General features: G+C 59.8%; 5 protein-coding genes across 6 annotated transcripts; 4 read left to right on the top strand and 1 right to left on the bottom strand.

Annotated features, from left to right (window-relative positions):
* Window positions 1-24,354: 24,354 nt before the first annotated feature.
* GPC1 (glypican 1) lies at window positions 24,355-52,936 on the top strand. Its single transcript, XM_080798767.1, has 9 exons — window positions 24,355-24,775; window positions 45,894-46,052; window positions 47,569-47,960; window positions 48,631-48,796; window positions 49,522-49,652; window positions 49,739-49,858; window positions 49,951-50,084; window positions 50,437-50,612; window positions 50,927-52,936. Exons 1-9 carry the CDS (start codon window positions 24,610-24,612, stop codon window positions 51,157-51,159), a joined length of 1,677 nt encoding a protein of 558 aa, XP_080654893.1. The 5' UTR covers window positions 24,355-24,609; the 3' UTR covers window positions 51,160-52,936.
* A 435-nt stretch (window positions 52,937-53,371) lies between these two features.
* ANKMY1 (ankyrin repeat and MYND domain containing 1) lies at window positions 53,372-99,828 on the bottom strand. Its single transcript, XM_080799199.1, has 18 exons — window positions 99,730-99,828; window positions 95,326-95,497; window positions 93,034-93,220; window positions 91,097-91,240; window positions 85,482-85,954; window positions 83,484-83,700; window positions 83,127-83,291; window positions 79,949-80,415; window positions 78,280-78,451; window positions 76,948-77,088; window positions 76,377-76,517; window positions 74,840-74,947; window positions 72,786-72,917; window positions 70,034-70,147; window positions 69,563-69,728; window positions 65,127-65,205; window positions 64,246-64,406; window positions 53,372-53,863 (listed from the first exon to the last, which is right to left on the bottom strand). The coding sequence occupies exons 2-18, from the start codon at window positions 95,478-95,480 to the stop codon at window positions 53,727-53,729; spliced, it is 3,159 nt and encodes a 1,052-aa protein (XP_080655325.1). The 5' UTR covers window positions 95,481-95,497; window positions 99,730-99,828; the 3' UTR covers window positions 53,372-53,726.
* On the top strand, window positions 99,412-101,050 carry DUSP28 (dual specificity phosphatase 28). Its single transcript, XM_080799200.1, has 2 exons — window positions 99,412-99,879; window positions 100,029-101,050. The coding sequence occupies exons 1-2, from the start codon at window positions 99,478-99,480 to the stop codon at window positions 100,185-100,187; spliced, it is 561 nt and encodes a 186-aa protein (XP_080655326.1). The 5' UTR covers window positions 99,412-99,477; the 3' UTR covers window positions 100,188-101,050.
* A 3,336-nt stretch (window positions 101,051-104,386) lies between these two features.
* On the top strand, window positions 104,387-114,310 carry RNPEPL1 (arginyl aminopeptidase like 1). Its single transcript, XM_080798617.1, has 11 exons — window positions 104,387-105,082; window positions 108,301-108,441; window positions 108,856-109,007; window positions 109,525-109,641; window positions 109,777-110,012; window positions 110,243-110,356; window positions 110,765-110,877; window positions 111,125-111,233; window positions 112,255-112,485; window positions 112,560-112,702; window positions 113,308-114,310. Exons 1-11 carry the CDS (start codon window positions 104,552-104,554, stop codon window positions 113,593-113,595), a joined length of 2,175 nt encoding a protein of 724 aa, XP_080654743.1. The 5' UTR covers window positions 104,387-104,551; the 3' UTR covers window positions 113,596-114,310.
* Window positions 114,311-122,226: 7,916 nt separating this feature from the next.
* Window positions 122,227-134,020, top strand: CAPN10 (calpain 10). 2 transcript variants are annotated; one of them, XM_080799567.1, is made up of 12 exons: window positions 122,227-122,450; window positions 124,686-124,817; window positions 125,972-126,168; window positions 126,941-127,158; window positions 129,028-129,169; window positions 129,847-130,013; window positions 130,343-130,623; window positions 131,034-131,236; window positions 131,364-131,619; window positions 132,965-133,164; window positions 133,372-133,417; window positions 133,586-134,020. In XM_080799567.1, the coding sequence occupies exons 1-12, from the start codon at window positions 122,325-122,327 to the stop codon at window positions 133,613-133,615; spliced, it is 1,998 nt and encodes a 665-aa protein (XP_080655693.1). In that variant the 5' UTR covers window positions 122,227-122,324; the 3' UTR covers window positions 133,616-134,020. The 2 variants fall into 2 exon arrangements, with proteins under 2 accessions (XP_080655693.1, XP_080655694.1); XM_080799568.1 differs by lacking the exons at window positions 131,034-131,236; window positions 131,364-131,619 and having other exon boundaries at window positions 122,277-122,450.
* Window positions 134,021-137,249: the final 3,229 nt, after the last annotated feature.

The raw sequence follows: 137,249 nt of genomic DNA, 5'->3' as shown, positions 1-137,249 counted from the left end.
GACAGGGGCTGGAACAGCAGCTGGAGCAAGAGCTGAGTGTGCTGGCGGGCCAGCTGGGGCGAGGCCAGCCCATCACTTAGCTGCTGAGTCACTCAGGGCAACTGCTCAACCTCTCTGAACCTCATCCGTGGGGTGCAGCGGACACTGCCTGCCAGCTTTCAGGATCGCTCAAGGACTAAAGGAGCCACTTTGTGCAAAGCCCCAGTGCCCAGGGCCTCCCAGCACCCTACCTAGGCAGGCTGCACCCTCTCCGTTCCTGGGAGTTCTGGCTGCCCGCTATGCCCAGCGCTGTGAGGGGCGCTTCCGCAGTGATAACACCAGTGGCGGCATGCACTGCTCACTGGGCCTCCATCCTCAGGATGGAACTCTGACTGTATGGGGCAGCAATGCCAAAACTTTTTTCCCAGCATCCCTGCAGCCAGCCCAAAGGACCCACAGCACGAAAGCACTAGAGGGCTTCTAGGAGAGAAGGCCAAGTCAGCTCCGAGCGTCCCCACTGCCCTGGGCCTGTCCCCTTCCTCCCACCTGGAATACAGACATGAAGGAGGGAGCCCCAGCAACCATTTTTAACCATGAGGCTGCCACGAGCTGCTGTGCAAAGCACAGTAGAGTGGCAAGGCAAGAGGAGCCCGGGTCTCCGATGAGTCCGTGGAATTGCCACATGGCCCCCAAACTTCTGCCGAAGAGAGCAAGCCCCGGATGTTTTCCAGTGCAGCAAGTCAGAGCTCTGTCCGCAATCACATGCATTTTCTCATGGCTGCATCCACTGAGAAGCCCTGACCTAAGGCCCAGGGCCACGTCCACTGTTCACTTGGGCATGTCATCCAATTGCCACAACCACCCTAATCCCACCCTACAAGCTGGATCTTACCCACCTCTGTCCAGTGAGGGAAGTGGAGTCCAAGAGGGTGGGCAACCTGCCAGAGAGCCGCAGCCAAGAGCAGCCCCAGGGTCGGACCCCGGTCTGTGGACTCCCAGGCACTACTTGGCCAAGGCCCCCCAAGCACACGAGAGGCAGCAAGAGTTTAAACACCAGGCCTTCCACACGATGGGCTGGTGGCCAGTCTGAGCAGTGTGTGCGGCATGAAAATCGGGGATCACAGTGGGGCTCACCTCCGGGGAGTGGGGCGGGACTCAAAAGGCCCAGGCCCATGGGAGAGGCCCCGGCTTTCAAACTGCATCAGCACACATGGACCTGGTCTGCAGGCAGGATCCCCACACTCTCCTGGCCCTCTCAGGGCCCGGCATCTGGCTGCACGCGCTGGGGTGGGGGGTGGTGGGGGACATCCCTCACCTCAGCATTTCATACCTCCTTTTTCTGATTATAAACAAAATACAGGAAGGAGGGCCTGGGTGTCTCAGTCAGGTAAGCATCTGACTCTGGGTTTTAGCTCGGGTCATGATCTCAGGGTCCTGGGATTAAACCCCACTTGGGGCTCCACGCTCAGCAGGGAGCCTGCTTGAGAGTCTCTCCCTCCCTTTGTCCCACCCCCCACCATCCGTTCATGCGTGCGCTCGCTCGCTCTCTCTCTCTCTCTCTGAAATAAATAAATAAATCTTTGGAAAAAAAAAAAGAAACTACAGGAAATTTAGAAATTGCAAAAAAATTCTCATCATAGAAATCGCCATCCTCACAGTTTGGAATATCCATAAAGTTTCTAATTCAAAACAAGCCTGTGGCATTTTTGGCCCCAAGAGCTGGGCGTTGCTCCGCGTGGTCTCTGCCATGGCCACCCACAGTGGGGAGGTGAGAGGTGAGTCACCTGCTCCTGGGAGATGAAGACCTGCTCTTGCACCAGAGGCAGCTGTGGGCTCTCCGTTCTGCTGACGTGCTTTTGGAAAAGCACACCTGTAAAATTTGCAGGTTTTCAAATCGGACGTCTTCGTCTCCAGTCCCATTCCTCACTTTCATGCAGTGCTTTCCAAGTCCTTCTGGACGTGCAAAATGTGTTATTTTACATGGGACCACTAACATGCGTGTGAAGGCAGGGGGGCAAGGAAATGGCAACAGAGGCAGACCCACGTCCCAAACGCCTGATGCAGGGCATGGTGGGGGTGGAGCAGGACCGGCAGCCCCCCACCCCCCCACTGAGAGCTGGGCTTGCCACCAGGGGAATCGGGCCAGCAGGAGAACTCTGCAGAGACCCCACTCCCGCCCTCCAAGCATCCCATTCCAGCAAAGTGGTCACAGCCGCAACGGCCTCCAGCCCCACCAGGGACCCAGCCACCACAGGGCCACCACATGGCCACAGGGCGTGAACCAACTGCAGGGCTGTGCCCTTTCCCTAGGTAGTGGCTTCAAGGGTGGGCTTGGTCCCCAGGCATGCGTCTGGAAGGTGAGAGGTTACCTGACCAGGGTGGACAGCAGTACTGGTGCCCTCCGGCGCTCAGAGGCAGGCTTGTCCCTGGCTTGGGGGACAGCCAGTCTCCCAGCATCTGTTCAGATGGGCAATCCTGGACACTAAGCCTGCACCTGTGGTCTTGTCTCTGCAGAGCCAGGCACCAGGCTGGGGCAGGCAGCACTTCCTGGGATGCCCAGGCCCCACGACAGTACAGGCTGTGTGGCCACCAGGACAGCTGGCCTCCTGGACCAGAAAAGAAAAAAATGACTAAGGGAAGGACCAGGGGCTCTGTCCCTTCAGGCCAGGCCAGGAGGGCACCAAACCAGCAGCCAGAGACCCTCTGCCTGTGTGCCACACCAGACGTCCCTCCTCCGGCCCCAGTCTCTGCCTCTGAGGACTGAGGGCAGTGGGTGGAGGGATTCAGGATCAAAGGAGAGAAGTGTGTGAACTGGAAGAGGGGGAGCCTGAGGCCAGGAGGCAGCAGGAGGCCCTGCTCTGGTCCCCTGCAGCTGCAGCACCCATGCCCCTGCCCTCCAGCCCCACAACCCAGAAGGTGGGGCTGTCATGCCTGCCCAGACAGAACCCAGCCCAGCCAGGACCTAGGACACAGACATCAAAGGAGCCAGGCTGTGGGCAGAAGGAGTCAGGTGGGAGAAGGAGGCCTTACTTCTGGGCAAATATTTGCCCGTTGCCAGATAAAGCGCCTGCCCCCAATCAGAGGGGTGACCTGCCTCCCAGGAGCCAACTCCGCACTCTGGTCAGAGCCCCTGCCTAGGCCTGGGGAGGCATGCACACTCCCCTGGGGGTGGGGTGTTTGCGGGCCTGGCTTCTGAAATCACCCTCTCAGGAGTACGCGCAGGCCCGAAAGTACTTGTTTAGGGGAGTGGCCAGGGAGACTGTGCACCTGCCTCAAGGGTGCCCGTGTGCACAGATGGGGATGCCCCCAGCCCTGACCATGCTGGGGCCACACACACACGGACAGTCACAGGTCCTGCTGTCTGTGCTCCACGGACTGCGTCGCCCAAGGGTCTTTGAGACCCCTGCCCACAGCCCCTCCCTGTGTAGACAGGACATGACACTGGGCCGGGGTCTCTGGACAGAGCTGTCCCCTGCAATCTGGGCATCTCATGTTGCACCTGGTGGGAAGCTCACCCAGGGGCTCTGGAAGAGCTGAAGGGGGGACACCCAGAGGGGACAGAGGCATGGACAGCAGCACATCCCAGTCCGGCAGTCCCAGCCCCGAGCCCCCAAAAGGTCCCGGCAGGAAGCTGAACTTACACCTGCCTTTGGCCCGGCAATCTCAGCCCCAGAGTGTCCCCACCAGACAGCAGCACACATGTCCCCCTTCAGGGGTGAGAACCTCCTCAGCAGTGATGCTGGCGACAGCCCCAGAGTGGGACAGAATCATGCCGCCTGAGACAACCACAGTGAATGCTCCAGACCCAGCAGCACCCTCATGCGGAGAGGGCCTTTGCAGGTGGGGCCAAGGGGAGGATCCCAAGATGGGCTACCATCCTGGGTTCTCTGGGGGCCCGGTGTCATCACGTGGGTCCTTATAAGAGTGAAGCCACAGGGTCAGTGAAGACGATGTGTCACAGAGCAGCGGGGGAGTGATGGGGCCATGGGGCTCCAGAAGCTGGAAAAGGCCAGGAGAGGGCTTGTCTTCCGGAGCCTCTGGAAGGAGCCGGCCCTGCTGACACCTTGACTTTGGATGTCTGACCTCTGGAGCTGGAAGAAGAAAATGGCGTTGTCTTAATGCATTAATTCAGGGCAGACTTCTCAGCGCAGGTGCAAGAAACTCCCAGAGCCCCAGCCAAGCCCCAGCCGGGTGCAAGGGGAGAAGGAGGGGACACAGAGCATGTCACTCATGCAGGGCTGGAACCTCCCCCCAAGTGAGCCCACCCCAGACAGTGCTCGCCTTTCTGGGGCCGGAGCCACAGTGCCCAGGAAGGGGCCAGGTTGTGTCTGGCCTTCCGATGTGGGTGTTGGTTCTGGGATGCATCCTGCTTGTCAAAACTCGCCCCACAGGACACACCTGTCTGCGCACCTGTCCAGGTACAGCTCACACTCCAGTAAAACCCAGAGCGAGATGTAGGGAAGCCAGAGGGGGCCCAGGGGGAGAAGCTGGAGGGGGCAGTGGGGTTCCTGACCACCCAGGAGCCTGGCCACACACTTGAAGTCGGGACACAGCCCACCCTGCAAGGAGGTGCCACAATGGCGGGCACGGGACCCCACACTGCACCTCCACCTGTCAGCTCCCCCAGCCCCCTGGAGACAGCAGGGTTCGCCAGTCCCACCTCAGTCAGTGACCCTGAGACACAGGCCCATAGCACAGCCCATGGACAGGGAGCTGGGGATGGTCTTCCTTCCCCCTCCCTCCCAGAGGCCACCCTGGGCCCAAGCATTTCATCATAGTGGGGATCGGAGTGGGCATGGGAGTCCCTCTGGCAGAGTCTCCACTGGTAGAAGCAGATTCTTCCTCTCCCGGCCCAGGAACCCTCCATGGGACAGGCAGGCAGACCGAGGCTGGAGAGGATGGAGTCCCCAAAGACCCTCGCCCTGTCCCCCAAGCACAGGCCAAGCCACCGTGGTTAGCAGACAGCACCCGCCCACACAGCCCTGCCCTGACGCCAGTGCCCACAGTCTCTGGCCCCAGGGATGGTCTGTGCTGTGTGTCCCCCTGGGTCTTCCCAGAGATTCCTGCCTGTTCTCCTCCCCAGGCAGGGTCCAGGGGGTTGGGCTCTGAGTCCCCATTGTGGGGCTCCCTTTCTCTTCTCCCCAAACTCATGGCAGCTTTGGTTCCCCTGTCCACTGCCTGCCATCTCTCAACCCCTGGCTTGGGGTCCTGGCCTCTTGGTCCCAGCCTCTGGAAACCCACCTCCCTCTCTGTCCTCTGGTTCTCAATGATTCCTTTTTGCTACGTGTCTTCACTGAGAAGACAAGGGAACAGAGGGAACCGTGTCACAACCAGGGTCCCCACAGCCCCTGTCCTCTGTCCCAGAAGAGCTTGACACTGGACCCAGGAGCCTTTCTGCCAAGCTGAGTACCCCCCGGCCAGGCCCAGAGCTCCAGCTGCCCACCTGGGTGACCTCGCCAGGAGCATGAACCCCAGATCCTTCAGACTCCTCATTCCCTCGTGCCCCCACTGTGACCCTCCCCTCTTTTGGAACCTCCCCAGCCAAGGCCTCAGTGTGGTATCCTCACGCCCACCAGAGCCCACCATCACTTCTCCTGCCCACCCCGTGGGCATCTCACAGTCTCCCCACAGGCCTCTCTGCTCACACACCCACCCCCTGCCCAGCCTCATCCACTGTCCTGTGTTGCCTCAGGATCCTGGACTCCTTCATGGCTGCCCCAGCACCTGCTCCCCTGGGAGATGTGAGTCCTGGACCCCAGCCTGGAGGGTATGCATGTGGCCTGGGGAGAGGGGAGGCCAGGACCAGAATTCCCGCTGGGGCAGAGCTTGGAGAGGGCTGAGGGTGGCGGGTGGGATGCAGAACTGGGAGGTACAAACACTGGCTGGGAGCGGACTCCAGCATCCGGGAAGGGACCGTGGGAGGACATGAATCCTACCGTGATTTCCTTCACAAGTTAACAAGTTCTCCCTACGGTGTGGAGCCTTCACAAGTGGGGTGCGTCCTGGGCGCTTGGGAACCATGCATCTACCTGAAATGACTGCTCCATGCACTGTTTTCAAGTGAAAGTCCCCAAGTTTCGCTCCACACACAACATCAAGGAGACCCTGCGTAGTGGAAGTAAGATGCAGAAACAATATCATGTGGAAACATATCAAAGGCTTGAACCTTCAAGGCCAGATATACAAAATGTTGCATTAATCTCTGATGTGATCTTTGGCTATGAAACTGCTCTTTCCTATCGGATCCTGTGTTTTATGTCTTAACAAGGTAGAGATTCACACTGGCCACGCACAGTGACTACCGTTTGCTTTTCCTGCCATGGAAGGGAGCCATGGGTCCTGAGCTGGGGAGATAGCCCTGGAGACCGAAATCCAACAGAGTCAGGTCCTCAGGGGACCCAAGACCCACACGATTTCCCCACCCCACCCCACCCCACCCCCCACCGCAGCAAGGCAGCAGGGCCCTTCGCAGGAAATGCCCCACATTTTTAAGAAGTGCTAAGGGCTCAGAGTTGTGGGGAGGGGGGGTGGCCGTGTAGAAGGCCCAGGAGTCCAGACACCAGGGGGAGCATGCCCTTGGGGGCCACGTCTGCCCCAGGCCTGGCTGAATCCTGAGGGGGGATTCAGCACAGGGGACTAGGGAGAGCCTCTCTGTGGCTCAGGGCAGCAGCGGCTGGGGTCTGCGGGGACAGGTAGAGCAGGAGAGCCCACCCGTGCACCTGATGCTGCCTGATGCCAGGCAGGTGTCCCTGCAGTGGGGACATGGACCCACTGGCGTTCGGGGCACTGAGGAAGAGGGCAAGGTTGCTGCCTTGGGGAGTGGGGGTGGCATAAAAAGCCTGCTCTGAGGACCACGGTGGGTGGGGGCAGGAGGCCCGGCATGGCCTGTCTTGTGTCTGGGGTTTAGTGAATAGGACTGTACCCAGGCTAAAGGTCAGTTTGGACAAATGCACTGTGGTTATGTAACGTGTGACCAGTGGGGGCAGGGGGCTGAAGGGTCCATGGAAACTCTCCTGTCAGTCTACAATTATTTCAAGTAAAGAGGTGGGTTTTTGTTTTTATTTTATTTATTTATTTGACACAGAGAGATGCAGTGAGAGAAGGAACACAAGTTTGGGGAGTGGGAGAGGGAGAAACAGTCCTCCCCTGAGCAGGGAGCCTGATGAGGGGCTCGATCCCAGGACCCTGGGAACATGACCTGAACCGAAGGCAGACGCTTAAGGACTGAGTCACTCAGGCATCCCAAAATAAAGAGTTTTTAAAAATCGACAGAGGTGAGGAGCAGCTGACACAGACCCGTCCTTCACCCATTCTCCAAGTGGGGAAGGGGACCCAGAAGCCCTGCAAACAGACCGCTGCCACTCTGCCTTGACCTCCAGGGTAAGAACAGCAGGGACTAAGTAACGAGAAGGCCAGCATCTCAGCTCAGACAGATGCCCCGACAAGCACAGGCTCCTGCGCAGAGCAGGCCCATGCTCCCATGGTAGGAAACACGACAGCCCCGGAGCAAGGGGCCCTCCGCTCCGCTCCAGAGGGAAGACCTGGACAAAAGCGTGCAGAGGCCGTCCCGCCCCACCGCCTGGAGTGAACTGGTGTGTGGATGCCTGAGGGAGCCAGGAATCCGGGGAGGCAGAGACCACCCACCTTGGTGTGGGGGTGTCAGTCATTGAAAGCCCTGGGGGCAGAGGGGACAGAGCCCTAGACCAAAATGACCCCCTCCTTGTCAGGAAGGACCCTTCAGCTGGACCTCAACTTCTGGGAAATGACTTGAGGACAAGACCGGGAACAATCCAAGCATCCATCGAGAAGGGCAGGTCCAAGGACGCGCGAATGTGAAGGGGCGCGCGTGTGCGGGGTCGCGCGTGTGCATGGACACGCGGGGAGATTTAGGGAAATGAGAACATCACGGGGCGGATTGAGATAAAAAGCCGTGGGTACAACAGTGGGAAGAGCGCACCCCCTGCGTGATGGAGAGGGTGGAACAGCAGGTGCGTGTGCGCACAGACCAGTGTGTGCATCCAGTCCATGCAGCTGTAGGTCTGCAAATGCAGGACGTCCCCTCCCCGACGCCTCCCTGCAAACCCCGGGAGCTGCCCAAGCAGGAAGGAGACGCTGCTCTGCACAGCCCTTAGCATCCCTGAATGCTGACCGAGGGACTTCTTATTTACTCAGAAACATCAGCTCGTTGGAAAGGTTTTGAAATGGTCTGCAGCTGCTGCTGGGGAGGCCAGGGCTCCAACTCGAGAGCCCTTTGGGTTCGCAGCATAGGGCACAGAACAGGTGCCTTTAATGCGGAATGAATGAATGAATGAATGGCCTTACCTTGAAGGTGAGCACCGCCACACAGGCCTCTGCAACCTTGTCTTACCCCCATCCCTCACCCCCAGGATAGCTGCAGGGGCCACAGGCTTTGGCGTCCAGAGCAAATTGAGCAGACAGGTCCTCTGCACCAGGAAGAGATTCTCTGGATACATGTGCACCTTCACCGGTCCCTTTCCCTCTCTGCCCCATCACTGTGTTCTCATCAGGCCGGATCCCCCCACCATGCTCAGGTGGGGCAAGGGTCCCAGTCCGTCCTTGGGCAGAGCCCTGCACAGGCATGGGGCAGTGCCTGCCAAACCCTGGTCCATCCTGAGATCCAGGTAAGCAGAGACACCTGCCAATGCATCCCCAGTGCTCTGGAGCCAGGATGTCCCTGGGGCAACATTCAGTGTCATGCCTGTCTACTTGGCTAAGCTGTAGACCCCAGGGATTCAACTAAGTGCTAATCTAAGAGTTTCAGGAAAGGCTGAAGGGAGTCAGCTGACCTCCCTAACAGAGAAGACCCCCCGGGGTGGGTGGGCCTCCAAAAATCTCCTAGTATGTGTATAAATGTCCTCCTGTCTTCACCTCTCTGAGCCCTAAGGGACACAGTGGGCTAGAAGGCTGGAGTGTGGGGACCCCACCCCTCCCCCAGCGCAGGGAACTTCAGCCTGGTCCATTTTTTAGATCAAGGTGGGGGTCCATGTAAGTTATTCTTTTAATGAAGCATTTCCTGCTAAAAATAAAGTCTGCAAACCATTGATGGAGCCAACCCTCATCAGCGCCCAGAAGGAGGCACTGCGGCGGAGGGAGGAGGAGGCCCAGCTGGTCAGCTGGTCCAGGACTCTGCACCAGCCGCCAGCCCCCAGCCTCCTGTGTGGCTGTCCTGCCCACCACGTGGGGATGGAGCTGGCCTGCACTGCAGGCAGGGGTGGGACCGAGACTTGGCAGGGAGCCCCCTGCAGCCATGCCTGGCAGCCAGCACCTCTCCCTGCAGCCATGCCTGGCAGCCGGCTCCTCTCCCTGCATCCATCCCTGGCAGGCAGCCCCAGCTCTGTCATCAGTCACCCAGGGTGGATGGAGCCTCTCTCCTGGAAGATTCCAGAACGATCTGCTTCCACTGTTCCCTTTCCTTCTCATGAAGTGGGGGAGGGGTCTGGACTCAGGGAGCCAGTGGCCTCTTCTTTCTCTGACCCACCGTGACTCAGGATGGGGCTCCTGGTCCTTTTCCTGAGGCTGAGCCCCGGCACTCACCCCCAGTCATGCATCTGGGACTCTCAGGGGGACAGTTGGCTCTGGTGACCGTGCGGACTTGGGGGATGCTGCCTACCTTCTGCAGTGAGGTGGAGCTGGGCTAGAAGACAGGCCAACCCCGCACCAGAGACCCCAGGCTCTTAGGAGCCCCTAGCACGCACACCCTGTGGGTTCCATCCGCGCTTCCAGGGAATCCAGTGGAGGGCAGCCCTCAGAGCCGGCTTGGGTCACCGGGCTCAAGCCAGGGAACAGCACAGTCTGGGGACTGCAGAAGCAGCTAGGCTGGTCTCTCGAGGCAGGTCTAAGGAGTGGAGAATTCTGCCTTGCCCCAACTGAGGTCTGCCCTCAGCTTCTGGGAGGTGCTCTCCAAGCCCTCAGGATATCCAGCCCAGTAGGAGTGCCTTTGTTTCCCCCGGGGCCTCGGGCACACCAGGCAGTGACCATGCACTTCTGGGTGGAGGTCTTCAGGTCAGTATCAGTTGACTGCAAAAAGGGCTGGAGACTGAGGTCAGCTGCTTGCACAGTCAATTGATCTGAGAATCGTGCTCTGTGATGGGGCCACAGAGCCCCAGTAAAGACTCGGGACAGGGGCGCCCTGTCAACGTGCTCCGTGCATGCTGACCTCACGTTGATGCCTGGAGGGCACACTGTGCCGACTCCACGCGTGGAAAGGGAAGCTTCTTGTGCTGTGTGTCCTGAGCTCTGCGCTGCACCCCTCCCCCAGCTGCTCCTTTCCCTGAGTGCGAGTTCTGAGCATTGTTCAGGTGACTCATAGGACTTGAGGGTGGTCTTGGGGACCACAGACTTGCCACTGGTGTCAGAGTGAGGGCGTCTTGGGTGGACGGTTCCCTCCAACCTATATCCGGGGAACCCTGGGCCTTGTCCCCCGGACCCCCATTTGGGAGAGCCCTAGACGTCTGGGGGCCTGGGACCACCCACGCCCTTCTCTGAATGCAAACGACTGTGCTCTCGGGTCGGGGGAGGAGGGTGAGGGCGTCTGGGAGCATCCCACTGAGCACTGGCCACTGCCCTCTGGTTTCCCTCGCTGGAAAGCCGCTGGGGCAGGCGCTGGGGTGGAACCCTACCTCAGCCACCTCGCAGAGCCACACTGCGGTCACCTTGGGGGGCCGGCCCACTGCTCCGCCTCTGCCCAGTGGCCGGGCTCAGCTTCAGGGCCATCTGCACAGACCTTGAACTTCAAGCAGAATCAAAGGGTTTTTAGAGTTTGGGTAAAAAATCTCGTGATTTTTTTTTTTTTTCAAATAGTTTGGGCTTGGCAAGTCCCACGCTGTAGTGTGCCAAGCGCTCCTTCCTCCTATAATTTAAAGAAGAAAAAAAACAAAAAACAAAACCACTGTACATTTCAAGGGAAACTCAGCCTGCGCGCCGCCGATCCTGCCACAGCCATCACAGTCACGGCTTAAAGAATCTGCTCATGTCGGGCAGACTCCCGGGGCCTCCTTCCCAGCTTGGTGACTTCCTATTTATCTTACTTTTGTCTGTCAATGAGGTGCTACCCCTGCAGGGAATGAGAAGCCAGCCCAGACCGCAGGTGGCCAGGTGGGGCTTGCCAAGAACCCCTCTCCAGGGCCGGTGACCAGGAGGCGGGGCCACACACCTATGCAGGGATCCTGGGCTCTGAGGTCTGCCCCCCGCCCTGCTGTCCATGGCAGAGGTCAGGAATCCGCCAGCCGATAGCCTGAGCCCCCCTACCCGCCACCCCGGCCCAGCGTGCCAGAACAGACACAGACACAGACCAGCCGACGACCCCATGCACCCAAAAGGCCCAGGCAGGCTCTGCTCAGTATTTTGGGGACACATAGGGAGGGCTGCCGACTGCTGTGTGGGCCGAGGAGGGAGCATGAAGAAGGCCTTGGGGTCACAGCCAATGCCAGACTGAGTCCTGCCTTGTGAGAAGTCTCCCGGAAAATGCACTGAGGGGTGAAGGATAGAGGATGGTCTCCTCCATGGGCAGACACCAAGCATCAGAGCTCCGGAGGGACCAAGAACCCTGGCTGGGCTCCCAGGACAGGCAGCAGGAGCCCCAAGATGCAGACGTGTGGCCAGGAGCTTCCAGAGCTCCTCCCTGAGGTCCCACATCCTGCATTAGCGTGTTTTCTGTGGCCTTCAGTGGAGGATGGGACTGGTCCTTGCAGAGCCCCATGCCATCTGCAGATGGGCCCCACATCCTCATGTCACCACCAGCCACCAAGCCTGTTTACGGGCCCAGGAGTCAAGCGTCCACAACGCTGAGCAGTGATTCCTGCTCAGACTAGGGGGTGAACTCGCTCATACCCTCCACGTGCCCCATCGTGCAGATCTACCCAGGGAGCAGAAGCCTGTCAGGCACAGAGAGCCCCCAAAAGCTGTGCCCAGAGTGTCACCCAGGCCTCCCAAGGGGCCATCTCTGTCATCCAGCCTTACACAGTGACCCACTGTCTAAAGATGGGGGAGGAGGGAGGGCAGGCCCCAGGCAGGAGCCCTACTCCTCAGCAGGTGGAGGGTATGGAAGCCCACCTGGAGAACCCCCCACCCATTTCCAGGTCACCCTGGGAAAGCCCAGGCCACCAGGCTCCCAGTGGCAAGACGGTGCTATCAGGAGCATGCGTGATGCTGAAGGAGTCTAAGAGGCCATGGGAAGCCCAGAGGGAGGATGGGATGCCACGGGCTCCACAGAGAACTTGCCAGACGGTGGACATACAGCCCCAACGGCCAGCCACAAAAGGGACATGGACACCGGCCCCACAGACACAGGGACATGGAAGCCCCCCGAGCAGAAGTCAGCCAGACCATCAGAACTGAAGGGCTTGGAGGCTGACTGTAGCAAACCACAGCAAGGATGCTGTTAAAGATGCTTCCATTTCAAGTCAGGCTTAATCCTGGAGCACGGGATGGTTCAGCGTCAGCAACTCTAGGAATATAATCCATGGCAGTGAGAGGAGAGAAGAGAAATACGATCGTCAAAGCAGAAGTGGAAAAACTCCATGTCCTTCCCCACTAAAATTTTAAAAACAAATATCTTAGCAAGGAAAGTGTAGAAGTGAACTTCTCTAACTTGATAAAGATTTCTTCTAGAAACCTTCAGCCAACATCATGATGAGTGGTAAAACTTTAAAAAGAAGTCAGGAGGAAAAAAACAAGTGTCTTCATGATTGTCAGTATTTTAAAACATTGCATCATCCACAATATTTTACTGGAGATCTCAGGTGAGATAATAATATGTTAAAAAAAGAAAGAAAAGACAGAAATATTTGGAAATTAAAAGGTCAAGTTCTGGCTAATTGTAGGCGCTACCAAGAAATCAGAAGACAGTCAACTGAAATCCTATTAAAATTAGTCAGATAATTGGGGCGCCCAGCTGGCTAAGTCCACGGAGTGAGAGTCTCCTGATCTTGGGGCCATGAGTTCGAGCTCCATGGTGGGCATAGAGCCAACATAAAACACAGAAAAGAATTGAATTAGTTGGGTGATCTAGTCAGATTGTGAGTCAGATTGGAAGATCAGTGTTCCACAGTCACCACCTGTCTTGAACACAACAACGACCCATGGAAAAACGTTGTCAAAAATACTGCTCCTAGCAGTCAAAAACGTCTAAAAATAAATCCAAAAATTTAAGTCTAGATGAGGAAAAGTATAAAACTTTACTGAAAAGCAATAAAAAAGTGAATAAAAAGAGAAAATTGAAATACATTGAATTCTCAATTTGAGGGGAGAAAAGTCGGTTCTTCTAAGCACTTATCTACCAATTCAGGGCAATTCCCATCTGTTATTCATGGGATTTGACGGGTTGAAGCCAAAGTTCTTGTGGAGGAGAACATTTGAATGAATAGGCAAGAAATTTTCAAAGCTAAGAAATATACGTCCTGTAAAATTACCATGTTCAAGTCAGTGTGGCCTCCGCCCAGAGAGAAATATACAGAGAAATCCAAGGATAAGAGCCCAGAAATAGATCTGTGTATGTCGGGAGCTATTTACTGGCTTATCATCCGTGGAGGAGCGGGGAGGAGGGAGGTCTGCAGCATGTATTGCAGGCAAGAGCCCGATCTTTAATCCACAGAGAGCTCCTCCGTGATCAATAGGACAAAGACCAGCGAGGAAGGGGTGATGGTGGCATGCTTGCGTAGACAGGCCATGGGCTGAAGGAAACACGCTCCACTCCTCCGTCCTCAGTATCTGCTGAGAGTACTATCCCACATCCCATAGCTCAGCGGACGTGTTTCGGAGCATCTGTCCTGTAGAAACAGTAACGTGTGCTCACAGAAAGCCCCCGGTGCAGCTTTAATGTCATTTTTTCGAAATAACAACACTCTATAACAGAGGCGTGGATTCACCAAGGGAAAATGTAGCCATTTTGCAGAATGTAGGCAACGCATTACAAATACCAAGGCGATCCGTAGGTACAAATGCCCAAGGATCACCAGGACTTTGGGTGTAGTGAAAACAAACAAACAAACAAAAAAAAAAAAAAAAAAACAGAAAAGAAAGCTGCCCAACAGTCCAACAGTATGCCTGCTCAGCCCAAACAGATGTGCCCATGTAAAAGCCCAGAGAAAGTTCTAGAAGGGCACTTCTGCTGTGTTAACCTCAATCACACTGGAGGGAGGCTATGAATTGAGAGCATGAATAGGGACTGTCTGTCTTTATTATTCATATACTTCTGAATGCGGAATTTTGTTTCAACAATCACATAGACATGCATTACTAGAGTTTGGAGTTTTGTTGGGGCTTTTTTTAGGTTTTTAGAAAACTTGACATGCTGGTGTGTTGGTCACACAAACCAGATGTGGCTGAGAGCAGCTATCTTTGGCCACTTTCACCTCCTCCTCCTCCAGCCCCTCCCCCTCTCCAATAGGGGCTGCTGCCAGTGGTCCCTGTCCAGCTGATACGCCAGTCAGGCGTGTCAACATGGAAGCACCAGGGTTCCAAGTGCTCCTGCTAATCGGTACATGTGGCATCACTGCAGGCCCTCAGGGTCACTCCAGGTGTTTCTGAGCACTGGAGGGGGGCATGGCCAACAGGTGAGGCCTCTGTGTTTCACATCCCACAATTACCTTACAGTGCCCAATTCCAGATGGCTTGAGTGTGCAGCTGGAGAATCGGGCACTTGTCGAGAATAGCTCCTTCTGGAAAATCTGCAGACAGGTTGGGAAGGAGCTTGAGGCCAGAGGAAGTGGGCCTGGGGCTGGGGGTTTTCCTGAGACAATGAGAGTAGCAGAAAGCACGCCGTCCGGTGACCCACTTCTCTGTTAGAAGCTGGACACGTCTGCGCTTCCCACTCGAGCCTCATTCTGAACCCGGCCTTGAGGGTGTGTCTCACCCACTTAAGAGAGAGGCTCTGGGGGGGCCAGTCACTGGCAGTCTTCCTGGTAGACACAAATCCTGGGGCCGGGCTGTTGGGTCTGGACAGGGCATGGGGCAAATATCCAGGTAGGGATGCTGCCCTTGGGTGCTGCCAGCCTGGGCAACTGGGAGTTCTGAGCTCAGGAGCCAGAGGTGGGGACAGGGAGGGGGCTTGGCGGGTGCAGCCACACTCCCCCATGGCCCCGCCTGGGCTGGGCAGCTGGCTTGCGGGGGGGTGAACAGAGTAATTGATGCCTAGGGCAGTTCCTCTCCATACTCCGTCAGCTGTGTGTGGCCCACGACCTCTCTGGGCTGGTGAGAAACAGGATGGGTGCGCGTGGGGAAGCCTCTGTGGCAATTTGACACTGGGAGGGCGTGGATCTTGTGTGTTGCAAAGGTAGCAATCCATTGGACATGGATGGGAAACCAAAAGCGGAGCCCAGAACCCCTGGCCCTCCACTCTGAATTTGAGAAGCTCAGCTCTTCCCAGGGAACTTCCTCTCCCCCCATCCCAACCATGCCCACCAGAGGCTCCTGCTGTCCTGCAACCCCAGGCTTCCTGGGACAGACTCCAGCGTCCCAGTGACAAGTGCAATCCGACCAGTGCCTGAAGCTGCAGTGGGGACCCCCCGACAGGCTGCTCCAAGTCCCAGGCTGTCCGCGTTCTGGAACACACACATCGGGACTTCGGCAAGAATGTGGGTGTCCCACCCGGCTTCAAGACTTCAATTTACACCCAGGACAGCCCAGCTTTGTTCTGCTTTGTTTTGTTATTGAAGTAAAATCCACATAACATGAAACTAACCGTTTGAAAATGTACGAGTCCATGCACTGAGCTCATTCGAAGTGTTGTATGATCACCCCCTCTGTAAGGCTGTAAAACATTTTCACCCCCGGGGGTGCCTAGGGGCCTCCATCATTACGTGTCTGCCTTAGGCTCAGGGCATGATCTCAGGGTCCTGGGATCAATCCCTGAATCAGGCTCCTGCTCAGCAAGGAGCCTGCCTCTCCCTCTCCTCCCTGCCTGCCTCTCTCTCCAGTAAATTAAAAAAGAGAAAACAAAAACAAAAACATTTTCATCCCCCAAGAAAGAAGCCCCTTACCTATCTGGGGTTACTCCTTGCCTCCCCGTCCCCCTAGCTCAGGGCCTTGCTCAGCTGCCTCCCGTGTCTGTGGGCTGCCCCGCTCCAGACCTTTCCTGTAAGTGGAACGCATAACATGGCTTTTGTGTCTGGTTTCCTTCACGGAGCCTAACAATTTCAGGACTTGTTCATGCCGCTGTGTGTCAGAACCTTAGTCCTTTTTGTGGCTAAATAATACTCCGTTGTGTGGGTGGGCCACACTTTGCTTATCTTTTCATTAGTCAATGGGCATGTGCTTGTTTCCGGTTTCGACTACTGTGACTAAGGCTGCTGTGAACATTCGTGCACCAGTTTTTGTCTGAGTACCTGGTTTCCGTTCTTTCATGTATACATGCAGGAGCAGAATGTCTAGATCCAACGATAAGTCTATGCTTTCCTTTTCGAGGAACTGCCAAACTGTTTCCCACGGCAGCTGCCCCATTTCCCATTCTTGTCAGCAGGGCACGAGGGTGCCAGACCCCCCACACCCCAGCCAACACTATTTTCCACCTGATCCCAGCCGTCCTAGTGGGGATGATGGGCATCTCACTGGGGCCTGGAGTTGCATTTCCCTGGTGACTGACGACGTGGAGCCTCTCTTCATGCGTTTTTGGCCATTTACGTATTTTCTTTGGAAAAATGTCTGCTCCAATCCTCCGGCCATTTTTCAGAGTGTTGTTTGACCTTCTGTTGCGAAGCCAGAAGAGTCCATTCTAGATCCTGAATATGAAATCTTTCTCAGGGATGCGATCTGCAAACATTTTCTCCCATGTGTGGACTGTCTTTCCACTCTCTCCCTGCCTGGAAGTTTTTAACACTGACAGTCCAATGTATCTAGCTTTTTCTTGGATGACTGCGTTCTGGTGTCGTAGCTAAGAAACTGTCACCAAGTCCAAGGCCGCAAAGATTCCCCCAGGATTTTCTTCTGAGAGTTTTTATAATTTTGGCTCTTCCGTGCAGGTCCCTCTGATCCATCTCAAGCTCATTTTTGTATGTGGTGTGAGGTAGGGACCCAGCACCATCCGTTGAAGGAACAAGTCTTCCTCTCGTTGGATGGTCTTAGCCCCCTTGTCGAGAAGCAGTTGACCATCAGTGTATCAGGCCTTGTTTCTGACTTTCCATTCTCGTCCATTGGTCTAGAGATTTACCTCTAGTCAAGTATCAGGCTGTTCCGACTTGCTTCGTAGCGATGCAGTAGGTTTTTAAATTGGGAAGTGTCAGCCCCTTGGTTTTGTTGGGGTCTTTTTGGCCAATCAGGGAACAACCATGTTTTGTGCCCATTTTTCCTATAAGAACATGAAGGCAGAGGCAGCAGGGGACCATGTGTGGTGCCCGGGTGGCTCAGCCGGGCGCCCACATGCTGGAAGGAGTGATGGGGTGGGCTCTGGGGAGGCTAAGGGCTGTGTCTTCAGGATCAGGGGCTGCTGGAGGCCCTGTCCCTGCCCCGGCTCCACCCTCCCCTGGCTGAACCCTCCAAGCATGCCTCCTCAGAAAGCCCCCACCTGCCAGAGAGCCCCCTAATCTCCCTGAAAGGCCAGCGCCCTGAGAGGTTCCTGGGCCAAGGCTGAGGGCACAGGGCGGGTGCGGAGCAGCACCCCAGCTCCCTCCTCCAGTTCCTATCCCTCCCTAGCCAGACCAGCCTCAGCCCTCGAATCAGCCCTGGGGAGCCCTTTGATCAAGGGCCCTCAGGAAGGCTGAGCTGCCCTGTCTGTCCCCTTCTCTGGAAGAGCTTTGCCAGACCCTCACTGAAAGGTAAGCACCAAGAGTCACTGCCATGGGCTGCCTCTGGGGAAGGGCCGCCCTCCCCCCAGCACCTGCTCCTCCCCAGCAAAAGTGGGCCAGAACTGACCACGGGCTGGGGACATGGGTTGAGCTGACCCCACAGGCCTCTTTCCGGCGGCAGGCTGTGCTCACCGGCCTCTTCCCTAGCTCCTCAGCTGTGTCTGGTTCTGGCTCCCTGCCTCCTTTATCCATGGAGACATCCCTGCGGTGCTTGGGGGCCCCCAACTTCCCTCACCCACTTGGCCAGACCATCCCCACCCTCTCCCCTGCCTCTGAGGCCAGTAGCCTGGCCCTATCTTGAAAAGACCCCCCATCCCGCAGGCCTCAAGGGTCCCACTTCCCCACCTCAGCCCTGTGTCCCTGGGGTGGGCTGGTGGGTCAGCATCAGATGCCCCCTCCCGCCAGCAGGATTTTACTGCTGTACAGATACACACACAGGCAGACCCGGCACTTCCCCTCAACCTGCCACAGGGGGCTGGAACCTTCTCTCAGCTCCACCTGTCAGTGTCTCATCCCAGGATCCATCTCAGGACTCGGCCTCACCTGTGCCAAGGTGGCAAGATCTTCCTTGTCTGGCAGGGCCCCTCTCCAAAGAAGGGTCTTCACTGTGAGCCCCCAGATTTCCTCCCCACACCCCGACCCTGCCCTGCGCCAGCCAGCCTCCTACAGTGAAGGCTATTCTGAGCCTCGTGGGGCTGGAGATGGGCCTGGGTCCTCCTCAGGTCCTCCTCCCTGCCCCTGCTCAGGAATTGCCAGCAAGGCCCTGGGAGCCACAGCCATCTCCTCCTCCCTGCCCACCCCTGTGGCTCCTGGCCCGTTGTGGGGGACGGAGACGGGACCTTACTGCTCTCTGCTCCTCCAGGGCTGGCTGACAAGGGCTTCCCACCTCGACTCCCTCACGCTCTCCGGCAGCCTCCCTGGGGAATACCTTGGGACAAGAGCCCCTTATCCCAGGGCCCCTTCATCAGGAGCAGCAAAGGTCAGGAAGGGAGGTCAGTTGCCTGAGAACAGCTCAATGGCCACGTGGCCTCGTGGAGTCACCAAGTCTCTCGTGTTTTGGCATGTAGGCCCACGAGGCAAGCACAGGTCCCACACCTGCAGGATCTCAGAAAGCGCTTGGGGCTGACCACATGAGGTGGTCACACGTCCTTGGACACTGTGGAAAGCAGTGGGACGCTCTGCAGGTGCCAAGGCAGCGGACTTCCTGCCAGACCCAGATGCTGCTGGACAGCCCTGAGGCCAACACAAGGTGGTACACAGCTGCCACTGAGACCTGTCACATGCCCAGCACCAGGGAGCATCTGGCCAGACCCAGCTCACCCAGTTTTAAACAATGGTACGGCTCCTGAAGAATAAGGTAGTAGCTTGTTTTAGATGATGATTTGTTCCTTTTTAAAAATGACAAGCGGAAACCAGGCCCTCCTCCGGCCTCGAGGGGGACCCCTGGCTGCCACAGTATGGGCAGGACGGGGCCCGGTGTCAGGGCCGCCCAGTCTTCAGCCAGCTCATCCAGAGGGAAGTCCTTCACTGGGCTTTCAGAGGGCACCTGGACACCGTGCGTGCCCTGGGGGCAGGCCTGTCCACACCCTGGGAAGGGTGATAAAAGGACAGTAGGTGGTCTCACCCAGCAAAGAGTGACCCCCCCCACCCCCAGGTTTCAGGAGCCACATCTGCGGGACACACAGCCCCTCAGCTCCCAACCTCTGCAGCTGGAGGCCACCTCTCAGTCCTGCCCTGAGTTTGAGAGAAGGTTCTGGGGGTAATCCACACACGTCTGGATAATTGTGAAGAGTTTGGTTTGGTTTAATGGATGGTTGGGCCAGCCATGAGGCCGGGAGCGGGCCAGACCTGATGCAGAGCCATACCAAGCTCCCTGGCTTTGCTCTGCAGGCGGGCTGTGATTGGAGCTGATCTGGCTGGCACACTGAGAAGCCACAGAACCGGGGACAGCGGAGGTGTGTAGAGGGGAGCACCAGCAGCCCAACAGGAAAGCAGCGAGCTTCCGAGGCCCAGGCGCCCAAGGGGGCCAGGCATACATGTCTGTGCGCCGGGCAAATGGGTGCTGTGTCCCAACATGTCAGCCTGCGCCTGGGCATCCCAGGACTGGGCTTCCCCCTTCCTCCAGGAGCCAGGGAGGGGAAGGCAGTCCGGGGAAGACCGCAACCAGCCCCAGGCCAGAGCTGAGTGTGTGGGCCTTGTCCTCCGGCTGGGAGTGTGCTCAAACCTGAGAAACCGCCCGCCCCCAGCAGCTCCTCCTTGAGGTGCGGCCGGCCGCCGCCCCATGTGGGTGACCGAGCCCTGCACCGCCATCGCCTTTCCCTCCCCTGGCTGTGGATAAGAGAGGCATGCCCAGACTTCTGGAGGATCAAAGGGCTTGCTGGGCCCAGCAGTCTGCCAGGGAGCCTTGCCTTGAAGTCCACTACCCCAGCTGGGGTTTGGAGAGAGGCGGGACTCGGTAAGGGTAGAACCACCTTTGCAGAATAATGGCACCCAGATTTTCTGTGTCCTGCAAACTTCCCCCAGATGCTGCCCCAAAGGGCCACCTGCCAAGCTTGGGGAGCAAGGGTGCTGTGCAGCTGAGACTCGGAGTTGAGCTTCTCTGGAGTGCATACCAGGCCTAGGCTTAGTGGTGGGGGGTGGGGGGAGGGGGTAAATGGGATGGGGCTTCTAGAGTCCCACTGATTGTCCAGCAGGGCCAGACCAAAGCCACATTTCAGAGGCTGCACACTGAAGCCATCCCTGGGGGTGGTCTTGGGCCCAGGTCCTTCCTAAGGACAAGAGAACAGTTCAGTGAGCTGACATGAGAGACTCAAAACATTTTTCCCAAATGCCACCATCCTGAGGCGGGGCAGTGGAGGCCAGAGAGCAGCTCACTTCCTGTCTCCAGGGTCCTACAGAGCCACTCAGAGCCCGCCAGCCTGAGCTTCTGTCCATCAGGGACTCTGAGTGCCACTGCAGAAAGCCCTGCCCGGCCAGGCCTCACCCAGGCCCAGGGTCACACCCTGTCCATCAGCCATGCCCTGCGGTGCCCACTGCTTCCAGCAGGCTGTCCCTCCCCCCAACAGGGTCCCTAGCGTCCTGCAGAGCTACAGGACCCTGTGTCCTCTGCTCTGGTCCAGGGCATCACACCACCTCCCAGGGCCCCCATGGATCGGGGTGCTCCAGCCCAGTCACCCCTGCCCTGTGCCCTCTGACCTCATGCATCTTATCGCCAGCAGGACTCGGCCCTTGTCAGGGGACAGAGCTAGCAATAACATTCTGAGCAGGCACACGTGGATGGAAGCAACTTTTGACTGTTCGGTGTACTTGGAAACTTGTTTTCGGGGTTACCAAAAGTCATCACAAGACCCAACAGAGAAAAAACCCTGTTGCTCCCCAGTAGCACCGCCAATGGGCTCACACCCCTAGGTTGAAATCGGGGCCCCCACATGCCCAGGCTCCTCCTGGGCAGAGGCAGGAAGCAGAGGGCAGAGAGACCCTGAGCTACAACACATGCCCTCCAGGACTCAGGTGGCTTCTCCAGAAGAGGAAATGTGGGGGAGCCCACAGGCACCCCACTGAGATGACCCTAAATGGCCCCTTTCTTCCCAGCTCCTCACTTGGCAGCAGGGCCAATCCAGTGTCTGTCCCATGCCGTTGGCTCAAGGACCCAGGCAATTTTCGTTTTTATGAGTGGGCAAACAAATGGCCCACTTGAACCTTCCACCTTGCTGCCATATGTGTACACCCACACGGCGGACAGTCCGACACCCCAAGCAGGAAGGGGTGGCCCCATCCCCGCAGCTGGGCCAAGAGGCACACACAGCGAGGGCTCTGTCAGCCCCGCATCCTCACCCCCAGGGATCCCCTGGCAAACCCCCCCAAGCCCCACTGCAGCTCCTGCCCAGCCAACGGAGGCCGTGGGTGATGGCATGGCGGTGCTGGCAAACAGGGTGACACGGACCTGGCAGGCTCAGGTAGTCCCTCCCCAGTGTGACCCGGACCTGGTCCCCATGCCCCCAGCTGCTTGTGCCAAGCTGTGCCCAGGCCTGACTGACAGGCGTCCCTCATCTGGCAGGAAGGGCGGCCCACTGAGGCAGCCTGGGTCTCGGGAACAGGAGGGCTTGGCCGGCTCGTGAGGCAGCTGTTCCGAGCAGATGACCCGGGATGGAGCTCAGGTCTGTAAAACCCAAGTACGCCCCTTGGTGGGGGGAGGGGGACAAGGAAGGCTCTGTGGGCCAGACAACTGGACAGAAAGATGGCAAGGGATTCCAGGGTGCAGCCAGGATCTACCCCCCAATATGCCCCCGCAGCCCCCGTCCCCACATCGGCAGACTTCCGGAGAGCCACCTCCAGCAGTGACCACCTAGCGGCCACATGCTATAACCAACTTGCTGGCTGCCCCCTGCGCTCGACCTCCCTGCTCCTTGTCATCAATGCTCTCCAGCAAGTGCGGCCCCCTCAGAGCCAGGAGGACCACCTCACCTATGGCCCTCCTGGCCACGTGCCAACCCAAAGAGAGGCCCCGTCACAGCTCCTCTCCTTGCCCCCAGGGCTAACTGCAGCGATTCAGGGAGCCAGAAGCCCTTCTCGAGGGGATGGAGCCATGCCACACCTTGGAGTTGCCCCAGCTGGGCCATCCTGGAAACCTGCCACAGAAGCATGGCCCGTGGACCTTCTGGCTACACTGCTGTCTGAAGACCCAGCAATACCCTGGACACTGACCCCATCCTGAGGAATTTCCCAGTCTGGCTGGATTAAGAGGTGGCAACAGTGATCACCAAAATAAGACAGGAAGACCCTCAAGCAGGCTGAAGCCTCAGTCCTGGCTCCCGCCAGACCTGGAAGCACATGGCCGTGGCCGGAGGTGAGCTCCTATAGACGGGGCCTGGGCCAGTTCTCCTAACCCTCCCAGGGGTGGCCTCCGCCAGGCAGGCATGTGGTGTGGCAGGGAGAGGTGTCCAGGCGGCTGTGCCAGGCGTGGGCAAGGAGTAAGCCTGTGTGTATGTGCGCGCTGTACGGGGGTTGGGGGCTCTATGAGTCACCAACACAATGAGGCAGCAGGTGCGTGGGGAGGGCAGGAGATCTGTATACTTGGGTCGGGTCCGCACAGCCTCCCTCCATACAATGACTCAGTGTCTCTGGGTGAAGGGAGCAGCCTTCTCTGGGAGGTGGGGCAGGAGACCCCAGGCCCCTTCTGGGGCAGCTGAGTCAATCCCTCAGGGAAGCAGGGGAGGGATGGCGGTCCCTTGACCCTGCTCACAGCACACCCAGCTGATGGCCTGCAGGCCAGGCAGAGAGGTGTGGGCGGCACCCCAGGGGCCTGCTCCCAGCAGGGAGGTCCAAGTCTAGGCACTCAGGGCCACGCTGCCGGTCATCTCAGGGTCCTCCTCAGGGGTACCACCAGGGGTACCGGATTATTTGCTTTCCTCCCATTTCTGCCAGTTAGGCATCCCAGGTTCATGGCCTGGTGGTCTCTGAGGCCTTTGCCCACATGGCAGTAGGGAGAGCAGGAGGCCAGGGGAGAGGCCCAGCAGCCCGGGAAGAAAGAAACGGAGAAGCCCTCCAGACACCAGCGCCCTGGTCTTCTTACCTCCCTCTTCACAGACTCCCCCCACCCTACCCCCCGCATGCCCGGTTCCCTCTGCAGCTAGGGGCCCTGCCCACTCACTGCACCAGCCTGCACCGGGCCTGTCAGCCCCACCAGCCTCACCGGGAGCTCTCCGTCAAGCCCTCTGACCTGCATGCTCGCCTCACCTCCCAGGCTACCTGACCTGTTGTTGGCTCGAGAGGCTACCTGCCACGGCCCAGCGCCCCAAGCCAATAGGGACGTTCTGCCTCGGTCACATTTGTTTCTCCGGGACCCACGCGGAGGGACCGAAAGCCCGCTGACAGTCTCCAATAACTAAGTCGTCGGCCGCCCGTCTGCAGGGCTGGGAAGGGTGGGGTCTGGTCTCCCAGCTAGTTTCCAGCGCAAAGCCCCCCATCCGCCCCCACAAAAACCTCAGGTGCGAGCTGGAGCCGTGGGGGGGGGGCGACTGCAGCGGACGTAGGGGGCGAGGGGCTGGTAAACGGGTGGAGGCGAGGAGGGGGCGGTGCGCAGAGAAGGAGGCACTGCGGGAGGGGACAAGCGGGGCGCTTAGCCAGGGTGCACGGAGGCAGGGCGGGAGCGAGGTAGGCGGAGACCGGAGGGAGGCCCAGTTCGGCTGGGGGCGGGGAAGCCTCTGATAGGCGCGCGGGCGGCGTGACGTCACGTCCGGCGGGGGAAGCCCTGCCTCAGCGCCCCCGCCCCCGCCCCCACAGGGGGGTGCCGCCGCCTGGGGCGCTGGACTGGGGGGACCCGCCCCCGGGGACCCCGCCACGGCCCGCGCGCTCCCCGGCGGCCCCGCCTCCCTCCGGCCGTCCGCAGCTTCGCGCGAGCCGGCGGGGCCCAGGGCCCGCGGAGCTGGAGGAGCGCCTGGCCCGCCCGGCGTCGCGCCCCGCGCAGCGCCCGGCCGCGCAGCTCCCCGCCCCGCGCGCCCCGCCCCTGCCTGCCCCGCCCCTGCTCGCCCCGCCCCGCCCCCTCCCCGGCTGCCGAGGGGCCGGGCCGCCCGCAGGGGAGGCGCCGAGCCGGGACTGCGCGCTCGCCCGCCGCTCTCTGTGCCGCCCGACCGAGCGGCCGGACCTCGCGCCCCGCGCGCCCCGCGCCGCCGGCTTTTGTTGTCGCCGCCTTCTCGGCCGCCGCCGCCTGCGGACCGCGAGCCGCACGCGCCGGGACCTTGGCTCTGCCCTTCGCGGGCGGGGGCTGTGCGGTCCCGGGCGGGATCCCAGAGAGGCGCGGGCGGGCGTGCGGCCGGGGCGCGCCGGCCCCGCCATGGAGCTGCGGGCCCGAGGTTGGTGGCTGCTTTGCGCGGCCGCCGCGCTGGCCGCCTGCGCCCGCGGGGACCCTGCCAGCAAGAGCCGGAGCTGCAGCGAAGTCCGCCAGATCTACGGCGCCAAGGGCTTCAGCCTAAGCGACGTGCCCCAGGCGGAGATCTCGGGTAAGTGAGGGCGCGGCCCGGGGGGCCCCCGGACCCCGGCGTGTCTGGGGATTCTCCTGCGCTCTCCTGCTCTCCCCTGTTCTGCCCTGCGCCCAGATCGCGCCGCTTGTACCCCGCTAGTCTGCACCCCTCGGGCCCTCGCCTCCAAGTGCCGCCCGGGTCTCCTGCGCTCCGTTCGGCCGCCCTCCAGCCCCCAGCACGCACACCGGCCCCTTCCCCCGCGGAGCTGTCCTCGTGGGGCTGTGGGCCGGGCCGTCCCCGGCGGGGAGCGTCCTCCAGGGCCACAGCTAGAGCTGGGCGTCTTCGGCCATTGGCTCGGCTCTGCGCGGTGGCGGGGCGGGAGTCGGAGCCCCGGCGCGCTGGGCTGGCTGCGGGGCTGGCTGTCTGGGCGCAGCTGACGGCGGTCTCGGGCTGGGGACTCCCAGTTGGCTGTTAGGGCCTCTCCGGGAGCCGCCTCCGGTCGGGCCTGAGGATTCCTGTAGGATCCCCAGCAGCGGCAGCCTAGCTGGGTTCAATTAGAGGTCCCCCATTCCTGGCGGGAGTGGGGCCCCTGCGAGGTGGAGTGCCAGCCCGGTGCCTGGGGTGGGGGTGAGGCACGACCTCTGCCACCTGGAGCGGGAATGCCTGTAAGCCTGGATTCCTGCCTGGGGAACTTGTGCTCGCCGGCCCGCTGGCGGAGCACTCTGGGCTGCCTCTGGCGGGGAGTGGAGCTGCAGGTGGTCGGCGCCTTGGATCCCGCCCAGGGGCCGTGTCTTTTCTTTGTAAGAGCATCGACCCTCCCAGGCATCCTCAGGCTTGCAGCTGCCCTCAGTCTTGCTCACCCTCTCCCTGTGAGCCTCTGAGGAGCTTTGGAGCCAGGGTATGTGAGGGTGGGGGGTGGAGTACAGTGTCCAAAGGACCACCCCGACCCCCGGGCTCCTCAACTGCAAACGTGTGGGGAAGCGCACTGGGTCCTGTGTCGTGTGCCTGGGACCAGGGAGCAGCAGCAGAGCAGACCAGCATTCCTCCGGGGAGGGGATTTCTCCCAAACTAGGGGCAGGCGTGTGCAAGTAAGAGCTCTGCTCAAATGGTGACCCCGGGGGGGACGAGGAATGACCACGGCTGCGGAAATTCTGAATGACAGAGGTGTGGAACATTGTGAGGCCCATGGCCCTGCCTCTCTGGAGAGTGGGAGGAAGGCAGCCGGGCTCTGGCCCCCTGACCCCCAGAAGGTCGGACACAGAGAGAGCTGCCTTGAGAGATCCTTTGACATATCTGCTCCTGCTCCAGTGTTCTGGAGAGCCCCCCCTCACAAGGACCCCAAAGCAGGCCTTCTTGTGTCTCCCTCTGCTGAGAGTTCCTGTCACTATCAGGACTGCCTCTCTGGTGGGGCAGGTGGACATGCCTGGGTGCCTGGGGCCAGCTCGGGGCCCTCTGCCCACCACTGCCCCTCCTCCCGCACAAACAGGAACTTTTGTCTGGGTGTCCCTGGCCTTCCCACTGGATCCTGCCCCATGCCTGGGTCTCAAGGTCCACTGAGCCACTGCTCCCACCAAGCCCCAGATCTTGGATGGAAGGCTTCCCCTGTGCCTCTCTTTCTTGTATCCACTGCCACTTGGCCATTGTGTCCTTAGGGACCATCCTAAACTTACTCGAATCCACAGGCCTCTGTCCTGATTAGGCCGAGAGACAGAGTGGCAAGAGTCCGGGCAGCTGCCAACGGCTGGGAGACAGTGGGGCAAACGGGATGCAGAGGTGGGGCTGGGCTGGGGCTAGGAGCTGGGTTTTGTTCCCCTTCAGTTGGATGCAGTGGAGTAGGGACCCAGGGCGATCAAAGTGCATTTCAGTCTGTGAGTGTGATGGGTGCACATGGGGTGCTGTCTGTCTGTCCAGCTGGAGGAGGATGGCTACTCAGCAGCTGTCTTAGCATCGTGCTGGTCAGGGCTCAAGTGCCGCCCTCCCCTGGGCCTGGAACACTGGGGACTGCGCTCCGGCCGGGGTCACCGCCCTCCCTGCCAGGGCCCCTTCCTCCCGGCACCCCAAGCCTTCTCCATCCTAGGGCCAAGGACTTCAGAGGAGCTCCTCTCCCTGACCCCCTGCAGCTAAAGCTCCCATGAGCACTGCAGCTCCAGAGGGCCCTACAGGGCCAGGCACTGAGATGACTGCCAGCGCCACGTGGAGCAAAGGATACAGGGTGACCTCCCGGGGCAGCAGCAAGCCCCATGTCCCCTCCTGTTGCGACTGGGCCTGGCCTCTGTGGGCCAGGCGCCCTCTGGTGGCCCGAGCCACACGGCCTCTCTGGGAGCCCTGGCTTCCCTCTCCTCTCCCAGGCGCCCAGCCACCAGCTCCCGGCCCTGGGGTCACCACCTGGTGAAAACCCACCCTGATTCAGCTGGCCCAGGTGGTGGTGGGTAGGGTGGGGAGGCAGGGAGGCAAGGAGAGGGCCCTGGGTCTGCGGGCTGTGTTTCCAGCCTCCGTTGGGGGACCGGAAATGTCAGTGAGCTTGTGAGAGTAGGGAATGTCGGGACTCCCGGGGCTCCCGGGGCCCCTGTTTGGGACTTCCTGTGATGTTTTTGGGCTGCCGGGCCTGGCATTCGGTGATGACAGCTGTCGTCGTTTTACAGGAGAGGAAGCGGTCCTGGGGGTTTCGCAGCCCAATAAGGCCACAGGCGAACGCTCCCTCTGGCCAGTGTGCTTCAGAGCCAGTGAGGGCCACCAGTCCAAGCCTGCCCAGGGCCCCTCTGCTGGGCGTGGGGCAAACGCCGAGCCCCATGCTGGCTCACACATAGGCCAACCGGTGCTGACCAGCTTGCTCCTGGTTCCTAGCTTGCTCCTGGTTCCTGGATATCTCTCAGCACCACTCTAGCCTCCCGACACTCGAGTGGTGTCCTTTGCATGGCTCTGATCCTTCCTGGGCTGCTGGGGACAGGGACCACCTCCATCTGTACACTTCTCTGCCGTAGCCACAAAAGCTGGCCCAGTTCCCAGCACTGGGGAGGTTCTCAGTCTGGGGACCCACCTGTGTCCTGCTCTCTGCCGAGCCATGCAGGGTGGGCGGGGGCTGACCAAGGGCCTGGGCAAAGTGGGAGGAGTCTAGGGATCCAGCCCTGGGGGTTGGAGGCCAGAGGGGCCTGTCCATGCAATGAGAACCAGTTAGCTGCCCCTCTGCCCTCCTGCCAGCAAGGGAGGGTTCCTGTGGCCTGCGGAAGCCACAGTAGGGACCACACTTGGGCCCATCGACAGAAACCATGGCTTCTGTGCACCGGCTTTGACTGCGGGGGTGGCAAGGGATTCTAGGGGAGAGCCCTCAGAAGCCCCAGCCCAGCCCCCCACACCCCAGGGACGGCCATCCTGGCTGGGCCCAAGAGAACCCACCCAGCATCTGTCCCTGAGCTGGGTGGGGGCTGGGGGTTCTCCCAAGCCACCTGGCTCATGGCCTGAGTCTCTAGGCCGTCCTTGGCCCCCAGTTGTGCCGCCACTCTGGCCCTCCACTGTTCGAGGACCTGTGGTTTCATCATCCCCAGCTTTGAGACGAGGGGGAGGCACGTGGTGGGGAGGCCCAAGGGAGCCAGGATTCGCAAGGGCCACCCGCATGATGCAACGGTCTGAGCACCTTGCCGGACATGCTGCTGTGCTCCTATGAGAGGAGGGACATCCTCCCCAGGCCTGGGTTCAGAAGGCAGTCCTGTTGCGCCAGCTTCCTACCCCGCTTGGCCTCTCTGCCTCTGCATCTTCACGCATGACAGAGGAACAGTCACAAGCCCCCTGAAGGTCCCCAGGAGGGACGCTTGCCCCATGCACTGCCTGCTGGCTCTGGTGCGTGTTCTGCACCTCATCCCTGCCCCGAGGTCTCTGCAGGCCCGGGCAGACCCCCTCAGTCAGCGGCGTCCAGCGCTTGAGAGCCCTTTTTAGGACCAAGACTCAGTGCACGTCTCTTCCCGCTTCTGTCTCCCTGACGTATCAGATGAGGACAGGTGTTCTTAGACCTGACTTACAGATGAGTAAACCAAGGCCCAGGGAAGCCACGTAACTTTGCTAAGCACACGTAGGCCACATGAGACAGGCCACTAGGGATGGCAACCCAGTCTATTGACCCCAAAGCCTGTGGCATTCACTGCTGCCCAGTCCTTGGCTCCCGAGTTTTCTGAGGGTCTCAAGTCCTTCCAGTCCAGAGGCCTGGAATAGAAATCCCAGGCCAGGCCGCAGCTGACCATCAGCTGCCTTTTCCCGATGCCTCTCTGGGGCCTGGCTCCATTTCTGAGGCCGGCTAGGAACCTGTGTGAGCCGAACTCCCCCTGAGCCTTTGGTCTGGCCTCCCTGTCTCCATCAGGACAGGGCTGTGGGTGAATTGGCCTTCCATGTAGCTGGGCTTTGTCCTCCTCCTGGTCCTCCATGCCTGTCTGCTGAAGGCCAGCTCTTCAGTGGGCCTCGTGGTGTGCTGCTCCTGCCCTGCTAACAAGGGCTGTTCCTAGGCACCAGGGCATGACTCAGGTGACCCCTGGGCGGACACAGGGTGGCCCGGCTGTGTCTTACTGGCCAGTGCGAGGAGCAGCCAGTATGTCCCCAGCACCACACTGGGCCGGGTCCCCCAGGAGTCACAGACAAATGCCTGATCCAGGGGCAAGTGAGCCTAGGAGACAGGAGACGTTGGTCTGGTTCCATGCCAGCAGTAATGAAGGAACAGTGTAAGCCTGAGCTGGAAGGCCTTTGGGGCCACAGAAGCCTCCTGGGAGAGGGACTGGGGACACACTGGCCCGGCAGCAGGCCGGGCGTCAGAGCCAGGAGGAGAGCCCAGTTGGCTGGTGTGGGTGTGTCCAGGCCTGAGCTGGGATATCCACACCCACAGGCACAGGTGTCTGCCCAGCCGGCCCTGGACAGGAGACAGGCTGGGAGAGGGGCTCACCCCGGGCCACCAGGAATCAGGTTGGGCATGGGACCAGCATCCACCACTCCCAGGCCTGGACATGACCGGGCAGTGAGAGGCTGGGCACCTCTCTCATAACCCAGAGTCTTCTTCCCAAGACCTGCTTTGGTGCAGTGTGGTTTCACACCAAGATACGGGTTTCCAACCTGTGTCAGGGCCTGGAGGAACTGGACCCTGCCGCCTAGTTCAGCCGTTGCTGGTCATTGTCTCCTTGCTGGCGCCATCCCTGATCATGTGCAGCTGTCCGCACAGCCCTGTGGGGTCAGCTCACTGCCCACATCTAGGAGAAGAAACGGGCCCAGAAGCAGGAGGGCTCCAGCCCAAGGCCACCCACCCTGGAGCCTGCCTCCTCACTGCCACAGTGGCTGGCCGCCTTTCTTGCTGCTGTTTGTCTAAGACAGGCCTGGGCAAGTGCCCTGAGCTGCCGGAAGTCTCCTGGGGCGGGGGGCTAGGGGGGGCGGCGCACAGATTGGGGGATGTTTCCTCCTACCCCAGGCCTTATCCCACCTTCCCAGGTGGGAGCACAAAGTAGCCAGGTGTGAGGTGAGGGCAGGCCTGGCCTCCCAGCTGTGTCCTCTGCACTGTGGGGCAGGGTGCAGGCCACCAGCCTCCTCCACTGTCTTCAGACAGGCGGTGGATGCCAGGGAAGCTCTAGGTGAGAGGGTGCACACGTGCTCTCCCAGCAAGAATCCTAGAGTCCTAGGTGGGTCTAGGAGCCCCTGAGGCGGCCAGGTCAGCCTCATCCCATCCCCTTAATCTGCCCACGGCCTTGGGGTCACCTCCCAAGAGCTCCTGGCTGGCTCACCTTTCTGGCACACACCCTCCCACCAAGTGGATCTTCCTGGTGCGCACCCATGGCACATGGCTGGCTCCATCCTCTCCGGGGGTTTTGGCCCTGCCACTCCACTTCCCTGGGCATCCCCCAGCCGCCCACATTCTGGGGCTCTCCCTGCGGTGCTCCCCAAGTCTGGGCAGGCCTCAGCAGGATATGATTCCAGGCACCTCCTATGTGCCAGGCCTGGGCTGGGTGCCGGGGGTCTGGGAGCGCACAGGCTTCCCAGGGCCATGCGAAGACACACCTGAGGCTTACACTGCAGAAGGTTCTCTTCTGGCAGCTCCGAGGCTGGAAGCGCAGGATCCAGGTGCAGCAGGGCTGGCTCCTCCCACTGCCAAGAAGCAGAGTCTGCTCCAAGCTCTCCGGGCTTCTCTGGGAGTGGGCGGGCCATCCTTGGCGTTGGTTTCTCCGCCTGTAGGTATCTGGCTTCCTCTTTGCAGGCCTTCTTATGTGGCCTCCAGACTTCACCCTACAGAAGTGAAGACAGCAGTCCTGTCAGATTAGGGGCCCACCGACTCCCGTGGGATCTTGCCTTAAGCAGTGATCTCTGCAAAGACTGAGTACTCAGATATGGGCACCGTCCCATATCCTGCATATCCTAGGTTAGGACTGTGGCACGTGAATCAGGGGCCACGGTGTGGCCCATGGCTGCTAGTGGCCCGGCACATCTGCTCCATGCTCTTAGGTGATCTTGGGCCGTGGGTATGTTGTGACCATGGCCCCTCAGGAGAGGGCCATGCCTCCCAGGTCCCCATGTCTGCCACAGGCTCAGGGGCCCTGGTGACCCAGCAATGTGTCAGGCCAACTCCTGGCCCGCTCAGCACCCCCGCCCACCCGCAAGCTTCTTGGGGCACATCCCTGGTGTGGGGGCACTTAGATACCACGGGTCCGGGCCCTGACTGCCACCGGGTCTGTGGCTCGTCTCCTGCCCCTGTGACCCTCAACTTCTCTATCCCAGTCAGGGCAGGAGGGCCGGGGGGCGTGGGGCTCGCATTCTAACATTCAGTGCCTGAATGAGCCCCCAGCATATGGCCTTTGTGTCATGGCCCAGAACCAGGGCGGGCAACAAAGGGGGCCAGCCTTTCCACCTTCGTGGGGTTGGGGGCACCTGGCTGACGTGGTTGTTACCCAGTGACACCAGTGTTTCCTCGGGCAGGCTCGGGGTCCCCACCTGCAAGCGGGAGGGCCCCCAAGCAGGAGACAGAGCATTCAGGGCAGGCGAGCCCCCAGGTGGAATGCCGGGGAGAGGGAGTAGGGCCGAGGGGCCAGGAGGCCGAGCAGGGCTTGGAGCCGCAGGGAGGTGGAGGGCAACCGGCCTCACACAGCCACCTCCTGGTACGGCAGCCCAGGCGCGCTGCTCATTTGCGCTAAGTGCTCCCTGGGTTCTGGAGGCTTGGCTGGGTGACAGGGCAGCCCCAAGGGGCTCCATCAATCCTGCTCCCTTGCCGTCTGCCCTGACCTCAGCCCCCCAGAGGCCCGGGGCCCTGCCTGCCATCCCCACTGTGTCTCACAAGGAAGACCAGGCTGTCTGCAGACCCACCAGGTGGGGGCTGAGGGTGGGAAGACAGAAAACCAGACACAGCGCTGGGCAGTGGTGCTAGGGGAGGGTCAGCTAACAGCCCCGAGGAGAGCTTCCCTCAGCACAGGGCAGTGGGAGGCGGGGGGCTTGCAGGGGACCCTCAGCACAGGGAGGGGGTGCTGTGCTGTGAGTTCCCCCAGGGCCTTGCAGGGGACCCTCAGCAGGAGGAAGGGGTGTTGTGCTGTGAGCTCCCCCCGGGGCCCTGCAGGGGACCCAAGGACCAGAATAGAGGAAGTGGGCTGGAGCTGGCAGGTAAGGGGGGCCCTACAGGAGCCTTTGGGCCTCTCCATCCCACATACTGAGGTGCCAAGATCCTACTTCCTTCAACCTCACCCTGGCCTTCTCTAGTCCGTTGCTCGGTGGTCCCTCCCACAGTGTCTGCAGGGCAGGCTGAGGACCATCTGGTCCAGTCATTTAGTTTGTGGATGAGGAAACTGGGTCACAGAAAGGAGTCCCCAGAGCTCAGAGTCCTATCCCTCGCGTGGCATCTGGTGTGGGTACTGAGTGATGGGTGGGTACCTGAGAGGGATTCCCTGGAGAGGAGTGGGGCGGTGGGGGGAGCAGTGGAGAAGGCCATGCCCACCTACCTCAGTGGGGCACTAGGGGACACTGTGTGGCCCTGTCCCATGGGTGCTGGGTAGGTGGTCCCAAGTGCAAGGATGAGGTCAGCCAGAGTACAGAGAGCTGAGGGTCGAGGCCCCAGAGCACCCGTAGGTGCAAGGAGAGATGGGCCCTGGTTTTCATGGTGGAGGGAGGGAGGCCTGGGGAAGGCCCAGTAGAGAAAGGGGCCAGGAAATCTGCAGGCCCACATGAGGCCCAGTCAATGCCCTTGTGACCACTGGGATTACAGGAGGGCCTCCTGAGGTCAGAGCTGGTCGTGCTGATGAGCACCAAGTGCCTGAGCCCCCTGCCCTGCCCCGCTGTGAGGGACGAGGGAGGCTGGCCAGGTTGGGGGGGGGGACAAGGACCCCCACCCTGCGGTCCATTCATCCATGTGTGCTCATCCTCTGCTGGTCTCTGGAACACGTGATGAAAAGCCATGGGCTCTGCCTCCCAGAAGATCAAAAGCTAGTGAGAAACTCAGTTGGGACCTTCAGACCATCCCAAACTCAGCAGTCCAGAGCCAGCAGACCCTGGCCAGATCTGAGCCTCATCTGTACCCCGGCTGGTCAGTCCCCAGTGCTGCCAACACCTGGAGGGACAGACCAGCACAACTCCCTCCCTGGTGGGCAGCTGGGCCCTGACTAGGGTGCCTCTCCGGGCTCCCTCCCCGTCAGCAGAGAATCTGGGGTTCAGTGGCCAGTGCCTACCTTCAGGCCAACCTTCAGGCCTACTCTCAACCTGCAAGTAGCCATCCAGCCCATCCCTGTGTCTGAGCGTATCCTCGGTGCCTGATGCCACGTGGAGCCATTTGGGCCACCATGGGGAGCTGTTTGTGACATCTGAGTGTGTCCTTAAGCGTCGGGGCCCTCAGTGCCCATCCTTAGCTCTGGGGGCCAAGGGAATCCATCCCGCCCACCTCTGGGCCCCTCCGGGCCCTGGGGAGAGATGATGCCACCCACTGCCAGGCTTGGCTCAGATGATCGCTCGCACCCCCGGTTGTCATGGAGCATGGGACATACTGGACCAACAGAGTTATTTTAAAAGGATGAGGCTGTCATTCAGCTCCACCCTCCCTGACCTCCTCTGGCTTGCCGTGGGCTGCCCACGCCACAGGCCCGATACTGCAGCTCTCTGGGCATCCTCCCTCCAAGTGACCCAGGGACTGGCACCTCCCTGTCACTGTGTATCTGGGGGGCTGGGGGACATGAGGGCCACTACGGGCCGGACACACAACCACCCTAAAGCCCCAGGCCTAGGACAAGGTGGTGTTTCCGACCAGGAGCAGTTACTAGGTGACATTTTTGGTTGTCCCGGAGACTTAGGGGTGGGGCTGGGGTGGCCAGGGACCCTGAGAAGTGCCAGACACTCTTGAACAGCTAGGAGGCGGCTTCCAGAAATCCCAGCAGCCCCTCATGAGAAGCACTTGAAGCAAAGCTCAGAGCAAGATGGAGGGAGTGGCCTGTGGAGCGCAGGGGCAGGGGCACCCGTCTTTGCCTGGGGTGGGACAGCCCTGAAAGGTGGGTGGGGTCGGCTGTAGAAGGAGGGTGAGGTGGGGTGGATGGATACAGGTGTGAAGGCAGGTCATTGGAGGTGAGGGTTCATAACTGGGGTGCATGGAGAGGCCCAGGGGAAGAAGTCAAGGAGTTGGTGAACATGGCCGAGAAAGTGACAGCATGTCTATGCTCACCTCTAACCGAAATGCAGCGTTTATGGCAACGGCAGGGCTCCGGAATCTGGGACGTGGTCGCCAGGAGAAGCTACCAATGTGTTCACAGCCCTTTCCATTTGCTGTGAGCAGCTCCGCGCCACTTGGCAATCCCAGCGGGTCTTGGACGTGCTGCCCAGTCATGCGGATCCCAGGAAGGCCTGTAACGCGCGCCGCCACACCTTGGTTTTCTCATCCTCTGATTGCTGCGGCACTTCGCCTTTGTGATCTGCTGCAGAATCCTCTGCTTCCTAGACACCTGTGGAGGGGTCGGCAGGCTTCTGCACGTGGTCTCAGAGGCTCAGGGCACAGAGAAGAGACTGCATCTGGGAGGGGCTTCGGGGGCGCGGCGGAGCAGGTGATGGGGACGCTCAAACCTGAGTCTCTCTGCATCCCTGAGCAAGTGCTCCCTGAGCTCCTCGTGCGCACTGGGGCTGTTCTCCCTGCCAAAACCCAGCCACGGACCGTGCCACAGGCTCAGGGTCTGGACAGGAATCGGGGGTCTCCCGTGAGCTGTAGGTCCACTGGCCACAACGACAGGTGTTCCTTTATAAGTCAGAAGTTAAGACAACCAACAAGTGAATTCAGACAGATGCAGGAGGGTTGCAGTCACACCCCCAACCTGGGGCTGTAGAGCAAAGACCCCTCCCCATGGGGCACCCCAGGGCCCCTGCCTTGGGCTGTTCGCTGGTCCCACTTTCTCTGATGCTGAGAGCTTGCAGTTGGAGGTCCTAGAGCACCCTGCCCACAGCTAGAAGAGGAAGGGAGGAGCGCGCTCTTTGCAGAAAGTCAGCAATGCCACACAAGAGGCAGAGGCCCTGGCTCTGAGGGAGATGGCATGTTAGCCTAACAAGCATGGTCCCAGAGCCACTGTCCCTCGAATCCAGTGGCCATTCCCAGTGGGTACCATGTTAGGAAAGAAGCAGGTCTCCAGAGGAACCCAAAACCAGGTCTGCTGGGGTTCAAGTGCCAGCTCCACGTTCACTTACTTTGAGACCTTGAGCCAATCGCTGAACCTCTCTGAGCCCTGCAGTGCTCTTCTATAAGAGAGGGCTGATAGCAGTGCCTGCTGCACGGGGCAGTTGTGAGAATCAGTGCCCTCTTGTGCCCAGCCTGAGCCCGTGCTGCAGGGCCCTGGGGAGACAGGCCTTCTGTCCCCAAGTCCAGCCTTCTAGCAGCACAGGAGAGGAGGTGACCATGGTGGGGAAGCGGAGGACCCCCGGCCAGCGGCAGAGGTCTAGGCTGGAGGGGAGTGTTCTGCCCTCACTCAGTTACCCAGTGCTGCTTCCTTCCCCCACACAGGCTCCTGCCTGGCCTGCCCTGCTCACTGGTAGTTGAATACCACGGGGAGAGCTGGCCGGGCCCATCCTGGAGGGCAGCCCATGACGAGGGACTGCGGGTGGCCTTGGAGGATGGCAGCCAGTTTTCAGAAGAGAACTGCGGGTGGAGGCACCAGAAATCAGCGCAGGCCCTGGGTAAGATTGGAGGGAGATAGGAGATGGTGCCAGCAGGACCTGTACCCATGGTCGGCCTGGAGCTGGGCCTGGAGTCTGGCGGCCTGCATTAGAGGGGTCACTCCTAACCAGAGGGTGTGGGCCACTCCTCACCAGCATCCCTGTGGCCACTGTCTGGGGATGGAGCTCGTTCTGTCCCCTTGGTCATCCGCTCCAGGATTGCCCTGGGCAGGACCATCCCACCTCTGTCCAGAAATGTGTGCCTCTTTGTGTGTCCTTCTGCCTGCTGCTCAGGGCTGGACAGGGCAGGGCCAAGATGCTGGATGCCTGGGGGACCTGAATTCCCCCCTTCCTGAAGGCCCTGGCCCTCCTCTGACATGCTTACAGCTTAACTGGCCCCTGAGAAACTGAGCTGGAGAAGCCAGGGAATGGTCCCCAACATTCCCACCCACTCCCAGGACCCACGAGAGGTCAGGGCTCCACCTCTGGGGAGGCCACCGGACTGGCCCGGTCTGGGAGCCCTCCGTGTGCTCAGCAGGGCCTGATGGGGGCTCTCTGTAGTGGTGGGTCTGTGCTGCTGGCAGGAGCACCCAGCCAGGTGTCCCTCCCCCAACAGAAGTGGGCAGGCCTGCTCCAGCGAGGCCCACTAGGCCCTCATGTTCCAGGATAGGCCTCATGTCCATACCTGGGACTCTCAGGCCACCAGTGGGCTCCAGGGCTCCTGTTTCCCCAACCTCGATGAAGGCAGGGAGGCCCATGGGCCAGTGACATTAGGCAGCAGGTCTGAAACATTGAGCAAGTCACGTAACCTCTCCCAGCCTCAGTTTTCCCATCTGTAAGATGGGTAGAATGGTATCTTCTTGTTCATTGGGATAGGTCCAGTATTCTCTGAGGAGGCTGGGGCTGTGGGTCTGAGGACCCCAGCAGGGGACATGTGACCGATCATTGCAGGGAGGGAATCTGTGTGGCTTCCGTGAGGCCTCTCCCCACACCCCTGGAAGGGCTGACAGATCTAGCAGGTAGAGCTACCGGCTATCCAGTTAAATTGGTGTTCGGGATAGTGAGTAACCCTACAGCGGAGGTTTGTCCTGAATATTTTAATTTGAAGTAAACAGAAAATAAGATTTTAGTGAAAGTGTGCCCCACATATTTAGTGTAAATGTGTTACACATATGGGGGGGGCTTGCTTTTTTGATGATAAAATGTACATAAAAAGATATATCATTTTCGCTGATTTTGTGTACAGTTGAGGGTCATTACTTGCATTTTCGCTGGTTTTGTGTACAGTTGAGGGTCATTACTTGCATTCGCACTGTCCTGGACCCGTCACCAGCCTCTGTCTCCAGAATGTTCTCATCTTCCCCATCTAGAACTCTGTCCCCATGAAGCACAGACTCCCTGCCACCCTGGCCCCTGGCGCCCATGCTTCTGCTCTGTGTCGCTGTGGGTCTGACCACTGCAGGGGCCTCGTGTCAGTGGAGTCAGACAGGATCTGTTGTTTCCACTCTGGCTTCTCTCCCTCAGCAAGTTTTCAGGGTCGAGATTCATCCACATCATAGCAGGTGTCCTACTTGGTCCTGGAATATCCCGTCGTGTGGACGGGCCACACTTTTTCACAGATCCCTCCCTCCATGGATACTCGGCTTGTTTCCACCTTTTGACTGTTAGGAGTAAGGCAGCTCTGAACAGGGTGTGCAAGATTCCCTTCCTGTCCTTGCTTACAGTTCTTCGGGGCCAGATTCTTTTACACTAAAAAATAACGCAGGTTATCTAAAGTTGCTGTTTACCTGTGTCCTGGCCTCTGTCTCCAGCCCCTCGCTGGGGCAGCCAGGGCAGGGCGGGCAGAGGTGCTGCCCAGGCTGTAGGAAGCAACCTAGCAGCCAGGGGAGGGGACCGGGGTCCCCAGGGAAAGGTGGGCCAGGCTGGTGGAGCATGTCTGCTCCCACGTCCGCCTCCACCCTCCCGCTCCGGGATCCCCCTGGGCCTGGAATCAGGGGCGGTCTTATAGCACATGGGGGCAAGGGAGGCCCATCCTCCATCTCCCGCCAAGGTGGCTGGGTTTCCATCAGAACAAGGGAGCCCTTGTGGGGAGCAAACTCACCCCAAAAACTCCCCCCATGGCCCCAGCACGCCGCTGGCTGTCCCGCGGCCCCTGGGGAGGGGTCGGGTCAGGGAAGTCTGAGACTGCCGTTCTGGGGCCCGGCTGGGGTTAAGCCTTGAATGGCAGCACTGGACAAAGAGTCCCTCTGTACAGCTCTCGTGCCCAGTTGTTTATTGACCCAGGTCTGGCCTGGGTGCTGGGTGGGGAGACAAGAGAAGGGAAGTGGAGGCTCCCAGCAGCAGGCAGTGTGGCGCTCCTGCTGCCTGGGAGGGCGGCTAGCTGGGACCCGGGGTGACTGCCGGCCTGAGCAGGTGCGGTGGCCCTGAGGGAGCGGGGAAGGCTTCCCAGAGGGCAAGCTGAGTGGGCATGGGAAGAGGGCTGAGCCAGGGGGAAGGGCACCGAGAACCAGAGTTAGTGGAAGTGGCAGGTCATGAGCTGGGTAGGGGCAACGGGCTGGGATGCCAGGCCGAGCTTGGCTGTGACTTTGGACATGGCTACCAACCTTTATGGGAAGTGGTTGGGTCAGAGGGGATCAGCCGAGCCCTCTGCCCCTTCCCAGTTGTCTTTATAGCCCCCAGTATTTATGGGGCCTGAGCTGAGAGCAGACCCAGGTCACAGTGTGCCCCCACGAGCTCCCTCAGTTGGAGGGTTTGCTCGGGGTTCTGGCGCAGCTGAGAGTCTGTGCCATCTCTGCATCTTGGGCATTCACGGAGTGGATGGGTGGGCCTGCGCTGTGTCTTTGCAGGGAGCACAGCTGAGAGGGTCTCTGAGCTGCTGTTTCCTCCTGCTGTTCCAGGTTGTTCCCTATGGACTTGTCATAGGGTCCCCTTGGCTGGCCCAGGCCCCAAGGGAGGGTAGGCAGAGCCCCACCACTGCCCAGCCCCAGCAGGGACTGGCGTGTGCACATACCCACCAGAATGCTCTCCACAGCCCAACTTGGGCCCAGGATAAGAAAGCAGGGCTAACTTTGGCCCGATGGGAGAGGTTCTGGGGACATTCAACCCTGGGCCCCAAGTGTTCCCTGCCCTGCAGCAAAGACCTAGGATCCTAAGTAGCACAATGCCAGGGTCCCCTTCATCCTGATTTGTTCTGAGGCCATGGCATGAGCTGGGAACCTTGAAGCTGAATGCTGGGGAGACTACTTGGAGGGGGCCCGTCCTCTCACCCAGAGCTGTGACCATGTGAATGAGGCCCACTGCCTTGCCAAGGCACCCCCAAGCCTGGTGGCCACTGGCAGGGTGGCCTGCCCAGGAGATCCTCGAGCAGGAAGCAGGCAGCACAGAGAGCAGCCTTGTGAGTTACCTCTGAACCCCGCCTGCTTCTGGGGCCCAGAGATGCTGAGGCCTTAGAGAGAGGACTTCGATCAAGAGTTGCTTGCCAGGCACATGTCCCTGCGGGCTGGCTAGCTGACAGGGGCACAGACGCGCTGCTGAGAGGAGCCTGGCCTGGGTGGGTGCAAGGGTGGTGTTCTCCAGGGGGAGTGGTGGCCAGGGGCAAGCAGGACCAGGGCCAGGGCTCCAGGGAGTAGAGGATACTGGCGAGAGGTATCCTGGTGTCCTGGAGGAAGGGAGAGGCACCAGTGTGGGACAGCGCCCAGGGAGGAGGTAGGGGCTGGGCGGGTGGACTGTGTGCCCAGGCCAGGTTTACTGTTTCCTAGGGGAAGGACATCAGCAGTGGGGATGGAGGCCGAGGTCACTCAGGTGAGAGACTGGGGGGCTGGAGGGAGTTAGGTAGGGGATGTGGGGTAACTGATGGTGGCTTTGAGTACCCAGGCAGCATTGGGGATCTGGCCACTGTCGGCAGGAGAGGAGCTCCCAGGTGGTCAGCTGTCATTCTCCATCCCCAGGGAAAAATCTGACACCCCGCCCCACCCAGACCCCCCTCAGCCTCCTGGGATGGGCCCTGGCTCCTGAGCAGCGAGCCCCAGGCCTGCGCTGGCAGTGCTGCAGGACCGATCCCGTCCTCCTGGCCAGAGCTGGGGAGCCCTCCCCGGGAGAGGCCGCGCCGCGGGGAGCGAGGGGGCTGCGGGCCGCAGGGGGCGCGGGCAGGCGGCCCGCGGGTTCCTGGGAGACGGGGCGGTGCTGAGCGCGGCGGGGCGGGGGCTGCGGGAGGAGGCGCGTCCCCGCGCCTGGAGCCGCCGCCCTCGCCGTGCGCGCCAGTGCGGTGGCGGGGCTGCCGGGGCCGCGGTGGCCGCAGCTCCTCCCCGGCTCCCGTCTGCCCGCGCCGCCTCCGAGCCCTCCGGCCCGGTCCTGCTCCTGCTCTTCCCCCGGCCGGGTCCCCAGGCCCCCACGCGCCCGCACCCGGAGTCGCGCGCCGCCCGGAGCGTCACCGCCACCGCAGCCTGGGACGCCGCCGCTGGAGCCGCCGCCACCACCGCGCAGGGCTCTCGGGCCACAGCGCGGGTGGCGTCTGCGGGGCTGGGATCCAGGCTGGGTCTCCAGCCAGCCGTCTGCCCCAAGCCATCTCCATCTCCCCGCCCCCCCCCCACCTGCATCCCCATCCTCAGGCTTGCCACCCTTACCTTCACTCCCTCCGCCTCGACATCCTCATTCCCACCCCTGTCCCCCATCACCACCGCCTTGGCCGCATTTTTTGTCCATCCTGCGCCTACCCTCATCCCCACCACAAGCGCATGGGGGCCCTCCTCCACGTCCCATCCCCTTCTCCACTTCTTCCCATCAGGAGCCCCATCGCCAGTCTCCATGCCCACCCCATCACCGCCGCACCCCAGCAGCACCCCACCTCTTCTCCCTTCCAGTTCCCCACCTCCCCTTCCCCAGGTCCCTCTCTGCCCGCTGCCCCGCAGCATCCTAACACCCTTCCCCACCCCCATCCCTTCCTGTGCTTCCCAGCGCCTGCCGCAGCCCCCTTCCTGCAGCAAGCCCCCCTTCCTCTTCCGTCAAACCCATCCCCCTCCCCTTCGCTTGCCGCAGCCCCCTCGAGTCCCCTCTGCTGCCGCGCCCACTGCGGCAAGCCCCTTCCCCGCCAATCGCTTGCCCTCCTCCCCCACCCCCACCCTGCCTGCTGCAGCCCCCCTGCCCCTCCCCCACGTGGCCCCCATACTGCTCTCTGCCTCCCTGCCTGCCTGCTGCAGCCCCCGCACCCCCTGGGCACCGCCGGGCCCACTGCACCAGCGCCCAGTCCCCGCGGTGCTGCCAGGCGCCCGTGCATCTCCACACTGCCCCATGGGGCGCAGGGCTCTGCCCGGGCCAACGGCGACTGTCCAGGGCACCCAGGCCCCCAGCCTTTGTTCCACGCCTGCGAAGCCGCCCCTTGCAGGCCGGGGGTGGGGGGGGCGACCCCTCCCACCCACCAAGGGAGGAAGTGTCCGCAGCGATGCCCCTCGGTTTTGGGTCCTAGTGCGTGGTGGAAGTGACAGAGGGCTCCTTGGTGACGCTTTCGTTTGCCTGAAATGGGGTGGGGGGGGGGGCTTTGGGTGGTGGGTGAGGGGTAGAAAAGCAGGTTGGGTCGGAGGAGGCAGGAGGAGGCAGGAGGGGTTACAGCTGCTGTTGATGTGTTAGGAGGGAGGGTAAGAGATTGCGGTTGAAATGTCCTCTGCAAGGGGGGTCCAAGGCCACCCTTCTGGATGATCAAGTGTGGCCCTTTCAGGGACCAGTCAGGGGTAGAGGCTTCCAGACAGAAGGGTGAGAGAGGAAGGCCTGGAGCTCCTGTGTGGACAGTGACCAGGGAACCTTCCTCTGTGTGCTCAGTGCCTCCCACCCCCAGCAGGCTGGTGGCCATGCCAGGGGGACCTCGTGGCCACCGGGGCTGGATGGCAACCAGGAACAGGAGTGGGCAGGGGGCAGTGGTCCAGAGAAGAGTACTGCTTGGGAAAGCCTTCTCTACCTGGCCACCCCCGGCCTGCCAGCAAGGCTCGATGGAGGGTCCAGAACTAAGGAAAGGGGAGGGGTGGGGAAGCAGTGCCCTTCCTGCTCTTCCAGACCTGGGCCTCTCACGTGGTGTGTCCTGGGGCTGTCCACACAACCTTATCTCAGCCCCAAGGCGGCCAGTGCAGGCGAACTGTCTACAGGGAATCAGTGTGCTAGGGGTGGCTGGGTCGGTTGGTGCAGAGTCTTTGGGATGTGGCTTTAAAGACAGGTTGAGCAGCAGGCTGCATACTCTCGTGTGAGCCTTAGAAGCTTCTGGAGAGATGGGCTTGGCATGGCGCCACCTTCCCTCTGCAGTCTCCTTGGGAGGGCTCTAGCGCCACCAGCCACAGGTGGCTGCCAGGTGTGGCCTGGACACATGAGGTCTGTGTCCAGCACTGGACAGAATGAGCACTGTTGGGGTGAGGGTCTTGGGCTAAAGCATTGGGGTGACAGTGCTGGCGAGGGTGGCTGCTGGGTGGGGACGCTCTTGGGAGGCTGCTAAGACAGGACAGTGGGAGCCATGGCTCAGCAGGTGGCAGGAGGGTGTGGGTCCTAAAGATGTTTGGAGCCCCAGACTGGTAGGGGCTTAGTGAAGAGAAGTCAGGGATCTGGGGTGACCCCAGCAAGTCTGGGTCTGGAGGGGAGAAGATGGACATGGGTGGTCTGCTGCCGAGGAAGAGAAGCCATTGCTGATGAGGTTAGGGAAGTGGGTGCAAGAACTTAACCCTGAGGAACAGGATCAGAGGGCATCTTGGAATTCAGGGGCAGCGCCTGGAGGAGCAGTGCCACAGGGACTGGGGTGAGGGAGGAACCATCCTCCCCTCTTCCCCCAAAAAACTTAGATCACCCATGGGAGGAAATGTCCCACAAACTAGGGAAGGCTGTGGCCAGCTTTTGCAAAAACAGCAAAGCAACTGAGGGAGAAAGGAGGGATGGTCGCTGGCCAGCTGGGGGAGGGGTCAGTGGGAAGAGTGGACCCGCCAGTGCCTCCCAGGGTCGGGGGGAGCATTCCCTCCCTCCTGGGCAAGTCTTCCTTCCTCTGCAGGTATTGAGCTGAGAGGAGAGGTGGGGGTTTGGGGGCAGAGGATGTGGAATGACAGAGTACAGAATGCCACCAGTGGGATTTGCACACCGCCAGGGGCAGGGAGTTTATTTTTGCTCCTGGCAGCCCACCACCCTGGCACAAGTTGGCTCTGACCCAGAGACCAGGAGGCATAGGCTTGCTCTTTTGGGGGGGGCGGTGCAGGGGAGTGTCCTGCAGAGCCCACGTCCATCTGGCTGATGTCCAGGGCTATCAGTGATATGCACACTAGGCTGAGCCGGGCGAGGGTGGGCAGGAGGGAAGCACAGAGCTCTGCGTCCTGACTGTTGCTGTTGCACCAGCCTCTGCATCCGCCCTGCAGCTGGCTTGGGGGCCGCCTCGGCCCAGCCCGCCCGGGGCCTCAGGCCGGCGCCCGGGCTCTGGCTCCGTGTCTTCACTCCCGTGTGTCCGAGGAGGGAGGGAGGGACGGGGGCTGTGCTGGGGCAGCCGGAACGGCGCAGGCCACCGGGCGGCTGGACGACGTGGCCAGGCAGGGCTGGGGAGGCTCCAGGGAGACTGCTGGGGTGAGAGTGGTGGCTATGCTGGCAGTGCCCATGGGCCCACTCAGAGCCTGCCCACAGGGTGTGGGGGGTGCTCCCTGTGTCTCCCCAGGTTTCATCTGCAGCCCCGTCTCTCTGCTGTCCACACGTACTGGCAGGTTTGGGGAGCTGGTCGGTTTCCCCAGGGTACTGGAGGGCAGCCAGTCACAGACGCTATCCATCTCTATGGCCTTCCAGTGCTTTCTCGCTTTGGCAGCCTGTGCCCACCCAGCCAGCCCGAGTGCCCAGTGCAGCAGAGCCCAGGCTGACACCTGCCCCCATTCCAGGACATGCCCCCAGTTCACCCCCCAACCCACCCAGACCCTGGTACGCAGAGAATCCTGAGAGAGGATGCTGAGACAGGGAGCTCAGCTTTCTGCCAATTGGTGCACGGGGACCCCATAAAGAGGACCCTCATCCTGCCCAGTGTCCTGCCGCCTGCTGACAAAGGTCCAGGGCCACACCACGAGTCAGCAAAGGCCCCGAGACAGAGGGATGGGAGGCATTCTTGGGCCCAGCCCTTCCTGCCTGGAGGCACCTGCCCACCCAGCCCTCATGAGAAGGGGTGCAGGAATGTGGGTGGGTGCCTCCTCACTCTCAGCCCTGTGGAGCCAGGCTCCGACCCTTGACCCCAGGTGGCCCTGAAAGCCCTGATTCGCCCCGGGGGTCAGGTCTCAGACCCCCAACTGTCACACCCCCTCAGCCCTATCCCAAGGTGGGGGCCAGAGCCCCCCTCAGACACACACACTAACATCACTTCCAGGCCCTGGGAGCAGGGGTGGTGGTCCCCCAGACGGGCAGCCCCTGCAGGGTACAGGTGTTTGAGAGCTGAGGGCACCTGGGGCCTGGGGAGTGGGACTGCTCAGGGCCCATGTGGGAAGGGGAAGGAGAGACTGGCCTTCTCCCTCCACCTCCACGCCCCCAAACCTCTCCTCCCCCGCTGTGTCTGAGTGGGCTCCTCCAGGCACCTCTGACATCCTCCCTCCAGTCCCACTGCGTGTGCAGGGGCCTGTAGCCCGCGCAGCATCGCACGGCACACAGTCGGCACAGGGCGTGTACACGGCCGCTCTGTTTTGTCCGCTGCTCACCCAGCCCAGGCTTGTGCGAGTGAGCGTGGGAGACCAAGACACTCCCGCCCAGTCTGACTTGGTGGTTCCCACCGACTCTTTAGGATTAATTCAGCCTCAGGATAATTACCTTTGTCTCCCACCCCGCAACGCCAAGCTTCTGCTGGAAGCTGCCTGTGCCCTCCAGGCCTCCTGCCGGGGCTGCTCACCCTCCTCTGAGGATCACCTGGGAGCCCCCCTGCCCTCGGATCAGGCTCAGGACTCCCAGGGCTCTGCCCAGGCTGATCCAGCCCCCCACAACAGCGCACAGGGTGAGCCTTCCACAGACCCTGTTCAGGTTAAACCGCTGCCTCCACTCAGGGCCCAGCCTCCTCCACAGCCTTGAGGCCAGAACCACGGCCAGTAGGGTGGGGAGGGGAGTGGAGGGCTATGGGGGCCTGACAGCAGGCAGCCTGACGGAGCTACTTGGCTCCTCGCGGCATAGCATGGACTGGACAGGAAACTGAGTCTCCACCAGCCTGTTTCCCGGTCTGTAAGATGGGGTCCCAGCACCCGCCTCAGAATCACCGCGGTTGTTAACACTGGCCCCGCCGCATTTTCAAAGGCTCCTTGCTCTGTGGCCCACACACCTCCCTGCACGGCTCCACGGTGTGTCCGCAAGGCTGTGTGCACTGAGCCCCTGGCCCTGGCCCCGGGACAGAGCATGGGTGGTGCGTTGCTGGGAGCTTGAGGGGTGAGAAGGGCTTTGGGGACAGAGGAAGGGGCCCACACCTGATGGAGACCCAGGTGTGTCCAGGCCCCCCGCGTGCAGGACCACTCCTCACCAGGCACCCCACCCCCCTAGTCAGTAGCCCCACTCAGGCCTGCAGTCCTCACTGGGACCGTGCACCTCTGGACTGGGTGTCGGAGGAGGCTCTGATGGTCCTGCCCTGCCCGTCGTGGTGGGGGGAGGCCTTCCCCCCCCCAGCCTCAGTCCAGGCCAAGGGCACCCTGCAGGCCTGGAAGCTTGCCCTGGGGAGCCAGCCGTCTGGCAATCCACGCCTCTGCACAGACCCAGGGCCCCCAGGCCGTTCTGTGCTGGGGCACACATCTCCTGAACTGTGCCAGGACTCCCGGGATGGTCCGCCTCACCTGCGTGGTGGCAGCAGGGGGGCATTCAGGGGCTGGGAGGACAGCAGAGAAGCTGCACCCCTGCTTTATGCCACCCCGGCTGGCTTTGCCCCCGAGGGCCTGGAGGCCATACGCAGAGGGCAGCCCCACTCCTGTGTCCTGCGCTGGGGACTGCACAATCAACCCAGGCCCCCACTGGAGCTGTGCCCCATTCCAGGGTCTGCCCAGCCTCCGGGGCCCCTCCTCTCCCTCACAGCAGCCCCTCCCCACAGGAGAGCACCTGAGGGTCTGCCCCCAGGGCTACACCTGCTGTACCAGCGAGATGGAGGAGAAGCTGGCCAACCGCAGCCGTGCCGAGCTAGAGGCCGCCCTCCTGGACAGCGGCCGTGCCCTGCAGACCACACTCGCCACCCAACTGCAGAGCTTCGATGGTAAGCAGGCCCCTAGGCTTGGGGGGACCTGGGCGCGAAGGCAGCTCTCCGGGCGAGGCAGGAGCAGAAGGCTTTGTGCAGGCCTCGTGCATCCTGTGGTGTGCACAGCAGTACACGTGTCCGTTTGGGGAGATCAGGCCCAGCCCTTCAGTGGGGACCTACTTGCTCTTGAAATGCCTCCTTGTCACCAACAGACAGGGACAGGCCTTGCCCCGGCCACCGGTGGCGCAGAGCCGGGACAGGGGACTGAGGCTGGGGCTGCCCTGCTATGGGAGCAAGAGGCAGTTGGGGCCCCGGGTGTGGCCTTCCTGTCTCCAGGGCAGCGGCTGGGTGGTTGGGAGACTCTCACCAGGTCTCACACCAGGTCCAGGCAGAGAGCAAGTGCCCAAGACAACATGGAGCTGGCTGGTATGATGATGCCCACAGTGGTCACCTCAGGGGAACAGGGTGGGAGCTGGGGTGGGGCCCCCAGGAAGTGACCTAAAGTCTAACTGGAGGGGGAAGGTGCTCTGGCAGAGCCTTAGTGGACAGAAGAGGGAGAGTGTGTGTCTGCAGTCACCAGGCAGTCCCAAGAGGCATTGAGGTCCATGATCTCAGCCCCTGAACCCCTGCTCACGGTTCCACAGCCTGGCCAGGAGCTGCCTACTCCCACCTGTGGTGCTGTGGAGGATCTCCTGCCCCAGCCAGCCCGACAGCCAGCCCAAGGCCTTGGGGGATGGGGGTAGATGTAGGGGAGCCTGCCCAAGGGCCCAGGGCCTGTGCAGGGAGGGTGGCCATAGCTCTCAGGGACAAGTCTGAGTGGAGGGTCTGTGTGGTTACAGACTCTGCTTCTCCCTGCCAGAGGGGGTGGGAGCTCTTGAGGGTCCCATTCTGGGCACTTAGGGTACAGGGGCATTTCCCCAAAACCATGGAGGTCTGCTCCACATGCTCATGCCCTGCTCTCCCCCAGAGGGCTTCAGCACGCCTGTCCAGGTCCTGGGCACATCCCAAAGGTGGCATGAGACCCTCCCCGGGCCATCAGGCAGGCCAGCTTCTGGGGGCAGGATAAGAGCTGAGGCTTATGGAACTCAAGGGAGGGCATCTAAGAGAAAGAGAAGGACAGCCAGACACATGGGGGTTGGAGGCATTGCAGGGGACAGTGGGCAGAATGGAGGTGGATCCCACCCCCTGGCTCAGGACCCACCTTACAGGTGATCCCAGTAGGTCACTGAAGCACCCTGTGTCTGTCCCCAGCCTCAAAATGTCAACTGGAATCCCAGTTGGAGGCCCTGAGGCCCAGGAGGGACCCCCAGGCAGGCTTTTGCACCCCAGGCCATTGAGGAGGGGGGAGGTCTGAGAGTCCTGGGGTACCCAGGGCCCTTCCAGCCTCCACAGCCTGGGCTCTGATTCTCCCAGAGCATCGGGGATGCCGGGCAGAGCTCCCCGCCCCCAGGAATCCAGCTCCGGCGGAGGCTTGGGGAGTGGGCAGGAGGCCAGGAGACCCTGGGAGGCCTCACACCCACTTCCCTGGGCCCAGATCACTTCCAGCACCTGCTGAACGAGTCGGAGCGGGCGCTGCAGGATGCCTTCCCCGGTGCCTTGGGCGAGCTGTACGCGCAGAGCGCCAGGGCCTTCCGGGACCTGTACGCCGAGCTGCGTCTGTACTACCGCGGCGCCAACCTGCACCTGGAGGACACCCTGGCCGAGTTCTGGGCCCGCCTGCTGGAGCGCCTCTTCCGGCAGCTGCACCCGCAGCTGCTCCTCCCGGACGACTACCTGGACTGCCTGGGCAAGCAGGCCGACACGCTGCGGCCCTTCGGGGAGGCCCCTCGCGAACTGCGCCTGCGCGCCACCCGCGCCTTCGTGGCAGCTCGAGCCTTCGTGCAGGGCCTGGGCGTGGCCGGCGACGTGGTACGGAAAGTGGCCCAGGTGCGCACAATGGCCCCGCCTCCCAGCCCCACCCCCATCCCTCTGCCCTGGGCTTGCAGACAGCGCGTCCCATCCCGCGTCCCATCCGGACACAGAGCTCTGATGTGGGCAGCAGTCCCTCCTCTGTCAGGCTGGGTCCCAAGCAGCATGGGGTGGTGGGAGAAGAACAGGGAGCTGGATGCTGAGCGAACCGCAGGGGTCGGGTGCACAGGAGCGGGGAAGTGGGGTGGACAACGTCAGGAGGCCAGAACAGGCTGGGTCTGAGGCCTTGAGGACCTGCAGGGTACCTCCCCCAAGAGGCAGCCCGAGTCAGACCCACACAGCCCTGGGTGTGAGCCACCTCCCTCTCAAGCTGGAGTCCTTATCGAGTCCCTTCCCAGCCGAGCCCCAGTCCCCTCATCAGCATGGAGGGGAGGCACACACACACTTCTCGTGAGGTTTGGGAACAGCGCTGTTCCAGGGACTCGCGCACTGGGATGGCTGCAGTGAGGAGGATGGCCCAACCCCTGGGAGCCTGCTTGACCCTCTGAGATGAGACAGGGTCCCCAAGACAGGTTGGGGCTGAGCTGCAGCTTCCTGACTTCTGTCTCGAGTCCTCCACCCTGGGGCTCTTTGGTGGGCTGGACACGGCCAGCTGCCAGGTGGGGCTCAGGCAGCCTTGCCTCCCCAGGTGCCCCTGGGCCCGGAGTGCACGAGGGCCGTCATGAAGCTGGCATACTGCGCACCTTGCCTGGGGGTCCCTGGCGCCCGGCCCTGCCCTGACTACTGCCGCAACGTGCTCAAGGGTTGCCTGGCCAACCAGGCCGACCTCGATGCCGAGTGGAGGAACCTTCTGGGTGAGCTGTCCCCACCACCACGCGCCAGAGAAGGGGTCTGCAGGTGCAGGGACACAGCCAGCCTGCCCTCTGGAGCGTGGGCCATGGCCCTGGGAGGGGGAGGGGCCCGGAGTCATGGGACGGGGAGGCCATTCGGAACAGAGCGTGACTCCAACTGCTACCTGGCATGCAGCCCTCTGGGGTCATGGCTCCCCATCCTCCCTCCCCTCCCCACCCCCGAGCAAGTGCCCCGCTGTGCACACATACAACACGCCTGTGACCTAGGGCAGGCCACCTATGCCTGAACTAACATGCACGTGTGTCACACGTAGTGGGCTAACACTCGTGCACATTTGCACGTGTGCGCAGACGTGGCTGACGGGAGGTGCACCAGCAGGCCCAGATGCCAGCCGGTGTACGCCCTAACGTGTGCTGGCGCGGCTACCCCACACACGTGTGCTGACGTGTGCTCACATGTGCGTGTTAGAACGTGGTCTGAGCACGTGTCAGCTGGCATGGGCACATGGTGGGCCAGTGCAGTTCATGCCAGCACACGCATGAGGTTCCGTACACGTTGCGTGCACGCACCTGCCAGCAGACATAAGAGCTAACGTGTTCATGAGCAGACACTTGGTGATCTGGCGTGCGTGTGTGTCAGCACGTGCATGAGCTAGCATGTTGAAGTGAGGTAGCTAGCGTGCATATTTACAAAACGCTCTCTGTGCGTGTGTTCACACTTGGGCCAGATTCCATGGTGCTCATCACCGACAAGTTCTGGGGCCCCTCGGGAGCAGAGAGTGTCATCGGCAACCTGCATTTGTGGCTGGCAGAAGCCATCAACGCCCTCCAGGACAACAAGGACATACTCACGGCCAAGGTGTGGGCAGGCAGGTGCAGCGGGCATGGCGGGGCAGCCCAGAGTTGGCCTCGTGCCCCTCCAGGACCCCCATGGTCTTTCCCCAGGTCATCCAGGGCTGTGGGAACCCCAAGGTGAATCCCCAGGGCTCTGGGCCCGAGGAGAAGCGGCACCCAGGCAAGCTGGTATTACAGGAGAAGCCTCCCACTGGCGCACTGGAGAAGCTGGTGAGCGGCCTCAGCCGGCCAGGCCTGGGGTGGACAGGGGACGGGAGGGCAGGCTGAGCAGGGTGCCCCATGACCTGGCTGCTACCCTGCAGGTCTCGGAGGCCAAGGTGCAGCTCCGGGATGCCCAAGACTTCTGGATCAGCCTCCCCGGTGTGCTGTGCAGTGAGAAGTTGGCCATGAGCAGTGCCAGTGATGACCGCTGCTGGAACGGCATGGCCAAAGGCAGGTGGGTGCTGCCCAGCTGCCCATAGGCCGGCTGGCTTCAGAAGCCTCACCCAGGCCCCTCATCTGGCCTATGTCACCAAGTGCTATATGTGCACGGGGCCATGCCTGACGCCGGGCACGCAGTGGGACACGGGAAGCCTAGACAAGGGCCTGGGCCAGCCCCCGGTGGCGTGCGCCCCACTCGGTGCATCCACACCACACTCTGTGGTCTCCTGGCGGCCCCCGACAGGCTGCGGGGGGTCTCAGGCTTGCCAGCACCTGGACAGGAGGAGAGGAAGTGGGAGGGCATGCCGGAGTAGCACCCCATTGCAGGGAGCAGGCAGTGACCCAGGGCCTGTCCTCGGCCGTTCCAGGTACCTCCCAGAAGTGATGGGCGATGGCCTGGCCAATCAGATCAACAACCCCGAGGTGGAGGTGGACATCACCAAGCCCGACATGACCGTCCGCCAACAGATCATGCAGCTGAAGGTCATGACCAATCGGCTTCGTGGCGCCTACAGTGGCAACGACGTGGACTTCCAGGATGCCAGTGCGGGCGGGGCCCCAGGGACTGGGAGCCACAGGGCGGTGTGTGGGAAGGGCACAGAGCAGGGACCTTCCCAGCCCCTGGGCCCGCATGGTGGCTCTGGTTGCTGCCGCTCCCTGGGCATGGACACCAGGCACCCCCACACACACGCAGACACCCATATCCCCAAGCACAGCGGCCTGGCCAGGATGTCCATCAGGCCTTGACAGGTCCAGGTGGAGCACGGGAGGCCCCCATGGCGGGAGGCTGGGCTCTGGGTCCCCGATGCTCAGGGTCTATGGCAGGGCGGGCCTACTGGAGCATCCTCTCCTCCCCAGGTGACGACAGCAGTGGCTCAGGCAGTGGTGATAGCTGCCCGGACGACCTCTGTGACCGGAGGGTCAGCAAGAAGAGTTCCAGCTCACGGACGACCCTGACTCATGCCCTCCCTGGCCTGTCAGAACGGGAGGGCCAGAAGACCGCGGCTGCGAGCTGCCCCCAGCCCTGCGTGTCCCTGCTGCTGCTGCTCCTCGCCCTGGTCCTCTCAGCCGCCAGCCCCACGTGGCGGTAACTGCCCCAGGCCCCAGGGACCGAGGCCAAGAACTGACTTTGCCAAAACGCAGAACAGATGATATTTAATTCTCCATGGCCTAGAGGCCCCAGGGCAGGACAGGGAGGGACAGTGAGGGACCCCGGCTCTGTGACTGCACTGGAGCGGGTGGGGGGCATGGGCGCTGGCCCTCCCTCCTGGCTCCACCGGCCACCCTGGCTTTTAGTTTTGTAGGAGGCCCTCAGGTCAGCCAGGAACAATGTCCCCAAAAGCCATGTATTTCAGGGACCTGGGGGATGCCGGTGGCCACCTCCCGCCTGCCCACCTGCGCCTCTCCCCCCAGCTCCCTGAGCAGCATCCCGCTGGAGAGAGCGAGCCTGTGCCTTCCTCTCCTGCCTCTTCCCACGGAGAACTTTGGGCTCCAGGTGTCAGAAACCGAGGCCCAGCCCTGGGCGCCTCAGGATCCCCAGGAGGGCAGCGGGGTGTCTGCCATTTAGGGGCCAGCGGACCTCTGAGATTATGCATGAACCTTCCGACTCAGCCAGGCCCCCATGATCTCACACACACACACACACACACACACACACACACACACATCCGCCGAGCCCCTCAGCCTCCAGGAGAGTTCTACCTGGGCTGGAACCCTTGCTGACTGTCCATGTGGACCTCATTCTCTCCAAGGACCAGCTGCAAAGGCCTGGGGTGCACAGGGGCCACCATGGGCACAGCCTCACCCCCTCTGGGCACTGCTCTTGGGTGACCTGCGTGCGGGGCGGGGGGTGCTGATCCTGGCCTTCCCAGGAGAGCAGGCTAGGCCCTCCGCAGACATGGGCACCCCCTTGAACACAGGGCCCCACAACTGTGCAGAGGGCCTCCCCGCCCGTGCTCCTGCCTCATCCCCACCAGACCCGGGGCCCCATGCTCGGGGTGATGCAGGCAGTGCTGGAGGCCACACCTGGCCAGAGGATCTGGGTGGCCGGTGAAACTTCAGCTTGGCCAGGGGGCCTGACCCCGAGAGCCAGAGGGCCACCTGGGTCCCTCCTGACCCCACCAGCTGTAGGGGCCTGGGGGGCTTTGATAGTTAAGGGCTTTTCCAAACGTACAGACATTCACAGACGCTTTCCATCTGTTCACTCAGAGCTGCTTTTCAGCTCCTCCTCCCAGAGCTTGGAAGGGCTGGGGGTTCCCGGACCTGGGGGCCACCCCTGCTCACTCGGGCTGTCCAGACCCTCCCCCAGGCTCAGGACCTCCCTCCCTCCCTTCCTGGCCCTAGCCGCCCTGGGCCCTGGGGAGGGGGCTGGACCCCGCCAGAAAAGGGCTCAGGCAAGAGGACTCTTGAGGGTCTATGGGATGCTGAGCCACTGTGGCCAGGGACAGCAGTCCTAACCAGCACCAGGGCCTGACAAGGCCACTTAGCGCTGCTTTGCCTCACCTCCCACGCTGGCCAGGGCCCCCAGCCTGTGCCCCACCGGGCAGCACACTCCCACAGGCACTCCCACCCCACAGCAACCCTGCTCATGCCAGGCCAGGGGGCAGGGCCTGGGGCCCCCTTCCCTGTAGGTGAGGGCCAGCTGGACTCTCAGGGTCTCTGGGGCGGTGGCTGCCCGCGTGCCTGGATGGCAGCATGTGGCTGCACATGGCCGTCCCGTCGGGGGCCTACACTATACGTCTCCCTGCTGGGGCGGCCCAGCACAGTCCCCAGCCAGGCAGTAGCCAGGCCTGCTGTGTTCTGCTGCACGGTGTCAACTGGCGTCCTATGCTCTTGAGTCCTTGTACGAATAAAAGGTTGGAGAGCTTGTGTGGCTGCCGCGGACCCCTCCTGCACAGCTTGGGCGGGTGCGTGCCCCTGGGCTGCACACAGCAGGACGTGACTAAGGGCACGTGGAAGGGGTTCTTGTTCCAGACGGCACCCCTGGTCTGGGTCTCCCCGTCCCACCCTGGGCCCACACGGTGCCTGGGAGAAGGAGGAGGCCAGGACCCATCTGCTGTCTACTCCTTCTCTGCTCTGGACTCACATCCTTTCACCGGCCCCGGGAAGCTTCCAGTTCCTCCAAGTAGCCTCCGAGACACCCAGGAGGCCAGAGCATAGGGACCGCGTGGTTCTGAGGCCAGGCCTGTATGGACATCCCAATGGTCCAGTCTGTCCCCAGGGCCGAACAGGGCCTGCACCCAGGGCAAAGCTGCCACCCCCACCCCACCCCCTAGGGTGCCCCTCTGCCCGGAAGCAAGAGCTGCCGCAAGGTCACTTTATTTGGGAACTGCGGACATGGTAGTCTGCCTGGAAACTCCCCGCACAGCCTCTCCTCTGTGGGCCTATGTGCCGAGGAGCCAGTGGCCAGGACCCCGCTCCCCTGTGCAGGGGTGGTGGGTGGTGTGCCCCGGGAGGGAAAAACGAGGCTTTTCCAGGGCTTGCGGCTCCTTGTGGCCCAGCAGCGACCAGGGGCTCACCAGCCCGCCCACCCTAGAGCCAGGGGATGGCAGGGTGGTCCAACTCCTCCCAGCGGGTGGGGGTGAGGGGACGGCCTCCCTCCCTGGGCGGGCTGGGACACAGCCTCCAGAGTCCACGGAACACGTGGATCACCAGACACTCATTCCTGGTTGTATGTGGAGTAGTTTTTCGGCCGGCCTGGTGGCTTTGGGGGCTCAGGCTTCTGGCTTGCTTTCTTGCCCAGGTGTTTTGAGGACTTCCGGAAGTTCTTTGTGAACACAGCTAATTCTGTTTTCCCTGTGGGGGAAGGACACAAATGAGGTGGGCTTCCAGCACCAGCCAGGGGCAGGTGGGGACCAGGTCAGGGAGAGGCTGCTCCCTGGCTCTGGGTCCCAATTCATTCCCCTGGAGACACCCGGGAAGCTGCAGACACGAGGACCAGTCCCTGCTGGCGGCCAAGAGCAGCCAGCCCCTCCAGCGTACAGGCTGGCGCAGGGCTTCACATGCACACACGCGTGGCAAGTCTTGTCCTCCTTCCCTCCAGGAGACCAGAGCTCCTTTACCTGGGGACAAGCCCTCTGGCCAGAAATTACACGTATAATCAAAGGGCTAGCTCTAGTTCCGGGTAGACAACAGATCTCCTAGTGAACGTGGAAGGATTGGAACTGGGGGCCTGTGCTCCTGCAGGAAACAAGATAGGTGGCAAGTCGTGGGTCCAATCTGTCAAAGGTGGGGGTGGGTGTAGGGCTGGTGACGAGGCACGGACGGACAGGACCCAGTGACGGGCAACCTCGGTGAAGGGAAATGCTTCCCTCCTTCCTTTGCGGGGCCTGAAAATGCGAGCAGGACCCTGCACAGTTTCTAGCAGAAACCCATTTCCGGGCCCAACCCGGGAAGGCAGAGAAGCGAGGCAGCCAGGAACCTCTCAGGAGCTTCAAACCACACAGCACCAGCAGTGGGAACCAGACAGACTGTCCCAATCAAGCATGAGCCTTGGGAGGAAACACCAGGAAATGTCTGGTTTTGACGCTCACAGCGATGAGCCCGCCCCTGCGGACAGCTCGGCGGACAATTCTGCACGCTGCACACTGCATGAGGCAAGGAACGCCACAAAGCCAGTAGCCGTCGCGGGGCTCCGGAGTATTGGGGGGGGGCCCTTCTGCCTGGCGGGGTTCTGCCCAGAAACCATCTCCCCAGAGCGGGAATCCCACTGGTCCTCAGCCAGTATCAGGCAGGACTCCCCGACCCAGACAGAGTGAGAGGCCTTTGGGAGAGGGAGTCCCATATCACCTGCGATGGGAACTTAAATTAAAAATTACGGCATGCCCCAAAGACACCCACCACTGAGAGCCAGAGCCGGAGAGCGTCAGGTTGGCGGACAAACGGTCTACAGAAGTTCGTGTGGGGTCAGAGAGACGGAAGCCCTCGGGTTAGAACAAGCTCATTGTTTAAAAGAAAACAGGAGACTGGTAAAAGCATCAGCCAGAGCTGAGATGGGGACCCCCCAAAGAAGACAGGGACCCCACAGACATGGGGACCCCACAGGAGGCAGGAACCACACAAGAGGTAGAGACCCCCCACAGAAAGCAAGGGCCCTCCCCACAGAAAATGAGGACCCCACAGGAGGTGGGGCCCGCACAAGAGGCAGGTTGGCAGGAGCTCCATGCCTTTGGCCAGCTGTGGCGGGGAGGCAGGTCAGGGGCCCAGTGAGCTGGTTGTTTCAGAGAAAGGAAAGCCCCCTGCACCTCAGGCTGGCAGCCTGAGTGCAGCCCCCAGGCTACAGAGACCAGGCCTGTCTGAGTCCCTCTGGAGGAAATTCTGGAAAAGGCAAGTCTGAGGAGGGGAGCAGATGAAGGGCTTGCCAGGGGGTGGGCGAGAAGGGCACATAAAATAACCCGTGGGGGGCCCTCGACTAGCTACATGGCGAAGCTCAAGCAGTCCCCTACCTCACACCAGCAACATGTGAACTGGGGACAGACTAAGAAGCAAACTGTGGAAAGCCACGCTTCAAGCACAGAGAAGACAAGGGGACATTATGACCCGAGGGCACAGCAAGCGTCCCCGGAGACACAGAGCCGCGAGCCGCAAGGACGCCACGGGCATGCGAGGCCACTCCAATGTTCCGTCCTGCACAAGACGGACCAGACACGAAAGCACAGGCCATGGCAAACAACAGAGGCTCCCACCATCCAGAACAGAGCCATCCCGGCGAGAACACGCACTGCAATCCCACGCCCATGGAGCCCAATCCCTGACGCGGAACTCCAAATGCCTGAGAAATAATAAAGAGGATGGCAGGGTGGCCATGGCGGCCCAGTCAGTTGAACATCTGACTCCTGACTTCGGCTCAGATCGTGGTCTCAGGGTCATGCAATCGAGACCGAGCCCCGAGTCAGGGATTCTCTCTCTCCTTCTGTCCCTCCCCCCGCTTGTGTGTGCGCACTTCCATGCTCTCTCTCTCTCAAATAAATCTTTAAATAATAATAGGATAAATAATCATTAGTTACATATAAAAAAGTGCTCAATTTTCCTTGTCATCAGAATGCAGAAAGAGATTTTCCAAAGCGCTGTGCAGTGTAAAATCTTACAATAGAAAGCAGTCCCATGTGCCCTTTAGGGACACAGGAAGGAAAAGGGGACAGGAGTGGAGTGCTGGCTGCCTTTCATTCCGGTTCTTTAAAAACCAGGCATGGGATGAGCACAGCTCAGGGCAGACATCAGTGAGGACAGGTGTCCCACCCGAGTGGTGGTAGGTCAGGGATCCTTGTATTGTTTTGTGGATTTTTTAAGATGTTCAAGGTGAAACCAGCCCAGATACAGGTTTTGTGGGGCTGTGAAGCTTTTCAAGTGTGGGGGGAGGTGGGTTCTTCAAAATAAAAGAACCCAAACCACAAACAAAACTAAGCCAGACACACTGGCTTGTGGTCAGTCTGCAGTCAAGGCCCAAGGAAGGGGACAGGGCAGTGTCTGCCTCCCAACGACAGGGTGGGGGGTGCCTCCACTCTGTGGCAGGAAAGGAACCCACAGCTCCTGGCCCTGTGTTGTCTGTGTCCTTCCTGTGACCCACCAGGCCACCCCACTGCCCATCTCTCCGGAGGTCACAGAACACTGGATTCTGGGTGGAACCCTGACAACCGTGGGTTCCAGGCCCTTGGAGTCCATCACTAACATTCCAGATGGACCGTCCCTCTCCATCCTGAGCTCATCTCGGGCTGCTCCTCTCTCAGACGCCCCGGATCACTTCTGTTCCTGGCTACCTGGGTGTCTCCTCCCAAGGCTTCCTTGACCTCACCTGGCCGCCCCTCAGGGTGCCACCCACTCTCCCAAGAGCCCGGGGAGGGGTCATAACAACCAGCCCAGTCCCTCCATCTCCCCAGCCCTGGCCCTCCGCTCACACCCCGAGGATGGGGCTTCCTCTCAAATGCCTCATCCTTGCCCGGCCCTGTGGGCTCCCCTGATCCAAGTGGAGCTCATCAAGCCCTTGCTCCCCCTCCTGGGCCTCGCCTTCTCCAGAGCACACCACCACAGATGTCGCGTGCCCATGGCCCTGCACACTGGCTCTCCAGCCAGAACATCCCTCACCTACCCACTGCTGGGACCTCTCTCTCCAGTGCCCTCCTGACCCACTGCTCCCCCACTGAGCCGGGCTCTGTTGTAGGCCAGGTCCCCTGGAGCTGTGGGCACTTCCAAGCTGTGAAGCCACACATCTGGTCACCGAGGGCACCCCACACACATCTGCTGTCCTGCTCCCCACCTGCCCCAGCTCACCTGCACCCGGCAGTGGTCTCCTAGAACCAGGGAAGGGAGCAGGGCACGTCTTTCCCCACCAGAGAGAGGGTGCCAAGAGCCCAGGTGAGTGGCCAAGTAGAGCCCAGAGGTTCAGGAAGACAGGAGCAAGGGTCAGGGGATGGGTGAGCAAGGGGGTTGTCTGGGCACACTCCCAAGCCAGAGGAAGGGGGAGAGTGGCAGGGAGAGAAGAGGTGGGTGGGCTAGTCCCAGACCAGCCTCAACAAACCTAGCCCTCAGGAGCTGCCTGGGTGAGCCCCCTGTTAACCCAGCACTCCACCTGCTCAGCACTACCCTCTACACACACATGCACACACAGAGACACACATGCACGCACACATGCACACATACATGCACACAGATACATATGCACAGAGACACACACATGCACACAGAGACAAGCACACAAAGGCACATGCGCAGACACAAAGACATATGCACACACATGCACAGACATACGCACACAGAGACACATATGCAGGTATGTGTGCACATGTACACAGACACATGTACAGACACAAAGATATACCTGCACACACAAACATGCACACAGAGATACACATGAACATGCACATGCACACACAGACATACATGCACAGAGTCACATACACACAGACACACGTGCACACACAGACACATGCGCACTCAGACATATGCACACACACTTGCACAGACACACGCACACAGAGACACATGTGTAGGTGCGCACACACATGCACACAGACACCCAGAGACACATGTACAGACACAGAGACATATGTGTACACACAGACACACATGCAGAAACACATATACACATGCACAAACACATGTACACAGGCACACACATGAACACAGACACACATGCACACACATGCACACACACACATCCCCTCCACAGTCCAACGGAGCAGGAGGAAGTCTCACACTCCGCTCCCTGTTCTGTAGGCCACCCCCTCCTCCCACAAGCACTTCCCACAGCAGGACCAGCGTGAGATCACACCCCACCCCCAGTACAACTTCCATCGCTGACCACATCCACCCTGAGGGCTCTCCCACAGCTCCTGGAGACACAGGGCATGTTCTCTGCAGCCCATCCCCCATGGGTGTCCCCCACATGCTGGGTGTTTCCATACTGCACTCTGCCCCTGCCCCAGCAGGCTCTTCCTGGAGCACCAATCCTTCCCACACCACTGCCTGGCTGGCCTACACTCCTGCCCTCACAGTCCTGAGGCTCAGGGGAGTACCCAGACAGACCTGTGTGCCAGGCCTGCTAAGGCGTTTCCGTTCCAAGGTGACTATGCCCTCACAAGTCACCAGGCCCTGTGCCCTGTCCCCTCTGAGTGCACACCCCCACTGCTGTCCTCCCACACCCCCAAGTCCCAGGGAGGCCAGCTCCCCATGACAGTGGAGCCCACAAAGCAGGGGCATGGGGATGGGGAGGTGGCTTGGCGTGGGGCCTGACCTGGGCACGGTGGGACCCCGACTCTGCAACAGGGCCCAAGTGACCCCAACTCCATGTTTGCAGGGAGCCAACAGGCTGCACACACTATGGTCAGAGGAGAAGGAAGGTGTGTCCCCCCAGAGCCTCAGGGACACCTCATGCTCGCAGAGCAGAAGCAGGGAGAGGGGCTCAGCGTCACAGAACCTTCTAGGAGAGAGCTGTGTGCTGCAGCTTTCCCCAGGACGGGTGGCCATAAAAAGGCACCCCTTGGTCCACACTCTGGCAGGACTGGGCCTTGGCTCCGTGGAGTAAAGACAATGTGGTCACGGAGATTCTGAAGACCAGACCAGCTGCCCGCTGCTCTTGCAACAGGCTGGCTGCACCCTGCTCTGGCTGGGGTCTCCGTGGACCGCCATGGGGTGGGGGGGGTCGGACCGCAGGCAGAATACAATACTGTCCTGCCGGGCCAGCCTCCCTACAGCCCTCCCCCCACCCCCGACAGAGCTTGGCACAGAGCAGGGTGATGAGGCGCACACCCACCCTCCCGCCCCAATGCCCCAGAGCCCTGTAAGACCCAGGGGAGAGGTGCCTGGGTCCGGGTATTCCCAAGACACAAGCGGCGGGATTCCTGAGGAACAGAATGTTCTGGATGACAGAGGGGCCAGGGGTGGGGGTGGGCAGGCAGGGGCGCTTCACACGGAAGGGTAAACACACAAAGGCACCCAGACGGGTAAGTTAAGGGAAGTCCAGAGGAAAAGATTTAAGCCGGGATGATTAACTTTGGTGTACAATCCCTAAAATGTAGCGCCTGTATCCTTTCAAGAAACCAGCTAGAAGCATCCTGCGTAGACATAAGGCTGCCGCACTGCCATTGTCAACGGGGAAGAAGGAGCCACAGGCTCCAACCCAGAGAACTGGGGCCAGGTTTGGTGCCGTGGATGCCAGGGAAACCCCAGGCCCACAGGGAGGAGGGAAGATGGGGCCTGTGCACCCCCAGGGGCACGGGGGAGGTGGGGCCTGTGCCCTTCCGCAACCCCCCACCTGCATGCATGCAGGGAGGTGGGCCTGTGCCCTTCTGGTGGGGCCACCCCTCCCTGGCCCCAAGGGGCCCTGCACAAGCTGGTATCCTCGCAGCCCGGGAGACTCTGCTGGAAGCACCATTCCTGTCCTGCTGGAGTCTGGCAAGGAGGCATTTGTCCCACAGGATGGCTCTCCCTTCTAGAATGCAGACTCCTGCATGGTAGGGATCCAGTTATCTTGTCTATGATATTCAGGAGCTGGGAGCATGGCAGTCAGGGGTAACAACCCAATGCTCCTGTGACCCAGAAGCTGGAGAGGACTCCACAGTGGCCTTCTGGGAACAGGAGGGGAGGAGCCACAGGGATGGGGGGGCAAGGGCCAGTTGGGGGCTGAGATGGGGGCTGGAGCAGTCCTAAGGGGGACAGTAAGCTATGGGTACAGGGGAGCAGCCATGCAGGGGACTTGGATGGGACACAAGTGAGTGCAGGAGCAGCATGGGCTGGCCTCTGCTGGCTGCAGGGACAGAGAGGAGGGCCATGGTGGTGGGGGCAGGAGGTTCTGGAAGTGGCCCAGTTGGGGAGAGCTGAGCAGACTTCCCCCGGGGATGGTGTGAGGAGAGACAGGGAGAGCAGCCAGTGGGGACGCCTCTGCTCAGGAAACTGTCAGACTAGACCGGACAGGGACAGCACAGACTTGCCTGGAAGCCTCAAGCCACTGAAGATGCCACATGTCTCCCAATCACACTAAACAATTAGAATAGTTACAAAGTGTCAACAAGACATTTCTGAACACAACGGGCCAAATCAAGTCATCTGAAGAAGCACAGAGTAACAGCTAGCATCTTCTGCAGGGACACGGAGCCCTGGCGAGACTGTCCCATGGCGGGGACAGGGCATTCCGAGGCTGTAGGAGCCACAGCCTGGAGCATCCCCGGGAGACTTGCCCCGCAGTGGGATTCAGTCACCACTAGCCCCGTGGGAAGTTCTTGCCAGCTGGCTCTCAGATCTTACACAGTAATTCCGGGCTGACCATAAAATTATAAGTAAAACAATAATGCATGAAGATTAAAATCTGATCGAACCTTGTATAATCTTAGTCTGGGGACTGCTTCCTAAATCTGCCAGCAAACCAGACCCTGAAGGACAGGACAGATGGATTTGACAAGAGTGAACAATTCCATGTAGCGAAGTTCAAAGGGAGAGAAGGTCCTCCCCGCAACAGGCTGCAGGGAGGGCGGCAGGGTCTGGAGAGAGCTCTCCAGAGGCTGGAAGGGCAGGCGTCTCCAGTAAGGGACCCGAGGAAATACCTCAATGCCACATTCCCGCATCCACGTGTGAAGAGGACCTTCAGCTCCTGAGTGAGTCCCCGGAAGACGGAAAGTGGAAGCTCCTGGCAATGCTCCCTACGGACCGGGTGTCCCAGGGGCACCACGCTCACTGGCCTCACCAGCAAGCAGGCTAAGATTATTATGGGAATGCTCCTAAAACCTGAAAATGCAGCCTCTGTGAATTCTGCCCAAAGGAAAACTAGGTGGGAGGTGTGTGTGTGTGTGTGTATGTGCGGCCCCCATCCACGAGTGAGCCCTGAGACAGTAGACGTCCAGTGGGCAGGTGGTGGGCCGGTGCCTCCGTTCCTCCAGGAAAATGGTAGGACACACGCAGTGCCCCAGGAAGGCAGGTTAAAGTCACAGGAGGAGCCATTTAATTAAAAACAAATGGACACATGAAAACACATGTGTGCACGTGCATGGGGGCGTGTGATATACTTGGTGTGCACCTGGGCACAGATTACAATCTAATCTGTTCAGGGGATCTGTTCCTGAGCAGTACGATGAGGATTTTCAGCTTCCATTTATTGTGTCCTTTTTTAACAATGGGTGTAGATTGCATGCATCATCAGAATAAAAATAATACTATTTTCATTTGGGGAAAATTACGTTGCAGAAAAATATATCCTAGCATAGAAAGATGGGTGGTTAAGTTTAGAATATACCGATCACGCTCCCACATCACGCGCGTGGTATGTGCTGTGTGGTGCGTGGTGCGTGTCTGTGGTGTGGCGGGTGGTGTGGGAGGGTGTGACGGACAGCGTGTGTGATGTGTGTGGTGTGTGTACACAGACACAGATGGGATTGGCAACACACACACCAAAGTATTGGCAATGGAAACTTCCGGGTTTGGGGATAATTGGCATCCAATTTTTTCTTGCTTTTGTGTGGATACATCTCTCTAAATGTCATAATTGACAAGAATAAGTTCAAAATTAGGAGGTGCTCATTAGGAGCACTCTGGAGGTGGGAGCCACCCACACCTCTCCATGGGCTTCCCCCCCAGGCCCCGGCACCTCCCCAGGAAGGCCCCCCCCCACAGCCACAGCCTGGAGCAGGACTGGCCAACACATACCTGCAGAGCTATACACAGGCTCCTTTCTCCTTGTGCTCAGGTGCCCTCCTCAGCCCTTTGCCTGGGAGCCCCCTAGGAAGCTTCCCACAAAAGGAGACCCATCTTTTACGAGAGCACCAGGAAATCAGGCAAAACCATGGCTGCCGGTGGGGCTGCCTTAACCAGAAAAAAGCTGGCCTAGTTGGGGTCCCTGCCCCGGCTCAGCCCCCTCCCTTTCCCAACTTCCTCTCCCACCTGCCCCTCCTCACCCCCCTCCTCCTCCCTGGCCATGCCCACCACCTTCTTGTTCTACAGCCTGGCACCCCAGTCTTCAGTCCTCCCTGTCCCCTTCCTGCCACCCTCTCTGTGAAAGCAGACCCACCACCACCACCACCACCACCACCACCACCACCACCACCACCGCCGTGCAGCGCTCCTCACAGTCACGCCCACACTCCCTCTGTCTCAATCACTTCAATTCTCCTACCCACCGTCCCAGCCCCGGAGCCTGCCTGACACACACAGACACTCAATAAATGCACGGGGAAGATATGGACACGCCCCCCCACCCCCGCCCCACAACTCTTCCAGGCACCAGCAGGGGGCCTGGAGCCTTCCAGCAGGAATGCAGAGGGACACCCCCTGGGAAGTTCCTCAGGGGTAAAGGAGTGACCTTCTGGTAGTCATCTCTAGAGCTCCAGTCCGGACCCTCATCCACCTATCCTTCCCGTCAACTGACAGATGCCAGGCACCAAGTAGTCAGGGAGACCCTCGGAAACTCCGGGCTTGGCGTGGCAGGGGCCGGCGGAACAAGGCACAGAGGGTTAAAAACACCCCCGTGGGACCATTTTATTCTGAGATCAGGAGGGCCTTGCCATGCAGATGCAGACAGCCTGCATGAGGCCAGAAGAACCCAGGGCCAGCAGCCTGGAGGTGGCCCCGGGTTGTGGGTGCCCGCAGGTGGGGATCAGGGCCACCTGGCCTGCGCTGGGCCCTCCCTGGCCTCAGGCATCCAGGGCCACTCGCTCCATTATTGAATTTCTTCCGCCCTCTGGTGCAAGTCCTCCGGGTGGGGCCCTGGAGGAGAAACTGGCAGGGAGGAGGAAGGTGAGGGGCCTGGGCTGTCCCAGCGGAGGCAGAGGCCCCTGAAGAAGTGCAGAGGAGCCCCGTGCCCCCTGGGGGCCCTGCCAGCTTGCCACAGTTTGGGGCGCCCCCCAGCTCTGCGAGCCCCGGGCTCCCCACTACATTCAGAGAGACAAGAGCCCCTTGCTTGGCGTCATGCTTGCACATGTGTGGCACGCATGGCGATGACTCAGTCTCTTCAAAGCAGGGGGACTCCCAGCCTGGGCTCTCCAGGCCAAGGGAGCCTTGTCCAGGCTCACATGCACCCCACAGGAGCCCCAATTCACAGAACGGGCCTAGAGACGACAGAGTGTCAGAGCTCAGAGAAGAAGGGTTCCAGGGGCACACGCCCAAGGGCAGCAGTCAGCCCAGCCTTTCTGTCCATCCATACCGAGGACAGGCTTGGAGAAAGAGTGAAGCAACACCTGCCCCTCCCCCCACCTGGTCAAGTCCCAGAGCTGTGCACACAGCTTTTCTCCCCATCAGCTGCCCTCAGAGTAGTGGAGCCCTGGTCCTGAGTCACCATGCATGTGCCCACAGCTCCTCCCCAGATCATCCAAAGGAGGGAACATTGGGAGGGTGGGCTAGGAAGAAGCTTCCAGAACCAGTGCCAATGCCAAGGGCGCTGTGGTCCAAGGAAACTGGTGCCCACCAGGGCCCCCACGTGTACAGAGGAGCCCCGTGGATGGTGCCCCAGTTCTGCAAGGCCCTGGCCACGCCCACCTCCAGCGAGCCAGGGCTCATGACCCCTAGAGAAGGGGAGGGGAGAGGGTGCTCAGCCCCACCCTGTCTGCACAGTGGGCCCACCTGGGAGTTCTGGAAAGCAGCTGGAATCCGAGAGGTTTTGGGGAATAATACAGACCTCACCCCCCTCCCCACCGCACAGGCCCATGTCCTCAGACACAGCAGCCCCCATGGCAGCCCCCAGGCCGGGCGTGCAGACTCACCGATGACCGACAGAGAGCCGCAGTCCCGCTTGTGGAAGTCACTCCAGGCCCTGGTCTTGCAGGACTTGCTGCAGGTCAGGATCCCGTAGCAGCGGGTGCAGGGAACCAGGCGCACACCCACGGAGCGGCCGCACTGGGAGCAGAACTTGAAGAAGGGAATCCTGCATGGGAGCCACGGGAGCCACGGGAGCCACAGGGGCAGTCATGGGGGGTGCCTACCCTCTGGGCCCTGCCGTCCCCCACAGACGGGTGCTGGTGCCAGGCCCACCATCCTCCTCGCTGGGTGGCCACTCGCATGAGGATGGGGACCTGAAATCCCCATCCAGGGATGTCCAGCTCTTTCAAAACCGGAAACACAATACCGTGGTTGGAACAACACGATGCCACGGCATCGGGGACCCTTTTGGGCCACAGAGCAGGTGGAGCTGACCCTGCAGGCCCACCCACATGCTCTGCATCAGGAGGAAGGTGAGCCCCCAGGGTGGACACCGCCCCCTGGCCTGTCCCCGCTCAGCACCCCCACCTCACCCACCAGGGTTTCCTGGACAGGCACCTTCCAGGACGCTCACGGGGATAACCAGGTGCCCATTTATTTAGAGAGACTGTTCAGGAACAGCAGGCTGTGTACAGAGCCATGATCCCAGGGAGGGGCCGGTGGGGAAGGGGCTGGGAGGGCTGCAGGGCCCCACGGCAGCCCAGCTGCTGTGAAGACAGAAGTGCCTTCAAGAAGCAGAGCCAGGGCTCAAACCCCACTGGGCCCTTCCACGAGGGCCCTGCGACCCATCTGCCACCCTCATCTTGGCCCGCGCCCACGGCTGTCCTGGGCAGGGGCGGTCCAGCCAGGCCACGCAGCCCAGCCCACAGCCCCACCAGCCACTTACAGCTCCTGCTCCTCAGAGCGCAGCGACTTGGATGGGCTGGTGCTTTTCCGCTTCAGCTTCTGGTAGGGGGTCAGCTCCACTGCAGCAACAGAGAACCACGGGGGGCTCCGTGGGTCCCCCTAGCCATGCCGCAATGCCCGCAGGCAGCAGGAGCCCCGAGCCTCCCGCCTCAACCTCTCCCCTGTGGTGGGCCCACTCCCAGCACTGCAGAGAACCAGGGGGGACCCCAAGCCTTCTACAGCCCAAAGCAAGTCGGAGGACACAGAGCAGGAGCTGAGGCACTGGGGCGTCCACCTCTGGGGAGGGGGCATCCCCCCTTTGGCTTCCCTCTGCTTCTGCATCTGTCTCTGCCATTGGCTGGCTCAGTTAAGAGGCCAGGCTTTGGCCTTGACTAGCTCACGATGCTCTCCGGAGTGAAGACTCCTGACTGGCTGTCAGGCAGCTGGCAGCAGGAAACACGTGGGCTGGGGATCAAAGGCCAGTGAGGCCCCCCCAATGACAGTCACAGGTTCCGCTCCACCCCACCACCTTCCTCTCCTCGAACAGCATGTCAGCCCCCACAGGAAGGCCACCTGACCTCTAATGTGGCAGAAACCTCCCAAACACCTGCCGGACCCAAGAACAGAGATGGCGGGAGCTGCTCCTTCCTCCCCCATCCTCCCTGTGCCCACCAGCACCAGGGGCCACACTGCAGCTGCTCCTGGGGGGGCTCAAGTGTGGGCCCAGGGGCCTGCTCTGCAACACTGTGCCCCGAGTCAAAGCCCTTGTTGTGAGGACCCCGTGGCCCCAGAGCCAAGCTACCAGGAGAGGTGATGGTCATGCAGAACCGGAAGTGGGGCTGAAGGGGCGGCAGCTCTTGCAGTCAGTTCTTTTGAAGGACATGGGCAGGGTGAAAGGAAAGCACCTCCTTGTGTTAAGGTGGTGGGACTCTTGCAGCTCTGATGACCTAGCATTCGCATTCCATCCCGTCCACGCATGTGAAGTGCACAGAAGGGCGGCACGCACATTTGCAGTGTGCAGACGTCACCGTCCTCAACTTTACAACGTGCCCATCCATCCAGATGGGAGCCTGGCCCTGACAGCCGCCTTCCCCCTGGTCCTAGGCAACCACTGACCTACTTTATCTCTACGGATTGGCCTATTCTGGACATTTCCTATGAATGGAATGGTATGTGTGTGGTCTTCAGTGAGTAGATTCTTTTGCTTAAAACAATGTTTTTTGAGGTTTATCCATGTCCTAGCATGCACTGGCAGTCCATTCCTTTTTCTGGATGAATCATATCCCATTGCAGGGATATGCCACGATTTGCTTATCCATACATCCTTTGATAGATACTTGGGTTGTTTCCATTCTTTGGCTTTTCTAAATAATGTTGCTACAAACGTGCAAGCACAAGTTTTGTGTGGACATATGTTCCCATTTCTCTCGAGCATATACCTAGGAGCGGAATTGCTGGGTCATATCGTAACTCTATGATGAACATTTAAGGAATGGCCAGGCTGCTTTCCAAAGTGGCTGCGCCATTTTCTACTCCCACCTGCGGGGTGGGAGTGCTCTGCTTTCCCCATGTCCTCGCCAGCACCTGTTACTGACTTCCCGATTGTCTCCATCTTCGTGGATGTTAGAGTGACAGCTCAGGGCAGTTTGGTGTGTACAGGACTGGAAACTGATGATAGCATCCTCTCATGAGCTGTTCACCATTTGTAGATATTTCTTTGGAGAAATTTCTATCCATAGTCCTTGTCTGTTTTTAAATTCAGTTGTTTGTCTTTATTATGGAGTTGTAAGGTTTTTAAATTTATCCTACATACAAATCCCTTATGAGATACATGATTTTCAATATATCTTCCCACACCATGGATTATTTTTCATTTTCTTGATAGGGTCCTCTGAAGCATGAAAGTTTTTAATTTTGATGAAATCCAATTTATCCATTTCTTTCTTTCATCACTCATGCTCTCAGTGCCATAGCTAGGAATTCATTGCCAACTCAGAGGATTTGAAGATTTGTCCCTATATTCTCTCTGAAGAGATCTATAGTTTAAGCTCTTGCATTTAGGTCTTCAATCCAAATTGAATTCAGTTTTGTATGTGGTGTGAGGTAGGGTCAAACTTCATTCTATGGTGTCTGGATAACCACTTGTCCCAGTCCCATCTGTTGAAAAGTCTGTTCTTGCCCTCATTTCAAAGTGTGGGCATCCTTGTTGAAAATCAGCTGACATGCACATGTATTTATTTCTGGGGCCTGCGTTTCAGTCCATCGGTCCATATGTCTGTCTTCTTGCCAGTGCCACACTCTTTTTATTGTCATTTCGCAGTAAGTCTTGATTTAGGAAGTGCGAGTCTTTCCACTTCGCTCTTTTCTTTCAAGATCGCTACAGCTATTCTGGGACCTTTGTAATTCCATATGAATGTGAAAATCAGCTTCTCCATTTATACAAAGGAGGCAGTGGGATTCAGATAAGGAGATGTCTTCCCATTTACCGAGGCCTCCTTTAACTTCAGCAACATATTGTAGTTTTGAGAGTGCAAGTTTCACATGGCTTTTGTTAAATGTATTCCCAAGTATTCTATTTTTATTGATGCTATTGTAAATTAAAGTTTTTTAAATCTCATTTTTTGTTTGCTTCCATATTGATCTCATATCCTGCAACCTTAGCTAATGCATTTGTTAGTTTTAATAGTGTAATCATTTTGTATTTATATTTTGTATTTTAATATTTATACATTTAGTTGAATATTGGTTGCAGTTTAAAAAGTGGATTCCCAGGATTTTCAATCTGCAGGATAATTTCTGCAAAGAGAGGCAGTTTAAGTCTTTCCTTTCCAATCTGAATGACTTTCTTTTTCTTGCCTAGTTACGATGGCTAACAACTCCAGCACAACATCAAACAGAAATGGTGAGAGTACACATTCCAGTCTTCTTCCTGATCATAGGGCAAAGCATCCTGTCCCTCACCGTGGGGTCTGATGTATGCTGTGGGTACATCACAGCAGTGTAGGACCCCCTAATCAGGTTAAGCGAGTGCCCCTCTCTTCCTTGTTTGTTGTATGTTATCAAGAAAAGGTGTTGGATTTTGTCAAATGCTTTTTCTACATCAGTTGAAATGATCATGTGGTTTTCTTCTTCAGTCTAAAAATGTGGTGTATTACACTAATTTTGCTGTTGTTAAACCATTCTTGCATTCCAAGGTCTGGCTGCAAGCAACCAGGGAGCAGAGGGGACAGAGCTCAGAGGTGGAACAGCCAGGGTGCAGGAGTCAAGCTGTGATGGGGCACCGGGGTCCAGCGGCCGAGGCAGAGCTAGGTAGAAGCAGCAGCCATCATCCAGAGGGAGAGCCTGTCCTATGCAACCGTGGCCAGAGCAGTGACCTGTGTGATTCCTGGTAGACACAACCCCAGGCCCCTTGGTGATGTGAGTGCAAAGGCCACTGTCCTGGCTATATGACTCTGTACTTCCTGGGGATACCCCACTGTAGAGAGGAGACACAGATGGCTGACCAGCATGCTAAGGGGCTGGTCTTGCACAATGTCCTGCTCTCCAGGGAAGTATGCTCGGCTCTCAGCAGATGTCATTGTACCAGGAGTCCGGCTCTTGTTAGAATTGTCATTACTACATCTAAGAAGCAAATTCCCTGCATGCACTTAAGTTTTTTCCAGATCCTTCTGGGGATCCATAAACCTGTCTTCCTGGGAACCTGGGTGGCTCAGTGGGTTAAAGCCTCTGCCTTCGGTTCAGGTCATGATCTCAGGGTCCTGGGATCGAGCCCCGCATCGGGCTCTCTGCTCAGCAGGGAACCTGCTTCTCCCTCTCTCTCTGCCTGCCTCTCTGCCTACTTGTGATCTCTGTCTGTCAAATAAATAAATAAAATCTTTAAAAAAATTTTAAAAAAAAGCCATAAGCCTGTCTTCCAAGTCAAATGACCTTGCAGCCCCTCCTTCCACTCTCTCGCTCAAAACTCCACTCCCTCAGGCTGGCTCTGCCGTGTGTTGCCCCTTGGCCAGCCCACGTGGGGCCTCAGGACCCAAGGCCACACCCCCCAAACCAGGCAACACCAGGCAGGGGCACGGTCCCTATTGCAGCCCCTGGGAGATGGCCCTCCGAGCAGAGGGCAGAGCGGGTCCCTCTTCCTCCTGCTACAGAGCTGATCAGCCCACCTCGGGAGCCTGTGGCCCCAGGCCGAGAGTGTCCTGAGGTTACCCTCACCTGCTGGCATCCCATGGAGCCGTGGGGCCTGCCCCCATGACCCCCGCCCACAAGAGAGCAAAGCAGAGTCCTGGAGCCACTGGGCTGTCATGGAGCAAAGCCCCTGCTGCTTCCCACTGGAGGGCGGCGTGGCAGCCTTAACCAGCTCAGCCAGAAACTCGCCCTGCCTCGGGTGTCATGCCTGTGCCATGGCCTGTGAGGACAGGAGTCACGGCCTGTGACCCCCACCTTTCTTGCTCAGAGTCAGCAGCTTCGGATCCCACTGACTCTCCTTGGCAAAGACAGCACGGCGCAGCTGGAAGCCCATATATTCCAGGAGCCTCTTGCGGGCCAGGAACAGCTCCCGCTCGGCGGGCATCAGCATGTGGAAGGGGCAGTGGGCGATCTTCCGGTCCTGCGGCACAGCATCCCGTCACAACCAGGGACCGCACAGCCCCAGCCCACCACCTCGCCACCTAGCACGGGAGGGACATGGATCCAGGCCAGCACAGGGGGAGCCCACCTCCCCAGGGTGAGGACAGCATAGAGCGGTGCTCGGAAAGCTGGCAACAGGCGCCCCGGTGGCAGGGTATGCTGGGGGTGCAGCCCAGGCTGGGTTTCGCTCTGAGGCAGGAAGGGCCTGTGGCCCAGCCTTGCTCGAGGGACTCTCAGGGCCCCACCCCTCTCCCCCCATCAACAGCGGGACACTCAGAGCCATACCTGGTAGAATTTGAAATACCCATAGTCGACAGCCGTGCCCACAGCCACCCTGTCCCCCTGCGTGAGCGTCACGGGGTTCAGGATGTCAGCCCCATGATGAATGAGCCGGTCAATCTGTGGATAGCAGAGCCTGAGTCATATGTGTGTGGATGCCCAGGCCACCAGAAGGCAGGATTCGGAGCCAGGGTGCCCAACACTGTGGCCCACATCACCTGTGGCTCCCAGTCTTTGCACCGCGGCAGTGGCAGGGGGCAGCCTGACAATAGGCCCCCAGCCGGAGAGCAGGTGCAGCCAGCAAGGGCTGTCATTGCCCTCACTGGGAAGGCAGGGAAGCCTTCCCAGTGAGGACAGACAGACAGACAGACAGGATAGATGTGCTGACCCCACAGACGACAAGTTAGGGCAGAGCATAAGGTAGATCGAGGCTGGGCCACTGCTCAGGGAGCCCCCTCCCGTCCCCCACCACACCAGGGACTTGCCGTGGGTCTGTAACTTGAGGCTGGTTATGGTCCTGGTGCCCAGACCAAAAGCGAGAGGACAGCAACCACCAAGCATGTTCTGACCAACCCCAGCCCCCGACGTTCGGGGAGCTCAGGAACTGCGGGTGCCTGTGCGTGCACGCGGGGTCAAAGTGCGTTGGTCGGTGAGCAACCGAGGCTCCAGGGTCTTACAGTCTCAGCTTGAATCTTAGCCCAACTGCAGAACCACGGGGCTCTGTGCGACTCCGTCCGAGCAGACGAAAACCAGGCTGTCACCCGCCAAGGCCGCCTCACCACACGTGGCCTACTTCCCGGCCACGTGCCAGTGGGCTGTCACTGGGGGGTGCTCAGCAGTCCCCCAATAGCCAGCGGAGCACAGCGCCCATGAGCAGGAAGCCCCAAGCCTGTCCCTAGATGTGCGGACTCTGTTTGCAGCCAGAACGGAGGGGCTAAATGCCTCTCTTGTTGGAGACTTCTGGGCACCCCACAGCCCACGTGGGCAGGGCATTTAGCTACGGTCGCTGGGCCTGGGGGTGGGGTGCATTTTCCTGGGGAAGCACAGACAGGAAGTTAGCCCTTGCACAGTCTCTGTCGTCATCTGGGCCTCGGAGAAACAACCACCGTCCCAAGAGCAAGAGGCCAGCTAGCAGGACAAGCTCCAGGCTCGCGTCAGAGCAGGAGGGGCTAAAGGACGCTATCGGACCATGAGCCATGTCAAGGGGGTGGGGGACTGCAAATGGCAGGAGGGCAAGGGTTGGGGGATGCCCAGTGTACAACGCCCCTATAAATGCGGACTTCCTTGGTATGACAGCACGAAGGCCAACCCCAGCTGGGGCCGGCACAGTGCTGGGTGGCAGGCACAGGGGAGTGTCCGGGAGCCCAGAAGGTGGGGAAGTGGGCGGCTAAAGTATGAATAACCCGTGCATCTAGGAGAGGGGATATGGTGTTCCCATGCTGTTTGCTGAAATTTTATGCCTTTGTCGTGATAAATAGTAGTAAATGAGTAAGTTGTATGTAATTAAATCACTGAAAAGCCAACTGGTGGGTGATTCAGGGGCAGGGGCAGGAACCCATAGGTGTGTGAGAGTCCCCTTGATGAACCAGAAAGCAAGGCAGGCATCAGAGGCTGAGGGGACCCAGGGAAAGGCTCCTAAGGTCAAAGACAAGATAATTTAACGGTTAAGAAAGAGAGTCCTTCCACTTCCCAGATAATTATGGAGGCAGATGGCATGGTTGGGGCAAAGCTGACCTACCCACCCCCAGATCCAGAACCACTGAGAGGCCCCAGAAGCACATGTGGGGGCACTTCTGGGTGCTTGGAGGACAGGAGATCAGGATCGAGGGAGGACCCTTAAAATGATATCCAGAAACATGATCTCAAGGAAAAGGGTTACTTCTTTTTCCCTAAAGTGGAACTGTCAAGTGTGACAGCCTCCAGAAATCCAGGCTCTCAACCCCCGTCTGGTGCCTCCAGCTCTCGGGGAACCACACACCATGGCCCTCAAGGAGCCGGGATAGCAAGCAGCCCACACAGAGCTGTCCTGTCCCCCCATGGGTGTGGGAAGGGGCGAGTGCACAGCACAGGGAGGGCCTGCCCACGCCGCACTGCCGTGGAAGACCCCAGGCCCCGGCGTGGGAGTGAGGAGGGGGCAGACACACAAGGGACCATGTTGGGGGCCTGGCGGGGCCAGAGCAGCTGGGAGGACAGACGGGGACTCTGAGGGAACAGCACAGCATGCAGGACCTACAAAGCAGAGTGCCTCCTGGTCACACTGAGCCCACCCGGAAGAAACAGCAAGGCTACCAGCAAGCTGTGTCCACAGCCAGGACACGGTGCCCCCGAAAATCCCCACCTGGGCATGGCATCCCCCCAAAACCCCTGCCCGGGGCCCGGCACCCCCCCAGGTCCCCACCCAGGGCAGGACCAATGCCGTTCCAGCACGTCCTTGACCAGGATCCCTCGCCAATGCCCACTCTACTCAGAAAATCCACGGTCCTGCCCCCCAACCAAAGTGATGGCCTACGTCTTCCTTGAGATGAACCAGAGGACTTTGTCTGGCCTATTGAGTGGGTTTGTATGTCACATGTTCAGGCCCATATAACATAAAAGGCAGGAATTCTGTGTTATTTCTTAAGTACTGAGCAAGATTACTTGAAACCCTACCTGCCAGGAATGAAGTCTAAGCCAAGGGTTCCTATATACATGCCCAGACCCCTACATGCTAGGGCCCCCTGCCCTGCACGCCAGCCCCTGCCCCAGCCTCACCCCTCACCAGGGCCAGCTTGCTATCCATGCTCCTCTGGTGCTCGTAGGTGAGGTCACAAGCAACACACAGGGCGCTGCCTAAGCCTTTGGTCAGCAGCAGGTTGGGGTCAGCTCCGTGGGACAGAAGCTCCTTCACAATCTGGACACAGAGAAGCCTGTCAGCACCCCTTCCGCCCCCCTCTCCTCGTACGTGGAGGAAGTAGCCAGAGGTTTCTGCTGTCCTGAGCACAATGGCAGTCACACCTGGCCACTTCCAATCCCCCCCCCCACTGCAGGTACCACTGCTGTCCCAGCTCAGGGAACGAGGTTGGGGCAGGGAGAGGGCACACAGTGGCTCCCCACGGATGGCTGCGACACCCACCCCAGCAGCCCAGGGCTGGCACTTTCTCTGCACACTGTCTGTTTGCTCTAAATTGCTCCCAGCTTACATTTTGTTTTCCAGCCCCAGGGGCCAGCACACTGCCTGGTGTGTGTCCCATCAGCCCCTCCTCCCTGGGACCAGTCTGCCTTTGCACCCAGGCACCTGAGTCACTGTGGTCACCTGACCAGACGCAGAATGGGACACGTCTCACTTGCTCCCTGCTGTGTCCCCAGCCACTGGCCCCAGTACGAGCAGGAAGCCAGGAGTGACAGCATCTTGGCTGGGCAGGAGACACACAGGTGTGAGGCTCTCTCAAGAGCTTCCGTCCCCCAGAAGGCAGCTCTCTACCCTGCCTCGCCCACCTACATGACCAGGCAGGTGCCCCTCTTAACTTGCTCAGTATATGACTCAAGGTACATGTGAAGGGAGGATGGAGAGAAGGACCACAGAAGCCCCCACAACCCTCATCACAGTGCTCCCTTTTCGTCAGGTCTCTGCTCATATGTCACCTCACCATAGGCCAGAGCGGCCCCTGGTCACCTGCTATAACGGTGCACCCTCCATCATTCTCTACTCTTTATCCAGCTATTACTATCTTCAGAGCACTTACCACCACCTAAAATTTTGTGGCACTCTGGATTATGGTCTGTCTCCAACAGGAGAATGTAGGATCCTTGAGAGCACAGACCTTATTTTATTTAACACTTAATGCCTAGAATGGTATCTGCCTGGCCCTAGTGGATACTCAAAAAATCAACAGTTAAAGGAAAGGATGAATGGGTATATGTATTATAGATTGCTGGAAGGAGGAAGGAAAGGAAGGATGATGGAAGAAGAAGGAATGGTGGAAGAATGGATGGACAGACAGATGGATGGATGGATGGAAAGACAAATGGATGGACGATGGTGAAAGGATGGACGGACGGATGGGAGAACAGATGGAAGGAAAGATGGATGGAAGAATGGATAGATGTATGGATGGACATATGGATGGATTAGATGGATTGGTTGGGTGGATGGGTAGAAGGATGGATGGATGGTTTAGATGGATGTGTTGTTGGTTGTATGGATGGATGGATGGAAAGATGGACTGGATGGACGTGTGGTTGGATGGTTGGATGGGTGGATGGATGTGTCATTGGCTGGTTGTGTGGATGGATGGATGGAAGGGTGGGTTGGATGGATGTGTGTTTGGATGGCTGGGAGGAAGGCTGGAAGAATGTATTGATTGGTAGGTGTGGGTAGGTGGGTGAACAGACGGATGAGTGGGTGGGTAGGTAGGTAGATGGATAGATGTATGGATAGATGGGGAGGGGCAGGCAAAGGAATGGATGGATGGACAGGCGGATGCACGGATGGTGAACACATAATCCTTGGCGGCAGCAGAAAATGGGAACTGGCCAAGGTTCCTCTCCCAGTGTCCTGAGGGGTCAGTGCCCAGGATAAGCAGGGGTTGTTATCCGCCCACCCTGAGGGAGCGTCCACCCAGCTGAACCGTCATCCCTACCACCCACCTTCCCTTCTATTCTCTTCTCTCTCTGAGGTGCTCCATCCACCAGGGAGGGGAACCATCACGCCACTCACACTGTGCTGTCTTCATGCTACCCCCACCAACAGCAAATGCAAAAGCCTGACTAGGGAGGCGGTCACGTTGAGGCAGGAACCCTGCAGGGGCCCCAGCTGTGGGTAGGACACCTCACCAGGTCATTTCCACTGGCAATGGACAGGGAGAGCGGGGAGTGGCCACTCCACAGCATGTTGGGGTTCGCCTTGTGGGAGAGGAGGAGCTGGACTATGTCTCTGGCACACTGTGGGGGGAGAAAGGCGGGGCCACACATTAAAGAGGTGCCCTGACTCCCAGGAGCACCTGGGATGGATCATTAACTCAAATGCATAAAAACAAGTTCGTCACTGAATTGGTATTTCCCACACACCGGTTCCTGGCATACACAGAGACAGTTCTAAATTTTGGATGGATGCACAGACAGGTGGGGAGTTGGGTAGATCCTCAAACAGGAAAATGTTTGCTCAACATACATCATTTCCAACACAAAACAGGAAGGACACACAATGCACAAATTGCTTTAAGGCTTGTTTGCAAAGTGGAGGGGAGCGTCGGGACTGTGTGACTCCAGGAGCCAGGCTGGCCCATGGTAGCTATGGCCGGAGGAACATGCCCTGCCCCGGGGCCCAGGGACTGTATAGGACACCAGAGCACAGGAGAAACCCGGCCTCAGCAACAGGGGTGCATTCCACGCTGGAAGGGCCCATCCTTGCCCTCCCTGCCCTTCTCCCTGGGGACCCCGCAGCTTCCCCTTCTCTCCCAGAAGTGCTCTGGAAGCCCTTGCAGCTTTGAGGACTCTTCCAGGCTCCAGTTCCCCTTGCAGGTGTGCAGACCTGGTGAGCAGATTGGGCCCCACACCCCCACACACCCCCGGCCAGGCCAAGTCTGCTGAGGGGCTTCTGGGAAAGCGTCCCCCTGCTCTCCTCCCTGCCAGAACACACACATGATGGCTCAGAGTGGTGGTCTGAGCTCAACAAGGCTTCAACCGGGGCTACTGTGGGGCAGGGAGGCATGTTGGTGCCTTCACCTGCCCCGCCCCCAGCACCACCCCACATGCACCCTGATGCAGGTCGTCACACCCTCACAACAGGACGGGCGTGCCCGATTGCAACCCTGTGTGGCAGCAGACCACCCATGCCACAGGCCCAAGAGGCCGGCTACGATTTCCAGTCTATGGGTGGGTAAACTAAGGCCCAGTTTACTATGTGCTCTGAGGCTTATTGACCCAGGCTGCACTGGCCTGTAGCACAAAGCCAAGGCTTGGCTCCCTGCTATACCCACACCCTCTGCAGCCACTGGGCCTCCTGTGACAGGTTCCTGCACCCGCCTCGTTGATGGTTAATCCCCAAGGTGGACAGGAGGCATGGCCCAGGGCTCTATGGAACAAGGCCACCCCAGGGTCCCGAGTCCGAGATGGGGACTGGCAGGGCTCCCCCCACACACAGACACACAGGTGCACACGCATCCCCCATGCACACACACAGAGCTTGTACACATATGTACCCACAGACAGGTGTGTTCTGGCCTACAAGTATAAGTTTGCAGAGACACGTGTGCATGCACACACAGAACACACACATACACATTCGTGTGCACGCACTTGCCTGGGCACACCCAAGGCACTCGCACACGTGTACAGAGGCACATGCACACATGCTCCCCGCCCAGCTCGCCTTGTTGTTGTCCTCCCGCTCACAGGCCACGTGCAGAGCCGTCCTGCCCCCCTCAACTGGCGGGGCCACGGGCTTGCTGTGGTAGATGCTGGCTGGGCCTGGTTCGTTGCTGAGCTTCAGGCTTGAAGGCAACAGGTCTAGCTGCGTACAGACAGTGGGGGCATGTGCCGGCCCCCAAGCATCCCCCACAAGCACCAGGCTGGGCCTGGAGACCTGCAGGTGCGACCTCCCACGCAGACACGTTCCCACAGAGGAGCACAAGCCAGTGGCCCTGCTCACGGATGGCAGGTCTGAGCACCGTCCTGTGGAACCCTCTGGCCAGCCCACCAGCACCCACAGGCCCCAGGCAGGGTCAGAGCTGGGCCCCCGCCCCACTATGGTCCTGCACACAGGGAGCACATGAATGCCGACAGAGGCAGACTGGGTGGGCTGGGGGCCCACAGAGCAGTAATCGCCCTCGTCAGGGACCGTGACACGGAAGTGACGTTCTGAATAGAGCAGTCAGCACTGGGCACAGAGAGGGCCCCCTGGGCCAACAGCAACCCCTCACCCCACAGGACAGGACACGCACCTTGCCGGACTTGTACGTGTCGTCCTGGTCGGCGGCCATGGCGTCCACATTCGTGACAGCGTGGAGCAGCAGCTCCGTTATCTTGACGCCCTCCTCCCCGGGAAGGGCGGCTGCGATGTGCAGGGGGGTGAGGGCCCTCAGCTGCAGAGGCAACATGGGTAGGGGTGAGGGCCGGCTCACAGGTGAGCGGCACCCCCAGGGCCCCACCCCTCTCCGAAACCCCACAGCACTGCCTCGTGGTGATATGTGGGAATGTGACAAGGTGTTCCTGTTTGCCAGGCCTGTAGCCAGCCAGTAGCCCCGTCTTCACTTTAGACCAACTGTCCCTACCTTCCTCTGAGAAGAGCCACTGCCCTTCCTGCCCTTCCTGCCAGGCCCTCGGCATGGATGGCCAAGCAGCTCCTGACTCCAGACCCTGCCCAGGCCTGTCCCTTCTTCACCCACGGAGCCCCTGGCCATGTGCTGAGACACTGGCGGGATGACCATCTCCATCTCCGGGCTCTGCTCATTCTGGGCCGGCCCCGTGGAGGTGTGAGCATCCCGCCAGGAGCACGCAGCAGACCAGGGGCAAAGTGGAAGGCTGTCTGCTCCCCACAAGCAGAACCCCCAAAGCAGGGTCTCAGGGTAACAGCTGGTGCCCGTGGAGAAAGGTTGGGAGGACAGCAGCCCACCGCACACAGGTGCTCTCCGGCCTGCTCAGTGTCCACCCGAAGCTTAAAATAGCGTGGACCTGCGCCTGCAGAGAGGACCGCGGGAGTGTCAGATGTCTGAGCAGGAAGTGGGATGGTTGAGCACGCAAACGACATCTGTCTGGCGTTCACAGGCTGCCACCTTAGCTTCGCCGGTGGGGTCCCATCCATAAGCCTAGAGGGCTATCCTGAAATTATCCCTGGTCTCCCACAGACATGATACCGTCCTGCACTCAGGACACCTCCATACGGAGAAGAGAAGGGGTGCGCAGCCTGGCCGGGGGCAGGGGGAGTGGGGCTGGCGAGGAGAGACCCACTGCCACCGAGCCAGGACACCGAGCAGCAGCTGAAGCCAGACAAATCTGTCAGCCTCGCTGCCCCCCGCGACCCGCCCCATGCACACCCCCTGCCCCCAGGCACACCACCCTGCAGGCCTCCACCACAACTCCCCCACCCCCTGTTCCACTTCACCCAGGCCCGCCCCCAGCACCACAAAGAGCCTGTGTTCTCATCACCAGAGAAGAAACGGTACCATGAGGACATTTCAAAACCAAGTGCTCTAACTTCTTGCCACTAATGAGCCCCCATCAGCCCCCCCCCTTGGCCTTGCAGGACCCTTCCACATCCCCGCGGGGGGTCCCACCTCAACAGGGAGCTGGATGTCCGTCCTGGCCCTGTTCTCCAGCAGTAGCTTCACCCCGGCCACATCCCCGGCCTTGACGGCAAAGAACAGGGCCTGCATGGGCACGCGGCACAGGTTGGGGTCTGCGCCCCGGTGCAGCAGGAGCCTGATGGTCTGCCACCTGTTCCTGTGTCTGCAAGGATTAGTGTGAGGGTCAAGGCTGGGGGACAGGCACAGGACGGCACCCCGGGGGCAGCAGCAGCACTCCCTGGAAGAGGCGGCTCAGGAGCCCCAGCATTCACAGCCCCTCAGCATTCTTTCCAAGACCCCCGGCCCCTGCCTGGTGCCAGGGCAGACCCCCACTGCCAACGCCCCCTGAGCTGGCCAGCCCAGCTCCAGTCCAGCTGCAGCCCTGCCCTGCTCCAGCCTTGGGTGCCCACCCAGCCTTGCTGGGGTCATCTGTGAGCCAGGGCGTGTGGTGGGGACCAGCCCTCTCTCCCGGGGTGGCCAAGAGCTGACAACATAGAGCACCTTGTACACATAGGACATGACATCATACCCAGACATGCATGCATGCACACACATGCCCACACTACAAACATAACACACACATGTCCATAGGTGTGCACATACACACTGACACACACACAGCTCTGACGAGGGGCAAAGAGCCAGCATCAGTGGGGAAGCCTGGCCGGGACCTGGCTGGCCGGGACGGCAGCCCCACTGGGCAGGAAGGTCAAGGTGATGAGGAGCCACGCAGGCATTAAGAATGGCCAAGAAAGCAGGCAGGTGGAGGTTCTGGCCCGTCCTGCTGACCCCACCTCCCACACGGCACAGGTGGGGCAAATGAGAAGGCAGTGGAGAGGCAGGGTGAGTCCAGAGCCGTCATTCTCAAATGTGCTGTTTGTGGGACCCCTCTCTACCCCTAACACCTTCGGAGGACCCTAAACAGCTTTGTTTATGCAGGTTCTATCTGCCCACATCTACAGTACTGTAACTGAGAAAAAAATTTTAAATACTAATACATTTAAAAAGTAATAATAAACCCATTGCATATTAACAAAACAATCTATTTTTATGAAAGATGTGTGCTGGGCTGCATCAGAATCCAGCACTTGGAGGGCTCCCAACCCTGCGTGAGTCTGGGACATCAGGACATCACCTCCACCCACAGACTCCCTGACAGGGTCTGGGACACCTGGGGACACACTTTGAGAGGGCAGGGGTGAGGGCATGTGAGCGTGTGTGTGTGGGGAGTGAGGGGTCAAGTGTGTGATGAGTTGTGTAAGCGGGTGTGCGAGTGCCTGTGTAAGTGTGTCACACAGTGTAGAGGGAGTGAGTGTGTGCAGGCAAGTGTGTGTGAGTATGTCTGTGGGTGTGAGCTGGTGCATGTGTGTGGGCCCTGCACAGTGCTCCCCGCCCCGCAGCAGCTGGAGCACACTCCCTGGATTCTCACTGCCACTGTCCCCAAGTTCCTAACCAGGCCCCCGGCCTGGAGCCACACAGACACCTTGGAGGCCGTGCGTAAGACAGGCCCCACGGCATCCCTGCGGGATCGGGGGTGTGGGACACACACCTCCGGGAATGCTCCCTCCTGGCAGCTGGGGAAGTGATGCTGGCCCACTGAGCCTGTGACCCACCCCCGAAAGGGACCCTTGGCTCCGATGCCCACACTCTAGCAACCTACTCGGTCATGGCCTGCGCCATCTTCCTCATGGTGCCATTTGTGGAGCCAGGGGCACTGAAGGAGGAGGTCTTCAGCATGCTGTGGGCCCGGGCACTCTTCTGCAGGAGGTCCTGGGACAGCGTGATGGAGTAGTTGCGCACACAGATGCTGGACTCGAAGTTCATCTCCTGGCTGCCCAGCGTGTGCCCGTCCAGAGTCCTGATCACACCATCCACCTCCTTCTCCAGGTCGCTGATGCTGTCCCGCGGTGACAGAGGGTCCCACTTCTGAGGGTTGCTCCCCAGCTCGGGGGATTCCTGAGACAGCTGGGTCCCCGCAGACAGGCGGTCCTCCTCGCTGCCCGACACAGTGGACTTCTGCTCCTGGCTGCCCAGGCTGGGCACCAATTCCTCTAAATACACAGATTCCTTGGCCACTTCGGGGAATGAGAAGACATGGTTGGGAGTTCCTGGCATATTTGAAGCTTCCTTTGGAAAGTACAAAAAGAGAAAAAAAATCATCTGCAGAAAGAAGTCGGAGGGCCCATCCCATCAAGCCAACTTCTCGAGCAAGGACCGATGCTCACGGAAGATAGCGTTCTTCCAGGCATCTCGGCTGACAACGCTAAAACACTTTGAAGAAACCCAAGGATGGACGCAAACATCTGGGGGCATCACACAGAGACCCAAGCCATACAGCAGCCACCAGCCACATGTGGCAATGGAGCTCTCGACCTGGGGCGCGTCCAGATCCAGAGTGCGCCTGAGCAGACAAAGCAGAACGTCGCCCTGTACCGATACTGATTTTACACACAGAGAGAATCAATTGTGGATACACATGGTTAAATAAAATAGATGACTAAAATTAATTCCACCTGTTTTACCTCTTTTTAATGTAGCTCCTAGTGACATTTATTTTTTTAAAGATTTTATTCATTTGAGAGAGAGAAAGCACGAACGAGGAGAGGGGCAGAGGGAGAAGCAGGCCCCTGGCTGAGCAGGGAGCCCAATGCAGGGCTCGATCCCAGGATCCCAAGATCATGACCTGAGCCTAAGGCAGAAACTCAAGGGACTGAGGCACCCAGGCACCCCAGCCCTAGAGACATTTAGATGACAGGACTGGCAATGGGGATTGTGCGACCTTCCTGTCCGCAGATGCTCTCCTGCATGCCCGGTTCACAGCCTCTGCTCTCTAAGCGTGGTTCCAGGGTCCATCAGCACGGCCAAGAATGCAGATTCTTGGGCCCACCCCAGACCCCTGAGGCAGAAACGCTGGGGGCGGGGGGGGCACCAGGGGATCCCAGAGGACTCAAAACTTGCTATTTAACTTTTCAGGTGAGATGAGGGGGTCTGTGGTGGGCTAAGAATGTGTCTTTAGGGGACAGCTGAAGCCCGCTGACGTGGATGGAATTCTCTCTGAACTGCGCACAGCGGTGGGGGGGGGGGCGTGGCAGGCTGGGGACACAGTGGGGGGGCCACCTGCTGGCAGCTGCCTAGTCAGGGACTGTCCCCGCACGCTCCCACACGTATTCCTTCTCTTATGTTGTGTACATGTCATGTGTTTCAGAGTAAGAAATTCAAAAAAAAGTAGAGGAGTGATTTTTACGAGTATTTTAATTACACAAATAAATGCTTTCTGAGGCTCTCACTGCCTCCCCAATAATGGATGAGGCTTCCCCACAGCCAGCATCCCCCTGGAGATGCTGTGGGGACAGTACTCCCAATGAAGGGGTGACTGCACAGGGGCCAAAGTGATCTCCACCCCTGTTCACACCATCACCTTGAAACTTCAAAGCTGTCGTTCCTGTACGTTAACCACCTCTGGCCAAGAAGGAGGGTGTTCTCACAAACCAGATACAAGTGAACGGGGCCATAAAAGCAAAGGGACCCTACAGCTCGTTCTCAAACCCTCCACCTTCAACTTCCTGCGGGCTCCTCAGCTGCCACCTCCCTGGGAGACCTCTCCCAGCTGCCTGCACACAGGACCCACCGAGGCCAGCGGGACCCTGTGGGGTCTGCCCTTCTCCCCACAACCAACTCCGTGCACCTGCTCCTCCTCCTCACCCAGGCCAGCAAGACTCTGTGAGATCTGGCCTCCTCACCTCCACCGCACCTGCTCCCCCTCCCCACCCAGGGCAGCGGGACCCACAGGCTCTGGCCTCCTCCTACGTGCACCTGCTCCCCCCACCTACCCCCGACCCTGAAATCCTCAGGACCTGGTGTGGTCTCCCCCAGAGAACTGAAGGCAGGAGCCGAGGCCTGCCCAGGAGAAACAGGGGCAGGGGGCATGGGTTGGTAACTGAGGAACTCTGCCCACCACAGGGCATAGGCCACGGCTCAGTAAAAGCCTCTTCTCAAGGAAGAAACTCAGGAGACAGGGATGAGGTGAGAGAAGGGTCCCACCCAGGGACCTTTTCTAGCGCTGTTCCCTCACCCACCCAGGAGGGGCCCTGACCACGAGGAAAGAAAGCTACAGCCCCCACGGAAGGCTTGCTGGGCAGAGGTCAGTCCCAGGCCTGCTGGCCTCACAGGGCTGACCCTCAGGGTCTAGGGCTTCATGAGGGGTGTGGAGATGCGGTCCCGCAGCCGGCACTCAGGAGACTGGCCCTGGGGGTTGCCCTGCCCTGTGGAGAGCAGGCCCTCAGACACCACCCTGCTGGGAGCCCGTGCTGGAACAGAGGTGTACAGGGCGCCTCTGTGGCGGTGGTGGGGCTCCCGGACAGGTGAAACTCAGGACCACCATGGGACCCCATGATCCCACGGCTGGGGGTGCTTCCCAAACAATCCGAAGCAGTTCACGCCAACACTTGACCGGGGACTTCTGGGCAGCACTCCTCACACCCAGCAAAGGGGGACCTCCCTCCCGAATTGCCAGCCTTCCCTCCCTCCCTCCACGATTCCTTCCCTGGGCCTGCAGGAGGGTCTCCAGCTGACCACTGTGCATGTGGCCAGGATGGGACACAGATCCCTTGGCATTGCAACAAGAGCTCAGGACACCCGAGCAGGTGTGCTGGCTCCGTCCCTGCCTTCTGCTCCCTGCCTGTGGGCCTTAGTGTCCCTTCACCCCACCTGAAGCCGATCTGCACAAAGATGGGGAGGCTGGGGACCACTGCCAGGAGAGTAGGACAAGTGGATGGAGAATGGGGGACAGAGATTGGGGGATGGGTGCTGCAGACACCAGGCCAGGCCGAGGAGCTGACCTGGGGCTTGGGCTCTGTCCTCTCGGCGATGTTGGGCTTGAAGCACTGGGACGGGTAGTAGAGAAGGAAGCACATGCTGAGTGCCGTGAGGCCCTCGTCTGTATACTTGTTCACGTCGGCCCCATTGTCCAGCAGAAGGTTGACGATGTTGTTGTGACGGTGAACCTAGAGGGAGGAAGCCAGCCTCATGAGGACAGCAGGTGAGTGAGGCCCGCACTAACAAGGTCCCCAGCCTTCTGTCCTCTGACCCTGTACATCCCACTTATGGGCTGGAAGGACAGCAGCCCCGCAGAAGGGAGAGGACCCCAGATTGCCACTGGTCCACAGTCCTGGGGGACATCCTGCATGGGGACTCACGGCAGCTGCGGCGAGGACGGTGTAGCCCTTGGCATCGGCCACGTCGGCGCTGGCAAGGCCGTCCCTGAGGATCCCGTAGATCCAGTCATAGTTCCCTTCCCTGGCCCTAAGGATCATGCCCTCGGCAAGCCTCTCCCTGGGCCCACGGCGTGCAAAGCTTCTCCGGTCCCCCTCCAAGATGGCACCCATGTTCCAGCTGGTGTGAGCCTTCTCGTTCCTGGCAACACAGCGGGCTTCAGTGGTGAGGGCCCAACTCTGGATGCCCACTCTGGGCCCTCCGTTCCATACCCCTTCTCTTCCTTCCTCACCCTGCCCAGCCCCAGGCCCTCTTCTTCCCCTTCCAGGCCACTCCTCAGGCCCCATGCGCCTTGGGGGCTACCCCACTGGGCACAGTTAGTGTGGACGCAGCACTGCAGTGTGACCACGGCCCCCAGGTGCGATGCTCAGGCTTATCATGGGCCCCGTACATCCCTGAGTCATCGGCCACTTCATGTGTGTGAGAAGGGGGCTCTCCCAGGACCAGTCCCAGGCGGGAAGGAGGCCGGGCACACACATGGGTCTGGGGCCCAGCACCAAGCCCTCACATCCCACCTCTGCTCATTTTCTTTTCTTTTCTTTTTTTAAAAGATTTTATTTATTTACTTGACAGAGAGAGACAGTGAGAGAAGGAACACAAACAGGGGAGCTGGGGAGAGGGAGAAGCAGGATTCCCTCCAAGCAGGGAGCCCAATGCGGAGCTCGATCCCAGGACCCTGGGATCATCACCTGAGCTGAAGGCAGATGCTTGACGACTGAGCCACCCAGGCACCCCTCATTTGCTTTTCTATTTGAGTAGATAACATGCAAGTCCCATGACCTGTTCACCAGCACACACTGAAGCCTCCTGTGTGCACATGACCTCCTCCACAGTCAAGAATCTATGGGTTTATGACAGCTTCTGTGCCCAGTTACCAACAATTACTGGCTCAGCTGATGTCTGCATGATGGATGGACAGATGGACAGGTGGATGGAGCGGTGGGAGGGTGGATAGGTGGGTGGAGAGATGGGGGAGGGAGGGATGGGGGAGGGGTGGGGGGGATGCATGAATTCCTAAGTAGCCAGCCACTTGTGCTCACAAAACATGAATTTTAAAATAGTTTAGTGATATCAGAGGACAAAGTTAAGTAAACAAAATGAAAATACTCTTGAAAATTTTAACTTAAAAAGATCAGCTTCCATCAGGTAGCTACTAACATTTCCAGGGCTGGGATGGAGAGGAAGAGGGTCTTTGGCGATCAACAGAGCAGTGCCATCCTTCCCAGCCGTTCTGAAGAAGCCCGAGGCTTGGCCAGCCCCCCAACTACTGCTGCCCTGCTCCCCAACCTTGGCTCTCAGGTCAGAGCCATACTCATCCATCAGGGTGACAGCAGTCCCCTCTCTTTGTGTGGACTTCATGCAGATTTCCGACGTATGGGACACCTGGTCACAAAACGCGACCTGCAGAGGCTGGTGTGCGAGTTCCAACAGGCACAGAGGAAACATACATAGGGTCCCAGAACCCAGATTTGAACTCAGCCCCACAAGCTCAGGAGCTAACCCTCTTCCACAGCCCCTTGCCAGGCTCTACACTCTTCAAGGGGCTGCCCTGGCTCCGTGCTCATCAAGCAACTTCCTGACCGCTCCTTCCGCCAATTGCTGGTGAGCAGGAGCCGGTGTCCCAGTCTGCTGTGCCACCATCGATGGCCCCAGCACCTGCCTGCCCCAGGCCTCTCCTCACAACCCAGCATGTCCCAGCTCACAGGCCCAGCATGGCGTTCCCTCCCCCTCCATCACTGGGTTGCTTGCATCAAACAGAAGAAGCACATTTGCTTTAACCTGACAGATAGCCCTGCAAATTACTCAGCCAGTTCCCAGGGACCCCCAGGGGGCCCAGCGCTGAGCGAGCACAGGCCAGTCAGAGGAGGGGAGGAGCTGGTCTTCTCGGCGCCTAGGGGAGGAGGAACGGTGTGAGGACTTACCTGTACTTGTAAGCTTGCTTCTGGATTTTGACCATCAAGGGGGTCTCATTTTTTATAAACCAGGGCTCTCCATCCTCAACAAACGGAGGGATATCATTAAGGAAGATCTGGGCATCTAATTCTTTGCGGAAAGAGGTGGTCATGGGCAGGTGGCTGTTGTCGGTCGAGTAGATGTACATTTCTGGAGGCAGGGTTAGGTCATCATTCAGAAGAAATCGCTTATAGTCATAGAAAAAGGGGTCATGCTCCTCGTGCAGGCCCCACTCCATCTTCTCCTTGCCTGAGAGGCTGATTCTAGCAGGAGCGTGCGTGAGGAAGCCCGAGTACTCGGGGTAGTTATGTATGGAGAAGCTGCCGGGGACCTCCGTGCAGAGCTTGATGAGCTGCCCTCGAAACCACAGCCCGACGTCCTGGTTGCCATCGGGGTAGGTCTCAATGCCCGGCCCGAACCGCTGATCTGCTTTGTACAGCCCCTGCAAGCCGGGTTCAACGGCGCTAAACAGACAGCTCAGCGGGGCCGCGTGCTCTGCAACTGGCTTCTTCAAATCAAAAAACTCAACCATCCTAAGAAATGTATGCATTCATTCAACAAATATTTGTGGAGGCTTAGCAGGCACCAGGCCCAGGGGCCAAAAGCAAATGTGTAAACACGGAACACGTTGGTGGAGAAAGGTTCTGTGGGCCTGGGGTGGTCAGGGGCAGCCTCACTGGGAAAGTGGGGATACCCCCCGGGGGTCTCCACGCAGAAGTGTGTGGGGGATATCACGTGTGGGCTCATCTCAGGGAACCCCTTGCCGCACTGGGGGGCCCAGCCCAGGCACCCCAGCAGCATGGGGGCAGAGCTGCTGGGCCCTGGGTCAGTGAGACACCAGGGGGCATGAACTGAGAAGGCAGGAGGAGGAGAGGAGGGAGAGGAAGAAGGGGGGAGGAGGGGGAGGAGGGGGAAGCTAACCCTCCCTTTCAGCAAACCCAGCAGAGCGCAGTGATTCCTGGGCCTCCCTGGGTGCTCCCACTGGGCGGGATGGTGTCTGTGCTGAGCGGAGGATGTATGGAGAGGGAACGGCCAGGAGGGTCTTGAATGAAAGACAATGCCAACCCCCCCCCTCCGCCCCGCCGCCAACAAGGAAATTGGGAGAAGGGCTAAAGCACAGGGAGCTCAGAGAGAAGCCCCCCTTCCCAGGAGAGCTGTGTGCCCCCTGTGCTGACACTGAAGGACAGCCTGAGGTCACCGGGAGGACCAAGGAAACAGCTTGGGCAAAGCTGCAGGGGCCTGACCCAGTGGGGACATCTATGTCCTCCCAGGATCTGTGCCCTCATCTGTGAAACAGACCAGGGTTGCTGTGTCAGAGCTCTCCGGCTGCAAGCCCCAGAGCTGGGCACGTGGGATATAATGCTCTGTTATGCACGGCCCTGCCCACAAGAGCTTGCAGTCTAGAACAGGCCAAGAAATGAGAAAAGAACGAGCAAAATGCGTTGAGGATGACTTCATTGTGCAGGAGTTTCAGGGGAGGAGGAAGGCAGAGGACTTCTGGAAGAATCTGCGGGACAGCCACAGGGCAGGAAGTGTCACCACAGTCTGTGAAAGTGGCTTGCGGGGGGCAGTGCACATACAACCTAGAAGCTCCCGGTCACTGAGGAGGCATGAGCCACAAGACGGATGGACAGGAAAAGACTGGGGACAGGGCAAGGCAAGAAGCCCAGGGAGGCAGGCAGTTGGAAAAGCAGCTGCTGCCGATCTATGAGGAGTCCAGAGGCTCGTACCCCAAGAGCTGACCCAAGAGCTCCCCTTCTAGGAATCTATCAAAAGGAAATAATCCCAACATCCTCTAAGCTATGGTCACACATACATTCACGGTGGTTGTAGAACAGCACACCATAATAATACTAACAGCTACAATGTTAATAAAATATAATCCTAATAATGGTCATGTCTACAGGATGCAACACGACACAGGCTTAAAAATTTGTCTTTGATACACATTTATTTGCAATCAAACAGTGTCCTTCTAGGAATGAATGTATCCGAAAGATCGCCAACAAAAGCACAAAATGATTAACAAGCGAAACCTTCACCGCTGGGCCCTTTGGCACAACAAAGACTGGAGAAAAGCTCCCATGTTGGTCAGTCCTTCCCAACAAGCTATAAGGACACAAGATGCCCAGATGACGGGAAATGGCGGGCAACTGTGGAAAGCGCTCAGAGCACACGTCCCACTGCCTAACTGGGAGGACCGCGCCCGGGCCTGTGTGTGCACATGCGAAAACAAAGCAGTAGAAACAATCACCAATGACAAGAGCGGACGCCAGAGAGAAGAGAAGGGATGGACGCCCAGCTGCTCTGGATGGACCCCATTTGCTAGGTTTGCCTTCAGAAAAAAATTAGGTTTTTTACATAAGTACAAAACAAGATTAAAGCAAGATTTTAAAAATCAGATCCTAAAAAACGAAAGCAAAACAAGTGAGTGTAGCCCTACACCTGGGTGTTGGATTAACTGAGCAGAGAGGAATTCTGTTCCATGACTGTGTTGTGTTCCACATTCCTGTGGGGTCAGCTGTGGGGACAAAAGGAAGGCAAACGAGCATTGAGTTGCTTTCAGGAGTCATAGTGGGGGTCACAATGCTATGTTATTATTCTGAAACTGTCATACATATTTTATGATGTAAAACAGGTAAGAAATGTTAATGGTTAAAAATGAAGATTTTTTTTTTTTTAATTATTTAATTTTTTATTTGACAGAGAGAGAAATCACAAGTAGGCAGAGAGGCAGGCAGACAGGAAGGGAGAAGCAGGCTCCCCGCTGAGCAGAGAGCCCGATGTGGGGCTCGATCCCAGGACCCTGGGATCATGACCCGAGCCGAAGGCAGAGGCCTAACCCACCGAGCCACCCAGGTGCCCCAAAAATGAAGATTTTTAAGACCGAGAGGAAAGATATGCAAATACAATATTGTGGTTGTCGAGTAAAAAACCAGGGGAAAAAGCTGGGGACTCCTCATAGCAAAATGCAAGAAAACCACCAAAGCCAACTGGAGTTGTGTCAAGTGCAAGAGCCAAACTCCAGAGGCTCCTGTGGGCCAAAGAGCACCAACCGGGCATCGAAGAGCTTAGCGACTGCGATATACGGAGGGAAACCAGATCTGTTAAAATCCATGAGTTTACAAAGACACGAAACCCTCCCGGAAGCTCCACAAATCACCGCTGAAGAATGTTAGACGGTAATCACCTTACGACTCTGACACCCAGCAAAGAAAGGGAAATGGTCAGGGGTCATTTTGCTTTTCCCATTAAACTACCTCCAAGTAACCAAACAGCTGATGAAGGGTGTCATAAATCAAGGAATTCTGGTTAATAAAAGGAGGAGGAATTGTAGATTTAGAATGTCGCTGTCTTGCAGCCTCTCATGAAATAATGGTCATTGATATTCTCCAAAATCATGCAAAGGGAGGCGATGGGACTGCAGACCCCGTCCCCCACCGGCCAATCCTGACACTGCATGAAGAAAGACAACCAGACCTGTGTCTCCGCATGGGGTTTCTGACAAAGACGCGAAGGCCAGCTGTGGAAAAAGTGTGGAGGCCAAGAAAAACAAGGCTGTACTCACCTCGAGTCTAGCACTGACATAAGTACAGCCATCTTGACAAAGCAAAAGCTGGCACCTTGCACCCCCTCTTCACCTACCTCCCCTTGGTAGTATGTGTGAACAGATAGTTAACTTATAGAAATCACAATCCTGCAAGACAGGAGTCTCCCTCGGTTTACAAATGTCCCAGTGCTAAATCTCACTAACAAGGACGCTTGATAGGAGGAATGTGACATTCCACCAGGAAACTCTCAACTGTCTTCATGTTAGTGCCTCATTAGAGGGAAAAACGGCCTTGGCTTGATAGTAACCAGTCCTCCAATATCCTGACAGTCTTCTTTACCCTGATAGCCCTTCTGAACACCCCCTTTGTCCTCACCCACTGCCGAGTCCACCCCTACTCTGCCTTTAAAAACTCTGACTGTAGTCTGGTTCGGGGTCCAAGTCCCTACTCCGCTGTGTCGGGTATACTTGGGCCCAAGCTTAAGCTTGTCAAATAAACCCTCATGCGATTGCATCGGTGTTGGCTCCTTGGTGGTCTCTCAGACGTGAAAACTTGGGCATAACAAAAGGACAGTCTTCTCAACCGACGCGATGTCCTGGGAACAATTGGACACCAGCACATGGGGGCGGGGGAGGGAAGGAGAACCAATCCCCATGTCACGTGAAATGCAAAAGTTACCTCAAAATGGATCACAGACCTGAATGTCAGCACCCAGACCATAATATGGAGGCGAGAACACAGACGAAAAGTCTTGGTCACCTTGGGTTAAGCTAAGATTCTATAACTGGGATATTAAAAAAAGCAAGAACTAGGAAAGAAAATTTGATAAGCCTATGAGTGGCTGAAATGAAAACAGCAGACGACATCAAAGGTTGACAGAATGTGGAGCAAGGACCATGTTAGCATCTGATGGGCTGAAACAGAACGTGGCACAGCCACTTTGGAAAACCACTTGGGGGTGTCCTGTAAAATGCGCCACACACCTAACATGCGGCCAGCAATCCCCGCCCAAGTATTTATGCAAATGCAAAAAAAGACAGGCACATGAGGACTTGTAATCCAGTGTTCTTAGCAGCTTCATTCATAAGAACCAAAAACTGGAAAGAACTCAAACATGCGGCTCTCCGCGAAGCAATGAAGACTGTGTCATGTGCACACCATCGAATACTGCTTCCTGGTAAAAGAAAGGAATTGCTGACATATGCAAATATGTCTGAATCTCAGGGTCATGGGGGACTGGAGGGCGGGGCTACACGCAAGCACAAGACACCGTACATAAATGTGTGTAGCAGGTTGATTCACAACTGCTCAAAGCTGGAAACTAGCCCAGCACCCGTTGGCTGGGGGGACAATGGTGGCCGAGCCAGGCACTGCCCGAGGGCTCAGCGCCGGGGACCGAGTTCTGGACTCATGGCAACGCAGGTGGATCTCTGATGCCCTTTGCTAAGTGAAAGGTCTACGTATTATATTTTGTTAACAGGACATTCTTGCAGAGGCAAGAGGACTGGTGAGGGCCGGGTGGGTGGAGGGACCGTCCCAAAGGGGCACGGGTCATGTCAGTGGACGGAAGTTTCCTGTGTGTTGATGGTGGTCCTAGTCATAGGGCTCTACACCTGAGAAGGGGTAAACCAATGTGGGTGGGTTTTCCTGGGAGGACATAAGAGGAGGAAAGGTATGTCATTGGCAAGTTTCAAGACGCCGTATGTGAGATGACCTGGTTTATGTATAAAAACTAAACATTTATGGTGCATTTACAGTTGACTCTAAAGGACACACAGCGACTGATATCCAGCCCTGTTCTGTATCTTATTCCTTGTACTGTTTTAATCTTCACAAATAACAAAGCTACCACTTGGTACACAAATAAAATTCCCCAGAACCTAAATATCCTTTGATCCAGTGACCTGGAGGGCCCCAACCCTCCCCCATACAAAGGGTATCCCTGCCCCTCCCCTGCATGTGGAGCAGCCTCGCCCCCCCCAATACAGGGCATCCCCGACCCTCCCCTGCACAAAGGGCAGCCCACCCCTCACCTGGAAGAGCCTGGTCTTCTGGAACATGGTGCCGTAGCCTTCTCGGTAGCTCAGGTAAAACATGCCGGTGAAACTGGAGCCATCAGGCCACAGGTAGGTGCCCAGCCCGTGGCGGTGGTCGCGATAACACTGCCCGCGGTAAGTCTGTGGAGACAGCCCGAGCTGGCGGGCCTGAGAGGCCACTCCTTGCCACCCCCCAGGGCCCTCCAAGAAGCCCTCCAGGCTGGTGGGAGAGTGGCCCCCGGGGGTGGTGCTAGCCACGCCAGCCACAGGCCCCCTCCAAGTCGGGGAGCACGGTGTCCATTACAGGTGATCCCCTACCCACGTAGAGCAGGTGCTTGGGGGTGGGCGCCCTGGTGGCCACGGTCGCTCCCTCCCTCCAACCCTGGCCCAGGCCAGGGAATGTGCACAGGTGTGGCTGCAGCCAGGACGGGGTTTGGGTGGGAGCCAGGAGCTCGGTTGACCCAGGCTCAGCTCCAACCTCCTGGGCTCCTAGGCAGCAGGCTGGCCCAGGCAGAGGGGAGGCCACTAGCCTCAGGCTCCCCTGCGTGGCCCCAGGGGCAGGCTATGGACCCTGGCTGGGAAACCTGGAGTGGCTTTGCTTTTAAAGGCCTCCGTCCTGAGCCATGGGTGCAGGCCTCTGTCTGCTCTGTGCCGAGCCCCACAGATGTCAGGGGCGGGTCTGTCTGAGCCTGCCCCTCTTCAGGGGCCTTGGGAGGAAAAAAATAATGTGATGCCCATTCTGAGCCCTTTCCAACCCCCAGACTGCTGCTGGTGCATGGCTGACAGCCTCTGTCCACACCAGGAGCGGGCTAGGTCCAACAGTGCTCACAGACCACTCTGGAGGAACGCAATGGCGACTGTTACCGGCTCGCTGTCCCTTCTCTTTCCTCTGGTCATGGAGAGGTCTACCCATGGGGTTGGTGGTGGACTGACCCCAGCCCCCAGGCACATGGTACCAAGCCTGGCCAGCCTGAGGACTCCTGCCCTTGACCCCAGCCCTGACTTGGGTTTGGCCACAGGACCCACGCCCTAGCCAGACCAGAGCCCTGAGTGGGCCTTTCCTCTCTCCCAGGAGTGTGTGATGCAGCTCCCGTGGGCTTGCCAGATGGCAGAGGGTCACTCTGGACCCTCCCACATGAAGATGGGAAGAGGGGGCCCAACAGGGTCATTGGATCTGTGGATCCAGCCAAGCCTAGGGCTACATGACCCCCAGGGATGGAATTTTCAGTTCCAATAGCCAACAGAGGCCTTTTTCAGTCTCCCCGGGGTTGAATGTGAGCTCAGGAATGGTTCCTGGGGAGCCCGTCCAGCGCAAGAACACTCACCGAGTAGAGGGGCACTGGACTGGGGCTGTCCATCTCCCACCAGCACCCATCTAATTTGCATGGTTTTGTGGGGGCAAATCAGAGTCCACCCAACTTAAAAAAAAAAAATCTTAACTTGCACACTCTTTGTGTAGAACTGCAAGGGGTGGGCATTTAACCCTCTGGTCACTTGGGTGTGTGTGCACAGGGCGGGATTTCTGTCCACTCCCCAGAAGACAGCCCCAGAGGGACCCTGGAAGTCTATAAGGTTTCTCTCTAGACACTTCTCCAGTGAGAAAGAGGTTAGCCTAGCACCCTTCCTGCCAGTGGTCTGCAAGTTCACCTCACGTCCCTCTTAGAAGAGGAGAGACCAGGGGTGCCTGCGTGGCTTGGTCAGTTGAGCGCCTGACTCTTGATCTCAGCTCAGGTCACGCTCTCAGGGTTGTGAGACCAACCCCACGTCCGGCTCTGCACTGAGCATGGAGTCTGCTTAAGATTCTCTCTCTCCCTTTGCCCCTCCACCCTGCTCCCTCTCCCTCTCTTAAAAAAGAAAGAAAGTTAAAGAAAAAGAGGCGAGACAGTGGCTGGCTGAGCCTGGCCGGGAGGGAAGCAGCAGTGGGAGCCGGTTACCTCGCCCGTGGGCCAAGAGAATTCACCATGCCCCAGCTTCATGTCCAGCCCGAAGTCCCCTCGGTACACACAGCCATCCTGCCACTCCTGCACGCCTTGGACCAGCTGGATGTAGGTCTCCTTCAGGTTCTGCTCCCCGGAGGGACCTTCAGACTCCTCCTCCTCCTCCGGGGCCTCTGGGATGTCTCTAGGGAGGTGAAGAGCAGGGGAGGGAGGACCCACACTAACACAGGCCTGAGGAATGACGGTGCCGAGAACCACAGGCCATCTCAGTTCTTCCTCCCAACAACCCCCCCATGGCAGATGCTGTTGCTACCCCCATTCTGCAGAGAGGGAAACTGAGGTACGGGGGTGCAGTGATGGCCCCAGGTCACACAGGAAGTGCACAACCCTGTGTCTGTCCCACATGCCTAAATAGCTGCCAGTTTCCTGGAGGCACACCCAGCTCTGCTACCTGGAGGCTGACAGTCGCCCTGCTCCACCTGTTTGCAGGGCAAGCCTTGTGCCCTCCACCAGCCCAGAGTGCTCCCGGCAGGGGCTTCTCTCAGGAGCCGGCAGCTGGCCCACAGCCGGACAGGAGGTGGACACTTGGCAGACTTGCACGGACCCATGAATGGCCTAATGAAGGAGAGGAGCAGCAAGCTGACCCGTAGGACAGAAAGACGGATAGCTGCAGGGATGGGGCCAAGAATAGGCACCAAGGTGAGGTTGCTTCTTTTTTGCTCTTGCTATCTAAAAGTACAAATCCTGACTTAAAAGAGGACCTACTCCTACCTCCCATCACACACACATGGCCTCCCTATCTGCCTCCCTCTAAAGTCGAAAGGGCTCTCTGGAGATGCTGTGTCTTGGTGTCTCTGGTCTATGGACCTGTGCCACTGTCAGGTGGACAGTCTAGGGTCGGCCTGGGCCAGTGTGACTACTGTCCTTCAGCCAAGGGGAAGTGTGGACATAAAGAAGCACACGAAGAGAGGGTGATATGTAGACACACGGAGAAGACAGCCACTTACAAGCCAAGGAGAGTGGCCTGGAGGACAGTCTCCCTCTCACCCTCAACAGAAACCACCCTGCCCGCACCTTGACCCTGGACTTGCAGCTTCCACACTGAAAGACAATAGGTTTCCCTTGCTCAGGCCGCTCAGCCTGTGGTAGCCTGTCGCAGCCCCAGCAAACTCTTACACCACTTCTCCTCCCACTTGCTTAATTCAACAAATAGGAACCAAAGGAAATGTTCCTTTAAAAAAACAAATGGAAATGATTTTAAGATCAATCAGGAACATCATTAACACAACCAGTCAACTCCAAGGCCCGCGGCAGGGTCCCCGGAGACGGCCAGCTGGCAAGGTGAACAAGGGCTTAGCCACCCAGTTCTGCCACCAGACAGGTCCCTTCCCCTCTTGTGACTTAGCAACCTGCCTCCTCTGCAAAAGGGGGGCTCTGTCAGTCCGCTCAGACTATTGCAAAGCCCCACAGACTAGGGGCCTTGGACCGCACACATTTGTTTTTCAGTCTGGAAGGGGCCCTGAGGCTGGGGTGCCTGCAGACTCCGTTCCTGGTGAAGGCCAGCTTCCTAGTTCACAGATGGCACCTGCTCACTGTGTCCTGGTGAGGCCAAGAGGGAAAACTTTAGCTTCTTCCTCTTCTTATGAGGGCAGTAATCGTACCATGGGACCCCACGACCTCATCTAAATCTACTCCCCCCATCTCCAGGGCTGGGTTGGGGGCATGGAAGACAGCTGATCCGTGGGAGGGCGTGCTGGGCTTCTGTTGACAAATGCAAGTCACCATGACATTGGGGATGAGGCCTTTAACATGGATTCTGGCGCCAGGGAAGAGTCAGGGAGACACAGTTCAGTCTGTACTGGGGACAAATACAATAGGATTACAGGGTGGGTTTCACAGGAGGCCAAAATAAGGCTCTGAGGGCAGCATCTGGCCCAAAGTAGACCTTCTCATGGTTATCATACTGTGAAGAAGCCGTGCCAACTTAGGAAGGCCACAGTATAAAGCCGATGTTCCTAAGGCCATGAGGAGGTGACACAGAAAAGCAGAGTGGGCGAGCTAGGAGGAATGTGCAGACATCAGGCAGGGGGCTCCTTACCCACTGTTGTAATTTTCCTCAGTGGTTGCTGATACAACGTTGAGGTTTTCCTATCTCTCCAGAGAGGAGTTTTTGAGGAGCAAAATAACTTTTAGCGGTTTTTAACACCTGCCCCAATACTGGATCCCAGCTAAGTGGTCTCCAGGGTCAGGCTGGGACCCCCCTGTGGGAGCCCCCACACCACCCCGCACCTTTTGGTAAAGAGCATCTCCATTGTCCTGGACCTCTCCAGGGTCCCCTGGTCCTGGGTGGCAGCAGGCCCAACGCTCCTCCCCACCGGCTGATTTTCATAGATGTTAACATCTGGGATTTCCAAATAGAAGGCTGAGGAATAACTATTCTCCATGCCTCTCGTCTTCGAACCTGGAAGCAAAGCCAGGGACCCACATTCGCCCTCAGGGCTCCTGGTGACGTCCAGGGACTGACCCACAGCCCCATCCACCTCAGAGAAACAAAGCCTCCTCCCCCTAACCTCGATGCCCCGTCCTATTGGAAACTCCGGGAGAAACCTTTGCCAGCGCCCCTAGGGGGTCCCAGTCCCTCCCGTGAGGCGGGAACAACATTAAGGGCGGTTAGAGCCACCCTCCCACGACCTCTTAGGGTCCTGTGTTGGGCTCTGTATTATGCCTGCTAATGGCCCCAGAGGGGACACAAACAGCGGGCGCCCCCTCCCCCATGGGCCTCTGGAGCCAACCCTCGAGGATGGGCCGACAAGTGCAGGGACTCGGCCCTCGCCGGACCTCACACTCACAGCCTCTCAAGCCCTCCGGATCCCAAATCGCCTGCCTGCCCCGGGGCCAGGGTTCAGAGGGCCAGTCCCAGGGGGCGTCGGGGCCCCTCGACGGGCCTCCGCCGCCGCCACCGCCCCCCACGAGCTCCGGGACACAGAGCTCACCGCGCTTCTGCCGGGATCCCGACCGCACCCCTGCCGCGGGGCCGCACCGAGGCTCGGAGAGCTCGCACCCAGCGTTCCGGTCCGCCCAGAACCGCCAGCTCAGAGCAGCCCCGCGCCGCGCCCAGCAGCCCAGAGCGTCGGGTTTCCCTGGAGACCGCTTATCGGCCTCCGCCAATCCCCGCGCCCGGCCCGCCCAGGCCCCGCCCAGGGGCGTCCCTCTGTGACCTCACAGGGCCCCGAGCGCGCGCCCCCGCCGAGCCCCCCACGCTCCCGCGCTTGCTGGGCTTCTTTTCGAGCCCGGCAAGAGGCGCGGCGAGCCGGCCGGCCCAGTCTCCACCGCGGACCCCGACGTCCACGTCCAGCAGAGCACGGGGAGCAAGCTGTGGGACAGGGCCTCCCCGGGGGTTAGCGCTAAAAGCTCCAACGCCTCCGGGAACAGAGCACAGGGACTGTGCGTGTGGGACACCGGAGGAAACCGAGGCACAGGGAGATTCGCTTGCCCAGCGCCGCGCGCCCGCACCCCGCAGAGCCAAGGTCTGATGGAGCTCTGCCGGACTCCAAAGCCGATTTTCGTCGGTTCCGTGCAGGTCTGTAGCAGACACGGAGCGGGAGCTGTCCGCTGCTGCGACAGGGCGACCGAGGGGCTCCAGGTCACGGAGACAGGGATTCGCTGTGTGGACCGAGGCGTCATTGGAGAAGACTGCGGAGGGACGAGTCCTGGATAGGGTCTCAGAGGCGGCGCGGGAGCTCTCCAGGAGAACGCAGTGCAGGGAATCGGGCTAGCAAGCGCAGAAGCGCAGCAGTGGGAAACAGCTCAAGGGCTTTCTGCAACTGAAGTCATCCGAGTCTTTGAGAGGTGTGGGGCTCTCTTCAGGCGCAGGGCCTGGAGTCCTCAGCCCAGGCTGCAAGGGGAAAGGGATACGCAAGGCCCATGCCCAGTCCCTTCCCTGTGGCTAGATTCTGGCTAGCGTTCTGCGGTGCTTCCTCCAGCCCTCTACCTCCCAATTCACCTCTTCTTTCATACTCACCTTCGTTCCTGGATCCCCTCTCTTATCTTTCCCCCTGAGGTCCCATCTCTCTGCCACACTCCCTCCAATTGCGTGTTTAGGAATTTAAAGCACAAATTAGACTGTCTTTAAAATTCCTTTGGGGGGCACCTAGAAGGCTCAGTGGGTTAAGTGTCTTCCATTCTTGATTTCCGCTCAAGTCAGGATCTCAGGATGGTAGAATCGAGAGTCCCCCACATGGGGCTCTGTTCAGTGCAGAGCTTGCTTCTTCCTCTACTACTCCCCCCATTCCTGCTCTTTCTCTCTAAAATAAATAAAATCTTTAAAAATAAAATTCCTTTGCTATGGAAAGAGAAAGAGGGACTCCCGTGTGGCTCAGTCTGTTAAGCAGTCCTGGAATCAAGCCCCACTTCAGGCTCCCTGCTCAGTGGGAAGCCTGTTTCTCCCTCTCCCACTCCCCCTGCTTGTGTTCCCTCTCTCACTGTCTCCGTCAAATAAACAAAATCTAAGAAAGAAGAAAGATGGTAAAGTCCTACAAACTTGGTAAACCATACCGTCTGTTGCAGGTTGAATGGCATCCCCCAAAACATTAAGCTTAAATCCTAAACCCTGGTACCTGTGAATGACCATATATGGAAATAGAGTATTTGCAAATAATCCAAGAGATCATACTGGATTAGGATGTGTCTTGAAGTAAATGACTAAGTGTCCTGATAAGAAGAGGGAGATTTGGAAAACACAAACACAAAGGGAAAAATAAACTTCTGTTCTTTTAAGCTACCAAGTTTGTGATGCTTTGATACAGATGAATCAGAAAAAAAGTTTACTATTATTAGAATAAAACAAAGTGCAATACCAATGTATACAGGGTTGCAAGACAGCTACTTTCACTGAAACCAATCCGGGAAAGAGATCCCTGAATGACACCGGCCATCAGAAAAACCTGAATAACTCTTCTTACTCATGTCAACATTAAATGATGTGTTTTGTTTTTTTAAGATTTTATTTATTTATTTGACAGAGCACAACTAGGCAGAGAGGAAGGCAGAGAGAGAGGAGGAAGCAGGCTTCCCGCCGAGCAGAGAGCACAATGCGGGGCTCGATCCCGGGACCTTGAGATCACGACCTGAGCCGAAGGCAGAGGCCTTAACCCACTGAGCCACCCAGGCGCCCCTAAAATGATGTGGTTTTTTAAAATTTGAGAGACCGGGGCGCCTGGGTGGCTCAGTGGGTTGAGCCTCTCTGCCTTTGGCTCGGGTCATGATCTCGGGGTCCTGAGATCGAGTCCCGCATCAGGCTCTCTGCTTGGCGGGGAGCCTGCTTCCTCCTCTCTCTCTCTCTCTGCCTGCCTCTCTCCCTACTTGTGATCTCTCTCTGTCAAATAAATAAATTTTTAAAAATCTTAAAAAAAAAAATTTGAGAGACCACGCACAAGCAGCGGGGGGCGGTGGTGTCTGGCAGAGGAAGAGGGAGGAGACTCCTGATTGAGCAGGAAATCAATTCGGTGCTCAACTCCAAGACCCGGAGATCCTGACCTGAGCTGAAGGCAGACGAGAAACCACTGAGCCACCCAGGAGCCCCTAAACGATGTTAGTTTTTAAAAGTTAGAGTGATGAACCAAAAATTAAGAAAAATAAAAACCCTGGTATTTGAAGAAATGAAAATTGAACAGCAAACAGTTTCATTTCATCTGAACCGTGTTTTACAATAAAAGGGAAAATAAAATGCAGAAATTACAAAGGGCAATTAGGAAGCAGAGAAAAAGGAACAAACATAAAGCTGTACTAAAAGGCACCTCGGCCGGCATTACAATTATTTCTAAGAGGAAGCGAAGCCAGGCAGCCTACCAACCAATCGATACGGAGGATACCGGACAGGACTCCCTGTGCTCCGCACGGTAGCTGGAGGAGAAGCCCACCTCCCCGAGCCCAGCTGGGGCCCTGCTGCCCGCCCCCTCCACGGCCGGACCGCTCCGGGACACGTGCCCACGTCTGTGAGCCACCTCCTACCCCCAACGCCCAACGCCCAACCCCGGGAGCGGGATCAGGCACTGCAGCTCTAGAAGCCCAGCCCCGCAGGTCCGCCCAGGTCGCGGCCTGCCCAGCCCAGCCCAGCAAGCCGGAGAGAAAGCCGCACTCCCGCGCGGGACTGCAGCTCCTGGGCCTCCGCGTCCCCCAGGAACCACCCATTCATCCCTATGTTCCGGCCCCGCCCGCCACGCTGCAGCCAATCCCACTCGCTCGCCCGCCCGCCCGCCCACCCGCCCAGCCAATGGCCACCACCTCCACCCGCAGCCAATCAGAAGACGAACCCGCCCTGCCCGGCCAATGCGGAGGCGGCCAGGGCCCTGCGGGTGGGACCCTCAGAGGCCTTTAGGACCCCGGGGGTGCCCCACGGGCCGCCCGAACGCCTAAACTCGTGCCGCGACCCGGGCGCAGGTCATGGACCCGGGACCAACCGGCCGCCGCGAGGTCCCCGGGGTGGCCTCGCCCGCGCCGCCGCCGTTCGTGCGCGTCGCCCCCTCGCTGTTCCTCGGGACTGCACGCGCCGCGGCCGCGCCGGAGCTGCTGGCGCGCGCGGGAGTCACCCTGTGCGTCAACGTTTCGCGCCAGCAGCCCGGCCCGTGCGCGCCCGGCGTGGCCGAGCTGCGCGTGCCCGTGTTCGACGACCCGGCCGAGGACCTGCTGGCTCACCTGGAGCCCACCTGCGCCGCCATGGAGGCCGCGGTGCGCGCCGGCGGCGCCTGCCTGGTCTATTGCAAGAACGGCCGCAGCCGCTCGGCCGCAGTCTGCACCGCTTACCTCATGCGGCACCGCGGCCTCAGCCTGGCCGGGGCCTTTCAGGTGGGACGGGCCTTCCAGATGGGGCGGGCCTCCCATATCGGGCTGGCCTCCCAGGTTGGCGGGGGGCGTCCAGGTGTGTTGGGCCTGCCGGGGGTAGGGGCGCAGAGGACCTTGTGGCGCTGCGTTCAACCTCTGCCTCTCATACGCAGGCGGTGAAGAGCGCCCGCCCAGTGGCCGAGCCCAATCCGGGTTTCTGGACTCAGCTGCAGAAGTACGAGGACGCTCTGCAGTCCCTGCCCCGCCTGTCCATGGAGCCCTCGGGACCGTGCTCCAGAACGCGAGGAGATGAGCTCCAGAATGAGCCCTAACCCTTCAGTCCCTGGAGAGAAGCCAGCCCCGAGTGCGGGGCGCATGGAATTGGAGGTAGTTGAAGCCCCGACCAGAGGGGGTCTTTGTTCTCCTCCTTCCTGTGGCACAGAATTTTCATTTTCTGCTTCTTCCTGAAATGCAGCTCGAGCCCGTTTGACAGTACTGCGGGATTGTGTCCCCTGAAGAGGGGACTGGAAGCGTTCCTTCCTCGGTCAGCAGGTTTACCAGACAGGGCTTCGGTCAGGAAAATCAAAACCACATGAGGAATTTTAGGCAGAAAGGTATTTAATACACAGAGCAAGGCCAGGGAGCCAAGGTCCGGAGGTAGGAAAGTACAGGAGTCATGGAGACCCCTTCCCCCTCCCCAGTCCTGGTTGCCTGTCACTCTGATGTGGGCAGCTCCCAGGAGGACACCAGCTCTGCTGGCAAAGCCTGTGTCTGGCACCTGTTGGAGCCATAGGACTTGCCCCAAACTGGTCCCATCAGAATCCAGCATGGGACCCAGGCCTGGAAATGCTGCAACACAGGCCAGGATGTGAGGCTGCCCGGCGACAGCGCAGCACCTGTGCCCGCCTCCGGCCGTACTGACCTCACAGTTTCCACAACAGCACCGAGCTCTGGCCTCATGTCACAGCTGCACTCACCACATCTGTGCCTGTGGCTTCAGACACATCTCACCTGCATCCTGGGGTCTACAGGCTGTCCTAGAAAAGTAATCACCATCGACACCCTTAAATAAGATGGGGGGGGGAGGGAAACCAGGTTACAATGTGAATTACAGATAATACAGCCCCTGGTTAATACATGCTTCTCTATATACATCAACGTAATTAATAAAATATCGTAATTAGTGTTTATTGTTTCCCATCCCCACTACTCATGTTATGTTCTTCTCCTCAGCCTGCACCTCGCTGGTCCTGGTCTTTCCCGGTGAGGTGACTTGAGGCTCCATTCCAAAGGGCCCTGGGTGGCCCTGCCTGGGGCTATGGCTTCCCTCACGTCGTCCTCAGCGGGGAGGACGGGAGGCATTGGGAGAATGTCCCAAGCTCAGCACACTCCTCCCGGCCCCAGCCCTCATGCTCCTTCAAATCAGGACCAGTCACTGCACCCAGTCCAGCAGACCCTGATGTGCATGTTGCCTCCGTGGCCTGAAGAGCCCAGAATGGCCAGGTGGTGTCTCAGCCTGCCATCTTGGAGGACACCTGTGTCCCTGGTGAGAAGTGTCGTAGCTGGGAACAAAACCTTGGACCCAGCAGAGCCCGGAGTCACGGGGATGGGAAGCTCACAGCTTGTGAATAAGACACTGGGATGGCTGTGAAAGGGGCGCCCTCTCCCCGCCGTTAGACCTGCACCTGGGTCCTGACTGTGGCAGGAATGACACCCTCTGTCGGTCCCTGGCTACAAGCATATACCACACATTGTAGGCCAACACCCAGCCCCTCGCAGTGTCACCAGTCACCAGCTCCCGCCCCCGAATGCTGCTCCTGTCATGACCCCTTTGCAGCTCACCTCGGCCAAGCCACCTTCTACCACCTTCTACAGGACTTGCCGGCCGCCTCTCTCTAGGCCCCTCAGTGCTCACATCATGTTGCTGCCAACCCCTTCCATAAGGAAGCTGCCATCACTGTCTCCACTTGGCAGGCAAGGCTACAGTGGCTTAGAGGTGAGCCGAGCAGTTTCCCAGGACCTGAGTCCAAGTTTTTAACCCAGCATGCTGACAGCATCTTTGCTGGGACACCCTCCCACCGCTGGCTGGCTGATGTGGCTCTGGGTAACGAAGGTGCAAGGGCGACAGTGCTGGGCCGGGTTGAAAGACCTCTGTGGGCTGCATCAGTGTTTTACCCACTGGTTCTGTTTGAGACGCTCTCACCAGAGGCCCCATTCTCCTGAGGACCTCTGCCTGCCCCCACATCTGCCTCCCAGCAGGTGAGGCCAGAGACCTGCCCCCTCCCGGGCACAGTGACCCTGGAGGGGGGTGCCAGTCCATGAGAATTAGGGGAAGGCTGGGCATAGGCAATGTCGACTGCTTCAGCCCACCCAAGCCAGCCAGGATTTGATCACCAGAAGACAGTTTCCGTGGGAGAAACCCCAGCGTCTGATAGCCCTGATTCCGCCTTCATCTCCCTGGGTCAGGTTGGGGTAGGGAGATGGGAGAAGTGCATTGCAGCTGCTCCCAACCTCCCTCCCCTGGCAGTGGCTTTCCAGAAGGCTGGAGTGCAATGCTGCCTCCTGCTGCAGGGGAACAGACTGGCTACAGGGAAGGGCCTCTGGGCTGTGTTGAAGACACTGTCCCCTGCAGGACAGAGACAGGGTGGAAACTGAGGACAACAACACCTCTCCACCTGTGGGCCTCACAGTTCACAAGGTGCCTCAGTGGGCTGACTTTGGTCCCACAAAACAGCTTTGTTTGCTCTAAAACTGGCTTGTTTTGGTTCCTTTCATAAATGGGTAGTAGGCACCCCCACCCCAGGAGAAGGGGGAATAACAGCTGTGGACCAGCTAGGCTGCCCCACTCCACCCATCCTGTGTGCAGAGTTGATCTTGAGGAGATACTCAGGGCCCTCCAGGAGAGAAGGGATGAGAGGTAACCCCTGCTTCTCCAAGTCCAGGGAACTGGGAAGACAGGAAGCCCCTGATGGCTTTTGAGGGCACCGGTTGTTGGTCAACCTGACTGAGGGGACAAGGGCAGAGTCATCTGGGTACCTACGTGTAGTCCTGATGCTCCTCCAGCCCCAGCCAACTGGCCTGGGGAAGGGGCTCAGAGAAGCTCCTAAATCTGGGAGTACAATCTAAAACCCTCTGCCCAGCGCCTCAGGACCATGCCACGTGGGCAGGCGCTGGGCCATGTGAACTTAGGACCAATCAGACACCAGATCTCTCCTCTTTTGAGTCTTAGACATAGAACTGACCTCCTCTTCCAGGTGACTGCGGGAGCCCTGGGGTTCCTGGGGAGGGGTTGTGTTACCCCAGCTAAGAGGATGCATGGGAAAATTAAAGCAATGCTTCAGTGCAAGTACTCCACACCGGTGGACATGGTCCTCCCTCCCACCAACCAACGCTCCCACCCCTCCCCTGCTCCCAGGGAGGAAGGCAGGCGCCACCGCATGGGTTATAGGCAGAGACAGAGTCCAGAAGGATTAAATGCTACTCCGGGATGAGCAGAGGAGAGTGGTGTGTGAGGCTCCTGGATGCCCTTCCAGGCCCCAGAGCCCCTTTTCCCTGAAGATGTGAATACTTCCATCATGGTAACGGCACCATCTTGGTGGCCCCTCTCGTTCCATGGCTTCAGGTAGAGGCCTCCCTGGTGTGTAGCCCTCTCCTCTGGGCCTCTGTCTCTGGACAGGACCCTGCAAGGTGGGGTGGAGAGCAGGGTGGATCCCGCTAAGGCCCCAGCACTCACCTGCTCCACAGGGGGACCTCCAGGGCCCTGCAGCATTTTCTGTGAAGATGGACTATCCATCCACTCGGACCAACACAGTTACCACTGCCAGTACCCTACACACACAGAGACCTTGAAACACGGCTATGCCAGGGAGGAACTAAAATAATTGTATTTCATTTCAATCTAAACAGCCACACGTGGCTAGAACCACCATATCAGACAGCACAGCCCTAAGGCCCCCAAGCTCCAGCATGGGCCACAACACAGACCACTGGTCTCATGGGGGTGGGGTGGGGCGCATGTATGCACCTCCTGGCTTTGAAGAAGCAGAGACTGCACTAGGCAGCCGCTGCCCCCAGGAACCGGCCCACAGCAACCCTGAGGAGTCCGGGCAGAAAAGCACAGGGTTGGGAGGCCGCTTGGCCAGCCGGTGCCCCCAGGCCCCTGTGCGCCCTGGTCCTCCAGAACACAACACACCGGCACCCGCGCCCAGGACCCCCGGTCTACTGGCCAGCCCCGCGCACTTTGCCCACGCCGCCCCGCACACAGCTCCCCCGGCTACCAGCCCGGCGAAACCCCCACATGGCCCGCGCACCGGCACATGCCGTCCCTCGCTCCCAGGTTTCCCACGCACGACGCCTCCCGCTCCCCACTCCCCGGCCCTGCCCCCAAGCAGAGCGCCCCGGACCTCGGGTCCCCCGAGCACGACTCCCCCGCCCCCGCCCCCGCCCCCGCCCCGGTCCCGTGCGCTCGGCGTCCCCGGCTCCCCCGGCCCGGCCCCGCGCACAGCGCCCCCGGCGGCGGCCGAGCGGAGCCGGAGCGGGGCGGCGCACGGCACGGGGCCGGGCCGGGCGGCTCCCGGCGCGACTTCCTGTTGTGCCCGCGCCCCGCCGCCGCCACCGCCGCCGCCCGGCGCCCCTTGCCCGCTGTCCGCGGCCCGGCGCGGCCGCCGCCCATGGATTTCACCTAGCGCGGCCGGCTATGGCGGCGCAGTGCTGCTGCTGCAAGGCGCCCGGCGCCGAGGCCGCGCCCGCCCGCCCGCCGCCGGAGCCGCCGCCCGCCCTGGACGTGGCCTCGGCCTCCAGCGCGCAGCTCTTCCGCCTCCGCCACCTGCAGCTGGGCCTGGAGCTGCGGCCCGAGGCGCGCGAGCTGGCCGGCTGCCTGGTGCTCGAGCTGTGCGCGCTGCGGCCCGCGCCCCGCGCGCTCGTGCTCGACGCGCACCCGGCCTTGCGCCTGCACTCGGCCGCCTTCCGCCGCGCCCCCGCCGCCGCCGCCGCCGAGCCCCCCTGCGCCTTCGCGTTTGCGGCCGCCGGGCCCGGGCCCGCGCCGCCGCCGCCGCTGCCCGCCTTCCCCGAGGCGCCCGGCGCCGAGCCCGCCTGCTGCCCGCTGGCCTTCAGGGTGGACCCGTTCACCGACTACGGCTCCTCGCTCACTGTCACGCTGCCGCCCGAGCTGCAGGCGCACCAGCCCTTCCAGGTCATCCTGCGCTACACCTCGACGGACGCCCCGGCCGTGAGTCCGCGGGGCCGGGGCTCAGGGTGGTCTCCAGGCGGCCTCTCCCCGCACTGCCAGCCAAGGGGGCCGTAACCAGCGGTCTGCCCCTGGGGCACCTGCAGAGAGGGCGGGGCCAGCCCGGCCCCAGGGAGCCTGGGGCCTCCGGCCTGGCATCCCTCCACCTGGCCCTGGAGTCCTGTTCAGGTGCCCACAGTGATTTCCAGCGGATGCCTGGGGAGTTTTTAGGAGCCCTAGAAACAGTGAGAGTCCTGGTGCTGGCCCAGTGGAGGGGGGCAAAGGACAGCATGCCACCCAGGGAGACCTCTCCTTTCAATAGTGCTGGGGTTGTCCCTGCCCAGGGACGAGGACAGCTTCCAGTGGGTACGAGTCAGTCCAGACGTCTGCCGGAGCCTGGCACCAAGGGCGGGCCGGTGGGTCATGTCAGACATATAAGGGCCTCCGCGTGACCTAGGTCTTCAGAGCACCCGGGGGCAGCTGATCTGCTCTCTGGACGTGGCGTGAGAGACCGAGCTGCCAGAGCCACACAGGGTCCGGCTTGGCTCTGTGCCTTGGGCCTTGTGGGTGAGGACCGGCAGGGGCTGCAGCCGGGTGTCCCCGCAGACAGGCACGTGGGCTCTGCAGGGCTTTGGGCGCCCAGCACCCACCACCCCAGAGGCTTTGCCAGAAAGCCCAGGTGGCTCAGGTCTGCCGCAATGAGGCCCTTAAGATGGAGCAGGCCCTTTCACTCCTGCAGCATGGAGCCTGCCTGTGTTCCCATGTGGACAGCACACATGCGACACTGCTCTCCCCCCACGGATACAGCGTGCACGCAGCTCTGGGAGGCCCTGGGGGTTCCATCTGTCACTGTCTGTAGGATGCAAAGGGACAGGTGGGGTGGTGGCATCTGGCCAGGAGCCACCAAGGTGACATCTGGATGAGAAGAGCTCGGACCAGATGCACACCTGTGGGCTTCCTGTGTGATTCCCTGGAACCCTCAGCAGGCCCCACCACCACAGTTCCTGCCCTGAGCTCCCCCGGGTGCGTCAGCTTGCTGGCCTGCTTGGTTTGCCCCTGCCGCCTGCGTGGGTAATCTGGGGCTCTGACGGGTGGCAGATGTGTCTCCCGCATGGCAGTGAGAACACAGAGACGTGCTTCTCCCTGACCTCAATCTGGGAGCTTGCAGCCTTTGCATCTGGTCCACTCAAGACCATGACCAGCAGAACGGTGGGGCCCGGACCCACGCCAGGCCGCTGGAGATCGGGGCAGACCAGTGAGAGCAGCCGTCATCCCTGGGTGACTGGAGCGCAGAGGGGTGTCATGGTCCCCACAGATGGTGCAGCTGTGGGCATGGGGACTAGGGGCGTGGCCCGCCAGCTGGGTCACTTGCAGAGGACGGAGGCTCTGGCCTCTGACCCCGGGCCCCCACCATCCTGCAGGAACACCTCAGGGCTCAGGCTCTTCCTCTCCCTAGCTTGTTCTAGGACTCAGGCCTAGATCTCTAAACCTGTCCCAGTGCCAGGCGAGGCTGCAGCTTCCTGGGCGTAGGGACCCACCCCTCCAGAGGCAGTTTGTCTCTTGCATCCCATTCCTGAACACCATACCCTGCCCCCACCCCAGCAAGAACAGCTTTCTTCCTGCCCTGTGGCATCCAGAGTCAGTAGCCTCCCCCTTCACCAGCCCCTTGGCCCCTGCACCCTGAAAGAATTTGGTGGCTCACCTCCGGGGCTGGGCCTTGCCTGCCTGGGGGTCTGCACCAGCCCCCCACTACCAGGGAGGACTGTGGCCCCCATTGGTCTCAGCTAGGCTAAGGAGAGAGCAGTGCTGGCTGGGCCCTCTGGCTGGGCTGAGAAGTGAATGCTGGTGGTGGGAACAGAGAGCCTGAGCTGGGCGCAGCCTGCGGATAGCCCCAAGGAAGGGAGGGGTCAGTGGGAGGGAAGGCTGTGGTGGGAGAGGGGTCTAAGGGACTGTGGGCGCCTATCCCCAGCATGGGCCAAGGACCACCTGAAGCAGGATCTGCTGCAGAGTCTCCTTAACGCAGATTCCTGGGTGCTGGCCCCTGGCAGTTCTGGGGCGGGGCCCAGGACTCTGCAGTTTCTAACAGGCTCCCCGGACAGGCCTTCTGTGCAAATGGGGCAGCCTGGGGTGGGGGTTGGGGAGTCAGCAGAAAAGAACATACAACTGCTGGCTTCCCGAAGTGAGGGGACAGAGACGTAGCAGCCAAAAGGAAGTTTCCAAAAGAAACTGGTGAACATTGGCCAGGAGTCTGGCCGGAACCAGATAGGCAGCCCTGTCCGGTCTGGAAATCCACCTGGGTCCGTGGTCTGTGGTGGTGGTGCGGGGAAGGTGGGTGGCGGCCCCTCCTGGGTCTGGTGGTCCACCACTCCTGCAATCTCAGCATGAACCACTGCGAGGGAGCCCACAGCCATGGATTCCACAGGCTCATCACTTGCAGAGGCTGGGTGAGGGGTGGTTCCTGGGTGGAGACTTGTGTGCTTGGTCACTGGAGCAGACAAGGAACAATCTAGTTTGCTCCAGTGATCACATGCCAGCAGAGGGGAATGTGGGGAGAACAGAGTCAGGGGGCCACACATAGGCCCCAGCAGCCCTCCTGTGGCCACTCCTGGCCCCCCCGGCCCATCCTTTCCAAGTGCCTGGTCCTATGCTCTGGGGTGGCCCTGGGCTCAGGAGCTCCCTTCCGGTATGTGGGGTCATCAGGAAGCACCGGTTTCTCCCATGTTCATGTTCTCGGCTCCCTTTCCTTACTGCCGGCCTGTAAGAACTTGGATTTGAGTCTTTGACACTGCTTGTTTCTCTTCGGAAGCTTGGATGAGGGGCTGGGGCCAGGAGACCCCCTGGGCTGGCTCCTGGGTGCCCAGCCTCCTGCTGGCCGCGTTCTGGGTCCACTGAGGGCTGGGTAGGCGACGGTGACAAGGAGCGGCTGTTGGCCCTGGAGGAGCCCAAGCAGGCCATCTCTTCCCAGGCCCTCGATGTCTTCCTCTCCATCTGCTGCCCCCAGAGGCTCTGGGCCAAGAAGCCTGAGCAGGACCACAGGTTTGGGGCCGCTCATAAGGCCCTGCTCTCTCCAGGAAACTTGCCCAGCTTCCTGGAGTGAGGCATGGTTGGCAGGGGAGTCCTGGCATCCCCATGTGACCCTTTCCATGGGACAGGGGTCCTTGTGCCTCGCTGTGGTTGGGAGGGTGGCCCCGGCTGATGGCCTGCCCACCGCCTGCCTGCAGATCTGGTGGCTGGACCCTGAGCTGACCTATGGCAACGCCAAGCCCTTCGTCTTCACCCAGGGCCACTCGGTGTGCAACCGCTCCTTCTTCCCCTGCTTCGACACGCCCGCGGTCAAGTGCACCTACTCGGCTGTTGTCAAGGTCAGCATCCCCTGGCCTGGCCTGCCTCCTCACCACCCTCCAGGAAGGAGCCCAGTGTGGGAGGGGGCAGACGGAGAGGGGTTGCCAGCAGAGCGTGGGGGCTCTTTGTGATGAGAGGTGCCCTGACGGGGATGTGGCTGTCCAGCCCAGGTCGCGGGGGCTCCCCGTTAGGGATGTGGGGCTCCCTGCAATGGATATGGGGTTTTCTGACCTGGGGTGTGGAGTTGCCATAGATCACCCTGACAGGGGGTATGGGATTGCCCTTCCTGGATAGGGCATGCCTGTTGGAGGATGTGGGGTTCCTAGTCGTGATCTGGGGTTCCCTGGCCCGGGTTGTAGGGTTTTCCACCAGAGCGTGGGGTTCCCCATCCAGGACGCAGGGTGCCCTGATGGGTGGGGGCTCCTCGCACGCAGGCCCCGTCGGGGGTGCAGGTGCTGATGAGCGCCACGCAGAGCACCTACGTGGAGGAGGAGGGCGTCTACCGCTTCCACATGGAGCACCCTGTGCCTGCCTACCTCGTGGCCCTCGTGGCCGGGGACCTCCAGCCAGCAGACATCGGGCCCAGGTAGGGCCACTGCTGCTTGCTTCCTGTGGTGGCTGCCGCTGGGGGAGCCCAGGCTCTGGGGAAGTCCTGCCACGGGCAGGGCATGGGGCCTGCATCTGTGGCTGCCCCGGTGGGGACACCGCAGTGTGGGGACCAGCCCCACCCCCTGCCTTGCCTTGCCTCAGCCAGAGCCCATCCCTGCCAGGCCCCTCGCACCTGCCCATCCCCAACCTAGAAGCTGGGGGCTCTTGGCCTCCTCAGGGCCCCCCTCGAGCCTGTCCCCCTGCCGGAGCCGCACCACAGCCCCACGCACCCTCCAGCCTGGGCGGGTTTTTTCAAGTCAATGATGGAAGAATCCCAGCCCCCGCACCAGCATGTGGCTTGGCCATTGCCATGGGAAGGGCCTGCGGGTGGTGGTGGTGCGGGGGAGCCCTCGAGTGAGGCGGGGCATTTGGGCCCATAGGAGAGGGGAGGCCTGGTCGGGGAGCGGGTTTGGGGGGCTGGTCAGCCTCTGCCCACCCTCTCCGCCCTGTGATAGGAGCCGGGTGTGGGCCGAGCCGTGCCTCCTGCCCACGGCCACCAGCAAGCTGTCGGGTGCAGTGGAGCAGTGGCTGAGCGCAGCAGAGCGGCTATACGGGCCGTACCTGTGGGGCAGGTATGTCCCAGGGAGGCAGAGAGCAAGTCCCGCCCTCCCAAGGGGTGAACGGGGGCCTACTGGGGAGGAAGAGCCACGCACCACCCAGGCCCACAGCGGTCTCGGGTCATCTGCCCACCCTCCCACCCCGAGCAGGTACGACATTGTCTTCCTGCCCCCCTCCTTCCCCATCGTGGCTATGGAGAACCCCTGCCTCACCTTCATCATCTCCTCCATCCTGGAGAGTGATGAGTTCCTGGTCATCGATGTCATCCACGAGGTGGCCCACAGCTGGTTCGGCAACGCCGTCACCAATGCCACATGGGAGGAGATGTGGTTGAGCGAGGGCCTGGCCACCTACGCCCAGCGCCGTATCACCACCGAGACCTATGGTACTGCCTGAGACCAGCCCTGGGCAGTGGGGTGGGGGGCAGGGGGGGTGGGTAGCAGGAGGCTGGTGCCAAGGGGCTGAGAGCCCAGCCTGTCCCCCAGCATGTGTGTGTCCAGCAGGGTGGCCTTGGGTCTGCTCCATGGGGCTCAGGGTGGGGAGCCACTGGGGCAAGTAGCCTCAAACTTACCCAGGTGCTCAGGCTGCCTGCACTGTCCCCCTGCCCCCGTCCAGGGGCTGCCTTCACCTGTCTGGAGACGGCCTTCCGCCTGGATGCCCTACACAGGCAGATGAAACTCCTTGGGGAGGACAGTCCAGTGAGCAAGCTGCAGGTCAAGCTGGAGCCAGGTACCCACTCCCACCAGGCCTCGCCCCAGGCCCTGCAGACATCACCCTGCAGGGCTCTACCCTGCCACCCCTTGCTTCCTCTGGCCACAGCCTCTCTGGCTGAATCCCTGCCAAGGCCAGGCCAGGTGCCCCCAGCCCTAGGAAGGCCTCCCCTAGGCTCCCTCTGCCTGCCACCCTCTCTCCTGGGCTCTGAGCACTGGCCACCATGTCATGTGGGCCCTCGGGTTCTGCCAAGGCTCCCCCGGGCAGGGCAGGCCCCCCTACCGCACTCCTGGGCATCCAGGTACGTGAGGGCCTTCGGCCCTTCCTGCTCCACAGCACGCGACCCCTCCCAGGTCCCCCTCCCCATCCCAGGAGACCTGTTTGGGGAAGGGACACTGCCCAGACCCATGGGTATTCCCCTTGCAGGGGTGAACCCCAGCCACCTGATGAACCTGTTTACTTATGAGAAGGGCTACTGCTTCGTGTACTACCTGTCCCAGCTCTGCGGAGACCCCCAGCGCTTCGACGACTTTCTCCGGGTAAGCAGTGCTCTCCCCGGGACAGGCCCTGCCCTCCGTCCACCCCGAGGTCCTCCCCACCTCTCAGGGCTGCCTCCGGTCCTGGGTGCAGCAGAGCAGGACACCACCTCCTTCCTCTAGCTCCCTCCCCGTTTCAGCCACTTGGCCAGGCCCATACGGCCACACAGTGCCTCTGTGCCCACTCTGCTCTGGTGGGGGATGGTGTGCCCAGCCCCCAGGCCCGCTGAGCCCTGCTCCACCTGTGTAGGCCTACGTGGAGAAGTACAAGTTCACCAGCGTGGTAGCTCAGGACCTGCTGGACTCCTTCCTGAGCTTCTTTCCAGAGCTGAAGGAGCAAAGCGTGGACTGCCGGGCAGGTGAGGCCCACTGCCTGTCCTGTGTCAGTGGCCAGCTGGCCCTCAGCCCACCGGGGGAGCAGAGGGGATGTGAGGATGGCAGGGAGATTTACTGCACAGGCTGCCGCTTCTGCCTAGGGAAAGGCCCCTTGGGTTCACCTGTCCCTCCTTCAGCCGGATGGTGTGAGCCTCACAATGGGACACCATGGGTGCAGAGAGGAGCCTGTGCTTCCTACCCTGGTGGGGCCCAGGAGGCTTCCCTGAGGAGGCACCACTTAGGTCAAGCAGACTGAGTTAGGCACTATGTGCAAAGGGCTTGGGGTATGGTTGCTTGGGCAGAGGGAGGTTTGCGTTGGTGCTATCTGAGGCCTGGCCCACCTATGTGATGCCCATAAAGATGTCTCTGGGGCTCCAAGGGCTGGGGGCCAAAGCAGAGACTGGGGTCTGACATCTAGGAGAGGCCAAGATTTGCTGGAGAGCAACGAGGTGTGGCTGGTGGTCTGGACAAGGTGGCTCTGCTCTGGAAGGTTAATAAGTACACCAAGAGTTTTTGGGGTGGGGGGGTGGGCAGCATCTGCCCCCAGAGTGGCCCAGGGCTTTAGAGCAGACTGTGAGTTTATCAGCTGGCTGCTGGCCAACCCCCATATGGTGCAGACCACCCGCCATACACACCGACTCCTGCCATCACCGCCCCCCACCACACCCCCGGTGCCAAGGTTGGGTTTAAAGTGCCTCACTGTTTGGTATCCATGAGAGGCATGGAGGGACAGGGGTACCTTATTCACCAACCCGATTCTTCGCACCACCCCCTCATGCTCCTTCGAAGAGGCCACTCCTGTGGCTCAATGTGGCAGGTGCCAGAGCTGACCCCAGCTTGCCCTAGCTGCCTCTCCCTGGGGCTCCCAGGCCCTGGGACAGCCACACCCAGGGACACCCTCAGCGTCTGGGGTCCCCTGGCTTGGGTGGGGACCCCAGGATGTTATCTCTCAGGCCTTGGGACAGTCACACCCAGGGGGACCCCAGGACTCTCTCTCCCCTGTAGGGCTGGAGTTCGAGCGCTGGCTCAACGCCACGGGCCCCCCACTGGCTGAGCCGGACCTGTCTCAGGGATCCAGCCTGACCCGGCCCGTGGAGGCCCTCTTCCAGCTGTGGACCGCGGAGCCTTTGGACCAGGCAGCTGCCTCAGCTAGTGCCATCGACATCTCCAAGTGGAGGACCTTCCAGACAGCGCTGTTCCTGGACCGGCTCCTGGATGGGTCCCCACTGCCCCAGGGTGGGTCCTACAGCTGCCAGGGTGGCTGGGGTGGGGTTTGCCTGCCCAGCCCTGACCTGCCTGTGGCCCCGCAGAGGTGGTGATGAGCCTGTCCAAGTGCTACTCGTCCCTGCTGGACTCAATGAACGCCGAGATCCGCATCCGCTGGCTGCAGATTGTGGTCCGCAACGACTACTACCCCGACCTGCACCGGGTCCGGCGGTTCCTGGAGAGCCAGGTGTGGGCCCCCTGCACAAGCACCCACCCACACACTGCCACCACAAGCTGGGCATCCAGGACAACCGGGTGGGGGACATGAAGGGTCTGGGCTGCCATGGGGGGTGGCACACCAGGTGGGAGGAGCCTGGACTCCATCATTCCTCCAGAGGGAGAGCTGGGAGCATAATCTGGAGGTTTAGGCCTCCGTGGCCCTAGGCCTGTAGGCAGTCCCATGCTTGACCTGGTCCCAGGGCTGTCTGAGAATCCCAGGCCTCCAGGGGCACTAGACCCCCCCACCCCCGTTCCACACGGGCTGCCCCCTCAGTGCCCCTGAGTCCAAACTCCCTGGAAATGAGGCCTCTGCAGAAGGCCCATAGTGGTGTATGAGGTGAGAGGCCTTGGGCAGCATGAGTGAGGACAGTGCAGGTCTGGGCAGGCAGTGGGGGCGGGGCTGTGGGGGGGCGGGAACCTGGCTGGTATTGGAGGTGGGGCGGGGCTGGGAGCTGGCTGGTGAGCAGGCTGGCCATGGGGGCAGGGCTGGGGAGGGGCTGGCTGGCAGGCTGGCTGTGGGGGTCGGGGTGGGGCTGGGGCGGGGCCAGGGCGACAGTGTGCCCCCCTCCCCAGATGTCCCGCATGTACACCATCCCGCTGTACGAGGACCTCTGCACCGGCGCGCTCAAGTCCTTTGCCCTGGAGGTGTTCTACCAGACACAGGGCCGCCTGCACCCCAACCTGCGCAGGACCATCCAGCAGATCCTGTCCCAGGGCCTGGGCCCCAGCGCCGAGCCTAGCGTGGAGCAGGCCAGTGCCGGAGCGGACTCGGAGGTGGACGCAGACACGCCAGCCCTGCTGCTTGGCGACGAGGCCCCCAGCAGCGCCATTTCTCTCAGGGACGTCAACGTGTCTGCCTAGCCCTGACCTCCCAGACACCACGATTGTGCCTTCCGCAGCCTGGGCATGCCGTGACTGTGCCTCGGCTCTGGCCGGGAGCTCCCCGGGGCCCATGCCCCCTCCTGCGGACTCTCCCAGGGACCTCCTCATGGCTGGCGCTGCCCGTGGACCTGGTCCCCCCAGCTCTCTTGCACTGCAGGCCCGCAGCAGCCAGCACACGCCATGCCTCCCTGTCTTGACACTGACCGCCGGGCACTGCCCTTGGGGTGATAGCCCCACAGTCCCCACGGCTACTGCCATACTGTGCCTTACATCTGCCGCGACGTCCAGGCTGCCCTGTCCCCACAGCACGCCTCCACACCGCGGAGCCCTGCACCCCACCCCGGGGGTCGGCATTCTCAGTTGGCCCCTGGCAGAGGACAAGGACACAGACATGCCCTTAGCATAGGGTCAGGGGACACTGAGGAGAGGGTGGACCTCCCTGGGGAGGGGTCCCCAGAAAGCCTTAGCCCCTCAGGGAACACGGGGTACTGGGCCCCAGGGGAAGTGGGACAGGACAGTCTGTCTTGTGGCTGTAACACCCCACAGGGAAGAGGGCAGGTGGGGCTGGTGCTCTCTTTAGGCCCACCACGTTGGGAGAGGCCTGGGGGCCCTGGCAGTCCAAGCTGGGCTACCGGGGGACCTCTGCAACAGGGTCACCATGACTGTCCCATTAAACCTCCACTCTGCAAACAACCTCCCAGCCTGTTCACCCGACTCATCTTCCGCGGGCACTGGGTTCCCCTGGGGTGGGGGCCAGGGGCTGTGCATGGCCTGTCCTCTGACAGGGGAAGACTGAGGGGGCCAAAGGGTTTTCCTTGTGCTCCACCGCTCCTCAGTCTGCCTGCAGAGGCCCCAGATCCTGCCCTGCAGCCTGGGATTCTAAGGACCTGCAGCAGGCCACCCCTGCCCTCTCATGGGCCAGGCCTCTGCTCCCTCCCCACTGACCACTTGTCACTTGCCACCATTCTCAATCTGGGCCCTTCTCAGCAGTGGCCCCCATCCCAACCTGGAGTGAAAGCAGGAGTGCGTGGTGGGGGTGAGTTTGGTCTTGGATGACCAGGCACGAGGGGCAGCAGACATCTCGCACAGGTGCAGCAGAAGCTACGGGTACAAATGCAGCCCAGAAGGGGGAACAAGGTGGGGACTCCACTCAGGCATCTGCCACGACAGGTGACTGACTAAGCAGTGGGCTGTGGGAGCAAGGCAACCACTGAGACCACAGGCTGAGCCCAGGCTCTACTTATGATAGCGCATGGGCTCAGTCTGATAGGGCAGCGCCACTGGCCAGTCCCAGGCCCAGAGCCCTGCTCTCTACAGAGGGGCGGGACACGGGAGGACTGGAAATGGTGGGCTAGGAACCCCAGCACCACCACACCCGGCCACCGGGTCACCAATATCCCATCAATTCTTCTGCACTCTAGACCCTCCTCCCCCCTCTCCCCAAGGAGACGGCCCCGTCCCCCTGCTGTCATGGTGCAGCCCACAGCTGGCATCTCAGTGGTCTCCGTGAATGTGGGGCTGTGCACCAGGGCTAAGTGGGGGCCACTCAACCCAGAAACTTGTGAACTGGGCCAGTCACCCGTCCTGCAGGGAACAGGGAGAGGGCCACTGTAGCAACACACCTGCAGAAGGGAGAACATGGGAGGCGCCCAGCAGCCCCTCCAACATAGCAATCCCAGCACCCTGCAAGGGACCCAGTCCTGCCAGTGGGGGCCGGGTCCCAGGCTCTCTGTGGCCCTGGCTCCGCCCTTGGGAGGGTCCATTCTCTTCCTGAACCAGGTGTCAGGCAAAAAGCCCTGGGTTGGGGGGGGAGGGTGCTGAGCTGCCTTCTCAGCTTTTTCCCTTCGAAAGGGAAGGTTGTTTTCAAGACTCTTGTCCCACACTTTTTAGTCCTGGGCTCTTGGTCTCTTTGGCAGTTTCTCAAAAATGCAGATCTGCTCGCAGCTCCACAGCCATGGCCATGGTGCCTTGCTGGGCCCCGGCTTCCCTCCCGCCCAGCTGCGCCTGCCTGCTCTCTCCCAACTCTGCAGAAGCGACTCCCAGCTGTCACAACTGGGGAGCGATGCCCATATCCTTGACACTGTCCTTGTCATGGTCTGTCCTGGCCCCAAGCTACCCTCTGGGGCGAGTTGCAGTGGTCCCAGCCCTGTGAGGCCCTGCATTCCCAGCCTCTTGCCACTCCTCTTCCCTGCTGCTTGAAACCCTGGAATACTGTCGTGGCCCAGCTCCTCCCTGTACTGTCTTGCTCAGTGCTGCCCGTGCCCTACACGCTGCTGCTCCTGCCAGACCCACTACCGTCTCACACACCATCTGCCCATGAGTCACCGGGGCTGGCCTTGACCATGTCGCGCCACTGCCTCACAACAGCTTGGAAACATCCCGGCTCCTAGTCACGCCCCACACCACAGCACATGTGTCCCCTGTTCTGATCGAGGGGCACCCTCCTCAGGACCGGCTTCTCGGCCACAGGTGGAGTCACTCTCCAGCAACAAACCCTCTTAAATACCAACGTTTTCAACAAGGGGGATTTCTCCTTCGTGCTATAGGCGGGCAGTGGGGTGGGCTTCCCATTGCTGTGGTTCCTCAGGGCCATCCCTGCTGATGAAGGAGATGACATCTGGAATATTCCAGACATCTTGCCAGAGATGAGCGAGAACTGAGGAGGGGCTCACACTGGCCATGGCAAGGGCACGCACTGGGGGGCCAGCATAGCCACTCCCACCACATGCACTAAAGGGGGTGGCAAGTGGCAGTAGTGACCCCTGTAGGGCTGAGGACAGAACTCTGAGAAACAGCTGCATTTTTGAGGATGGAGAAGGGAGCAGCTAGCCAGGTGGGACAGCGGTGTCCAGGGAGCCAGGGGCATGATATCCAGAAAGAGGATGGCAATGGCCTCCAGCAGTGGCTCTCGTGGGCCTGTGAGGAGAGCAGACTCTCAAGGAAGGTAGGAGGGAGGCTGCAGGTTTGCACATGGTGCCCCACGCTGCTGGGAGCCTCTCTGGTCCTAGAGTCCCTCAGGCAGTGTCTTGTGCAGTCCAGCCTTCCTCAGGAGTGCCCCCCACTCTCTCAGGGACTCACTGGGGGTAGGTCCTTCCCCTAAGGCCAGGTGCTTGGGGCACAATTTCAGGTCTAAAGATAACGCTCAGTCTGGCACCCCCAGGAGTGGGTCAGCACCAGCCAGACCAAATTCACACCCAAGGAAAGAGCAAGCAGAGTGGTCAAAGGACAATATCACAACACGTGGAAGGAAAATTTCAGCCAAAATGGCGGGGGTGGGGTGTTGAAATATGCCATAAAGCAGGGATGGGCACTTGCAGGACACTGGGACATATGGAAAAGAACCAGGCAGAGGCTTGGAAACTGTTTTAAAGAGCCATCACTACAATAAAAAAATGACCCCTCTCTCCCCCAAAAAGAACACTCAGTAGAAAGATCATGATGCAGAGAGGATTCATGGGCTGGAATACGGGACAAAGAATGTTCTAGAGTTAGCAAAGGAGTCCGAAGGGTAAGTACAGAGGAAATGTGAAGTGGGATTCCTCAAGACCAGGTGGTCACGGTGAGGCAAAGCCACACAATGTTCACGTGAATTGAGGCGCCCTCCCTCTGCCTGCAGCTTGCCTTTCCATCCACAGTGGGACCCCTGGACCCCAGCCTCATTTCCTTAGCATGGCCTCCCCTCTGCTCCCCCCCCGCCACTCTTCCCCATCAGTTCTCCCGGCCCTGCTCCTGCTTACCCTGCACACCCAGCACAGACTGTCTTTCTGCCAACAGAACCCTAATGTCTGCCCCCCGCCCACTTCCTTGGTAAACCGCCCCCAGCCCAGACCCTGGGAGAGCAAAAGCCCCAGAGCAGGGAAATGCCCACCAAACATGGGCCTGGGCAGGGCTGTCGGGCACTGGCCAGCCCAGCACAGCCCATGGGAGGGCTTCTGACAGGCCCAGGGCAGGCTGCTCAGTAGCTCACGGCCCACCCGCCCACCCAGGCCAAGGGAGACCTCTCCTTGGTGGAAGGTGAGCAAGCCAAGGGGAAGACAGCACACACCCAGACGCAGAGAACAGCTTGCAGCCCAGATGGCTTGCCAGCCGCAGAGCACTGGAGTCGAGTGGAGATGGTCGACACTGTGCTCATGGCAACACTGAATGCATGACCCCTAGGACCCTCCAGAGCAAGAGTTGGGGGGAAAATTCCTATTAGGTGCTTGGAAAATATTAACCTATAACACCAACCGAAAAGAAGCCATTCCTCTGTTGCAGTGAGCAAAGTGAACTAGGTCTGGCTGGCTGGGGTGCGGGCTGTGTGCTCCCCACGGCAGAGCACGTCTGGCCTACCACCTCCTCCCTTTGAAGCTCAGGCTCCTTGTCCTAATATGGGACAGTGATACCTGCTTTGGGGATGGGCAAGGACCACACAAACTCAACACTCATCGTGTTTCAAATGAGTTCGACCCTTTGAGCCCTTAGCGGTGGGACCCACTTTCTCATGGTGCAAGCATGGCCGAAACAGCCCTGTTCCAGCCCTGCCTTGGAATTCCTTCAGCTCGAACCTTCCATCTGGGGAACAGAGACCCAAGCTTCTAGGACCCAACTCCTACTCCACCTCAAAGGATCCCACAGAGAAGCAGTCCATGTTCTCACTGACCACCCTCCACGACCCAGGACCATCGTACTCACTGACCATCCCCCCACCTGCCAAGGTCGGCCAATGTACCTTGCATTCTTTCTCACTTAATTGTCACGACCACCCTGGGTACTCTGTACCACAGGGCTTGTGGTTGACACAGAGGCCAAGAGCAGTCAGGAGAATACTTGCTCATGTGACTTTAAAGCAGTCCAGGCTCTGGGCCCCTGCGCTGCTGGTCCATACAGCTCCTGGACCTGCTGGGGTGGCTGACTGGGTTCCCATCATCCCTGTGGTCTGACGGCAGAGTTGCCTCTCGGACTGGCATGGTGGGGGCTGCTCCTGTAGGCTGTGGGCCTGGCTAAGCCGGGAGGCCTCGCACCTGTACCCTTCCCTCATTTGGAGATTCCCAGAGAGAAGGCCTTGCCCAGAGTGTACCCTGTTGCCCGCAGGACCAGGACACTTGGCCCCTCTCTGGCTGCTGGGGGTGGGACCCAGGGCCTACATGGTTTTGTGGGCCAGAAACTGCCCTGTGATTCAGACCTGGCCTGGCCATGTGACGGGAGAGCACGCCTGCCCTGATCCACGTCAAGGCATGTCCCTGAACAAAGACCGTTCTTTCGAGAGGAGTCCCATGAGCTTCCTAAACTGACGGGGCACAAAGCCAGTCCTTCTTCCAAGTCCACAGGGCCCCCAGGGCTGCCTCACTTGGCACCACCATCCTGCAGCACCCGCCCTCTCTCTGACTCACGTGACTAGTCACCAAGCACCTTCAAAGAAACTAAATCTCTTTTTCCTTCGCTGGTTCAAAACCTGGGCCCCTGGGCTCACTCTTCCATTCTGGCCTCAAAGACCGCCTTCCGAGCCCACCTCACAACATGTGATCCCTTGAAGTAAAAGCCCTGGGTAGCCACCCCCACCCTCCCCAGGATCCCACACGGCTCATCTGGTCCCTGCACATACCACACTCCCAGCCCACCCCTTAGGGTCTACAGGGGCCTTAATGCATGTGCACAGCTTCTCATGCTCCCTCTCTTGAGTGTGGACTGCACTGGGGGGACTTGCTCCCAGTGAAGGGAACGTGGTGGAAACAATGGAGGACGTCCGAGATGGGTCATAAAACACCCTGGAGGGCTGGGGCGCCTGGGTGGCTCAGTGGGTTAAAGCCTCTGCCTTCGGCTCAGGTCATGATCCCAGGGTCCTGGGATCGAGCCCCACATCGGGCTCTCTGCTCTGCAGGGAGCCTGCTTCCCCCTCTCTCTCTGCCTGCCTCTCTGCCTACTTGTGATTTCTGTCTGTCAAATAAATAAATAAATAAATAAATAAAAATCTTAAAAAAAAAAAAAAAAAAACACCCTGGAGGGGCGCCTGGGTGGCTCAGTCGGTTAAGTGTCTGCCTTCCACTCCCAGTCATGATCCCAGGGTTCTGGGATAGAGTCCTACATCAGGCTCCCTGCTTATTGGGGAGTCTGCTTCTCCCTCTCCCTCTGCTGCTCCCCCTGCCTGTGTGCTCTCGCTTGTGCACTGTCTCTCACATAAATACCCAAAACCTTTAAAAAATAAAAACCACCCCGCAGCTTCCGCTTTCCATTCCCCTGGGATCGCTTGCTCCAGGAGAAACCCCGAGTGGTGAGAACATTCAAGCAGCTTCACAAAGGTCCACATGACAAGGAGTGGAGGTCTCCAGCCCCAGCCAGTCTCCAGCTGGCTCAGTTCTGGCCGACACTGTGACTACCATCCCCAGAGACCCTCAGCCAGAACCAGCCACCTGCCGCCACGTTTCCTAACCCACAGAAACTGTGACCTAATAAACATCTAAGTTTCTAAGTTTTGGGGCAACTTGACTCACAGCGGTAGTCAATGCATACAGGTCTCTGGATGAGGTGTACAGGGCTGAAACAAAAGACTCAACTCAAAATTTACTCAAACTGTAAAACTGTATTTATCATCTATGAAATCATAATCCCAAGGTGGACGATCCTAGGACCAACAAGATCAGGGGACATCACCTGGCTCTTTCTGCTCTGGAGTCTCCGTGTGCAGGCCTTTGTCTTCCGGGTTGTCCCCCTGTGGTCACGAGCTGACTGCAGCAGTCTCTGTCACCAGCCCTCCACATGCCAGCAGCTAAGGCTGGCTACAAGAGAAGGCACCATTGAGTGCCCTGGGCAGATTGTGGGGGAACAACCCCCAGTCCCCCAGAGGACTGTTCCCTGTGTCCTGTTGCTCTGAGCTGGGGCACGTGCTCCTCTCTAACACTTCTGACCCTGAGCTAGGGAGAGGTCTGGACTCCCCAGATGACTTCAGCTGCAGCAACTAAATCAGGTTTCTACTCTCTGTGTCCCCATGAGAATACAGGGCCTGGTTACCGCCCACTGAACAAGGAAGAGATGTGGGGGTTCAGAAAAGACAACCCACAGCCCCAAGTGGTGAAGTCAGAGACCATCCTTTGAAAAACAACAGGGAGTCATCCAGGCATAAGTGTGAGCAAAGTCACGGAGCACAAAAACTCCAGAGTAGTGATAACCTAGGGGGCTGGAAGGGAGCAGGCAGGGCTCAGATTCCATAGAACCCGTTAACACCCACAGGCTCGGGAAAGGAAATGGTCACGTGTGTCGCACGTGTCCGCAGGAAGCTGCCTGCTCTCCAGATGGTGGACTGGACACCCAAGCTTCTAGGACTCTCCCCAGTGTGCTACCTGGGGAGAACAGTCCAGCAACCCAGGGCACGTAGGAAACGTCACTTACTTCATCAGAGCCGTAAGGTGAAGCCGAGTCCAGGCCTTTCCAGATTTCCTTCGGCTCCAGTGCAGCCGCCAGCCTCCCAAGGAGTCACCAGCATCTTCTGCAGGAGATATTCGCTATAGGAATGCCAAACAGTCGTGAAGTCCTAGCATCCCAGAGACAGGAGTTGAGATACCTAGTTGTTTTCCAGAACCTCAAAAGAGCCCTCCAGGCCTCTGAAATAGCCTGGTGGGTGGGGCTCCCACAGTGTGACACCGTCTTAGGGAGAAGCTGCCCCTGTCACGGGAACCTGGTTGCCTCTCTCCTGGCAGCAGGGACTTGTCCGCTCCATAGCAGAACCCCTCAGACTGGACTACCCTTCCTATCTGGGGGTTGGGTAAAGGCAGCCCGGAACGCAAGATCTGAGTAACCCTAGGAGCAGCGGAGAGCTGCCATGACAAGAGCTGAGGCCGCTTCTCCTCCCCTGCCCAGCCCTCTGGGAAGGCTCCGGTGCCACTGAAGGAGGCTTCGCGGGGCGGGCGGACAAGCCTCCGGAGGCCTGCCTTCAGTCCTTCCCAGGAATGGGGAAATGCCGGTTCCCACAGCGAGTGTAAATACTGAGGCAGGGCCCGGGATCCCTGTCCTTGCCTGCCCGCAGCCGTAACCGCACGTCCAGGTCCCTCACTGTCCCGCCCATAGGGCCATATATCCTGCCATCTGCGGCCGCCTCGTCGACTGCCCCGCTAAGGAGACAGCGTCCCAAGCCCGACAGGCCCTCCCCGAGGCCAGCTGCAGCCGGGAGCCCAGCCCTTGGCCACCGCAGCGGCTTGCCGCCACCTTCCCGCGTGAGCCTCTCACGGACTCCTCCCTGACCAGGCGGCCAGACCCGCAGCCGCCGCCGCCGCCAGGAGAGGAGCATTCCGGGAGGCGGCGCTGCATGCTGGGACCTGTAGTCCGCGGCCCGACGTCGGCGGAGAAGCCTCTCAGGTCCCTTCAGCCCGAAGAGCCCACGACCCCAAGCGGCCCCGACGCCCCGGAACGAGCTGCACCGGCTCGACCACACGGTGCCCGTCGGCCCGCGGGGGATCAGTAGCTGCCGGGTCAACCCCCCAGGCCCCGCCCCGGAAAGAGAACTGCAGCTCGGACGACTGCGCGGATCCGCGACTGCAGAGCTCGGGAGCCACGCCTCCCCGGGGGGAGGGCACTTTCGCCGTTTGAGTGCGATTGGGCCGCGGTGTCACGTGGTCCGGCGGTTACCGCGGCGACCGAGCGGGCGCGCGCGGGGCGTGCGGCGGACTCGTCTTCCTTCCGGGGCCGCGCTCGGCGCCGGGGGCGCGGGCAGCCCATGGGAGCCCAGGGCGCCCAGGATGCGGGCGCCGGCCAGGGAGCTCTTCCGGGACGCCGACTTCCCAGCCTCGGACTCCTCGCTTTTCTCCAGCTTCTCCACGCCGCTGGCCCAGTTCCGCGAGGACATCACATGGAGGCGGCCGCAGGTGGGGCGCCTGGCGCGGGCCCCGAACCTCGGGCGGGCCCCGAACCTCGACCTGGGCCTCGAACCTCGCTCAGGGCCCCGAACCTCGGGCTGAGTCCCGAACCTTGGGTCGGGCCTCGAACCTCGGATCGGGGCCCCGCGCGCTGCCTCAGGCGGGATACCACTGCGGCCCTCAGGAGCGGGGTGGGGGGAGGGTGCCCCGGGAGGGAGCCAGCGCGGATCTCGGTTCCGAAGGCGGTACGGGCAGGGCGAGACGACCGGGGCAGCAGACGCCAGCCCGGCCCCGCTTCACCTCCGACGGGCATCCGGCCGGCCGAGCCTCTGGGCCGCACGGCCCTCCCGGCCACAGGCGGCCCGGCTCTGTTTCCCGCGTTTGCCGGGATGGACCGCGCTCCTGCTCTTCTGGAAGGCAAGGCTGTTCGCACCGAGTGCACCGGCATTTCCGCATGGGAACGCTTGACGCTGTCCATGGAGAGGGACGCTCTGGCCTAGTGCTGCGTGCGCTAGTGCAGACCATCTTTACAAATGGTTCATCTGATAAGTAAGACCTCGGGGAGAGCCCTCCCCTGCGGGCAAGTACACGGCCTTGGTGGAGACCGATGCACGGTCTGTCACCAGCCCTCAGAGCAGCGTGGCTCAGGTCACGGAGGTGCTTGGGAAGCACGAAAGTGCAAGTGGAATTGGGATTAAAAATGCATTTTAGGCACAGTGGGAGGCCTTTAGAGGATTTTAGCAGAGGAGGGATTTGAGTGAGTTTATGTTTGAAGAAGCTCACTTTTACTGCTGGCTGGGAAGTGGACTAACAGGGCAGGAATGCAGTGGTCCTAGAGAGAGGTGCAGGGGCTCAGGGTAGCATGGCACCCGGTAGGACGGGGCTTTGAAGTGGATGGATTTGAGAAATAATTTGGAGGGGGGTTAATGAGTCTTACTGACCGATTGGAAGTAGAGGGTGAGGATGAAGCAAGGATCAAGAATGACTTCCAGATTTGTAGCCTGGGCACCTGGGTAGATGGTGGTCCTGTTTGATGTGCTGGGGGACACTGGGAGGTGGGGGATAGCTAGGAATGGAACTCTGGCGTTCCATTTTGCTCGCACAGGTGTGAGCAGAGCTGTCCACAGGCAGGTGAGCATGAGAGTTAGGTGCTCAGGAAGTTCTGGGCTAGAGGACCCAGACATCTGGGAATGGGGCCCATAACAGGGCCGAGGGCCCCAAACAGTATTTCAGGAGAAAGTGGGTCTGAAGAAGAAGAGAGGGCTTGGAACTGAGCCTTGAGGGCCCCTAACATTCCCTAGAGGGTTCAAGCAGGTGTCCTGGCAGGTAGCTTGGAGAACCAGCAGGCGGTGAGGTGAAAGGAAAGCCAGGAACACGTGGAACCATGGGAGCTAAGAGGGGACTGTGGGGGAGTGCAAGGGGACAGCCACTGTTCTGTGATGCTGCCAAGTGTCAGGAAAGACGAGAACAGAGTGAGCCCTTTGGATTTGACAACACGGAGGTGACTGGCGTAGAGGCTGGAGGGGCCCATGCTTAGGGAGCAGTATGGAGGAAGTAAGGAAGGCAGCTCTTTCACAAGAAGTCTGTCAGAGAAGGGAAGACTCAAGGGGAGATAATGCAGAGGGGGGCAGTATCTTACAGAAGATGGGGGTTCTCTCTGCCTTATGCTGGTGGAATTCTCCCTGCAGGGGTGAAGGAGGGAGTGGGTCATGGGAGGAACGCTGGCTCTAAAGAAGGCAGGAGAGGGGGTCAGGCGGGGGTTGCTTCTGAGGAAGCTTCTGGCAAGGTCATCAGCTCAGAGGGCCGTGGGAAAGGGTGGGGGCATGGAAGTGTTAAGAGGAGGGGAAAGGGGAAGGTATAAAGTAGTCTGGGTTTGGGGAAATTAAGCAGGATTCTAGCAGTATGGAGGATCCGTGTGAGATTTGCCATAACGAATTTAAAGTGAAACCATTTTCTAGGGCAAGTTAGCTCTTTCGAGAAGGGGGATGGTGGGACTCATCTAGAGTTGCAGTTTTGCCACTTTAGGAAGGTAGACAGAAAGAGACAGGGACCCTAGGACTTAAGCTGGATGGGGTGATCTAAAGCCAGGAGGGGCTATGGGAGGCCAGCTGCTTCCCCTTCCCTCTTAGGCAATATAGGTGACCAGAAGAGCTCCTCCCCAGGCTTGTCGCCTCAATCCTGTCTTCTTAGTTTTAGAGACTAGTCTTCAGGCATGATGTAACTGGGTGATATTCTTTATTTCAGGAAATTTGTGCCACGCCCCGGCTGTTTGCAGATAACCCACTGGACGGACAGGTGAAGCAAGGGCTCCTGGGAGACTGCTGGCTCCTGTGTGCCTGCGCCGCTCTGCAGAAGAGCCAGCAGCTCCTGGACCAGGTATCTGGGGCAGGCGGGGCTGCTCTTCCGCTGTCTTCCTGTCCGCTGTGCGCAGGAAGGAAGCCGGAGACAGGGCAGCTGAAGCTCCTGCTCTGTGGGCTCTACTGTGGCCGCCTGGTGTGGCTGGTGGGAAGAGACAGCTTTGCGCTCCGGCCACAGGGGCTCTGAGGTGTCCCCAGGGGTCCAGCACGTGGGCTTTCCCCTCTGCTCTCCCCTCCTGAGCCCTGGGTTCTCATGCAAGCTGTGTGCTTGGGATGCAAAGATGAGCACAGCTACCCAGAGTAGGGAAGGTTTGGCTGACGGGTCCTATGCCCCTGGTTTGGAGTATGTTTCCCTAGCTAGTTGACTTTTTTGTTTTTAACAGTTTTGAACATAAATTGGCAAAAGGTGGTTAAAACTGTGTCAGATGCTAGGCTGATAGCACAGGTATAAAAGGCCTGCTCAGCGTGCTTCTCCAGGAGCCTCACAGCTTTGTTTGGCTCCTGCATGGACGTTACTGATTAAAGCAGCAACATTGACAGTAGTGACCCCTTTGGAGCTACTCCCATGTCCCCAAGCCCTGCTAATCACACCATAGTTGCTGGCCTTTGTGCTCAGGGCCTGTCTGGCTTTGACCCTCATTTGCAAACAACGCTAAAACTGTTGATAACATGTTCATAGTCAGTAAGTGACAGAGCAGGACCAGACAAGCCTGTGTAGGTGCAGAGCCCACCTGTGTCTTATTCTGGGCCAGAACTCCAAAGCCTGCAGTGAACGCGCTGGGTCCAGGTGCTGGCAGAACTCCTGAGACCCCCGCCCCACCTGCAGCTGGGAGGTCGCTGTGACCACCATCCGCAGCCAGCTCTGCCGAGAATTGTCTGTAAAAGTCATGTTTGTTTTGGATTCAGGTCAAGAGCTTATTTGGGACAGTAGGACATCATTGTTGGCCTTAAGGTTTTAGAGACACTCTGCTCCCTCAGTGTGGTCCTAAGATGTTTTACTGGAAAGTCTGTTAGTTTTCTATGTGGTGACTCGGTTTTGCATCCACACGGACATCCAGCTGTGGAGCGAAGTCAGGCCCCAGGCAGCGTGAAGCAGCTCTTGTGACAGTGCGTGGGAAACACTGCATGGTTTGTCTCTCATGCTCTCCTTTTGCCTTTCCCTGTGCGTGGTAGGTCTTCCCTCCAGGACAGCCGAGCTGGCGTGACCACACGTACCGCGGCTCCTTTACTTGTCGAGTCTGGCAATTTGGACACTGGCTGGAGGTGACCATAGATGACCGTCTGCCTTGTCTTGCAGGGAGACTCTGCTTCTCCCGGTGCCAGAGAGAGGATGTGTTCTGGCTTCCCCTACTGGAGAAGGTCTATGCCAAGTACGCGTGCTGAAGGCTGGAGGGGCCAGGCTCGGGTGGGCTGGGGAGCCACAGCTGCCTTAGGCCGTTCCCGGGCAGCACGTCTCCGCTCTCCCTGGGCTGAGCGCCCTCCTCAGTCCCCAGAACCTGACAACCAGGCCTGCGGTGGGACCGACCTGTCCAGAGACAGAAACTCTTGAGACGGGGCCTGTAGTGCCCGTCTCCGCGCCCCTCTCCCAACTCCACCTCTGCTACCCACTCCCTCTTTCCCTGTCCTCACTTCAAAGTCAGGTGGGAGGAGTAAAGCCACCCAGGTCTCCGTGCTTGCTTATCAAGGTCCTGCCTGAGGCCGTGCCCCTCACCCCAGGTCTGAATGGGAAAATGGCCCTCTTAGAATGTAATGCTCAGCCTGCTGGAAGAGGCCACTGTGATAAGCAGGCCTTTGCACAAAGGGAGTGAGGCAGGCCTGCGGTGATGTGGGTGCGAGTGCCTCCATCCCAGGACCAGGGTGGGGTTCAATCTGGAGAAGTGGAGCAGTGGGTGTTCACAGCCTCTTGCCTCATGCTGCCTCCCGCTTGTGTCCATGCTAGAGGCCGTAGGGCGGGGCTGGGCCCACTATGCAGTGTGGCCTTTGAGAGTCCAGTGATGTCTGTGCTTGGTGAGGATGAGACAGGAGTAAAGAGAAGCTACTGAAGTGGAGGGTCAGGTGATTTGAGGGTGTTGCAGATGGAAGAGAGGCGGGCCACTGTGTTCCTGTGCCAGAGGCTCACTCCCTGTGGTTGTGTCTCCCCAGGGTCTACGGGTCCTACGAGCACCTGTGGGCAGGGCAGGTGGCCGATGCTCTGGTGGACCTCACTGGGGGCCTGGCAGAAAGGTGGAGCCTGAAGGACTTGGCTAGAACCAGTGGCCAAAAGGACAGGCCTGGCGGCTCGGAGCACAGGACTTGTCGGCAGTTGCTCAGCCTCAAGGACCGGTGTCTGATAAGCTGCTCGGTGCTCAGCCCCAGAGCAGGTGAGGTGGCAGGCAGGCGCCCGTGGGATGGGCCTGTGCCCCTGTGCCCCGCAGCCGCACACGGGCTGGTTCTCGGGGTCCCGTTGGGACTAAGTGGAAAACAAGACATTTGTCTTTCAAACTCGGTGTCTGGTGTGTGACCTTCCCTTGCCACCTGTCCTCCTCCGGAGGGAGGGTCCCTTTTTCCCTTGACTTTTTTCTTTTTCCCCTACTTCGGGAGTAGGTTGAGGCTGGAACCTCTGCGGAGGTGGCCGCCACCGGAAACTCCAGAACCCGGGGTGGCAGCATTTCCGGCCCATGGCATCCTGGCAGAATCAGCCTCAGGTTTTCGTTTGAGTGGTTTCCGTGCTCATTAAAGGAAGTTTCTCAAAAGGAAGAGACCTCACACACAGAACTGTTTTGACTTTTCCGTGACCCTCGGGGCTTTTCCACAAACAGACGTGTATGTTGTACCTTGTGCTCCCTCTGCTTTCTCAGGCGCTGTGTGGACTGCAGGGGTCTCATTCTGTCAGCCAGGCTGCTGTGTCTTCTTACTCTGCCCCTTAATACCGCCCATTTCGGGGCTTTCCAGTCTCTTACATTAGGGACAGCATTCCTGAATGTTTCTGTGTTTAACAGCCTGCACGTTTAGGATGATTCTCATAATGGGTTTTTTGGCCCAAGGACACAGACGTTGAAATAAACAGTGTGTGTGGACAGTGAACGCCACTGGGCTGGGCACAGGTCAGGCTGCCACCACTCTGCGAGGGGGCGGGGGGAGGCCCACAGGGGCCATGCTGACTGTGCAGGGTACGGTGTCAGAACTCTCCCTGAGGCTCGGCACCAGCCGCCCCCAGGCTGGGGCAGGGCTCATTCTTAGCACCCCAAGCTTTGCAGAAACCCCCAGACAAAGCAGGAGGTGCTGCTGGCGCTCAGCTGGATCCCACAGAGGTGTCTCGGCGTTGGGGATTTGGGCAGACACCCAGAGTGGTGGCTGCAGCGCCATTCTAAAGAAAGCTTTTTCTTTTCTTTTCTTTTTTTTTTTTTTTAAAGATTTTATTTATTTATTTGACAGACAGATTACAAGTAGGCAGAGAGACAGGCAGAGACAGAGAGAGGGGGAAGCAGGCTCCCTGCTGAGCAGAGAACCTGATGTGGGGCTCAATCCCAGGACTCCTGGATCATGACCTGAGCTGAAGGCAGAGGCTTTAATCCAGGGAGCCACCCAGGTGCCCCTAAAGAAAGCTTTTTAAAGACATTCCAGAAATTTCTTCTTCTTTCTGGACTGCCACCTCTCTTCCCCAGGTGGGGCTCCAGTCACCATTTGGCTCCTCCACTTCCATATGGTGTGACCCAAGGGACTCTGGGCAAATAGGGTTGTTTCCTTTCTGGGCCTCCAGTCTGCCCCCCAGCATTGTTTGGTCCCGCAGTCACTGGCCATGCAATGCCCCCCTGCCTGCTCAGCCAGCCAGCCTGGCCAGGAGGAGATTGCTCTTCTTGGAGGTCCCAGACCTGCCCCAGACCTGTTGCTGACAACCCTTGTAGCCACACATTTGAGAACCCACCCTGCACTGCCTTGTCAGCTGGCCAGCCTTGCTCCTCCACCCCAGCGGGGACCGAGGCCCCGAGAAGGGAATGGCCTGCTGGGCCCTTGGCAGCCGAGCCACAGTCTACACCCAGGTCCTCAGCCAGGGTTCTGCACTGGCTCAGGCCACTCCTAAGCTCACTTGTCCACAGTGGTCAGGAAAGGAGCCCAGCTGTCCGTTGGGAGCTAGGTGCTGCCATGGCCACGGTCGGGTGGGCTAGTGCATCCCATGGGGAGGGAGACAGACCGGTGCATGTGCCCAGTTTGGGGACTTCCAGACTACAACCCAGCCATTCCTCACCCAGGTGCCAGGGAGCTGGGGGAGTTTCATGCCTTCATTGTGTCAGATCTTCGAGAGCTCCAGGGCCGGGCCGGCCAGAGCCTCCTGCTGCTGCGTATTCAGAATCCCTGGGGCCGGCGGTGCTGGCAGGGGCCCTGGAGAGAGGGGTGAGTGTGGCTGAGGGCTGGGACTGTGCTGCTGTCAGGGAGGGCAAGGGTCTGGGGCCCCGAGCGGCAGTGAAGAGCCGTTGCAGCCATGCGCGTGTGCCCGTGCCGGTTTGTAGCTGGTCATTGCAGTGCGGTTGTCTCCCACAAGGCCCCCTGGCACCTGCCTGTGGCCTCTGGGTCCTGCGTTTGGCCCCAGATGGCTTTAGAGGGCTGGTTGAGGGCTTGGTGCTGGGACCGAGGCCCTGGGCTCCTATCTTGAGCATGCCCACAGACTGGTGGATGCCCGGTCGGGCTGTGGGTGACAGGGACATGTGGGACGCCTGAATCACAGTGTGCAACTTAGCTTTAAGACCTTTACTGATGCTGGGGACCAGGATTGAGCGAGGGCCCTGGGTCCACGCCCCGTGGCCAACCGCAGTTGGTCAGCAGATCTGAACCCTTCCTCCTGGGTGTAGGAGGCTAGCAGCCGCTCAGGCACAGCCTTTGCTAGCCTGCTCAGGGGAACAGCCCTGGACAGACAGGTCCAGAGGTAGGAGCCTCAGAGAGGGAGGGGGGTATGGCCAGGGCAGAGCCAATCTGAGCTGGGCTGGCAAGAAACTGGCAGGTCACGGAGCTCCCCCTGTCAGTGCTGTCAGCTCAGGGGTGACGGGCCGCCGCTGAAGGAAGCTGCCTTCCAGGGGCGAAGGGTGGAGCCAGGTGGACCCAGCCCATGAGTCCGAGTTGCTGTCCCAGCTGCAGGAAGGAGAGTTCTGGGTGGAGGAGGAGGAGTTCCTCCGGGAGTTTGATGAAGTCACCGTTGGCTTCCCAATCACGGAGGCCGGCTACCTGCAGAGCCTCTACTCAGGTAAGGGGGAGGCCTGTACCTTGGACAGGCCCTTGTGGGGGTACGCCGACCCGCACAGGCTCTCAGAGCCTCCCTGCCTCCGGATGTCAGGGCTGAGCGGCCACCGCATCCCTCTGGGGGCTCCCAGCACAGCCCTCGCCCCCCGCCCTATTCTGCTCACCCTGTGTGCAGAGCGAGCGCTCCATCCCCTCCCATCCCAGGCGGCTTGAGGTGGCGGGAGACTGCAGGGCTCCTGCCTCTAGGGTGCTGTAGCTGGTGCTGGTGAGAGTAGCAGGGAAGCCCGAGTGTTAGCCCTTTCCTGAGGCTGCTGCCTGCTGGTTCTCCCCTAGAAAAGGCGCTGTGCCACACTCAGGAACTGCCTGGGGCCTGGGTCAAGGGGCAGTCGGCAGGAGGCTGTCGGAACAACAGCGGCTTTCCCAGCAACCCCAAATTCTGGCTGCGGGTCTCAGAACCGAGCGAGGTGTTTGTTGCCGTCCTGCAGAGACCCAGGGTGCGCGCCACGGGCCGGGCAGGCCGGGCTCGGGCACCGGCGAGGGGCGAGTGTGCCGCGAGGAGCCCGGCCAGCTTCCTGAGCGAGGACTACCAGGCCGTGGGCCTGCATATCTGGAAGGTAACTCCTCCTGGACCTGGCTCCCTGCTCAGGGCCTGGGGGTGCTGGGACATGAGCGACCGCCGGGAGCCTTACCTGTCTCATCCTCCCGGGTCGCCTGTCTGCTGGGGCTCCCACAGACCCAGCTCCGCCCAGCCCGGCCCGTGCCTGTCCGACAAAGGGAGATGAAGCAGAAGCAGCCGTTGGCTGACTGGCAGGAGGGAACGGGGCCCAGCCCCATCTAGATTGGTCTGCTGTCTCCCAGAGCAGGGGGACTCTGACCCCTGGGTTGAGTGAGAGCCCTGGCCTGGGGAGCACTCTGGGCCAGCCCCCGCCATGCTCTTTTGTGAAGTTGTTTGAGAGGCCCTTTCACTGGGCGAAGGTGGCGGGGCCTGTCTCGGGATGGTGGCCCACAGCCCTCCTCTGCGCAGGTGGAGAAGCGGCGGGTCAGCCTGCCCAGGGTCCTGTCCACGCCCCCCGTTGCTGGCACCGTGTGCCATGCCTACGACCGGGAGGTCCACCTCCGCTGCGAACTCACACCGGGCTACTACCTGGCTGTGCCCAGCACCTTCCTGAAGGATGTGCCGGGGCAGTTTCTGCTGCGGGTCTTCTCTAGCGGGAGAATCTCCCTCAGGTGAGGGGCATGGAGGAGCTCTAGGACAAAAGGGCAGGATGGCCCGGGCAGCTTCATGGGAGGGGTGTGTGTGTCCACGGTCCGGAGCTCGCTGCCAGCTGCCCTTCCGTGTGTCTTTCCTGGGCAGTGCCATCAAGCCAGCGGCCGGGAGCCCTGCCCCTGGGGAGGCCCTGCCCGAGGGCGAGTGGGAGACGGTACAGCTTCGGGGCTCCTGGAGAAGCGGCCAGACGGCAGGGGGCAGCAGGAACTTTGCCTCCTACCCTAGCAACCCCTGCTTCCCCCTGTCGGTCCCCGAGAGTCCAGGCCCCCGCTGCGTCCGCATCACTCTGCGCCAGCACTGCCAGGACGCCCAGTGCCATCCCATTGGCTTCCACGTCTTCCAGGCAAGCTCCTCCTGCTCTGGGGGGCAGGGAGGCTCTCAGAGGGACTGTGTCCCCACGGGTGGCCAGGCATGACAGAGGCCTGGACTCAGTTGTGTGGGCACAGCCGGGTGGCCTGTCCCATGCAAGATCCATGTAATAAAGTCTGTAATTCACTGGGGCCCTGGGTCAGCTCAGACGGCCCGCCCCTCCGCTCCCCCAGTTCAGAGCAGCAGTGTCACAAGGTCAGTTCTGCTCCCCTGAGCTGTGCCTCCCGCCCAGGAGACCCGAGGGTGCACCCCGCCAGGAGCTGCTCCAAAGCCACGTAGCCCCGCTCTTCCCCGTGCCCCACCCCTCTGGGGCCACTCTTCCAGGGAGAGGGCGTCCTCTGGGGGCCAGGAGGGGACCCTAGCACAGGCTCACCCGGCGGAGCAGGAAAGGGAGGGAGGGGGCCACAAAAGACAGCATGGGGCCCATGCGGACAGATGCCACCCAGTGCAAGGCTTAGATAATTCTTGGGTCAGAAAGCTGTCATGGGGTGAAGAGGAGCAGGTGTTGAGGCCCAGGTAGGCCTGTACATCTTAAATGCTACCCCAGATCTCCTTCCTGCACCTCAGCTCTGGCTGTGCTGTGCTAAGCAGACCTGTGGTTGGAGGAAGGGAGACAGACACAGTGCCAGGGTCCAACGTCGCAGGCCCAGATGCCACGGCAATGAAGTGGCTCGAAACCTGCACGTGTGCTCCTCCTGGGGGCTCCACCTCAAGATGGGCTTGATGAGCCAGGGGGTGCCTGAGGAGGGCATGGGCTGGGACGATGGCTGGTGTGGTGGGGTGGGCACACTTAGCCTGGGCTGCAGATATAGGGCAGGAGGGGTAGGCAGGTCTCTGAGAAGCTTGTGTACCCTTGGAAGGACAGAGCCACTGTGCTCCCCAAGAGCGGGGGTCTCATTGTGGAGTCTTGCTCGCCCCTGGCTGTCCCCTGGGGCATCTGGGGGGAAGCTTCAATAAAAACTGGAGCTTTGATAAAAGTGCCAGTGTCAGGAGCCGGTCAGATGAGTCCTGGGACAGAGCCCTGGGCCGTGGTGATGGTGGTAGTCCCCCAGGCAGGGCTGCACACCTAACAAGGGTCATGGAGCCTTGGTGAGCAGTGGGCCCAGCTTGGCAGGCTGGGCGGGTCTCCCCGCTGGGAAGGGGCAGGTGTGTGACGTGGGAGATCCAGATCCAGGCAGAGTGCCCCTGTCTTGCCTAACCCCGCACAGCCCAGCCTCAGACAGGTATTGAAGGCCCAAACTGAGGAAGGAGAGCCGTTCCTGTTGGCCATGGCGGCCCAGTGGACAGGCCTCCCCTGTCTGAGCCCATGCGTCCCCCAGGTTCCGGTGGACGGGAGGAGCCGCAGTGCGCCCGGCCTGCTGCTTCAGGAGCCTGTGCTGAGCTGTGTGCCGCATCGCTACGCCCAGGAAGTGAGCCGGCTCTGCCACCTTTCAGCGGGGACCTACAGGATCGTGCCCTCCACCTACCTGCCAGACACGGAAGGGGCCTTCACGGTGACCATCGCCACCAGGATAGACAGGTGGGGCTCTAGGGCTGGGGGCGGATTCCTCAGTGTGTTGTGTGCCCCTCCCTGTCGTCCCCTCTGGCCCACCCACCCCAGCTCCGACCTGTTCCAGCAGAGCAGCAGCAGGCGGGGCATGTCAGTGTGCAGGGGGGCGTCAGGAGGCGAGCGCAGCTGCTCCTCGGGCTGGGGGCCAGCCAGGCTACTGTGTCCTTTCTCCCGCAGGCGCTCCATCCACAGCCAGGAGAGGCTGGGGCAGCTCCTCCAGGAGGTAGGTGTGGGGCTTGGGACACAGCCACACTTGTCTCTTGGCAGGAGGGCCGAGGGGTGGGAGCTGCAGTCACAGCCGTGGCAGTATAGCCTGGTGCACGAAGGGAGCAGGCCCCAGCTGCCATCCAAGGCAGCCGCTGCCCAGCCCTTGCCATCTTTCCTCTTGCAGGCTTCCTTCATGGCAGTTATGAAAACCTAACCGGGTGACACCGCCCCACCCCCCGTGTCAGCTCTAGAGACTGGGGTTTCCAAGGGGCTACCTCCCATGATGCTCCCAGCCTTGGTGCTGCGGCGGCCAGGCCTGAGCTGGATGACTGCGCGTGCTCACGGGTCCAGGCGAAGAGCCCGTCCTGCGGGGCCCAGGGCCGGGGGTGCAGCAGGTGCCGCAGGGAGGGCAGGGGAAGCCGCTGTTCCTCATGGCTCAGGCCACAGAGCTTGCCGGTGACCCTCCATGGTGTCCCTTCACGGCGCCTGCACCTGGCTCTGGAGAGAGGCCTTACAGCAGACGAGAGCAGAGTATGACGATCTTGTTGATAACTATTTATGTGCAACCTTTTTAGGAAATAACTTTATAAATAAACATGAATACTAGTGGTTTACAGACAAGTCTCATCCTCTCGCTGCGGAGGAAGGGAAGGCCAGATGCTTTGTCCCCTGGGGGCCCTCCGCCCAGCCACTCGTGTGCTGCCAGTGACCACGGCCTCTGGGACGGGCCTAACTGGCCTGTGAGGCGGGCACAGCTGATCTGGGGGGCAGACAGCAGTGCTGAGAGGTTTGGAGGGCCGGTAGGGGTGAGCACATGCCCTGGTACAGGAGCAGGAGGTGGTGGCCTGGGAAAGAGAACTGGCACAGCTCACGGCTCACATCCTCCTCCCTGTTCATGCTGGGCTTACCCCCACCTCCCCCTGCCCTGTCCCCTGCTGCCTGGCGAGACCCTGAGGAGCTGCCTGCCGTGGAAGGAGGTGGCCCTGCAGGCCCCCGGGCCCCTACCCAGTTGGACGCAGCAGGCTGTGATCTCAGCCAGACCTCTCTCCCTCACCTCCCACCTCTCTGACTCCCCAGCACCGTGGGGTCACCATCACCCGGGGCAGCCAGCTAATGAGCCACCCTTTCCAAGGAGGGCAGGCTGCCGTGACACGGGGCCTGAGAGAGAAGTGCTGCTTACCACCCCACCCCACTCCACAGATGGGCAGGATGCCTCTAGAAGGCGGGGGCTGGCCTCTCTGTGGCATAGGGCTGGGATTGGAAGTGGCCCTCGCTGTGACGCTGTGACCCATTCTCTGGGGTCAAGTGAGAACAGAGGACATCCACTGGTGGAAAGGCAGCCTGGAGGAGGCAACCAGCCCTCAGCTACGCTGGGCTTCAGGGACCAGCCCTGGCAGCAGGGTGCCAGCGGAGACAGTGCCTCAGCACGCGTGCCCTCCTGCCCAGCAGCCCCCAGTCTGCGCCCCCCTCCTTCATGTGGCTTCTTCACCTGATCTTGACCCCCAGGGGCATCCTCAGAGGCTGCCTGGTTCCCTGCGGTGGTGCCCCCTTCTGGCCCAATGACCTCCAGAAGTAGCTTGCTTTCTCTGGGCTTCTGTGTCCTCGTGGAAGCTGAGCCTGGGCTCTGACCACGCTCAGTGTGTCCCATGTCCAGGCTCTGGCTCTCTGCTTTGCCCTGGAGTCCTTGGCCTGCGGAATGGGTACCAGCTCAGCTCATCCTGCTGAGAAAGGGAGCAACGAAACGTGGACCTGTGCCCCCCTCCACCGCACAGTGGGACCTCCCGTGCATCAGAAACCTCCAGCCTCCGCCTCTTCTCACATCTGGCAATCTGGCCACTCCCAAGCCCCATGCAGGATGCACCCGGCCAAGCTGGGGCTGCAGACCACAGAGCCCCATGTGGGTGGGCCCACGGCTGCCTCACCATTTGGCCCTGCTGACCGGTATGGACTGGAGCCCTGCCGTGGCCCTGGCCTGCAGCTCCGGAGACCCCAGCAGCAGTGGCCGGCCATGCCAAGGGAGTCCAGCAGCCAGGCCCCAGTGGAGTCCCGGTCCTGTGTGCCTGCCCATGGGGGCTGTGTAGCTGCATCTGGTGGCCCCCACCAACACAGACGGGCAGGTCTGGGTGTGTGTGTGCAGCCAAACAGTACCCTTTCAGCCCTCCTGGCAGACTTTGCCCCACACCACCTGTTCAGGCTCCCTTCTCCTTATCACTTCCTGCTTCAGGCAGGCGAGCTGTGCCCTCCCCATGGGAGCTGTGTCCTGCCTGGTCCTGGGTCTTACTCTTGTCGGCCTTGCCTGCCCCCCCACCCCACCCAGGCCTGGGTCAACCTTAGGGGTGGCAGGCATTCTGAGGTGAGTATCAAGATGCCACTTCCCTGAGCACAGTAGTCACAGAGGGGTGCCTGGCTGGGCAGGGCTTCCCGGGCGAGAGGCAGGGTGGAGCTGGGTGAGTGGGCCCTGGGCCAGCCAGGCTGGGGCAAGGTTCTCAGATGCTCCAGGCCCCTTCCTCTCTGTCTCTCTGTCTCTCTCCATTAATCATCATTTCTTTCTTGCTTAGAGTCCCATGTCTGTGTCATTTGGTCTTCCTAGGTTTTTTTTTTTCTCCTCTAATATTTAACAGATGGAAGCTAGATTCGCTGCCCTTTGAAATGAACATGAGAGTAACTTTTCCTGGGGATGCTTGGGGGCTTGGGGGACCCGAGCACAAGGCCTCGGACATGGCTTCTCTATCCAGGAGATATCCTTTGCCAATTTTGAGGATGAGCTTTAGGGGCTTTAGGGGGCAGGCTGGGCCTTCTAGCCCCCAGGAATACTCAGCTCTGCAGCTCGGGCCCAGCCCCTGCCTAGGGAAGCTGAGCTGTGGTGCTCTGGCTAGGACCCTCTGGCTGGTCCTCTGATTCCCAGTGGTTGCCAGCTGTGCCAGCACAGCACAGTATCGCATCTGGTCTGGGAGCCTGCTCACTCGGGTCCTGGGGAGCACAGGGCATGGAGTGTTAGTCACCAGGCTTGTGCACAGTTGCCTAAAGAACCCGCCCTCCCATCCCCGCCCTCCCCGAACACACAGGGCCAGGGCTCAGCCTGTGCCCACCCTCAGCTGCCTGTCCCTTCACAAATCACCCAGGAGAAGAGGCTAATATACATGGAGACAGCCCTGGCTCCGGCTGGGCTGACTCTGTCAGGTCAGTCCTGATCCCCTGTGTGTTCCTGGGGCCTGGACAAGTGTGATGTCAGGGCACTGGGACGTATGTGTGTATGTGTCTGTATCTTGATTGGTGTGCTCTCATCCCTTATCCACCAAGCCTCAATGAGAAGACCCATCGGCATCAACACATCTCTCTCTACCCTGCTCCCCCATGCCTTCATTCTGAAGCCCCTCTGTGAGCATGTGGGGGGGGTGCTATGGATGTGGCCAAGAGGCCCAGCACCCCTGCCTTTGAGGCATGCACGATCCATTCGGGAGGACTGCACACAGGTCATGCGGATAATCCTGGTGGTGAGGGATGGATGACACATGGGGATGGTCATTGACCAGCCTCGGGCCAGCAGTGCAGGGCTGGGGCTGGCAGAGGAGCTGGGCTCCCTCAGGGAACGTAAAGAAGCTCTCTGTGCCTACAGTGTGGGGAGTAAGCTCAGCAAATGTGGCAGGAGCTGAGGCTGGAAAGGTAGGTAAGAGCCTTGAGGTCCATTTAAGGAGCTTGGGTCTTGTGTCTTGGGTGGTAGGGAGCTACTGCACAGTTTTAAGCAGGGTCTGATTTGTGTATATTTGACATCTTTCTCTCTGATTGAAGTCCCTGGATGGGGAGGGGACGAAGCAGAAGGCTGTTGCAGACACCAGGGAGAGATGATG

This window comes from Martes martes (assembly GCF_963455335.1).
Source record: "Martes martes genome assembly, chromosome: 3".
NCBI classification, from domain to species: Eukaryota; Metazoa; Chordata; class Mammalia; order Carnivora; family Mustelidae; genus Martes; species Martes martes.
Note: the sequence above shows the minus strand (reverse complement) of the source record. Positions and strands in the feature narration are given on the sequence as shown.

What these genes read in the sequence shown, in the direction of transcription:
- GPC1 (XM_080798767.1), top strand. Translation starts at nt 24,610, where the DNA reads ATGGAGCTGCGGGCCCGAGGTTGGTGGCTGCTTTGCGCGGCCGCCGCG. An exon ending in CCAACTGCAGAGCTTCGATG is followed by an intron (nt 46,053 to 47,568) that starts GTAAGCAGGCCC and finishes CCCTGGGCCCAG; the next exon opens with ATCACTTCCAGCACCTGCTG. An exon ending in CGTGGACTTCCAGGATGCCA is followed by an intron (nt 50,613 to 50,926) that starts GTGCGGGCGGGG and finishes TCTCCTCCCCAG; the next exon opens with GTGACGACAGCAGTGGCTCA.
- ANKMY1 (XM_080799199.1), bottom strand. Translation starts at nt 95,480, where the DNA reads ATGGAGAATAGTTATTCCTCAGCCTTCTATTTGGAAATCCCAGATGTT. An exon ending in GGACAGAGCCCAAGCCCCAG is followed by an intron (nt 80,416 to 83,126) that starts GTCAGCTCCTCG and finishes TACTTTCCAAAG; the next exon opens with GAAGCTTCAAATATGCCAGG. An exon ending in ATGGCGCAGGCCATGACCGA is followed by an intron (nt 78,452 to 79,948) that starts GTAGGTTGCTAG and finishes TAATCCTTGCAG; the next exon opens with ACACAGGAACAGGTGGCAGA.
- DUSP28 (XM_080799200.1), top strand. Translation starts at nt 99,478, where the DNA reads ATGGACCCGGGACCAACCGGCCGCCGCGAGGTCCCCGGGGTGGCCTCG. An exon ending in GCCTGGCCGGGGCCTTTCAG is followed by an intron (nt 99,880 to 100,028) that starts GTGGGACGGGCC and finishes TCTCATACGCAG; the next exon opens with GCGGTGAAGAGCGCCCGCCC.
- RNPEPL1 (XM_080798617.1), top strand. Translation starts at nt 104,552, where the DNA reads ATGGCGGCGCAGTGCTGCTGCTGCAAGGCGCCCGGCGCCGAGGCCGCG. An exon ending in CCAGCAGACATCGGGCCCAG is followed by an intron (nt 109,008 to 109,524) that starts GTAGGGCCACTG and finishes GCCCTGTGATAG; the next exon opens with GAGCCGGGTGTGGGCCGAGC. An exon ending in GCTTCGACGACTTTCTCCGG is followed by an intron (nt 110,878 to 111,124) that starts GTAAGCAGTGCT and finishes CCACCTGTGTAG; the next exon opens with GCCTACGTGGAGAAGTACAA.
- CAPN10 (XM_080799567.1), top strand. Translation starts at nt 122,325, where the DNA reads ATGCGGGCGCCGGCCAGGGAGCTCTTCCGGGACGCCGACTTCCCAGCC. An exon ending in CTGGAGAAGGTCTATGCCAA is followed by an intron (nt 126,169 to 126,940) that starts GTACGCGTGCTG and finishes GTGTCTCCCCAG; the next exon opens with GGTCTACGGGTCCTACGAGC. An exon ending in GGTGCTCAGCCCCAGAGCAG is followed by an intron (nt 127,159 to 129,027) that starts GTGAGGTGGCAG and finishes TTCCTCACCCAG; the next exon opens with GTGCCAGGGAGCTGGGGGAG.